The 144179-nt window shown below is 45.5% G+C and overlaps 1 protein-coding gene and 1 pseudogene across 2 annotated transcripts; one reads left to right on the top strand and one right to left on the bottom strand.

Moving 5' to 3' along the window:
* Window positions 1-29767: 29767 nt before the first annotated feature.
* LOC144326453 (uncharacterized) lies at window positions 29768-30750 on the bottom strand (annotated as a pseudogene).
* A 1484-nt stretch (window positions 30751-32234) lies between these two features.
* On the top strand, window positions 32235-126975 carry LOC144326469 (BCL-6 corepressor-like protein 1). 2 transcript variants are annotated; one of them, XM_077923018.1, is made up of 13 exons: window positions 32235-34978; window positions 36392-36482; window positions 49711-52110; window positions 62262-62400; window positions 63309-63389; window positions 63837-64151; window positions 77064-77284; window positions 94346-94552; window positions 94651-94817; window positions 97461-97606; window positions 98695-98772; window positions 123843-123996; window positions 125307-126975. In XM_077923018.1, exons 1-13 carry the CDS (start codon window positions 34893-34895, stop codon window positions 125587-125589), a joined length of 4368 nt encoding a protein of 1455 aa, XP_077779144.1. In that variant the 5' UTR covers window positions 32235-34892; the 3' UTR covers window positions 125590-126975. The 2 variants fall into 2 exon arrangements, 1 of the variants encoding a protein (XP_077779144.1); XR_013391510.1 differs by lacking the exons at window positions 63837-64151; window positions 125307-126975 and adding an exon at window positions 119757-119835 and having other exon boundaries at window positions 98715-98772; window positions 123843-123975.
* The last annotated feature ends 17204 nt before the right edge of the window (window positions 126976-144179 follow it).

Here is a 144179-nt window from a genome sequence, read left to right as displayed (position 1 = left end):
GAGTTTTCTGCCACTGGCGCTCTAGCCGTCTCAGCGATTGTTTCCTCGCCCTCAGCTCCAAAGAAAACCATGGGGCTGTCCGGGCTCCATGCAATCGGAGAGGGCGCTTCGGAGCCAGACAGATGATAGCCCTGGTTAACTCCGCATTCCAGTGGGCCACCAGGGAATCAGCTGAAAGGCCATCAACATGGGATAAAGCATGCTCTACCACTCTCTGGAAACCATTTGGATCCATTAAGTGGCGGGGGCGGACCATCTGAATTGGTCCCACCTCCCTGCAGAGGAGAAGGGTCACAGAGAAGGCCAGTTGCACCAGGAAGTGATCTGACCATGGAACTTCTTTTGTTTCACTTTTACTTAGTGTCAGATCACCCACGTCACTAGAGGTGAACACCAGGTCTAAGGCATGTCCGTGACTATGAGTTGGGCCAAACTTATTCAGGGACAGCCCCATGAAGGCCATGCTGTGCTGGTCCCGGGGGTAAGGTACCGTGGGTGAAGCAGAGTCCACACGAAGAGGGGCGAGGTCCGAGACGGAGAGCCGGGCGGGGAACAGGAACGCTGGAACAGGAGGCTGAGCAGGGAACAGGAACACCGGATGGTCGGGAACAGGAGGCCGAGCAGGGAACAGGAGTACCGGATAGTCAGGAACAGGAAGCCGAGCAGGGAACAGGAGTACTGGATAGTCAGGAACAGGAGGCCGAGCAGGGAACAGGAGTACCGGATAGTCAGGAACAGGAGGCCGAGCAGGGATCAGGAACACAGGAAGGTCCAAAGCCAACAACGACGTTGCTCCCGCAACCTGGGGCCGGGCTGACTGGGCTTTTATCCTCTTCTAAGGCCAGGGGCGGTCCCGGCCCCCAGGAGCCCCGCCTCCTCTGGCCTTAAGGCGAGCACTCCTCCTGGGGGCAACCAGTTCCCTTCGCCTCTCTGCCCTAAGCCTCTGCAGATCAGGAGAGGCCGAAGGGTTACTGGGCCCTGGAGGAGGCTCACCTGTGGCCACTGAGTCGTCAAGCCCCTCTGGGGCCAGAAGGGCTTCACCTGGGGCCAGCTCCTGATGCACTGCCACAGGTGCAGGCTCTTCAGCATCTAGGCCTTGCCCCAGTTCAGCCGGCCCTGGAGGCGGGGACTCCTGTGCAGGCTGGGATTCCTCTGTTTCATCCTCCGAATCAGAATCCCAGGCCATCACACCATCCCCCCTCCCAGGCCCCCCCCCTCAACCGAGGGTCCGGACCCGGCTTGCCGGGGTACGTCGCATGGAACTCTCGGAGGCAGGCAGGTGCGTGGACGTTGGCCGCTGGTTCCCAGGAACGGTCCTCCGGTCCGTACCCCTTCCAGTCAATGAGATACTGCAGCTTTCCCCTGCGGTATCGGGAGTCCAGGATGCGTTCCACCTCGTACTCAGGCTCTCCCCGAACCAACACTGGCTGCGGTCGGGGACGGTTCGGGTGGAACTCGTCGGGTGGGGCCACCGGACTCAAAAGGGACCTGTGGAAGACCGGGTGAACCTTCAGGGTTGCGGGTAACCGGAGACGGAATGCCACAGGAGAGACTTGGTCTACGATAGGGAACGGGCCGGTGAAGCGGGCGTCCAACTTCCGCGAAGGTCGAGAGGGGTGGAGGTGGCGAGTGGAGAGCCAAACCAGGTCACCGACGCGAAGTTCCGGCCCCACCTGGCGGTGGCGGTCGGCCTGGGCTTTGTACGCTTCCTTGGCCTGGTGCAGTTGCTCCACCAAAAGCTGTTGCTGGGACTGGAGCTCTTGAAGCCACTCCGTCACCGCCGGGACCGCGGATGCCGGCAGCACCTCTGGAAACAGCCGTGGATGATAACCATAACTGGCCTGGAACGGGGTCTGCTGGGTGGACGCATTCACCGCGTTGTTATAGGCGAACTCCGCCAATGCCAGGTGGTCGACCCAGTCATCCTGCTGGTAGCTGCAGTAACACCGGAGGTACTGCTCCAGCACCGCGTTCGCCCGTTCCGTCTGGCCATCGGTCTGTGGGTGGTAGGCTGACGAGAGGCAGACCTCTGTCCCGAGGGTCTGGTGTAATGCTCGCCAGAACCGGGATGTGAACTGAACGCCCCGGTCGGACACCACGCGCTCAGGTAGGCCATGCAGGCGGAAGACATGCTGAAGGTACAGCTGAGCAGTTTCCTTGGCTGTGGGTACAGATGGACAGGGAGCGCAGTGCACCATCTTGGTGAAATGGTCGGAGAAAACCAGAAGGCAGGTACAGCCACGAGACGAGGGTAAGTCCACTACAAAGTCCAACGAAACCGTGTGCCAAGGGCGCGGTGGAACTGGCAATGGCTGAAGTAGGCCGGGGGGTCGCCCGGTAGGTCCCTTGGCGCGCCGGCAGACATCACAACCAGCAACGTAGCGAGCCACATCAGCCTTCAGGCGGGGCCACCAAAACTCACGACTGACCAGATGGGTGGTCCGATACCGTCCAAAGTGCCCCGCTGCTGGGGCATCATGGGCCATCCGGAGAACCTCCAGCCGTAGTGGCCCTGGCGGGATGTACAGACGACCGTGGTGCAGCAGAAGGCCCTGATGCAGGACCAGCCCTGGATACTGTGGGCTGGACCCTTCAGCCAGCTCCCGGAGTCGTTCCTGGGCCCAAGCGTCGACCCGCTGCTGTTCCCGCACCCGAACCTGCAGTGACTGCGCCTCCTGGGTGGCCAGGAATGCAGCCGGAGGTAGGATCGTGGTGGGTTCTGCTTGCTGTACCGTGTCTGCGTTGTCTTCAGGTTTCCGGGACAGGGCATCCGCCTTCTGATTCTGAGAGCTAGGGATGTAGCGGATCCGGAACTGGAACCGGGAAAAGAACAACGCCCACCGGATCTGTCTTTGGTTCAGCTTGCGGGTGGTCTGGAGATACTCCAGGTTCCGGTGGTCGGTTCTCACCTCCACCGGATGTCGTGCCCCCTCAAGATGGTGGCGCCAGACCTCAAAGGCTACCTTGATGGCCAGTAGTTCCCGCTCCCACACAGTATAGTTACGCTCCGCTGGTAGGAGCTGGCGGGAATAGAAGGCACAGGGTAAGAGTGGCGCTTCAGGACCAATCTGTTGAGACAAGACGGCACCGAGAGCCGTACTGGAGGCGTCGGTCTCCACCACAAAGGGTCGAGAGGGGTCAGGATGTTGTAAGATTGGTGCCCTCTGGAAACAGGCCTTCAACCCCTGAAACGCCTCCTCTGCCTCCTTGTCCCAGGAAAACGGCGTCTTTGGGCGCAGTAGCCGGGTCAACGGGGTGGTGCGATGAGCATAATCAGCGATGAAGGTCCGGTAGTAATTGGCGAACCCCAGGAAACGCTGTAGGTCCTTGCGGTTCCGGGGTGCCGCCCATTCTCGAACCGCTGTCACCTTCCCCGGGTCCATTTGCACCCCATCTGGAGAGAGCCGGTGACCAAGGAAGTCCACAGTCCGCTGATGGAACTCGCACTTGCTGAGCTTTGCGTACAAACGGTGCTCACGCAAGCGCTGCAGCACGGTCCGGACATGTCCCTCATGGCGAGCCGGGTCACGGGAGTAAATCAGTATGTCATCCAAATACACCACCACGTACTTGTCTAACAAGTCCTGAAACACGTGGTTGATGTAGCGTTGGAACACAGCAGGCGCGTTGCACAAACCGAAAGGCATAACCAAATATTCGAACTGCCCGTACCGGGTCCCAAACGCTGTCTTCCACTCATCCCCGGCTCGGATCCGAATCAAGTTGTAGGCCCCCCGGAGGTCCAGCTTGGTGAACACCTGTGCCCCTTGCACCCGCTCCAGCAGCTCCGAGATAAGGGGCAAGGGGTACCGGTCTGGGACGGTAATTTTGTTCAGGGCTCGGTAATCATGGCAAGGGCGGAGTTCCCCACATTTCTTCTTAACGAAAAGCACTGGTGCCGCGGTAGGCGAGGTGGAAGGCCTAATGAACCCACGCTCCAGGTTCTTGCGCAAGAAGTCCTGCAAAGCCTCGCGCTCTGGCTCTGTTAGAGAATATAAGCGACTCACTGGTAAAGGCGCTCCGGGTTGGAGGTCTATGCCGCAGTCAAAAGGCCGATGCGGCGGCAGCTGGTCTGCCCCCCGTTCCTCGAACACGTCCTGGTAGTCCTGATACACGGCTGGGAGCGTGGGTGCTGCCTCCTCTGAGGGCGCGGCCGCCAGCGTCCCGGATTGAGCATGGGAACATGGGTCTGGGAAGTGCACGGTCCGTTTGACCCAGTCAATCTGAACGTTGTGGGCTTCCAGCCAGTCCATCCCGAGCACCAGGGGGAAGCGGGGCATAGAGGCAATGTCCAAAGTTCGCAACTCCCGGTGCTGCTGGAGACACAGGACCAGGGGCTGGGTCTCCTGAGTAACGGCACCTGAACGCAGAAGTCGTCCGTCAATCGCTTCCACCTGGACCGGTACTGGCTTGTTCCGAAGTGGCACCTGATGATGGGCGGCAAAAGCAGCGTCCATATAGGAGCGGGTTGCCCCTGAATCTACCAAAGCATGGGTGAGGATCCAGGGCCCACCTGGAGGGTATAAACGTACCGAAACCATAAGATGTTGCAAGTCCATTGGTGCGGGCCCATTCTGCGCTGTTTGGGACCCCCGGTAGCTAGGGCCATCAGCTACTGGGGTTGGCGGTTTCCCTGCGGCTGGCGTTTTTCAGGGCAGGACCGAGCGAAGTGTCCACTTCCGCCACAGTAAAGACAGAGATTTCCCTCCCGACGCCGCGCCTTCTCTGCGGGGGAAAGGCGTGGCCGCACTGCCCCGAGCTGCATAGGCTCCTCCATTAAATCAGTTGTGACCGTGGGGCTGCCGGAAACAGCTGGTGCCGCGAACTGGAAGTGTCGGCGACCCCGGGCCTGACGACGATCCTCCAACCGGTCGTCTATTTGTAGACTCCGTTGAATGAGAGTGTCTAGCGTGGTGGGGCGTTCCATTGTGGCCAACTGGTCCAGTACCTCGTCCGAAAGCCCTTCGAGATACTGGTCCCGCAGTGCCGAGTCATTCCAGGTCAAGTCCTGTGCCAACAGCCGAAACTCCGTGGTATATGCGGCCACCGTGGACTTGCCCTGTTTCAAACGCCGAATCGCCCGGTTGGCTTGACTCCCTTTCTGGGGGTTGCCGAACGCGGCCTCCAAACGATTGCAAAACCCCGTATAGTCTGCCAGCAAGGGGGAGTCTTGCCTGAGTAGCGGCAACGCCCACTTGGCCGCCTGGTCCTTTAACAAACTAATCAAAAAGTGCACCTTGGTGCGGTCGTCAGGAAAGTTCCGGGCTCGCCCCTGAATATACAGCTTGGCCTGGGCCAGGAACATGGGAAAGCTGGCCGGGGCTCCATCAAATTTCTCAGGCAAAGCCACTGGGTACTTGCCAGGAGCCGGGGCGTCGGCCCCAGGAGCCGGTAGGGCTTCCAAGCGTTGCTGAAGTGCCGCAACCGCGTTACTGAGCTGCTGCACGGTGTGAGTCAAGGCCTGGTTCTCCTGGGCCAAAGCCACCAGTGCAGCCGCCTGGTCAGCCCGGCCCCAGGTTGCGGGAGCAACGTCGTTGTTGGCTTCGGACCTTCCTGTGTTCCTGATCCCTGCTCGGCCTCCTGTTCCTGACTATCCGGTACTCCTGTTCCCTGCTCGGCCTCCTGTTCCTGACTATCTGGTGTTCCTGTTCCCTGCTCAGCCTCCTGTTCCAGCGTTCCTGTTCCCCGCCCGGCTCTCCGTCTCGGACCTCGCCCCTCTTCGTGTGGACTCTGCTTCACCCACGGTACCTTACCCCCGGGACCAGCACAGTTTGCTCCCGCAACCTGGGGCCGGGCTGACTGGGCTTTTATCCTCTTCTAAGGCCAGGGGCGGTCCCGGCCCCCAGGAGCCCCGCCTCCTCTGGCCTTAAGGCGAGCACTCCTCCTGGGGGCAACCAGTTCCCTTCGCCTCTCTGCCCTAAGCCTCTGCAGATCAGGAGAGGCCGAAGGGTTACTGGGCCCTGGAGGAGGCTCACCTGTGGCCACTGAGTCGTCAAGCCCCTCTGGGGCCAGAAGGGCTTCACCTGGGGCCAGCTCCTGATGCACTGCCACAGGTGCAGGCTCTTCAGCATCTAGGCCTTGCCCCAGTTCAGCCGGCCCTGGAGGCGGGGACTCCTGTGCAGGCTGGGATTCCTCTGTTTCATCCTCCGAATCGGAATCCCAGGCCATCACACATGCTTTCCACGAAGTCCCAAGCAGCCCCTTGTAAGGTCGTGTTGGCATGGATGTTAAAATCCCCTAGGACAACCAAACTAGGTGTCTCCAGGAGAACATCCACCATGACCTGAAGCAGCTCGGGCAGGGAATCCTTGGTGCAGTGGGGATGTCAGTACACCAAAAGGAATCCTGTACTGCCCCTATTGCCCAACTTCCAGAACATGCACTCAGAGAACTGGGTCTTCTCAGTAGGACGCCTGGTGCAAGTTAGTGACTTCCTAAAAATCACTGCAACCCCCCCCTCCCTGTCCACATGACCTGGGTTGCTGTGTGTAAGGGGAACCTGGTGGACAAGCAGCAGCTAGGACAGGACCATCTGCTTCATCCAACCAAGTCTCTGTTACACATGCCAGGTCAAGTCCTCCATCCACGATCAAGTCATGGATGGCAGTGGTCTTATGAATCATTGACCTAGCATTGCACAGCAACACCTTCAAGTCATGTGGGTTTCCCTGGTTGAGCGCAAATATAACATTGAATCACAATGGTACAAAATAACTCAGCAAGCTGACATTTATCAAGAGTTAAACAAAGGTTAGTGTACTAAATATTATTTCCTATTCTAGGTAGTTTGTTATTGGAGAAATACCTTATATGATTATAAAAATCTAAAGCAAGAATTATTTTAAAATATGATTTCATTTCTAGATCAGTCGGACAAGATTTCTTCTACTATATATTTCTTTCTTTATCATATACGCACAAAGCTATTTTTAAACAGGAAATATTTTTGTAACTAAGGTCTATTATACAAATCCATACAGATGTTCATTTTGTTACGGTTCTGTTAAGTTGTATACAAATTATAAAGATGAGTCAATTATTTACTAAATTGGCAAGTTTTGCCATTACGGCATATTCTGATAGTTTCTCTTTCCATGCATCTATTTCAGGATATATGTCAGATTTCCATATGTTAGCCAACACCACTCTGACTGCTGTGGTCATATAACTAAATAGTTCCACTGACGATTTCACAATACAGTAGCTGAAGGAGTCATTCCCAACAGCATAGTTTTGGGGTCCAATGCAAATTTAGGGGGGTTTTTTTTACATTTTTTTCATTTCAAAATGAACTTTCCTCCAAAACTTTTTGGTCTTTTCACAGGTCCACCATAAATGCAAGAAGATTCCTTAAGGTCTATGACATTTCCAGCAATGTCCATTCATTGCATTATTCATCTTCTGTATATTTTTCAAAGTTATATACCATTGAAATAACATTTTTGTACAGTCATACCTCAAGTTACGGCCGCTTCAGGTTATGTGTTTTTGGGTTGTGGACCACGGGAAACCTGGAAGTACCGGAACGGGTTACTTCCGGGTTTCGCCGCTCGCACATGCACAGAAGCGCCAAATTGCGCTGGCGCCTGTGCGGATGTGGCGTTTCAGGATGCGAACGCTGCGGGTTGCGGACGTGCCTCAGTCACGGGTTATGTCTGCAACCCGAGGTTCCACTGTACCAATTTTGTTTTAGGGCTTAACTTGCAGTAAATTTTATTCCTTTATTCATAATTGTTCTCATTGTTCCACTGTAAACTGCTCTTAACATTTTTGCATCCATTTTGTCATATAAGGTTTTGCTTGTTCGGGCTCGGTGTCATATTTGAGTAATAGTTTATAAATTCTACCCAAAAGGTAGAACTCTGTTATGATGGACTCAAATTCTGTCTTTTCACTGATTTAAATGTTTGCCATACAGTCTTTCTTGAATCTGGATATTAGTTGACAGTATGTAAGCAGTTTCTTATTTTTTCTCCTCTTTCATACTTCAGCATGTATTTGATCTGTTCTTGAAGATGAACCATATCTTGGTACAATATATAGTCATATATTCTCCTTTTGGCTCTAATAATAATTTTCCAGTGAAGACATGAACAGTGCAGGTAAGGGGATTTTTGTAGTGCAACTCATGATTTTTGTGGTGAGGATCCATGAGGATCCATGTTTTTGTTCCACGGTACGACCAGGAAGGCATGGATCTGAGTTTTTTGTGTTGCAGGATCTGCTCCTGGCTATAACATGTGATTTGACAATGAGTTTGGGTTGGCCCAATGTAAAAAGCATGAGGATCCATGCTTCAAAACCACGTTTTTGGGCCATGGAGTGGATCTGAGTTTTTTGTAGTGCAAGCTGTGCCCCTGGCTATAACATGTGATTTGACAATGAGTTTGGGTTGGCCCAATGCAAAAAGTGTGAGGATCCATGAGGATCCGTGCTTCAAAACCACGTTTTTGGGCCACGGTATGGCCAGGAAGCCGTGGATCCGTGATTTTTGTCGTGGATGCTGTGCCCATGGCCATGATGTTTGATCCGATGGTGACTTTGGGCTGATCTAGTGCAAAAATCATGAGGATCCATGAGGATCCGTGCTTCAAAACCATGTTTTTGGACCATGGAGTGGCCAGGAAGCCGTGGATCCGTGATTTTTGTGGTGGATGCTATGCCCCTGGCTATGATGTGTGATTTGACGGTGAGTTTGGGGTGGCCCAATGCGAAAAGTGTGAGGATCCATGAAGATCCGTGCTTCAAAACCACGTTTTTGGCCTACGGTGTCGCCAGGAAGTTGTGGATCCGTGATTTTTGTGGTGGATGCTGTGCCCATGGCCATGATGTTTGATCTGATGGTGACTTTGGGCTGATCTAGTGCAGAAATCATGAGGATCCATGAAGATCCTTGTTTTTTAACCATGTTTTTGTGCCATTGCGGCACCACGAAACAGTGGATGCGTGATTTTTTTGGTTCTTCCTACAGACTAAGATGTGGTCTAGAGTATCATGGAATATGAATTCATGAGGATCCATGCCTTGGATCCATGTTTCTGTGGTGCTGCAGCGCGGCAAAGTGTTGGATCCACGTTTTTTATAGTCCAGTCTGTAGGCGTGCCTTCCAGGTGTGATTTGACACTGCATTTGTTGGGGTTATTTTTAAAAAAGGGGAGGATCCATGAGGATCCGTGTAGATCCGCCTTTAACCCAGACCCCGCGCTCGCCAATGTAGGCAACGCCGCTTGACTCTTTTGGGCTCCGTGCGCACCCGGGGCTTCCACTTCCCCCTCCCTTAACGCCACGCGGGTTCCTTGTGCCCCCTTTATCTTTTCAGGCCCCCGCTTGATTACCCAAAATTGTAGATCTCTCCCCAGAAAACACCTAACTCCCCCCCCCGCGACGTATGATGTACCCCGACCCCATCTCTTCTCTCTCTCCAGTCCCATGACCTCATCGGTGTGGAGAGCTAACCGTGCATATTTTTGGAATGGGTGCCCAGTACATAGGCGCCGACTCCATGGGGCCTGAGGGGGCCCGAGCCCCCTCAAAAATTCGTTTGGGGGGGCTCCGCCCCCCCAATAATCTCGGGCGCCCCTCCAGCAGAGCGCCGCCGCCGATCGCACGGCTCTGCTCCTCGGCTCAGCCTCCCTCTCGCCTTGACGTCACGGCGCCCAGCTACGGTCTGTCCGCCCCCCCTCCACCGACACCACCCCCAAGCACACACACACACACACAACCTGCCCAGCGTGCTCCTAACGAGCGCCCACCTGCCAGCCTCAGTGTGGCTTCTCTGGTTCCTATTATGAATGTGATTTCTGCCTTTCTCTCTGTGTGTAGAAGGCATCGACAAGGGTGTGTGCCCCCCTTTCTTTCTCTCTCCCTCTCCCCCCTTTCTCTCTCTCTCCCACACACACACCACAGGGAAAGGCGAGTGCTGGGAGGTGGGCGGGGGGGGGGGAAGCGGGGGGTGAGGGGAGAGGCAGCAGCGGGGAGTAAGGGAGAATAGCGATATAAAATCAATTGCGGCTGGAGGGTGAGCGAGAGTTTCAGCTGGGCTGTAGGGCGGGCGGTGAGGGGGGAGAGTGTGAATCTGTGGGGAAGGGGAAGGCGAGAAGGAAGGAGGGAGGGATAGGGGTGAGATTGAGAGAGGGGGAGGGAGGAGGGGTGGGGGAAGGAAGGAAGGAAGGAAGGGTTGGAGGAAAGGAAAGAAATGAATGAAACAGGAAGCAACGAGAAGAAAGGAAGGAAGGAAAGGGTTGGAGCAAAGAAAGGAAGGAAAAAGGAAGGGAGGGAGGGAGGGGGAGATTGAGGGAGGGGGTGGAAAAGGAAGGAAGGAAGGAAGGAAGGAAGGAAGGAAGGAAGGAAGGAAGGAAGGAAGGAAGGAAGGAAAGAGAGGGGGAAAGGAAGGAAATAAGAAGCAATGAGACGAAGGAAGGAAGGAAGGAAGGAAGGAAAGAAAATGAATGAAATAAGAAGCAATTAGACGAAGGAAGCTAAGGAAGGAAAGAAAAAGCAGGGAAGGGTTGCAGGAAAGGAAAGAAAGGAATGAAATAGGAAGGGAGGAAGGAAGGAGCATCGAAGGGTTGGAGGAAAGGAAGAAAATGAATGAAATAAGAAGGAATGAGACGAAGGAAGGAAGGAAGGAAGGAAGGAAGGAAGGAAGGAAGGAAGGAAGGAAGGAAGGAAGGAAGGAAGGAAGGAAAGAAAGAAAGAAAGAAAGAAAGAAAGAAAGAAAGAAAGAAAGAAAGAAAGAAAGAAAGAAAGAAAGAGGGGAGCAGTGGAAAGAGGGAGGGAAAAAACAGGAAGGAAGGAAGGAAGGAAGGAAGGAAGGAAGGAAGGAAGGAAGGAAGGAAGGAAGGAAGGAAGGAAGGAAGGAAGGAAGGAGTACTTAGGCTATGTCTCTTGGGACAGGTTAGCTGAGCTCCTGAGCAGGCGCCCCATGCCCCGCCTGCCCTCTTCGCCCCTCGGCCCCGTCTGCCTCCGCCCCCGACTGTATCAGGACCCCCGCCTCCTCCCCACCTGCTCCCTCGCCAGCCAGCCAGCCAGCCAGCCGCGCGCCCTAGCCGGAGAGCCCCGGCCGTCCCCGTCGCGCAATCGGCTGGATCTCCCTTCAGCAGGCCGTGCTCACAACTCGGCCCAGGGACCCCCCAGCAGCGGATCTCCAGCCCAGCTGAAGAATCCGGCAACAAGCCCCCTCCTCCCCAATCGCTCCGCCGAAATACGCTCCAAAACCCCCCAGATAGGCCGCTGGCCGCCAAGTCTCTTGGCGCCCTGAGCGAGGGTCTCTCCCCAACACCGCCACCTCGAACTGCGTTCTCCCGGCTACCCGAGCGAACCAGCGGCAGGACCCCGGTATGGGCCCCCCCAATATTTTTTATAAGTCGGCGCCCCTGGCCCAGTACCACCCGAGGACCTTTAGTTATTGTAATATTTTCTGTTGTCACATTGTTAACTATTAGTTTTGCTCTTTGTTCTGTATATATTGCCTTAATGCCATTTAAAAACAATTGTCCCATATCCATCATTTCTAAATTTTTTAACATAAATTCCCATGAAATATTATCAAATGCCTTTTCCGCATCCACAAATATTAACATTGCTTGTTTATCATTCCTGGCAGCCAGATATTCCATTATATTAATTATATTTCTTATGTTATCTTTCATCTGCCTGCCTGGAAGAAAACCTGCTTGATCCTTATGTATCAATTCTTTTAATACCTTTTTCATCCTATTTGCTAATATACTTGCAAACAATTTATAATCATTATTCAAAAGCGAAATAGGCCTATAGTTTTTAACTTGAGACAAATCAGAATCTTGTTTAGGGATAAAAGTAATATAAGCTTCCTTCCATGTTTCTGGTATTTCTTTTTTTGTTAAAATATTATTCATCACTTCTTTCAACGGTACAAGTAGAGTGTCTTTCATTTCTTTATAAAATCTTGCACTAAATCCATCCGGCCCTGGCGTCTTTCCACTTTTCAATTCTTTAATTGCACAGTTAATTTCTTCTATCTCGATTGTCTCGTTCAATTTATTCTTTTTCTCCGTCGGAATTTTCTGCACCTCTTTTTCCTTTAAAAAATCTTCTATTTTTTTAATATTAACTTTTTCTTTTCTTTTATATAAATGTCTCTAGAAATCCACAAATCCTTTTCTAATTCCTTTCAGATTATCTATCTCTTGATCTTCAACTATAATTTTTTGAATTGTGTTTTGCTCTTTCCTTTTTTTAATCTGCCAAGCCAGAAATTTTCCTGATTTATTTGCAAACTCAAAATTCCTCTGTCTCGACTTCCGGAGGCGGCGCGAAACGGCAATGGCGGTCCTCTTCGCGCTGTGAAGGGGAAGCTCCGTGGAAACGGGTCGTCCGCTACGGCAAAGCGGAGACCCATTCAGGAAACCCACAGGCAGTGAAAGCCTGTGGTCGTGGGACCCGGTGGGCACCAGAAGCGCCCCCAGATACGAGGAAGGGACCCCGTAAGGAGCCCCGGAACGTGGACGGGTGGCGCGGTGCTGTGGGTCGATCGCTATTTCCGTAGAGTGAAGCCGCACAGCCGCTGCCGATGAGCGCTGACCTTTTTTCCTGGGACTGCAAAAGTAACAACCCGTGAGTAGAAAAACGGAAGAAATTTGGGATTAAAATTTACTGTGAAATTTGGCCAAAAGCGGGAGACGCAACCAGGAAGTCCGTCTTCCGTTTCTGTTTAAAGAGCCAAAGCAAAAGACTTTGAAGTCTGGAGCCTTTGAAGTAGTTTTTAAAATAACTAACCCTTGCATCACAGAGAATAGCTTTCAACATCAAGGATCTAACTTTTTTGTGCATTGCTTTTCTGCTATGGACTGTGCTTTAACCTTTCCCTGTGGAACTTAAATTTTACTGCGAACCCCAGGCGGGGGGGCTGCCTGAAAAAATAGAGCTGTCAGACTGCAGGCTTTGATACTTAGAAACTTGGTCTTTGTTACATCTGAGTGTTACTGGAGCTGTTACATTGGAACATCGTTTATGCCTTTCTTATACCCTTCTGAGACACTGTTTCACATTTAAGATCAACTCTATTGGCTTTAAGAGACCTGAAGGTCCTTTGGAAATTGGAGGTTTGCTGGACATTGTTGTTTTTCAAGTTTGTTTTCTTCCCTCAAGTATTTGGATGAGCTCCCTCTAGAGGACTGTGGATTTACAACGTTACGTGACTTTGTCCATCTGCACTCTACCTTCTTTTCTTGTTGTTTATTCTCTGGGCCTGTGGATTCCCATGGGATTACACATAGCTTGACCTTGACTACCAGACGGTTTTGGAATGAGTGGTGCCGCGAAGACAAGAGCAGCTAAAGCAAGAGCTAAACAAACAACTCTGACTTTAACTTCACAGCCGCGTAGATCATCTGTGCCTGCTGTTTTGGAGATAGAGGACAGAACATCTGTTCCTGCTGACTTGGGGACAGAAGAAGAAGGAATTGAGCAAGGCTTGCCGGAAGGTATGGCTGTTGGAGAGTCTAAATCGGTATTAGATAGAATATTTGAAAAATTGGAAGTTTTGGACAAAAAAGCGGATGAACAAACGGCTAAGATCGACCAAAATACAGCTAGCGTCAACAAATTAACTGAACAAGTTGCTCTGAATGCACAAGCAATTGGGAAATTATCTGAAGCTACCACAGAAAATCGTAAATTGGCGGAGGAAGCCAATCAAAAAGTTGAAGCTTTGCAGAAAGAGGTAACACCACTGCATAAACAGATTGGTGAGCAGTAGGCCTACTTGTCTATGATAGAACTACGGAATCGGGAAAGTAACCTGAGACTGAGGTTAATTCCAGAACTTGAGCAAGGTAATTTAATTGAGTTTCTGACAAAAGAATTTTCCAAGTTTTGGAATTTGGAAGAAGAAAAGGATTTTAAGATCCTGACTGCCTTTAGACTTGGAAAAATAACAAGGAAAGACAGGGCCAGAGACTGCCTGATTATTTTGAGATCTAAGGAGGAGAGAGACAAAATATTAGGCCTACACTACGAGAAGTCACTTGAAATTCAGGACAAAAGAGCAGAGATATTCAAAGACATTCCAAAACAGCTTTTGGACCTTAGATCCACCTATACAGAGCTATCACGACTCTTGAGGAGCAACTTAATTCCCTTCAGGTGGGAATTTCCCCAGGGATTATCATTTACATTCAGAGGGAAGAAAGTGAGAATTAAAACAGTCGACGACAAAGAAAAGTTTCTGAGTGCTTACGGAGAGGATCTTCAGAAGGGGATTGAAAGACCGCCAGGACTTGGGCCACCGCCTGCACCTACACCTGTGAGACCTGAGGATCAGGAGAAAGAGAAAGTACCACCACCACCACCAACAAACGAATAACATATTCGTCCAGGATGTCTCTGCAACTTCTTAGTTGGAATATTAATGGCTGTAATTCCCTGGAAAAAAGGAAAAAAATATTCCATATCTTGAGGAAAGAACAATTGGACATTATTTGCCTGCAAGAAACACATGTGACTAGGCTCCATAGGAAAGTGTTAATAAACAAGAGATTAGGCCAAGAATTTATTTCATCGGATCGAGTTAAAAAAAGAGGAGTGGTGATTTATGCAAAGGAGAGCCTAGCACCAAAATTCTTATTCAAAGATGAGCAAGGAAGAATTCTGGCAATTGAGATCCAAGCTGGCAATTGAGATCAAGGTGAAAAGTTTTTAATATTAGGAATTTATGCACCAAATGAGGGGAAATTGGAATTTTACAAGAAACTGCATGAGACAATACTGGACTATATGGACTATAACAACATCATTATGATGGGAGATATGAATGGAGTGGTATCAACAAACATGGATAAGTCACACAGTCAAAATGTGACAAAAGACGGCAGACTACCTAAAACCTTTTTTGAACTAACTGACAATATGGACTTGATTGACATCTGGAGGACAAAGAACCCCCTAGAAAGAGAGGGAACATTCTTTTCTGAAGCCCAACTGACATGGACAAGAATCGACCAAATATGGATAACTAGAGGGCTGGCACCTAAGATAAGAAAGGTGGAAATCTGCCCAAAGACTTGCTCCGACCATAATGCAGTAAAGATGGACATGAGACTAATGCCAACTGGTTCCTTTAGATGGAAGATGAATGACAACCTGTTTAGAGATCAGGAGATTATCAAAAAGGCCCAAAAAGTTTTGAAGGACTATTTTGAAATAAATTTGAACACCACAATCGAAAAAAGAGTAATCTGGGACGCAAGTAAAGCAGTCATGAGGGGTTTTTTGATACAACAAAATACTATAAAGAAAAGAGCACAAAATGAGAAAAAAGACAGGATTTTGGAGAAAATTAAGGATTGTGAGAAGAAGTTAAGATCGAGACCGAAGTCAATGGAGATCTTGAGAGAAATTAAACTTTATCAAGGACAATATTCTAAATTGATAAACCAAGAAGTGGAGTGGAAAATTAAGTTAATGAAACAAAGGTCATTCGAATCGGCAAATAAATGTGGGAAACTGCTGGCATGGCAGTTGAAAAAAAGACAGAAATTGAACACGGTCACAAACTTAGAGATCGATGAGAGAAACATCCAAAACCCGACGGAGATTAGAAAGTGCTTCCAGAGATACTTTAAACAACTATATACTCAAGGGCCGCAGAATGAGACTGAGATGAACCAATTTTTAAGGATTCATGGGCTACCAAAATTGTCACCAAATAATAGGACAATCCTGAATCATAAAATAACACAACAAGAGATTGAAGGAGCCATTCAGAATATGCAATTGGGCAAATCTCCAGGGCCAGATGGGCTTACCTCCAAATATTATAAGATACTGAAAGACTTTTTGATGCATCCTTTATTGGAGGTGTGCAATGAGATTATGGAGGGGAAAAGAGCATCGGATACGTGGAAAGAAGCCTTCATCACATTGATACCTAAATCAGAAACTGAAAAGACACAGCTTAAGAACTACCGTCCCATCTCCCTTTTAAATGTGGATTACAAAATCTTTGCAGACATTTTAGCAAGTAGATTTTAAAAAGTGCTAAATGAAGTGATCCATAAGGACCAGGCAGGCTTTCTCCCAGGTAGACAGTTGTTTACCAATACAAGGAACATTATTGACATTTTGGAACTTTTACAAACAAACATAAATACAAAAGCAGTGTTAATATTTATAGACGCGGAGAAGGCCTTTGACAATATCTCATGGAGGTTTATGAAGAAAAATTTGGAAGGGATGGGAGTGGGACGGGGGTTTGAAAATGGTATAGAGGCAATCTATTCAGAACAAAAGGCTAAATTGATAGTTAATAATGTGGTGACAGAAGAGTTCAAAATTGAGAAAGGAACACGACAAGGTTGCCCTATTTCCCCCTTGTTGTTTATTTCGGTCCTGGAGGTGCTCTTGAACATGATTCGAGGGGACCAGTTGGTGGAAGGAATTCAGGTCAGAGCCAAACAGTACAAACTGAAAGCTTTTGCAGATGACCTAGTTTTGACATTACAGGAGCCAGAATCTAGTACGAAAAGGGTATTACAATTGATTTATGACTTTGGTCGGGTGGCAGGGTTCAAATTAAATAAGCAGAAAACCAAGGTATTGGAAAAGAATTTGACATCATCAGAATCAGAAAGGTTTCAGAAAGAGACAGGTTTAAATGTGGTTAAAAAAGTGAAATACCTAGGGGTAAACATTACAGCTAAGAATCTGAGCCTATTTAAGGACAACTATGAAAAATGCTGGTCAGAAATTAAGAGGGATCTAGAAGGTTGGTCCAGACTGAAACTTTCCTTGTTGGGTCGAATCGCTGTTATAAAGATGAATGTATTGCCAAAAATGCTGTTTTTGTTCCAGACCCTACAGATTATGGATAAAATGGAGTGTTTCAGGAGGTGGCAGAGAGACATTTCTAAATTTGTCTGGCAGGGCAAAAAGCCCAGAATTAAGTTTAAAATATTAACTGATGCTAAAGAAAGAGGGGGGTTTGCCCTGCCAGACTTAAGGTTGTATTATGAAGCAGCAGCGTTTTGCTGGCTGAAAGACTGGCTACTTCTTGAAAACACTGATGTCCTAGATCTGGAAGGTTTTAACAACGCTTTTGGATGGCATGCATATTTGTGGTATGACAAGGTTAAAAGTCATAAGGCTTTCAAGAACCATATTGTTAGGAAAGCACTGTTTAATGTCTGGATAAAATACAAAGACCTACTAGAGAATAAGACTCCAAGGTGGCTGTCACCAATGGAAGCTAAGGCCCACAAAAGACTCAATATGGAGGCCAAATGGCTGAAATATTGGGAAATACTAGAAAAGGATGGAGACTCTTGGAAGCTGCAGAGTTTGGAAAAACTAAAAGATAAAGTGAGAGATTGGCTACACTACGCTCAGATTAAAGAGGTGTTTAATTTGGACAAAAAGATAGGATTCCAGGTGGAAAAGTCAAAGTTAGAAACAGAACTGTTAGAACCTAAAACTAAGGTTCTTTCAAAAATGTACAACTTGCTGCTAAAATGGAATACACAAGATGAAACGGTCAAATCAGCTATGATAAAATGGGCACAGGACATTGGGTATAACATTATGTTTGCTGACTGGGAAAGGTTATGGACCACCGGTGTGAAGTTTACGGCATGCAATGCCTTAAAATAAAACATTATGAAAATGATATACAGGTGGTACATGACCCCAGTCAAGCTTGCAAAAATATACCATTTGCCTGATAACAAATGTTGGAAATGCAAAGAAACTGAAGGAACGTTCTTTCACCTCTGGTGGACTTGCCCTAAGGTTAAGGCTTTCTGGGAAATGATATATAATGAGCTGAAAAAGGTATTTAAGTATACCTTTCTTAAGAAACCAGAGGCCTTGCTTTTGGGCATTGTCGGCCAGAGGGTGTTAAAGAAGGATTGCACATTTTTTATGTATGCAACAACAGCAGCAAGAATACTCATAGCTAAACACTGGAAAACTCAAGACTTGCCCACGCTGGAAGAATGGCAGATGCAACTGATAGACTATATGGAACTAGCAGAAATGACTGGCAGAATCCGCGACCTGGGAGAGGAAGCAGTGGAAGAGGATTGGAAGAAATTCAAGGACTACTTACAAAAACATTGTAAATTGTATGAGTGTTAAGATGATGCAAGAGTAAAAATAAATGTGGCATCAGTAAGTTAGTTGATAAGAATTTGAGAATAGGTGAAATTTGAGAAAAGGTTAATTTTTTGGTTAATATTATGCCTAATTAAGTATTCAAGCTTTTGGAAAATAAACTTAAATTTAGAGACATAATATGGGGAAAATACAAATAAGAAATTGAAACAAGGTGATAATTTGCTGTTAAGAATTTTACAAACCTGGAAAGCAGGAACGGAAGATGTGAGGAAGTCCAAAAGTGAGGAAAGTATGAACATTAAGAATTTGGATTTGATGTTATAATTTTTTTTCTCTTTTTTGTATGTCTTTTTTTTGTTATTTCTTTTTTGTTTGTTTATTGTATTGTTGGGGATGGGATTATATGTGTTGGGTGATAAATGTAAAAAACTTTGAATAAATATTTTTTTAAAAAAACAAAAAACAAAATTCCTCTGTCTCATCCTTTTGATGTTCCATTCTACTTCTTTGTTTATTATCATCGCAAATTGCGATTGTAGAGTTTTAATATTCAATTTCAATTTCTTGTCCTCGGGTCTGGTAATTAACTTCTTCTCATTCTCCATTATTTGTTTTAAGATTTCTTTTTTCCCTTTTTCTCTAAATTTATTTTTGATTGTATTTTGTTGAATAAAGAAACCTCTCATCACTGCTTTACCAGCGTCCCAGACTCTACTCATTTTTGTTCCTTGATTCATATAATTTATGAAGTAGTCCTTCAAACACTTTTGCGTGTTTTCCACTATTTTCTGATCATCAAATATATTTTCATTTATTCTCCACTGGAAAGATTTTTCCTCAAATCCTCTTACTATGCATTTTATCGCATTATGATCTGAAAGTACTTTAGGTTGGATTTCAATCTTTGATATTCTTGGTGTTAATTCATTAGATATCCATATCTGATCAGTTCTGGACATTGACTGATTTGCCTCAGAATGGAAGGTGAATTGTTTTTCTAATGGGTGTCTCAGTCCCCAAATATCAATTAAATTGCAGTTTTCTACCATTGAAAAGAATGTTTTTGGTAGCTTTCCTTCCTTTGTTTTCCCTGTTGCTCTTAATCTATCCATTTCCATTGACACTACTGCATTCATATCACCCATTATTATAATCTTTTGATCCAAATATTCAAATAGTCTTTCCTCCAAATCTTTGAAAAAGTCCATTTTATTATCATTAGGTGCATACACTCCGACAATTAGTAATTTTTCGCCTTGCCATTTGACTTGTACTGCAACAATTCTGCCCTCTTCGTCCTTGAAAATCTGTTGAGCCTCCAATTTATTTTTTATGTATAATACCACCCCTCTCTTTTTGCTTTTATCAGATGAAATAAATTCATTTCCTAATTTTTTATTAATTAAAAATTTTCTATGTTTTCTCATCACATGTGTCTCCTGTAAACAAATAATGTCTAAATTCTTTTTTTTAAAGTATTGTTGAATTTTATTTCATTTTTTCCCTATCATTCATCCCATTAACATTCCAAGTCCATAATTTCAACGCCATGATGATTCCCAATTAATTTTATTAATAAATTTTTAATTCTGTTTCTCCTCTTCTTTTTCCTCCTCTTCCTCCCTATCCTCTTCAGATTCTTGAGAGCCTCCTCCTTCCGCCCCTGCTCCCATCGCTGCCACTTCTTCTTCTCTTCCTAACTCTCTGTATCTTCTCAGGAACGTGTCCATTTCGTCTGGTCTTGTAAGCCTATGAAAATGAAAGCCCCTCTGGAAATTCCCACTTAAATTCAATTTTGTTTTTCCTCAATATTTGCACCAGCTGTTTATATTGGTCACGTTTTTTTAATAAACAAAGTGGGACGTCTTTAAAAATAATTATATAATTTCCATCAATATTCAATCTTTTTTCTCTATTCTTTTGCAAAATTAAATTCCTTATTTCTCTATCCTTAAAAATAATCAGACAATCTCCGGGAAATTTCTTTGCTTTAGTTGTCCTGACCTTAATTCTGAAAGCGTTTTGTATTGTCTTTGCGACGTCCTCCTCTTGCATCTCTAACCATTGGGCAATCTCTGTAATCAATTTCTCCTTTATTCTTTCTCCTTGAACCTCTGGCACCGATCTAAATCTCAGATTATTTTCTCTCTGCCTCAGTTCATTCATGGCAATTGCGTCCCACAGTTCCTCTTGTGCTCTATTCACCTCTGACACCTCTGCTTTGATTTTCTCTTCTTTTTTAATTTCCCTAACATCTAATTTGGTCTTTTTCATCCCTTCTTCCAAATTTTGTGTCCTTTTTGTCATCTCCTTCATTTGTCCTTTTATCTCATTAACCGTTTCATCAATTTTTTTAACAGTCACATCTATATTTTTATCCATTTGTTCCAATTTTGTTTCAATATTTTTCACACTTTTTTATTTCTAACTTAAGATCTGATTTAAGCTCTGTAAACATCTTTATTAAGTCTCCTTTAATTTCAGATTCTTGCCTAGAACTCTTCCTTTCTGCAGGTGTCCCTCCTTCACTTTTCTTCTGTATGTGAGACATTCTGATTAAATATCTTCTGCCACCTATGTAACTGTTCCAATTTAACTCCAATAAAAGTATCCACCAGAGGGAGCTAAGTAAAAACAAAAACTCAAGGCCACAAGATCCGGAATTTAGACCAATTAAAAATTCAGAGGGTTACTTCACTTTCTTCTTGCCACTTGGATGGCCACATCCAATATTTTTAATTATATTCCACAAAACCACTAATACCAAAAAAAATGTCCCTCTCTCTTAAAAAAGTTTAAAAATAAAAGCAAAACAAAAATAAAAATTCCCAAACCAAGTCCCTCAAAAGAAGCAAAGAGAAACAAAAAGTCTATCCATCTATATAAAAAAAGGAAAAAAGGAAGAAAAAGGCGAAAAAGTGAAACTAATTCCAATCCAATCAGCTACTTAAAAGAGAAGCAGGATCAAATCTCATCCACTCCGGACATCAAAATGGCGATGCCCTGTTCTATTCCAGTCATTTCCGTAATAAACAAAAAGTGGGGGTGCAGTCTCCAATAAATCCAAAGAGGGAGAAAACTACGCTAAATATGTCCCATATATACTTAAACTTAGCAACCAAAAGAGCAGTTTGTGTCTTCTTATCGTATGGTAATACAAGGGAAGAAAAGGTAAATACACGCTTAAACAAAGACTTCAAAAGTCTGTAGTCTATGCTTCTTGCTTGTTGCGCAGCTCTTTTAAAATCGAAAGTAAAAAACAACCCGAAGGTCCTTTGTCGACGTTTCCCATTGATTTCACATAAAGACTGTCCACAAAAAGAAAAATGATCTCCTCTATCCCCTCTGTCCACCTTACTCCTTAATAGGAGCCAAATAAAAAGAATTAAAAAGAGATAAATCCAACCGCCAAAACAACCCCCGTTTGTCTTTTTTTTTTATAAAAAAAAAATGTTTATTAAAATTTTCCAAAAATCCAAAAAGAAAGAAAGAAAAGGAAAAGACAAAAAAGATTAAAAAAAAATTCACCGTTTACAGCCTTATTTTCAATAACATATTTCCATGACTTCCCCACACCTCCCTCTCTTGTATTCCAATTCCAATTATTAGTTCAACAAGTTCTTATCCCCAATTTTTGACCTTATTGTATGTTCATTATTATATTTAGTTCATTTTATATAGCCAATTTTAACTTATAAACATCAATCTTTGTACCTCAGTACCCATTCTTAAAATCTTTTTCTAAGGTCGACCCCAATACCCTTCCACAAATTCCCCATTTTAATACCCCTAACAGAATAAAATAAAAAAGATCAAAATATAATTATACACCCTTTGGATTCCCAATCCCCACCCCCACCCCCTTTCCCGGTTTTGATCCCCCTCAAATGTCCATCAGTCTATCTGCAGTCAGCCTGGAGACCTCACGTCCGAGGCTCGTAATTTTCTCTCAGTTCCCCTCTGCCGGTTTTTTTGATAGTCCTTTATATCTAACACCATATCTCGGAGAAGCTCTGTCTCAATAATGTCCATTTTTCTTCCAGCCAGATCTCCATATTTAAAAGTGGAGCTCAAATCTTGTTTCTTAATCCTTTTAAGTCCAAATGTCCCAAAAGCTCCAACTTCCATCTTGATCTGATTTGTAATCCAAGAGTCTTCAGATCTCCACCTAAGGAGATCTCTCCATTCTTCATTCTCCAATCCAAACCAAATTTTCATCATCCAGTTCTTATTTTCCTTTATATCCTTTTTGACAGGCCTCTGGCTTTCCTTCATCTGCGGCGTTGTTGCTCCTCCTTCCTTCCCCTCCAAATCATCATATATTTCTTTTCCCACTTTCTCAAATTTCTCAGATTTCTTTTCCTGTTCAGCTGCAAAAACTTTTTGTTCCACTGCAAGGGCCTTTTGTTCAGTTGCTAAGACTTGAGTCAAGTCCCTTCCAGATTCAGTGAATTTGTTTGCTGTTTCATTCAGTGTTTTGACCCTTGTAGCCAAAACATCGTTTTGTTCCTGTAACTTTCCCAGGAGAAAGAAAGTCCTGTTTAGCTCCATCAGTATTTTTCCACTTGCAGCCATTGTAATGTCCCAGAACCCCCTCTAGAGGGATTCTGCTACTTAGTATTCCTTCTAGCTCAAAAACCAAAAGTCAAGTTAGTTTGTATCAATTCTTCCTTGTTTCCAACAATTTATAACCAAATTGTAACAAATATATCCAGCAGAGACAACAGAAACAATGTTCTCTTTCTTTCCCAACTTTGACAGCTAGTTTGACAGCTGTCAAAATCTTCTGTGTCTCTCAAACAGGCTCTCTCGCGGATCCCGGGGGCAACCCCCGTTTGTCTTAACTCACTGTTCCGTTCTGTTCCGTTCTGAGAATAATCCCTGTGTATTCTTAGGAATCCAGACAAGGCTGACCTCCCTTTTTCCACCTTGTCTGTGTCGAATTAGATCCAATTAGATTATATTTTAGTCCTTTTTTTTAAATTTTCCAATTCGATTTCTTAGTTTGGAGAGCTGATCGCTCCAGCGTACAAGCTCGGGGCTTCGCTCCGGGAGGTTAGCAATGGCGTCCCGCTACCTGCCTTTCTACCCCGCCGCTCTCGTCTCCTCTAAAAAAAGAGGTTACCTGGCGGCCGGGGGAATCGCTCAACGGCCGTGCCGGGATCCTGGCCCCTGAATCTCCTTCCAGGGGTGTGTTGAGGGGCTGCGGTGCCCTTGTAGCACCCCCTTTTTCCTCCAAGGAGCTGGATTCCCTCTCCGGAGGGTAATCCCACTTGTTTTCGGCCCACGATCCAACCGGAAGTCCCAATCTTTCAACATTTTATAATATTTTGCAGAAAGACCATCTGGTCCCGGGGCTTTGCCTAACTGCATCTTATTTATTGCCATCTCAACCTCCTGTCTTGTAATCATGCCATTTAGTAGGAACCTTTTATCCAGAGGAATTTTCTGCATTTCATTCGCCAAAATAAATTGCTCAATTTTATCCTTATCTTCTTTACCTTTTTTATACAGCTGTTTAAAATATTTCTGAAAACATTTTCTTATATCTGCAGGGTTTTCCATAGATTTTCCATCAGATACAATGTTTGTAATAGTACTTTGCTTCTGTCTCTTTTTTAATTGCCAAACCAACAATTTCCCACATTTATTCACAGATTCAAAATTTCTCTGTTTCATCATTTTAATTTTCCATTCTATTTCCTGGTTAATAATTTGAGAAAATTGAATCTGCAATGCTTCAATTTCTTTTGGAATCTGTTGACTCTTTGGCATTAATCTTAAACTCTTCTCTTTGTCATTTATTTGAGACAGAATTTTCTCTTTTTTCTCATTCTGTATCTTTTTCCTTATCGAGTTCTGTTGTATGAGGAAACCTCTCATTACTGCCTTACTTGCATCCCAAATGACTCTTGTTTCAACCTCTGTGTTCATATTTAGTTCAAAATAGTCTTTTAGAGTCTTTTGGGCCTTACTAATCATCTGTTCATTCCTCAACACCTCATCATTCATCCTCCATCTAAAGGAACCCTGCAGGTATAATTTCATCTCCAAAACCACTGCATTATGATCTGAGCAAGTCTTAGGGCAAATTTCTGTTTTAGTAACCTTAGGAACCAAATCTCTGGATATCCATAAATAGTCGCTTCTCGAGAAAGATTGATTTGAATTTGAGAAAAAAGTGAAATCTCTCTCCATTGGATTTCGTAGCCTCCATATGTCCGACAAATCGTATTTATCAGTCATATCAAAGAAAATCTTTGGTAGTCTGACCCTGTGTTTTATCCATTAATGTTGATGCTACTCCATTCAGGTATCCCATTAAAATCAATTTGTAATCCATATAATCCATGAGTTTTAAGTCGAGATTCTTAAAGAATTCCACTTTGCCATCATTTGGTGCATAAATTCCCAGCAAAAGAAATTTATCGCCTTGTGCCGTAATTTCAACAGCAATGTACCTCCCTTCCTCATCTTTAAACAACAATTTGGGGTTCCATTTTTCTTTAACGTAAAAAACCACGCCTCTTTTTTTCACTTTGTCGGATGAAATAAATTCCTGCCCAAGTTTCTTATTTTGGAGAATTTTCCTATGAAGTCTTATAACATGTGTTTCTTGTAAACAAATTATATCCAAATTCTGTCTTGCCAGTACGTGATAAACTTGATTCCTCTTAAAACGTGAATTTAGACCATTCACATTCCAGGAGTTGATTTTCAAAGACATCCTGATTTGTTAGGGGCCCACTGCCCCTGCCCCTAATGAAGGAGAACTTTCCAGTCCAAGCTCTTTTGCGTTTTTCTCCAAAAATCTTTCTTTCTCTCCGACAGCTGTTATTCTTTGTTTCCTTCCTTGAAATTTAAAAGATAGTCCTTCCGGGAACTCCCACCTGAAGAAAATGTTCTTTCTTCTTAGGGCACTGGCCAAATCCGTATAATTATTTCTCAGGGCCAAAAAGTATGTCGGAATGTCTTTAAACAGAATTATTCCCTTCTCATCTATCTTTAATTTTTTTTTTATAATGGTGGCCTAAAATAATATCTCTCTGCTCTTAGTTTTAAAAATCACCATACAGTCATGTGTCATCTTAGTATCTTTTTTAGGTCCAAATCTGTAGGCCTTGTCAATCCAGGAATTTAATTCTTCTTTTGAGAGGCCCCAGTACACTGCATATTCTTCAATTAACCAATCCTTCAAATTATCCCGCTCTTTCTGAGGTACGCGCCTCAATCTCAGATTGCATTCCCTCTGTTTTAGCTGCAGAGATGCAATTGAAATTTGAGATTGTCGCTGAATTGCCTCTAAGTCAGCAATTCTCACAGTTTCCAAATGCGCCAGTCTTGACTCATGTGCTGATACATCTGAATTAACTGGTGTCAAATCTTGTCTTAATTGAGCAAAGTCACTTTTTAGTTCCTGTATAGACTTTTGATTTCCTCTTACTTCTGTTTTAATTTCCTGAAGCAATTGCAACACAGAGTCCTCAAAAGATGGTGACTTAGAATCCCTCCTTGCTTTGGTTTTTGTTTTCTCTGTCCTCTCTCCTTTCTCTCCCCCATCCATAACTTGCAATTCTTTTGTTCAAGGTCAGTCTCAAACACAAAGGTGAGATAAGGAGACAGACAGTTTCTCTTCTCAAGCCTCTCCACCAGTCTTAATATACAAGTCAACAGTCTCTAATTTGTAATCCTTTCTTAATTCCCCAGAAGTTAATAACACAGTCACAATTTACAATTTATATCTGGGGGTAGGGGTACTGTTTAAAAGAGAAAGGGAAAAGAAAAACCCTTGAGTTCGAGCAGCTGCAGTTACTTTTTTTCCCCCAAGTAGGAAAACAAAAGTTGAACGTGTCCTTTTCTTTACAACGTCACAATGGAGTCTAGTCTCCTTGACTGAGTAGTCTGCTTCCACAAAGAAAATACCTCGTAAATCCAAACTGTCTGCAAGGATTAAAAAAGTCTGAAAAGTATCTCCCCCCTTCCCCCTGCTAGAAGGAGGGATACAAAGGTTAACTTGAAAGTCTTTAGAAAGTCAGTGGGAGCCAAACAGTACAAATTGAAAGCATTTGCTGATGATTTGGTATTGACTTTACAGGAGCCAGAATCAAGCACTAAAAGAGTATTAGAACTGATTCAAGAATTTGGTCAGGTAGCAGGCTTTAAGTTGAATAAGACGAAAACTAAAGTTTTAGAGAAAAATCTAAATGAGATTGAGAGAGATAAGTTTCAGAAGGAGACAGGATTGACACTGGTTAAGAAAGTGAAATATTTAGGGGTAAACTTGACTGCTAAGAATGTGAATTTATTTAAGGATAACTATGAAAAATGTTGGACTGAAGTGAAAAAGGATTTAGAAATATGGTCAAATTTGAAGCTATCGTTGTTAGGTCGAATTGCTGTGATAAAAATGAATGTATTGCCAAGAATGTTGTTTTTGTTTCAAACATTGCTAATTTGGGATAAAATGGACTGTTTCAAGAAGTGGCAGAGAGATATCTCTAGATTTGTCTGGCAGGGCAAGAAGCCTCGTATAAAATTTAAGATATTAACTGATGCTAAAGAAAGAGGTGGATTTGCCCTGCCAGACCTTAAACTTTATTATGAATCAGCCACATTTTGTTGGCTGAGAGAATGGATGCTTCTTGAAAATACGGATGTGTTGGATTTGGAAGGTTTCAATAATGTGTTTGGCTGGCATGCATATTTGTGGTATGATAAAGTTAAAGTACATAAAGCGTTCAAAAATCACATTGTTAGGAAAGCACTGTTTAATGTTTGGGTGAGATATAAGGATTTGTTAGAAAATAAAACCCCAAGATGGCTGTCACCAATGGAAGCAAAGGCTTTGAAAAAACTCAATATGGAGGCTAAATGGCCAAAGTATTGTGAAATTTTGGAACAAGAAGGTGACAGATTAAAATTGCAGAGTTTTGAAAAATTAAAGAACAAAGTGCGAGACTGGCTCCATTATTATCAAATAATGGAGGTATACAACGTAGATACAAAAATAGGCTTCCAAGTGGAAAAATCAAAATTGGAAATAGAACTGCTAGATTCTAAAGTCAAGAACTTGTCAAGAATGTATAACTTGCTGTTGAAATGGAATACTCAGGATGAAACGGTGAAATCAGCTATGATTAAATGGGCACAAGATGTTGGACAGAATATTATGATGGCTGACTGGGAACAGTTATGGACCACAGGTATGAAGTTCACGGCTTGTAATGCCTTAAGAGAAAATATTATGAAAATGATATATAGGTGGTACATGACACCAGTCAAGCTTGCAAAAATCTATCATTTGCCTGATAATAAGTGCTGGAAATGTAAAGAAACTGAAGGTACATTCTTTCACCTTTGGTGGATGCGCCCAAGGATCAAGGCTTTCTGGGAGATGATTTATAATGAAATGAAAAACGTATTTAAATATACCTTTCTGAAGAAACCAGAGGCCTTCCTCCTGGGCATTGTCGGCCAATTGGTGCCAAAGAAGGATAGAACTTTTTTTATGTATGCTACGACAGCAGCAAGAATACTTATTGCAAAGTACTGGAAGACACAAGATTTACCTACTCGGGAAGAATGGCAGACGAAGCTGATGGACTACATGGAGTTGGCGGAAATGACCGGCAGAATTCGAGACCAGGGAGAAGAGTTGGTGGAAGAAGATTGGAAAAAAATTAAAGTATATTTACAGAAATATTGTAAAATAAATGAATGTTAGAAGGATGCTGGAAAGAAGTTATATGGCTTTAGCAGAAATGTTATAAAGAATTAAGTAAAAATAGATTGTTAACGGGTCAAAGTGTAAAATTTAAGGTTAAATTGCGTCAGATAAATTATGGAACAAAATTTGAGAAAGAGGGAAAGGACTTGCTGAAACAATTAATTGAATTAGAATACAAAAAAGGGAGGTGTGAGGAAGTCAAGGAAACAAGTAAATGAAAGATAAAGATATGAAAATACTGGATGGGTTTTTAAAAAAATGTTTTTGTTTTTAAATGTTTTTGTTTTTTCTTTTGTATTGTTTTGCTGTATTGTTGTTTTTTATTGTATTTTCTTTTATTTTTGAAGTATTGTAACTTTTTATTGTTTGTTTTTCTTTTTTTCTGTAATTGTTAAACTTTAATAAGTATCATTTTTAAAAAAAGAAAGTCTTTAGAAAGTCGTAAATTTTAGATCGCGGCTTTGGCTAATGTAGCTGTTTTGTCTCTTAATCAGAGGAAGGGACTGACCTCCGTTTTTTTAAGCACCTGTCCTTTCCAAATAAATGTCCAAATTTTTAATTTATTACTCACTCTTTTCCAATCAAAGTTGCTTGGAGAAATTGGCCGCTCACGATCGCTGGACTCGGAGCTTCATGCGATGAAGGAAGCGAGTCTATTCCCAAGTGCCTCAGTCTCCAACCCCACCCACTCTTGGAGCCCTTACCGGGGGGTGAGGGAGTCGTTCCAGGCACCCGCAGGAACACCAAGTCCTCGGAATGCTCAATCCGAGGTTTTTAAGGGGTACCGCGTCGCTCTAGCGGTTTCCCCAACCTTCAAAGCACCGGTGCTCTTTCAAGCGAAAGAGCTCACCCTTCCAGCAGAACGGGCAGCCAACACTGATGTCCTATTGCTCTCTTTTCTTTGTAAGGCATTTTGTTTTATAAAATATCCTCTAATAACCGCATTGCCTGCATCCCATATTGTTCTGATATCGCTCGTTTACTTGTTATTTAATTCGAAGTATTCCTTCAGTGTGTTTTTAGCATCTTCTATTATTTTTTCATCTTTCAATAAAGATTCATTAAATTTCCTTCTCCTTATTCCTGTTCTCCAATCTGATTTTAGGCCTAAGAGGACCGGATTATGGTCTGAAATTGTTTTTGGTAAAATCTGTGACTCCTCAATCCTTCTAAGCAAGTCTGTAGAAATCCATATAGCATCTATCCTGCTAGCCGATTTCTTTGGTTCAGAGAAATACGTATAATCTCTTTCTAGCTCATGTTTTATACCTCCAAGAATCTTTTAGTTCCAAGCTCTCAATCATATTCACAAAACTGGATGGTAATTTCCCTTGTCTATTATTTCCTCCCATTCTATCTGTTTGTGGGTTTATAACCCCATTAAAATCTCCTAATAATATTATTTTTTCTTCCATATAGTCTAACAACTTCGTTTCTAGTTTTTAAATTTTTTTTGCCTTTTTCTCGTTAGGGGCACACACCCCTACTATAATAATTTTTTCTCCTTGGCTTTGAATTTTGAGTATTATTATTCTTCTGTTTGGGTCTGAAAATATTAATTCTGGCTCTAAGCATGGTCTAACATAGACCACTACCCCTCTTTTTTTTACCTGGACAGAGATGAATTCTTTTCCTAGTTTAGGATTTATTAGCACTCTTTTGTGGTCTTTTGTAACATGGGTCTCCTGTAAGCAGATGACATCATTCTTTTGTTTCATTAATATGTGTTGTACTTTGTTCCTTTTTTTCCTTTTCGTTTAAACCATTAACGTTCCACGACATAATTTTTAGATTCATTTTTATTCGTTAAAATTTGTTACAATAATTTTTATTTACAATATTAACAACTTAGCAAGTCAGTGTATAATACTTTATTGAATGTTAAATCACCTTCTACAATCACGTTCCTAATGTATTCTAGATTAGTGTTCTTTTAGTTCTTATATTTTAGGCTGGACTTTCTTCTATTGTCTTTCTTTTGCCCCCTAGCTCATTTTTATATGTTCTGTAGAATTTTTCAGCTTCTTCTACTGTTTCTAATCAATCTTCTTTTTCCTTTAAAATTAAAGGAGATTCCCTCTGGGAATTCCCATTTAAAAAAATATAGATTTTGCTTTTAGGGCATTTGTCAGGAATTGATATTTTTCTCTCTTTTTAAGCAGATGTGAGGGATTTCTTTCAAGATTATGATGTCTTCTCCTTTTATTTTAAATGCCTTCTTTCTTCTATGTTGTAAGATCCTATTCTTCAGTTTATTCAATGAGAATGTAATTAAGCAATCCCCAGGCCATTTATGTGCCTTTGCTTTTCTAGAGTTTACCCTGAACACATTCTCTGTGTTTTCTGATATCAAATCTTCTTCTACTTCTAGCCAATTAGCTACTTCTCTTGTGATAGTTTCTTGTACATTCTCTTCAGCTATTTCTGGAACATCGTGTATTCTGAGAACATTCTCTTTAGTTTGCATCTGGAGAATAGACAAGGCATCCCAGGTTGTCTTCTGTGTTATTTTAAAGTCATCATTTTCCTTTTTAACCCTTTCCCAATCTTTTTTTATTTTCTCTTAATTCTTTGGAGATTTTTTTTGAAATTTCTTCTAAATGCTGTGTTTTGGTTTTAAGTTCATGTATTGATTTTGTTAGTTCTTGCTTTCCCTCAGTGAGTTTTTTTTTTACTTGAATCTTCAATTCTGTAACTGATTTTGTATTTTCATCAATTTTTCACGCCATCCTATATAATTTATCATCTAGTCCTTTTACTTTATTATTCATTTCCATTTTGAGATCACAGAATTCCTTTTTCATGTATCCTATATTGTTCTTCAAACTCAGAATGAGGTCTCTCAGGTCCATTTCTTGTTCTAACCCAGAATTTATTCTGCCCTGTTGGTTGTATGTTGGGCCTGTAATAAACTTTTTATTGGATGACATATTAGTTTCTTTGGGATAAAGTAAAAACCTTATCCCAAGCCTTAATTGTTACTCTTTCCCTCTGTCCTCCCTGAGGTTATATAAGGTTAATCCCTTGGCATGATCTTTTAGTTCCAAATAAAACTTGGCACCTTCCGATTTATAAAATAATGACTTTTTTCAATTTTTCTTATCTCTCTATCTCCCCCCCCCCATTGGGTTTGTTGCTTTCTGTATAAAACCAAATATTTCTAAATAATCCAAATACCTTTCGTTTTTCACTCTTCTCCCCCACCCGCCTCCATTCCACCCCCTCTCCCCCACTCCCCTCCCACCTCGTCACCCACTCTCTTCAAATGAGATTCCTATTAATCCAATTATTTTTCAATTATTGTTGATACTCAACAATTCCAACTATAATACTCTTTCTCCTGTTACCAAATTAATGGTAGGTGAGGGAAACAAAAGGGGAAAGGGAAGCCAGGAAGGGAGGCAAGGAAAAAAAGAAGGATGGGAGTAGAGGGTAGGAATTTATCAACAAATTTTCCAGAATGCAACACTCCCCCCAAAAAAGGGAAAGGGGGAAAAGGGGGAAAAAGTAAGAAGGGAAGACTGTTTGTGAGTCTGTATATCCAGGGGTGGGAGAGTGGTGTTTTTTTTTACCTTCCTCCCCTATCCAATCGCCTGTTCACTCTTCAATTCACTCAGTCTCTCTTATACAGTTAACTGGAGTAAAGTTGGATGCCTTTTCTTTTTTACACCACTTGGTGTCACTGTGTCCAGTCTCTGTAATCCTTTTAATAGATACCTGTCTTTGTCTCCTTTAAGACCTCTTGTTTCTTTGACTCCACCCCTTCTTGCGTCGTTCCTCTCTCTGCTCCTGAGTCCACACTTAGTCCAGCCTTTTCTCCAAGCACGCTATGCCATATTTGCCATTTATGTAAGTTAAAAAATGTTTAAATCCAAAACCACGTGTTGAGTCTTTCTTTCTGCTTTTTCTCTTGATTTTTTCGTGTCTTTTCCTCTTTGCTCTCTAGCAGTTCAGCCGCTTTGTGTTTGTAGTTTTAACAACTTTCATAGGACAAACTTGCCGCTGCAGAATAAATATTCTTATTCTTCCACTTTTTTTGATACTTATTGTACAGTTCTGCACTGTTTAAGTATAATGAGAAATATTTCCATAATTTATCAAATAAAATCTTCTCCCCGCTCTTTATTCTTTGTGCTTTAGTCTTTTGGGGGAATTTTTTGGGGGTTGGCTTCTTTCTGCCACACCAGCACGTTCACGTTGTGTTGGTTCCGTAGCCTAGCTTTGTCCCCTTGTCCTTAATGCATTCCTTATCAGCCGAATTCTTTATTTTTATGGGATACAGGTCGCTGGAAATTTCACTGTCGCTCTTATCTTATTCTCAGGAGGCAGTGAAACCGGAAGCCTTTCAACCCCTGCAAAAGCTTAAATGACATATGCAGTTGTGCTTTGAATTAATTCTATGGGTAAGCTACCAAAATCTATTCTATGCTTCCAGCAGCCCACTTTAACCTCAACATCCTGGACCAAGTGTAGTACTCCCAAGCGATGATTGTTCCAGTATTATCAAGTGTGCTACTTTTTGAATAACTCTGCAATGAAACAGGAAAACAGCAAGCATTTCTGTATGGGTTCCGAATTGGATTCATCTCTGGCAATGTGGACATTTTCACCCCCTCCCAATTGCAATAATCTCCTGATCTGATGTTTTGAGAAAGGAGGAGGCGGAAACTGCTCTTCGCTTCTTCCGCTCCTGCCTGATTCTGTGGGAGTCTGAGTGTTATCTCTGTAGAGATTAAATGGCTGAGTGAGAACTATAACACTCATGCAAGCCAGTACCTCTTTTTAGTTTTAGTTTGCAGTAGCTAATAGAAATAAAAGAAGTTATGCTTCACAGCTTTCTTCCGTGTTGTTCATACTCTGCTGAGTTTGGTGCTCACAATGGACATTTGTGGGTCCAGTGCACTTAGACCTGCTTTCCAGGAGTGGAAGGTCTCGGGAAGTGCTCCAGTTGCGGCAGAAGTTGTTGAGCCCAGTTGTTGGCATCGGCTCAAAGGCGTACTGACAGGCAATTGGAACAGGCTTCTGAAAAAGGCAGCTGAGGCAGAGGAATGGAGAAAACAGGTGAAGTGGGAGGCAGCTTTCCCCTTTCTCATGAGAGCTATATTCAAAGCTCCATTGCTAAGGTGTTTACTAAATTTGGAAGACCCTACAGATTGCAGCATCCTCTTCACAGTTAGCCTCAACTGTGCTGAAAGCAGGGCAACTTCCGAGTAAACATTTGTAGGCTCAAGCTGCTTTCCTGGTGCCTCTGTTTTGTTGTAATAGTTCACTGTAGATTGGCAGAGACGGAGCTTTGGGTCATGCTAATCTGCCAGGCTACATAAGATGACATTATAGGACCCCAAGAGGTGTACATGGCTATCTTCCTGCTGAGGGAGTGGCATACTGAGGATTGGGAAAGAAGGTGCTTGTTGCTTCTCAAGGCTCCTGACTCCCGAGAAGGGGCGCTTGCCATCAGGGTGACTTCTCAGTGGGGTTGGTCGAGGGCACTTTTGCAAATTCCTTTGTGGAATTCTCTCTGCACTTGGCACCTCCCTACGTGCTGCCTGCCCAGAAGGGAACTCCTCGTAGTTCCTTGGGAACTTGCACTTGTACTGCCTAGCTTGGAGTCTCTCTATTTTCTCCGCTACCCAATTTTCAACCCCTGGGTTTTGTTCCCCTAGTTGCGAGGGATTCCTGCTCTCCCCTTTTCTCTGCTCCCTGGGAATGGTTCTGTCTGGCTCACATCCCACATCCTCCCTGGGAACAAAAAAAAAAATGCACTCAACAATGTCCGTTTCTGTTGCTGCATCCTTCAAGGGGCCTTCGTGCCTCTGCCGTTGACCCCCGTCCTTCTTTGCGCTTTCGGCAAACACATGGCTGCCCGTGCAGCCTTGGCCTCTGCTTTTGGCATCTTTCGTGCACGGAGATCCTGTCCCATCTGTGCTCTCTGCTTCTCCCCCAGTGCCGCCTCCCATTTTGTATGGTACTTTGCTTTCTTCTTGCCATCGATATCCCATGAAATTTGCTTGTTAAGTCCCCCACACATCTGCAAGCTCTCTGATAACCATATAAAGCACTGATATGGTGCATGAAACAACATGGGAGAAAGAGTTAACACTTGCTTCCCTCATCTCTCCTCCCCCCCTTTATTTCATATACTGCATTCAACCCCCATCTTTCCTCCAAGGAGATCTAGGTGGCATAGATGATGCTCCTCCCTACCCAATTTTTTTCCTCACAACAACCCTGTTAGGTAGGTTAGGTTAATACATGACGATGGGCCCAAGGGATTTGGACTTGGGTCTCCTTTGTCTCAAGCTCTTACCACTACACCACACAGCTTCCTAGTGACTTTGAATTTCCCCTTGGTGTTGTGTTTTCTACTAACTTCTCATCATGAGAAGTTACAGTACTCCCCTCTTTGGGTTTCCCACAATCCCTGTATGGTCTTCCCACTGTGGCCCCAGTCTGGAAATTTGACAGCTCATGTCTTGCATAGCTGTACTGAGAATTGCTTTGCAATTAATTGCCTGGCAGTGCGGAGAGGAAATTACTCTTTATCTGAACAGAACTCAGCTCAAGGAATTTCAAGCTGACGTGCGTGCCTTTGCCTTTTGCACTTCTTCTCCTGCAGTGTTCCATGCTTCCTCCAGCTGTAGGCATCCACAAAGGAGACAACCCTGCACCCCATGAACCATAACTCCCAGATTCCCCGCTTTTCATTTTAAACAAGCTAAGTTTCAAGCCTGAGATACGAGGCAAAAAAGTACAAGAAGTACGGTAATTATTCTCATTTTGTGCTGCAGAGAGGTTAGCTTGCTTTCCCCTTTTTGGTGGTTTAGCTCCACCTTCCCAAAAACATTTCTGCAGATGCCCTTGCCTCCAGCCTAACTTTGTGCATGGCAGCACCTCACCTTAGCCAAGGGTCAGTGTGACTTCCCCCCTGCTCTTTATCTGTCTGAACTGCCCCTTAGAAGCTGAAAACAGCAACTGTCAAATCTGGCCCTAATGCTTTGTGTTTCGTTGTTGTTGTTTTTCAATAGGCAGAGCCCGTGACAGGATTGAGACTGGCTGGCACTGAGCTGCTGTCATGATCTCTGCAGTGCCTCTCTACAGCAGGGTGCACAACTGGACTGGCGCTGAGTGGATTCGCATGTGTGGCCTCAGCGAAGAGAGGTGAGGTGCGCGTGGCCTCCACAGGCCAGGAGGGAAGAGGTTGGGCAGCTGGTGTGTATGAGGTGTTGGATTCCTTGTTAGAGGATGCTGGGAAAAGGGGTGTCCTCCAGTTTGCAGAAATGCAGTTCAGCTGACTTAATTTGTAGGGTGTTTTAGCCAAAGAGACTTGGGAGTGGGGCTGGGGAACCTGTGGCCCTCCAGACTTTGCTGGGCTACAACTCCCACCATTCCTGATTGTTGCCTGGGGGCTTCTGGGAGTAGCAGTCCAGCAACATCTGCAGGGACACAAGTTCCCACAAGTTCCCGGCACCAGACATCAGCTTTAAACTGTTGCACCAGGTACCCGCTACTTATCTACAGTGGGTCAAAACAGTAGCTCTACAACCATACAAATATATGGTAAGAAAAATAATAAATGGGTCAGGATATGTATGATTGAGCTAAAGGAAGTTCCTGGGTCTGAAAAAGCTGGAAGACTACTGCTTTAAAGTAGCTATCTTGGTACCCACCAGATGTGCTGACGATGGCTCAGATCAGCACCAGCCAGTACATTTTATGATCTCTGTTAATTATTTTAACTCTCTCTTTTTTGCTGGAAGTGTGTGGCTTTGTTGTTTAATAATAATGAAAGTTTTATCCTTTCCTCCAAGTAACTTGTGGTTCTTCTCTCCCCCGTTGTTTATTCGCACAACAACCCTGTGAAGTAGGCTACTTTGAAAGAGAGTGATCAGCCCAAAGGCACGCAGGGAGCCTCATGGCTGAGTGGGGGTTTGAACCTGGGTCTCTCCTTTCCTAGTCTGCTCTAACCACTGCATCACATGGTATCGAGCCTTTTTTGTCATTAAGTGGTACATTGAATAATAATAATATGTTGTTGTTATTATTATCATTATCATCATTAATTTAAAGTATGAATTTGACCAAGTAGTACTCAATATTGCAAGATCTATATTAGGATGGTAGTTTTTAAGCTAAAATCAGAAACTTTCAATGTATCAGGTTTGAATGGAGAAGCTTTGCTGGATCCTTTTAATTTTTGCTTCCCTGGAGTTGCAGGACTACGGCTCCCATCATCCCTGACTCTTGGCTAAACTGGTTCTGCATGATGGGAGTTTTAGTCCAGCAACACCTGGCGACCAAGACTGAAGCATTCAGTGATTCTGAATTTCTCTTAAGTTACACAGGCCCACTGCTGAAGGTTGGGAAGCCAACCTTGCCTTGCTTGCACATCCTTTAGGACAAGCGTGAGCTGTGTATGACTCATGAACTGCATCTAGCTGACGAAGCCCCCTGCCTACGTGCATCTGCTAACAAGAGATACCCCCAAAAGTGGGGTGGGGGGGTGCTTTGGGTCTTGCAGGCTTGGGAGATTGTTTCTCAGCTTCACTGTTCTTTCTCTTCTTTCTGCAACAGGAGAGCCCCACTTTCTGATGAAGAATCCAACACCAGCAACTCCCAGCATCTGGGCTCCCCTGACTCCTGCACTGGCAGCAGCTTTTCTAAGGTAAGGGCAGCTGGTATTAGTGGCTGTACCTAAGGGAGGAGGCTTTGACACTTGCTGAGATACAGAGGGCCTAGGTGGCTAATTATCTGGCCAGCTCAAATGGAATGGGCTGCCACAGGGTGGACTGATGGCCATGGACTTGGGTGACTTTTTATATAAAGGGTGTTATGCACATTCATGGAGGAGAAGGAGAGATTTGTTAATGGCTGTTTACCCCCTGACCAAGAGGTAGAGCAACTGCTTTGCATGTGTATAGACCCAGGTTCATTCCACATCAACTCCAGAGGATCAGGTTGCAGGTTCTAGGAAGGCCTGAGACCCTGGGAAGCTGCTGCCAGTCAAAGAAGACAGTATTGGGCTAGATGGGCCAGTCATCTGAATCTGGTACAAAAGGATATCCTGTTTCTTAAGCCAGGATAGCTAAATGGAACCTCCGCGTGCTGAGGCATTCTATCCCCAAGTGATCAGATATTGTGAGGAGAATCAGAGCTTACAGGGTTAATAGCTCTATGTGTCGTCCTGCCCACTGGGAGGTGTGTTTTGTTCACATATGGGGAATGTTCTTTGTGTGTGAAGTTACTTTCGGTTTTCGCTGACAAAAGGGAGGATGCCTGCTATTTCTCCTGGATGATTTATTTGCTATGCTGTACATTAAAGCTTCTTTAGATTAGAAAGAAGCCTGCGTACGGACTGTTATTTTTGCACCCGCACAAGCACACTCCACTGTTTGCGATACTCTGCTCGAAGCTGGGGAAAGTCCAGAACCACAAGGAAGCGTACAGGACATCCAGAAATCATCACAGGTTGTGGCAGTTGCCTGCATAACACAACAGGTTATGGATTCAGCCACGTCATGCCTGTGTGTGGGGGAGCAGGAGGTCCAGCTGGAGATCCTGCCTAAGGCTTGAGGCAGTGGAGCTCACTGATGAAGCCCTCGTCTTCAGAATTGGGTGCCAGGAGCTACTGGAACATGAGTACGCTAAGCCCTGGGGGAGAAGATGGCGGAAGGCCAAGAGTCCTACACAGTCCCTTTTGAGAGACTCAATGGACATAACTGGGAGGAATGGTCCCGGAAAGCCTGGCTTACAGCCAAAGGTCTGTGGGAGGCAGCTCCGCTTCAGGCTGGAGACGGAGCTGGAGCAGCAGCAGTTGCAGCGGCAAATGCCTCACAGAGGAGGGACCAGAGAGCCCTGGGATCTATAGTGCTCAGTCTGGATGGCTCACAGTTGCCAGTTTTTGAGGGTCTTGGAAATGCCCAGGCTGTTTGGCAGGAACTGGAGAGGGTTCACCATGGAACCACAGCGGGAGCCAAAGGCCACATCCCCAGAAGCAGGACAGCCTCAAGGAGAGCTGCCGCCAGGAGTGAGGGAGCAGTAAAGGCAGAAAACACAGTCAAAGCTTTTTCAACGTGTCATTGCTTTGTTTGCGGCTCTGATCGACACCTGCATCAAGAGTGTCCAAGGAGAGCAAAGGAATCTGCACAGGATGCCTCCAAGGCCGTTTCCCATGGCAACCAGATAAGAGGGGGAGCCCAGCGTGGGAATGCGAGGAGAGGACGTGACAGAGGAAGTGAGAGAGACAGCACCTTGCATCATCTTGCTGCATCTATGGCGATGATGATAGACAGCTCCAGTGAAGTCAGCATGCTGCGCTGGATCATTGACAGTGGTGCCAGTCATCATCTGCTGCTCTCTGGTGGCCGAATGTGGAACTGCAGAGCTGTTTCGACTGGAAAAGCAGTCACACTTGCAGATGGGTCGCAGAGTCAGCTAATGACTGTTGGAAATACCTTTGTTCCTTTTTTACAGGCGGAGCTGGAAGCCTATGTTGTGCCAGGAATGCAATGTTGTCTGCTGTCTGTTTCTTCTCTTGTTACAGATGGCTATAAGGTTAGATTTGAAAATGATGTCTGTTCTATTTCCAGGAGTGGGAAGCACCTGGTTAGTGTTGAATGTCAGAACAAGGCTCTTTGTTCTGGAAACACCTCAAGCACGTAAGGGTGACACTGAGACAGCACAAGCCCAGTGTGCTAACGTTCCCACTCACGATATGTGTCAGCATTTGTGGCACAGGAGAATGTCGTACAGCAATTGGGGGTATGTCAAGAAGCTGCCAGAATGCACTGAGAGATGCAAAATAAAGGCATGTGATAAGTTCCTGGGTTGAAGAGCTTGCAAGAAAGCTAAGGTTAAAACGTGCACTTATTCCTACCTCTGACAGGGTAACCACAAAACCTTTTGAGCTGGTCCATGCAGATTTATGTGCCCTATGCCAGTTGCAAGTCTGGGCGGAGCTAGGTTTGTTCTCACTCTGATTGATGATTTCCCCCAAAATGGTTGGTTGATAACTCTTAAGGACAAGAGTGAAGCTGCCAACATGGTAAAAGAGAGGATCACTGCAGTGGAACTACAATTCCCCCTGAGGGTGTGTAGTTTTCAATCAGATCGCGGTGGGGAATTCCCTGGGTCTGCTTTGCAGGGTTTCTTTCGCCAGAAAGGGATACACCACAGGTTGACAGTCGCAAATTCTCCACAGGAGAATGGGGTTGCAGAACGTCGGAACAGAACACTGCAGGAAGTGGCAGAAGCCATGCTGTTTGACGCAGGGTTGCCACAGCGCTTTTGGGGGGAAGCGTGGAAAGCTGCAAGCTTCACGCTGAACCGCTCATACAGTTCTGTTGTAGGGAACATGTCCTATTTCTGCTGCACAGTAAGAAGCCCAAGGTGCATTTTTTCCATTTGTTTGAGTGCAAGGCTTGGGTTCTTGTGCCAAAGGCCCAACGCAGGAAGGGTGGCCCAAGGTCTTGGAAAATGATCTTTTGTGGGTATGAACCAGGGACTAAGGGGTGGAGATTTGCCTATCCAGAAGGCAATCAGTCAAGGGTTCTAGTCAGCAGGAGTGCTGAGTTCTGTGAGCAGAGTGGGTGGACACGCATCCATGGGAATCCTGACATTCTCCCAGAGAGTCTGTTTGACTCTGCTGAGGAGGGAGAGGTAGATACTGAACCTGCTGCTGAGGATCTGGTCCCTGACCAGGAGCAGGAACAGGGAAGGGCATCTCCACAGGCTATTAAAAAAGAACCTCAGAGTGCACCTTCATCTCCCACCAGTCCAGTGCAGAAGTTCAGAAGACGTAGTAAGTCTGAGGTGGAGTCTTCTGATGACAAGGACGCACTACACTAGCTGGCCCCAGTGGGTCAGAGGAGGCACCTGAAGTAGTGCTAAGGCGTTCCACACACACTACTAAAGGTAAGTCACCCGAGAGGTTTGAGGTCATTAGTGTGTGGGTTGGTTTGGTGCAGTGCGAACCAGAGAGTTTTGAGGAAGTTCAACAGTTGCCTGAAGCAGAAGCCAGGAAATGGCAAGAGGCAATGGGAAAGGAGTTGAACTCAATGAGGTCTTTAGGTGTGTTCTCCACCACGAAGCTGCCAGCAGGCAAGCAGGCCGTGAACTGTCGCTGGGTTTACAGGATTAAACCCACAGCGACTGGAGAACCACAGTACAAGGCTAGGCTAGTGGCCAGAGGGTTCACACAGCAGAAGGGGCTGCATTACACTGAAGTGTATGCTCCTACTTCCCGGAGTGAAACTGTGCATGCTTTTAACAGTAGCTGCACAAAGAGGTCATCATGTGGATCACTTTGATGTGGATGTTGCTTATTTGAACTCAGACCTGAAGGAGGATCTGTACATGCTACCTCCTCCAGGGTTTGAGGGCAATGAGCCAGATGTAGTGTGGAAGTTACACAAGTCCATTTATGGTTTGAAACAATCGGCCAGTAATTGGAACATGTGTCTGAATGATGCTCTGCAGAGCATGGGTTGCCAGAGAAGTCTGGCAGACAGCTGCCTGTACCTGAAAGGATCAGGAGAGACACAGGAGCTGGTCTTGGTGTTTCTGGATGACATCGTCCATGTGGCACAGACAGGGAAACAGGTGCAAGGTTTAAGCTCAAAAACCTTGATCCAGTGAAGGTTTACCTAGGTGTCCAGATAGATAGGTCTGAGGATGGAAGCTTTTTGTTCAGTCAGAAAGGCAAAATTGAGAAGTTGCTTGAGAAGTTCAGGATGTCCTTAAACTTTATTATGAATCAGCAGCTTTCTGCTGGTTGAAAGAATGGCTACTCCTTGAAAACACAGACATTTTGGATCTGGAAGGTTTTAATAATGTATTTGGATGGCATGCATATCTGTGGTATGATAAGGTCAAAGCACATAAAGCATTTAAAAATCATATTGTCAGGAAAGCACTGTTTAATGTTTGGATAAGATATAAGGATTTGCTTGAAAATAAAACCCTAAGGTGGTTGTCACCGATGGAAGCGAAGGCTCAGAAAAAAATTCAATATGAAGGCCAAATGGCCAAAATATTGGGAAATTTTGGAACAAGTGGGTGACAAACTGAAATTGCAGAGTTATGAAAAATTAAAAAGCAAAGTGCGAGATTGGCTTCATTATTATCAAATAATGGAGGCATACAATTCGGATAAAAAAAATGGATTCCAGGTGGAAAAATCAAAATTGGAAACAGAACTGTTAGATCCCAAAACTAAGATTTTGTCAAGGATGTATAACTTGCTGTTGAAATGGAATACTCAGGATGAAACGGTGAAATCTGCTATGATTAAATGGGCACAAGATGTTGGATATAATATTATGTTTGCTGACTGGGAACAGTTATGGACCACAGGTATGAAGTTTACGGCATGTAATGCCTTAAGAGAGAATATTATGAAAATGATATACAGGTGGTACATGACTCCAGTCAAGCTTGCAAAAATCTACCATCTGCCCGATAACAAATGTTGGAAATGTAAAGAAACTGAAGGTACATTCTTTCACCTTTGGTGGACGTGCCCAAGGATTAAGGCATTCTGGGAGATGATATATAACGAAATGAAAAAGGTATTTAAATATACCTTCTTGAAGAAACCAGAGGCCTTTCTCCTGGGCATCGTGGGCCAATTGGTGCCAAAGAAGGATAGAACTTTCTTTATGTATGCCACGACAGCAGCAAGAATACCCTCGCCCTTGACACAATAGACTGGACAGTCCCAGAAGAAGAAGATCTGCTGAGTAACTTTACCAAGCTACCAGATAAAGAACAAATAAACATACTCAGTAAATTGACGAAACTACAGGCCAGATTGACCGAAATTCACCAACAAGGTCAACAAAATGCAGTAGAAACAATACACAATCAAACTTTACACTTACCAGCCCTCTCCCCAAAATGCATAGTCAAAAAGAGAGCTACTAATGGAACTTTCAAATGTATAGATGCAGAGCTTCAAATCCAGCCTCCTTTAGAATATGAAATGGCAAGGAAAAACTCCAGCAATGAGACCACAAATTCCTGGCTGAGATATCAAATACTAGCTCCAAACGAAATAGGTACCCCTTATTTAAGTACTACAAAGGACTCTAACATTGCCGAACAAAAGATGACCTCCAACAGACCTGACACACTGAGCTCAACACCAAATGAGGCCAAAGAAATGGAAGTAGAGACTGAAAACAGTCCTACTGTCCATAACAGTCCACCAACCACAGAAATTTCTCAGGAACAAGGAACAGCTAAGGAAGAAAATCAAGAAAGGGAGGAAATTTTAATTTCCCGCACTTTAAAAAAGAGTCTAAAAGATCCACCATTATGTTCCCCACCGAAAGCAGCGACAAATGGCTGTATCTGCACAAGACAAAATCCCTCGCTGGACTCAATAACAGAACTAGAATGACTAAATGCTGTCAACCAGCCACCAACTCAAAAACGGATCCTACGCTTGCTGTCCTGGAATATTGCAGGGTGGGGAAACAAAGACGGAGACCCAGACCTAATGAACTTCTTTAAAGATTTTGAATTAATACTTCTACAAGAAACATGGTCAACTAGAGATATTAAAATCAATGGATTCACCTCCTATACGAAACCCGCACTGAAAACAAACACGAAGGGCCGGCCGAAAGCAGGGTTCTGTTGTATGATCAAAGACAACTTAGGGTTTGAAATCAAGCAGCTAGAAAAATGCTTACCACTTGCACAAGCTCTACTTTTAACCCAAAAAGATGATACTTTGCTACTTGTAAATGTCTATATCCCCCCAACTAAAAACAACAGCAGCAGTGAAAATTGGTCACAACTAACCTTTTATATAGAAAATTTGACCGATAAATACCCAAACGCCTCACTGATAATAGCAGGTGATTTTAATGCCAGAGTGGGAACCAACAATGAACAACTATGTAGCAAACTAAATTGGAATACTGATAATGATATCGCACATGCCCTGAAAATAGGACGATTCTCCAGAGATAGGGTTGTAAACAACGAAGGCCTACGCCTACTTGAATTATGTAACAACTTTAATTTGCAGATTGTGAACGGTTCAACAAAAGGCGATAGAAGCGGGGAGTTTACATACTTCTCCCCCCGAGGATGCAGTGTCATCGACTATATTCTTGTCCCTTATAATATTATAAATTCGATCATGGACCTCAAAATTGGAACGCGTACTGAAAGCGACCATCAGCCATTATCGTTGTCTATTAACTTAAAGGTCGAAACCAAAATAACCAAGTACAATATCATAGAACCTTCTCAATACAAACAAATGACCCAATTAAAATGGTCCCAAGAAATGAGTGCAGCAGTGGGGCAAAAACTTACAGCCAACCTGAGAAAACAAATATTATCCAACTTAAAGACCACTAATTCCCACAGTGATATTCCGAAAATTTATAATGAAATCTTCCAAATGTTCGTAGAGCTTAGTACTCCACCTAAAGTTTGGGTACTTAAACATAGCGCTAGCCCTTGGTTTGATGATGAATGTTTCCAGCTAAAAAGAAAACTGCGCCAAATATTTAAAAATAATCGCACTAAACTAGAGCCCTCTTATCTTGATGAAAAAAGAAAATATCATTACATTCTGGCCGAAAAGAAACAGAAATATGCAACCCAAAAATGGCTACAATTATTCGACTCAATTCAGAGTAAAAACAACAAAGCGTTCTGGAACCTAGTGTACGGAGGATTGAAAGCCGAAAATCAACTAACTCTACCACCAATTGCAGAATCCAAATGGTCCCAATACTTTACATCTGTATTTAACAATCTACACAGTGAACCTAAAGGAAATGAGACCACTAAAAATAAAATCAATAAACTCCAGGAGTGGCCAAGGGTAGAAGAAGAGGAAATTAGAGAGATAGTTAAAAATTTCAAATCGGGGAAATCTCCTGGGCCAGACGGTCTACCAATAGAATTATTCAAGACCTATATAGATTGGTGGGCAGAACCCTTAGCTCAATTGTTTACTCTCATAGATAAACATGGGATCATACCTGAGATATGGCTAAGATCAATAATTATCCCAATCTTTAAAAATGGCGACCCAAAAGAACCAAGGAATTATAGACCGATAAGCCTACTATCAGTGATAGGGAAAATCTACGCTAAGCACCTCTTATCTAAACTCCTTACCTGGATGAAAAACCTAAATTTACCAGGGAAAGAACAAATAGGTTTCTCCAAAGGTTGCTCTACATTAGACCACTGCCTTATACTTATGCATTTGGTTGAAAAATACAGATCCCAAAGGCAATCTAAGATATATGCTGCTTTTGTGGACTTTCGTGGTGCATTCGACTCAATTGACCGCCCAAAGCTGTGGAGGAAACTCGCAGAATTAAAAATTGATCAGCGTTTATTGATTCTAATACAAAATCTATACTCTTCCAATACCTGTCAAGTCAAACTTAACACCAAAGGTCACCTTTCATCAGACATCCCAAACTCGAAAGGGGTAAAACAAGGGTGTATTCTTGCCCCCTTTCTATTTAATTTATTTTTATCAGACTTGCCAGATCACCTTCAAAAAATAGAATCACATGCCCCTAAACTTAATCAGAAACCAGTCCCTCTCTTATTATACGCAGACGATGCTGTCCTACTATCATTAACGAGCTTGGGTCTGAAACGTCTTATATCTTCTCTGATCCTTTACTGTGAATGTAACAAACTCTCTATAAATTATGAGAAGACAAAAATTTTGGTCTTCTCGAATGGTTGGAAATTAGAGAAATGGAAAATAAGAGGGCAAGAAATCCAACAAGTGAAAATCTATAGGTATCTGGGAATCTTATTCCAGAGCAATTTAGGGTGGGCAAATCATCGCACAAATGCCATAAAACAGGCAAAGTGCACCTCATCAGCAGTTGCCCGTTTTTATTATCAGAAAGGTAATCAATTTATTCCTGCGGCCAATCAGATATTTCAAACAAAAGTGCAATCCCAGATATTCTATGGAATCCCGCTATGGGTCCAAGCATATAACAGTGATTTAAAAAAGATTCACTCCAGCTTTCTGAGGCGTATTCTTGGACTCCCAGCTGTGATCAAATATGAAACAATGTGTGCAGAAATAGGCATACACACAATGGAATATTGGGCCTGGTCCACCTCAATAAAGTACTGGTTACGCTGCCATTTTCGCTGCCCTCCATCAAGTCTGCTCGCTGATTTGCTCAAAGACTCCTATAAATCAAGATGGTATCAGTACCTCGAAAAAAAGATTGAATCTTTAGGCATCGAGCTGGAGCCCCTGTACAATTCTAATGAGCAATACATTTTCCATAATATCCTAACTAGACTAAAGGATGTCGAGAGACAAAATATTATGGCAGCTGTAAACAAAATTTGCTCCCCCATATTCTATGATTTAAATATCTTAGATAGCAGAGCCAATTATGTCACTAAATTAATAATCCCAGCCCAACGTAGGGCTTTTATGCTGGCCCGTTTGAATGTTTTTCCCTCAGCATTTGTCAGGGGAAGATATCAAAACATTCCCAGAAACAAGAGATTCTGCAGATGTTCTATGAATGTCCCGGACACTGTAGAGCATATTCTCTTTCATTGCCCATTGTACAGTACGCTCCGTCAACGCGTGCTGTCCCCTCTTTTGGGTGGTCTGGAACCCCAGCAAGGTGAATGTGTGGGATTCTGCCTATCCGACGTTGACCAAAGGGTAACGGCGGGGGTAGCCGAGTTTTTGGTAGCAGTCCTCCAAGGAGCAGGTTAACAAGGAAAACCACTGATTTTATATGTATATATATAAATATGTATGTAGCCAACTGCTGCCTTTCTATATATATTTTAAGGGTTTTATATGCTATTTTCTCTTTTATGGTTTTATTTGCATAATGCCTAATAAAGGTTTGATAAGTAAGTATTGCAAAGTATTGGAAGACACAAGACCTACCCACCTTGGAAGAATGGCAGATGAAGGTGATGGACTACATGGAACTGGCAGAAATGACCGGCAGAATCCGAGACCAGGGAGAAGAGTCGGTGGAAGAAGATTGGAAGAAATTTAAAGACTACCTACAGAAACATTGTAAAATTAATGAATGTTAGAATGATGTTGGATGAAAAGTTATGTGGTTTTTAGCTATAACGCTATAAGGAGTAGGAAAAAATGGGCTATTAACAGGCAAAAATGTAATGTTACATTATTTTAAGATTAAAGATTAGGATAAACAAAGAGGGGAAGGATTTGCTGAACTAACAAATTGAACGGGAATACAAAAAGGGAGGTGTGAGGAGGTCCGGGAAACAAGCAAATGAAAGATAAGTGATTGAAAGATGGAATTGTTTTTTAACAATTTTTATTTTGTATTTTGTATTTTTCTTTTTTCGTTTTTCATTTTGTAAAATTCTAAAAAATATCTTTTTTTTTTAAAAAAGAGAAGTTCAGGATGTCTGAATGTGCAGGGGTCAGAACACCCATGGAGACAAGCTACGTGAATACACTTGGGGAATGTGCTGAGTTTGAAAACGCTGAGATCGTTCAGTCAGCTCTGGGTAGTTTGCTTTATCTCTCCCAGTGGAGCAGACCAGACATAGCATTTGCTACCAATCTGCTCAGCAGGGAGGCTCCAAAGCCAAGTGTGAGTGCCTGGAATGGTATCAAGAGGGTGCTGCGTTACCTGCAAAATACCAAAGATTTCTGTCTCAAACTGTCAGCTGAGGGTGAAGCACAGCTCACGTTCTGGACTGACAGCGATTGGGCAAATCTTGGAGACAGGAAATCGGTGTCTGGGATGGTAGTGAAGTTTGGGGAATCTCTAGTTGGGTGGAAGTCCTAAAAGCAAAGTCTTATTGCACTTTCCTCTACTGAAGCTGAGTTCAGTGTGCCGTCAGAACTCTGTAGGGAACTAGAATTTTACCGGTGTTTGGTCTAAGAGATCTGTGGGGATTGTTGCCTGCCCATCACTGTTTGGGAGAACAATCAATGCTGTTTGAAGTTGGCAGAGTCTGGACAGTTTAAGTCCAGAACCAAACATTTGGACATACGTTTCCAGAATGTGTGTCAGAGTGTCCAGACAGGCTTGGTGAAGCTGAAGTACTGTCCAAGTCAGGAGAATCTGGCAGATGGGTTTACTAAACCTTTGAGCTTCCAGCGTCATGGGGAGTTCTGTGAAGGGTTGTGTTTGGGGTAAGTGGTTGTACTTACAGTTCCCCCAGTGTACAGAATGAGAGGGAGTGTGAGGAGAATCAGAGCTTACAGGGTTAATAGTTCTATGTGTCGTCCTGCCCACTGGGAGGTGTGTTTTGTTCACATACAGGGAATGTTCTTTGTGTGTGAAGTTACTTTCGGTTTACATCTGATGAGAGGGCATTCCACAGGGCGGCCCCAACTACAGAGAAGGCCCTTTGCCTGGTTCCCTGTAACTTTGCTTCTCGCAGTGAGGGAACCACCAGAAGACCCTCAGAGGAGGCTCGACTTCCGGGTTGGCGCCAGCGCCGAATGGCGGACTCCCTCCGAGCTCCGGAGGGAGTCTGCTCGGCAGGGGTTGGGTCCCGCCGCGCCGGCGACGCGGGGACCCTCAGAAACCATGGGCGCGGATGCCCATGGACCTGGTGACTCGGCGGGCACCGTTTGCGCCCCCGACCCGCGAAGGAGCCTTTTTAAAGGCTCCGGACCGGGCGATGGGGGGTGGCGTGGTGCTATGAGTCTTCCGCTTCCCCTGCCAAGCAAAGCCGCATGCCATTCGACGGAGAGCGCTGACTTCTTCTTTTGGAAATTCAGACCTAAAATAACAACCCGTGAGTAATCTGGAAATCGGACCTAAAAGGGGAAATTGTGTTTTTTTTTTAATTCGGTACGAGCGGGGGAGGCGCAAAAAGGAAGTCCGTCTCCCCCCTATTGTAGACAATTTAAAGCAAGGATTTGACAACTAAGGTCGAGAGAAGAGCTTGCTCTTTTTTTTTGATAAAAGCTATTAATTTCATGATGGGAAATTACAAGTAACTGTGCTGGAGGAGAAGAGTGGATGAGCTAAAATGCAACCCCCCCGGGAACCGGGAGAGATCCGTGAGAGAGCCTGGTGAAGAGATATAGAGATTTTGACAGCTGTCAAAGTAGCTGTCAAAGTTGGAGAATAAAAAGAGAACTTTGTTTTTAGGACTTTGCTGGTTAGATTTGTTACAATTTGGATATAAATTGCCGAAAATAAGGAATACAAGTTAGCTTGACTTTTGGGTTTGATTTGGAAGGAAACTAAGTTACCATAATCCCCCTAGAGGGGCTTTTGGACATTACAAGAATGACTATAAGTGGAAAAATACTCATGGAATGGGACTGGACTATTTTATCTCCTGGGAAAGCTGCAAAAACGAAACATTATTTTGTCTACAGAGGTTTCTACACTAAAGGAGACAATAGATTTATCTATTGAAGAATGGAAGGGACTTGACGTAAGTTTTTGTTCCTGAACAAATAACACCTCTGTAGAGGAACCAGAAGTTTTTGAATTAGTATGTTTTTGCAGCGCAACAGGAAAAGAAATTTGAGGAAAGAGAACAAGGGATCCACGACGATTAGGAAGAGAATGAAGGAGGAGCCATATTATTGTAAAAGATCAAGGAAGGCCAAAAGCCTGCTAGGGAGGACATAAAGGAAAACAAGAATTGGACTAAGCTGGAAGTTAGAACATTTGGGACATTCAGACTTAAAAGGATTAAGAAACAGAATTTGAGTTTTACTCTTAAATATAGAGGTCTGGATGGAAGAAAAATGGACTTTCTTGAGATAGAACTTTTTTAAGATTGGGTGTTTGAAGTTAAAGATTACCAAGAAAATCAGCAAAGTGGAGCTGAGAGAGATTTGGACATGGACGTGAGGCCTCCAGGCTGATAGCAGTTAGACTGATGGACATTGGGGATCGACACCGGGAAAGGGGGGAGGGAGATTTGGAATCCAAAGGGTGTAAAATTATATTTTGAATCTTTTTTTTTTACTTCTTTTAATTTTTGTGTGTATTAAAAAGGGGAATTCGTGGAAGGGAATTGGGGCCGTCCTTAGGGAGAAAAAAAAATTTAATGTTGAAAGAAGGTATCTGTAAGGGAAAGGGATTATATAAGATGAATCAAATTGAACATTGGGTTAAATATAATAAGTTTTAAATTTGAGGAAAAAACTTGTGGAATTAATCTAATGGAAATGGAATACAATAGGGGGAGGGGTGGGGAAGTCCTGGAAAGATGTTAATGAAAATAAGGTTTTAAATGTTCTTTCTTTCTTTTTTTCTTTTTTATGTCTTTTTTTCTTTTTTATATTTTGGATTTTTTTTGAAACTTCAATAAATATGATTAAAAAAAACAAAACCAGAAGACCCTCAGAGGAGGACCTCAGTGTCCAGGCTGAATGATGAGGGAGGAGACGTTCCTTCAGGTATATTGGACCAAGGCCATTTAGGGCTTTAAAGTCAACACCAATACTTTGAATTGTACTGGGAAATGCACTGGGAGCCAGTGAAGATCCTTTAAGATTGGTGTTATACGGTCCCGGCAGCTACTCCCAATCACCAGTCTAGCTGCTGCATTCTGGATTAGTTGTAGTTTCTGAGTCACCTTCAAAGGTAGCCCCATGTAGAGCGCATTGCAGTAGTCCAAGCGGGAGATAACCAGGGCACACACTACTTTGATGAGACAGTCTGAAGGTGGGTAGGGTCTCACCCGGCGTACCAGGTGGAGGTGTGGATCACCCTTGTTGATTCTAGGTAGCCTTAGGCAAGTCACTCTGCCTTGGCTCCCTAGCAACGTGGAGACAATGAAACTGATTTCTAACCTGTTTTAGGATTCCTGATATAATTTGCATGTGAAACACCAGCATTGTGCTTATACAATAATGTTATTAATGCAATTGCCTTCCCTCATTGCTGCAGGTGGAGCACACGGCAGTCTCGAGTAGCGGCGGCAGTGCCCAAGGGTTTGAGGCAGAGGGCACCATGGAAGAGGAACTTGAACCTACACTTAAGGAGCAGCCCTGCGAGCCAGACTGTGCTGAGAAGGCCTTGAAGGGCAGCGATGCCAACCCAGGCAAAGTTAGGGAGGGTGGGCTCACAAGGCCAGAGAGCAGTGGCAGCCCGGACGGTGCACGGCTGTCTGCTAAGGAGGCGGCAGAGGTCTCCCCTGCTTTCCCAAAGGCTCTGGAGAGCGAGTATCCAGGGAAGGAGAAGAGCACCGCAGCTGCTGGCACAACCCTTACAGCTGCCACAAAGGCTGCCGCCACCATGGCCACCAACAGCTGCAGCACTTTGACCTCTGCCCCAGCCACCTTCACCTTGAAAAGCATCTGTTTCTCCACTTCTCAGGCCCTTGCTATGCAAAAAATGGCCCTCTCCTTCCCACCCAGAGCAGTCCTCACCCCCAGCCAGCCCCTGGTTTACCTCCCACCTCTTCCAAGCCTGCTCAGGGTCCCTTCTGCTCTTGCCCTGCCTATCATGCCCTCCTTCCCACAAGACCCCTGCCTGCCTAGTCTTCTCTCCCCCTCTGAGCTCTGCTCTTACCCGTATGCCTTCTCCGTGGCTAGGCCTTTGGCTGCAGATCCCAAAGTGGCCCCTGTGGAGACAAGCCAGCTGAACTGCCCTGCCCCGTCAGGGGAGAGCAGCACCCCTGCGGTCACTGGACCCTCCTCTGCTGTCGATGGCTCGGACCTCTTGCCTAGCACGCCTGCCTCGGCAGTGGCAGGTGCCAGCACTGTGTCGCTGTCAGTCACCACCAGCGTGCTTGCCAGGGGCCCGGCAGGCCCAGAACAGCTTCCCTTGGGCATCCTGGCCTCCATCTCCCCACTGAAATCCCCCCCACAGCTGGAGCGTGAGATGGTCTCCCCGGAATGGAGCAAGATGCCCCTTGACCTTTCCGCCAAGTCAAACCACCAGAAGCTGCCTCCTCCGAGCCAGCGAAAGATGGCCCCGATGCCTGTGTACACCAGTGGCAAAGCACTGTTCACCACAGTCTTCTCCAAGCCTCAGTGGGTAGCTCAGGCCATTGGCGGCCCAGGCACCACGTTGCCCTTCATCATCTTCCCGGAGTTCCTCCGCAATGGGGAGCAGGGCTCCTGGGTGAAGAACTCGACCACCCTCATCAGCACCATCCCAGGCACCTACGTTGGGGTGGCCAACCCAGTCCCAGCTTCCGTGCTGCTGGGGAAGGATTCTGGCACCGGCCTTGGCAGGGACTCCCGCCATCTCACCAAGAAGGAGCTCATTTCCATTGTTGACCAGGGAGAGCCTCGCAGTGGCGGGCTGGCTCCCGGGAAGAAGAGTGGTGGAGAGGGGCCACCTGACCCCGCAAGGCAGCTCCTTCGTGCCTGGGGTGTCCCAGGGGCCCAGTTGCACCCTTCAAAGGAGCTTGCCATTTGGAGCCCCAGCCAGGGAAGCATTTACCCTCGGTGCTCAGTCAACGGGAAGCCTGCCAGCCCCCAGCTGCTGCCCTTGGGGTGGTCGCCTTACCATCAGGGCCCTCTGCTTTCCATCAGCATCTCGGCAGCCGGGCAGCTGTGCCCGAATCAAGTTGCCCCCTGCGAGCCAGTTGGTGCAGGTGAGCTGGCCACATTCCCTGGTGTGCAGCTGATAGAGTCCTCCGCAGTGGTCCAGAAAGCCCCCGAAGCTCCCTCTCAGGGCAAGGGTTGTAAGGCAGCCTTGCTGAACACTGTCAGCCCTTTGTGCATCTCACCAGCTCTTCAGACCAGTCTCCCAGACACAAGGGGTTCCGAGGGTCTCATTCCAAAATACGACTCTGACAGACTCGAGGCTGACTCAGCAGCAGAGGCCACCCCGCAGCCCAAAGCTCCCCCAGAGGGCTGTAGCCGCAAGTGCCCTGGGGACGCCAAGCCTAAAAACCAGGTCTTGGCTGCCTACCTATCTCACAGCCTTTCCTTAGCTAGCCAGCCAAGTGTGCGGACGACCTCTGAGACGCCTCTCCCAGGGAGCAAGCGCAAGGACTGGAAGTGCAGGAACGCACCTCGGGATCAGCTGGCGGCAGAAGTCCCTCTCCGCAGTGTGCACCAGGTTGATCTCAGCCGCGTGAAGAAGGAACGAGTGGAGCCAGAGGTGCTCATCACCTCTGCCGCTTGTCTGCATGCTGGGGCTGCCTCGAGAAGCCCTCCAAAAGCCAAGCTCAAGGGGGTGACCCACACTGAAGTGGAAGAGGGCTTCCCCTGCAAGTCCAAGCGGCAGCATGATGGGCCAGACCGCCTGACCCACAAGAAGCAGAAGTGCAGGGGCAGTGAGGAATCTCAGGCTCCCTGCAAATCGGACAGCCAGAACCTGCACACCCGCAAGGTGAGTGACTTGCCCTGATGTGAAAACGTTTCTGGTTTTGTCTGGTGGTTCCAGCCTTACCAGAATGCCTTGGGCTTTCCCCTGTGTTAGACTTTACTTGCATCAGAGGTTGTTTTGTGCAGCTAGATGGAGCATGTGACATCAGAAGAGGCTCAGAGGCACTTGGTTGTGTCATATGGCTTAGGGCAGGTCTGTTTTAATTGCCCCAAGTGTGTTCCCTGTTGCCAGCAGCTGCTTGATTGAGACACAGCCATTAAGAAGCCCTGGCTTCTGATTCCTTTCAGAGTTCAGTTCAAAGTGGCCCGTGCTGATCATTTTAAAGCTCCTGCATGGCTTGGAACCCAGATTATCTCTTAGACTGTCTTCCTCCATACCACTGTGACTGAAGTTCACTTCTGTAGCCTTTCTGAGGGTGACCTGCCCTTCAAAGGCTAAGTGAGTGGCAATAAGGGCAGTGAGAGACCTTTTCAGGTATTCCCCTGTGTGTTTGTGTGTGTGTGTGTGTGTGTACATACATATACACACACACATATATATACACACACATATATACACATGCATACACACACAAACATATATATATAGTAAAGGTAAAGGTACCCCTGCCCGTACGGGCCAGTCGTGTCCGACTCTAGGGTTGCGCGCTCATCTCGCTTAAGAGGCCGGGAGCCAGCTCTGTCCGAAGACACTTCCGGGTCACGTGGCCAGCGTGCCGAAGCTGCACCAGCGCCGCACACGGAAACGCCGTTTACCTTCCTGCTATAAAGCGGTACCTATTTATCTACTTGCACTTAAGGGTGCTTTCGAACTGCTAGGTGGGCAGGAGCTGGGACCGAACGACGGGAGCTCACCCCGCCGTGGGGATTCGAACCGCCGATCTTACGATCAGCAAATCCTAGGCACTGAGGTTTTACCCACAGCGCCACCCGAGTCCCATATATATATATAAACACACTTCCCCCCAGGTGGCACCTGATTTGATGTCATTTCAGCACCAGCTAAGTCCTTTTCCATTTTCCCAGGTTGTTTTAATTTTAGTTATTTATTTTTTTACCTGTTAAGCAGATTGGGGTAGTGATGTCACTGCTGTGCTTTTTAAAAATCGGCTGGATCTTCTTAGCATTTCGGTTCCAGAGTTTTATTAAGTTTCATTTCAATTGCAAACAGCCCTGGGGACATGGGAGTGCTGGAGGTGCGGGATGTTGTTGTTGTTGTTGTTGTTATTTAGTCGTTTAGTCGTGTCCGACTTTTTGTGACCCCCATGGACCAGAGCATGCCAGGCACTCCTGTCTTCCACTGCCTCCCGCAGTTTCGTCAAACTCATGCTGGTAGCTTTGACAACACTGTCCAACCATCTCGTCCTCTGTCGTCCCCTTCTCCTTGTGCCTTCCATCTTTCCCAACATCAGGGTCTTTTCCAGGGAGTCTTCTCGTCTCATGAGGTGGCCAAAGTATTGGAGCCTCAGCTTCAGGATCTGTCCTTCCAGTGAGCACTCAGGGCTGATTTCCTTAAGAATGGATACTTTTGATCTTCTTGCAGTCCATGGGACTCTCAAGAGTCTCCTCCAGCACCATAATTCAAAAGCATCAATTCTTCGGCGATCAGCCTTCTTTATGGTCCATCACTACTGGGAAAACCATGGCTTTAACTATACGGACCTTTGTTGGCAAGGTGATGTCTCTGCTTTTTAAGATGCTGTCTAGGTTTGTCATTTTTTTCTCCCAAGAAGCAGGAGTCTTTTAATTTCGTGACTGCTGTCACCATCTGCAGTGATCATGGAGCCCAAGAAAGTAAAATCTCTCACTGCCTCCATTTCTTCCCCTTCTATTTGCCAGGAGGTGATGGGCCCAGTGGCCATGATCTTCGTTGTTTTTTTTTGATGTTCAGCTTCAGACCATATTTTGCGCTCTCCTCTTTCACCCTCATTAAAAGGTTCTTTAATTCCTCCTCGCTTTTGCCATCAAGGTTGTGTCACCTGCATATCTGAGGTTGTTGATATTTCTTCCGGCAATCTTAATTCCGGCTTGGGTTGTTAGGATATTTCCGTTCCACCTTAAGAGAGAACAGGCTTGTGAGTCACAGAGTCTGCGTATTTCCTGTTGCAGGATGTTTATGTTTGCTATTGCTTTCGTTTTCTCTGTCTGTGCTTGAACGCTGAAGCAGACGGTCATGTCTTCTGTTTGCTCTGACCAACGTTGAATAAAATGTAAATATGCTCTCCTGCTGTGCAACTTCTGCTGTATGAATTCTGCTGAAAGAGTGTGCACCAGCCTAGGAATGTGGCAATCTATTTCCAAAGGCTTCGTGCCGCTAATTGCTGATACCGCGTGACTGCGTGACTACGGGAGGTCGATGGATGGATCGTCCGGCAGCCGGCTTGGGGGCTCAGATGGACGTTATCTCCCTGGCAGTATCCCAACAACAAGGTTATGGGCCCAGATTCACGGCACTTACAGGAGAGTAAGACAACTGCGTCAGACTGCTGAGGTATGTGAAAAGCGAAAGCAGAGGCTTTTCTGTGGGCCCCGGCAAGAGCTTTTGATGTCCGGCAAGGCTTAATTGGCCTGGGAGCCGAGCCAAGAAGGCTTCGTGATTAATGGGGGCCAAGATAAGGAGTCTTTGAAGGCATAAAGACTTGGGCTCACGTAAAGACCTGAGATGGAGTTTTTCCAAGCGTCTGAAGCCACTGAGTGCCCAAAGTTAAATCGGCACGATTATCAGACCTGGGCTGTGTGGTGTGAGAGTTTGCTACGTCAGTTCGGAGTGTGGCACACCGTTTCTGAGGACCCCCCAGCCCCTGTGACAGGTGAATGGACGGCACAGGACTCAAGAGCCGTTGGGATAATTTTGCTCTCAGTAGCTCCTGAAGAGTTAATCACCCTGGCTGGCAAGGCCAGTGCACGTGAGATATGGAATGCTTTGAAAGCAGCTCATCTGCCAGTCATCCCAGCTCAGAGTTTGAATGCCCAGAGTTTGACTGCATTGGAGGTCCTGGCTGTTTCCCAGAATGCGAGTGAATGCAGGGATGCTGAGGGCACCGGTTGCAAGCTGCAGGGGGAGCAGACTGTGATGTCATCCCAGGCAGCATTCCAGTCTCCAGGGGGAGCCAAGGAGTCGGCAGCTGAGAGCTCTGTTTCTTGTGGGAACCAAGGTCATCGCCTTTGCAGAGGCCGGAAGGCCAGAGGTAAACAAAGACAGATGCCTGCAGATGGCCCGAAGCAGAAGGAGGGTGAAGAGCCCACGCCAGGGAAAAACAAGGCTTTGTTAGCTGGCATTGCTTCACCAAAGGCTAAAGGCAAGTCTCATGGCCAGGAGCAGGGGGGCAAGCTGCAAAAGCCCACGCTGGTGGAAAACAAGGTTTTGCTTGCTGCAAAGACTGCTCCAAAGGCTAAAGCCAGGTTTATTGTGGACTCTGGTGCGATCCGCCATTTATCAAAGGATAAGCACCTGTTTATCTCCTTCACACCTCAAGACGGAGAGATCCACCTGGCTGATGGAAGGACATTGCAAATTGCAGGAGAAGGGACTGTGAAACTTGCAAGTTTGCAAACAACCATCAGTAATGTACTGTATGTTCCAGGAGCTGCGGACAATTTGCTGAGTGTCCCACAGCTGACTGGGCGTGGCTTTGAGATATCCTTCAAGAGGAGTGTCTGTGTCATCAGGAAAGGCAAAGAGGACATTTTGCATGCAAAGTTTATAGATGGTTTATTCTGTATAACTTATGATGACAATGCTGTTGTGTCTAATGCTGGTTCTTGTTGTGTTGCACAAACTAACAAGGTTCTTCATGCAGGATGCATTCACGATGCACATCGAAGATTTTGTCACATGTCTTGGCAAGCGCTGGCCAAGATGCCTGGATTGGTTGAAGGTTTGAACATCAAACCCTGTAAATTTCACATGAAATGTGTATCTTGTGCAGAGAACAAGGTGAAGGTTGCTCCAAAAGGCAAGGAGTCTAGCAGGCAGGCTTCCAAACCCTACCAGCTAGTTCATGCAGACCTGGTTGGTCCTCTTGCGCCCTCTTTGGGAGGAGCAAGGTACTTCATGGTTCTAATTGATTCTTTTTCCAGGTACATTCATGTGTTTATGCTCGAGCAGAAATCGCAAGCGTTTCCTAGGTTCAAAGCATTCTGTGCTTGGCTGGAGAATGCTCACGGTAAACGTATCGGCTGTCTGTTTTCTGATCGGGGCGGGGAATTCACTTCTCAGCAGTTTGAAGCTTTCCTGACTGAGAAGGGAATCCAGCATGACTTGACAACGCCTAGATCGCCATGGATGAATGGGCTTGCGGAGCGAGCAAATCAAACGTTGCTGCAAGGAATGAAAACCTTGTTGCATGATGCCAACCTCCCTGAGAAGTTTTGGGGGGAAGCTCTGTCAACGGTAGTTTATACCGTTAATCGCAGACTGTCATCACCTATTGGTTGTACTCCGTACGAGAAGATGTTTGGTAAGAAACCGAACATCAAGCACTTGAGAATCTTTGGTTCTGACATGTGGGTACACTCCCCACAAAACAACAAGCTTGGGAAGCGTGGGGCACATGGTTTGTTCATGGGGTACGAAAAAGGTGCATACAGGGTATGGATGACTGACTCTAAATCCATTAAGTTCACAAGGAGTGTTGAGTACAATCCTAAGTGGGGGGAAAATGTGGGAATTTTCCAGAGTTACCCAGAGGAGGATGAAGGTGATGTGAAGAAAGCAGATCATGCTGAGAAAGCTGAGGAAACTGAGGACTGAGGAGGATGATGATGATGATGATGATGATCAGAGTTCGGATTCCAGTTCAGTGGGCGGCGCTGCTGCTGGTGTCAGTGACAGTGATGACACAGCAGACTACAAGAGCGCAAAGGCCTCAGTCAGACCATCTGATGCGTCTGACAATGAACTGGAAGAACCACTGTTCACCATTGGTCATTTTTCTCCTAAGAAAGAGGAGATGAGTCCAGAAGACTTGCGTCTGGTTCGCAGGTCTGAAAGGGCGACCAAAGGCAGACCTCCAAAGAGATTTGCTGATGAGTTTGCTAAGACGGCAACTGCTGTTCTTAGTAGCTCAGAGAAGGTGTGGGAACCTTCAAGCTTCAAAGAGGTTCAGGAATTAACCTCTAAAGATGCTGAGCCTTGGCTTAATGCCATGAAGGCTGAAGTTGATTCCTTGAACAGGAACCAAACTTGGGAACTGGTACCGGTAGTCCCGGGAATGAGACTGGTTAGCAGCAAATGGGTCTTCAAGGCCAAGACAGACCAGAATGGCAAGGTTGTCAGACACAAAGCCAGATTGGTTGCCAGAGGTTTTTCACAGGTACCAGGACAGGATTACCACGAGACCTACTCACCCACCGTCAAATATGAGAGCATTCGGCTGATGCTCAAGATCGCTGCGGAGGAGAAACTGCATGTTTCCCATCATGACATTAATACAGCTTTTTTGTACGGGATTTTGAACGAGGAGCTGTTTATGCTTCCACCTGACGGGATGCAGATACAGAAGGGAATGGTCTGTAAACTGCGGAAATCCTTATATGGTCTCAAGCAGAGTGCCAGGTGTTGGAACACAAAACTCACTGAAACGTTGCTTTCTCTAGGTTTTCACCAGGGCAAAGCTGATCCGTGTGTGTTTGTCAAGGAGGAGGGGCAAAACAAACTGTATTGTTTATGTTTTGTTGATGATCTTCTGATGTTTTGGAAGAATCAGGCTTTCTATCAAAGCACCCTAGCTCAACTGAAGGAGCACTTTGACATGAAGGATCTTGGTGAGGTATCCAACTATCTTTCTCTGCAGGTGGAGAGGGACCAAGCAGGTAATTTTCTGGTACACCAAACACAGAAAATTGCTGATGTATTAACCAGGTTGAATTTGGTTGATGCAAACCCAGCAGACACACCAATGGTGACAGGTTACCAGGTAGATAGTACTGCTGAAGCGTTTTCTGACACAACGCTGTACAGATGCATTCTAGGCAAGTTGAATTTCATTGCTAGATGCTCAAGACCTGACATTGCTGTAAGCACTAACCTGCTTAGCAGACATGCTAACAATCCTACTGTTCAGGCTTGGAAAGCTCTGAAGCGCATAGCCCGCTATTTGAAAGGGACTATGCACTACAGGCTGAGGTTCACCAGTCAGAAGACTGGAGGTCTTGAAATCTTTGCAGATGCAAGTTTTGGAAGTGACACCACGGATGGTACAAGCACTTCTGGAGTATGCTACATGTACAACCACTGCCTGTTTGACTGGTTGTGCAAAAAGAGGACGACAGTGAGCCTAAGTTCCTGTGAAGCAGAACTCAATGCTCTGTCATTTTCACTCATGGATTGTGAATGGTTGATGCAACTGTTTAAGGACATTGGGGTTTCTGTGAAATGTCCTATACAAGTGTATCAAGACAATAGATCCTGTTTAGCTTTGCTGAACTCAGAGAGTTGCAAGCAGAGAACCAAGTACTTGCAGATTAAGCTACATCGTGCAAGAGAGTGTATTCAAAAGGGACTGATTCAGGTGTCCTACATGGCAGGAAATGAAATTCCTGCTGATCTGTTGTCTAAGGTTGTTAACAGAGAACAACTTAAGGGTTACATACAGAGGTTGCAATTGGGTTGAACCACAGGTACTACAGGTTACACGGAAAGGGGGAGGATGTTAGGATATTTCCGTTCCACCTTAAGAGAGAGCAGGCTTGTGAGTCACAGAGTCTGCATATTTCCTGTTGCAGGATGTTTATGTTTGCTATTGCTTTCGTTTTCTCTGTCTGTGCTTGAACGCTGAAGCAGACGGTCATGTCTTCTGTTTGCTCTGACCAACGTTGAATAAAATGTAAATATGCTCTCCTGCTGTGCAACTTCTGCTGTATGAATTCTGCTGAAAGAGTGTGCACCAGCCTAGGAATGTGGCAATCTATTTCCAAAGGCTTCGTGCCGCTAATTGCTGATACCGCGTGACTGCGTGACTACGGGAGGTCGATGGATGGATCGTCCAGCAGCCGGCTTGGGGGCTCAGATGGACGTTATCTCCCTGGCAGTATCCCAACATGGGTTTCATCCAGCCCAGCCTTTCGCATGATGAATTCTGCATATAAGTTAAATAAGCAGGGAGACAATATACAGCCTTGTTGTACTCCTTTCCCAATTTTGAACCAATCAGTTGTTCCATATCCAGTTCTAACTGTAGCTTCTTGTCCCACATACAGATTTCTCAGGAGACAGATGAGGTGATCAGGCACTCCCATTTCTTTAAGAACTTGCCATAGTTTGCTGTGGTCGACACAGTCAAAGGCTTTTGCATAGTCAATGAAGCAGAAGTAGATGTCTTTCTGGAACTCTCTAGCTTTCTCCATAATCTAGCGCACGTTTGCAATTTGGTCTCTGGTTCCTCTGCCTCTTCTAAATCCAGCTTGCACTTCTGGGAGTTCTCAGTCCACCTACTGCTTAAGCCTGCCTTGTAGAATTTTAAGCATAACCTTGCTACCGTGTGAAATGAGTGCAATTGTGCGGTAGTTGGTGCATTCTTTGGCACTGCCCTTCTTTGGGATTGGGATGTAGACTGATCTTCTCCAATCCTCTGGCCACTGCTGAGTTTTCCAAACTTGCTGGCATATTTTGTGTAGCACCTTAACAGCATCATCTTTTAAAATTTTAAATAGTTCAGCTGGAATATCATCACTTCCACTGGCCTTGTTATTTGCAGTGCTTTCTAAGGCCCATTTGACTTCACTCTCCAGGATGTCTGGCTCAAGGTCAGCAACCACACTACCTGGGGTGTGCGAGACATCCATATATTTCTGGTATAATTCCTCTGTGTATCCTTGCCACCTCTTCTTGATGTCTTTTGCTTCTGTTAGGTCCTTACCACTTTTGTCCTTTATTATGGTAATCTTTCTACGAAATGTTCCTTTCATATCTCCAATTTTCTTGAACAGATCTCTGGTTCTTCCCATTCTGCTGTTTTCCTCTATTTCTTTGTATTGCTCATTAAGAAGGCCTTCTTGTCTCTCCTTGCTATTTTTTGGGAATCTGCATTCAATTTCCTGTATCTTTCGCTATCTCCCTCGCATTTTGCTTGCCTTCTCTCCCCCGCTATTTGTAAGGCCTTGTTGGACAGCCACTTTGCTTTCTTGCATTTCCCTTTAATTGGGATGGTTTTCTAAAATTTTCTCAGCCTTGCATGCAGAAGACCGAAGATTTGAACCTTGGCGTATCCAGGCAAATTTAGCAGAGCTACAAAATAACTTTCTCTTCCTGAGACAGTTTTCAGTCCCAGCCATAAGGTAGCAGCTGACAGCCACTTTGCTTTCTTGCATTTCCTTTTAATTGGGATGGTTTTCGTTGCTGCCTCCTGTATAATGTTGCGAGCCTCCATCCATAGTTCTTCAGGCACTCTGTCCACCAAATCTAAATCCTTAAACCTGTTCCTCACTTCCATTGTGTATTCATAAGGGATTTGATTTAGGTTGTATCTTACCGGCCCAGTGGTTTTTCCTACTTTCTTCAGTTTAAGCTTGAATTTTGCTATAAGAAGCTGATAATCTGAGCCACAGTCAGCTCCAGGTCTTGTTTTTGCTGACTGTATAGAGCTTCTCCATCTTGGGCTGCAAAGAATATAATCAATCTGATTTTGATGGTGCCCATCTGGTGATGTCCATGTGTAGAGTCGTCTCTTGTGTTGATGGAAAAGCGTGTTTGTGATGACCAGCTTGTTCTCTTGACAGAACTCTATTAGCCTTTGCCCTGCTTCGTTTTGAACTCCAAGGCCAAACTTGCCAGTTGTTCCTTTTATCTCTTGATTCCCTACTTTAGCATTCCAGTCCCCTATAATGAGAAGAACATCCTTCTTTGGTGTCACTTCTATAAGGTGTTGTAAGTCTTCATAGAATTGGTCAATTTCAGTTTCTTCAGCACCAGTAGCTGGTGCATAAACATGGATTACTGTGATGTTAAAAGGTCTGCCTTGGATTCGTATCGAGATCATCCTATCATTTTTGAAATTGCATCCCAGTACAGCTCTCGCCACTCTTTTGTTGACTATGAGGGCCACTCCATTTCTTTTACGGGATTCTTGCCCACAATAGTAGATATGATGGTCATCCGAACTGAATTCGCCCATTCCCGTCCATTTTAGTTCACTGATGCCCAGGATGTCAATATTTATTCTTGCCATCTCATTTTTGACTACATCCAACTTACCCAGGTTCATGGTTCTTACATTCCAGGTTCCTATGCAATATTTTTCTTTACAGCATTGGACTTTCCTTTCGCTTCCAGGCATATCCGCAACTGAGCGTCCTTTCGGCTTTGGCCCAGCCGCTTCATCAGCTCTGAATCTACTTGTACTTGTCCTGCTGTCAGCTTCCTTCCGGAGCTGACAGAGGCTGGGAATCTAAGCAAGCCGAGGGAGATAAGGACACTGGAATGCGGACTGGAATGTGAGAGGGAGGAGGTGCAGCCGAGTGGCAGAACTTCAGAGAGCAGAGAGCAAGCAGAAGATAAAAAAGCTCTAAACACCAATCTTAGCTCAGAGACAGAAGGAGAGAGGCTGGGAATAGCTAGCTCAAAGACTCGAAGGCGGGAAAAAGTCAGTAAGAGGAGGGAAAAAGAACGGAAGCGGAAGGGTTTTTTCCACTGTTGGAAGAAGAGGAAGGGGCGGAGTTTAGACTTGGCAACTGCTAACTTGGAGTCAGACATGGAGTGAAGGAGCTCCGGAGTGATTTATGTGTTTGAGCAATAAACCTGAGATAATTACTGCTGGTTTCTCGCTTCTGTGGGAGAGCCAAGCCATTACACCTCCGCTCTTCCTCAGTAGCATGTTGGATGCCTTCTGACCTGAGGGGCTCATCTTCCAGCATCATAACTTTTATATGCCTGTTGTCTTTGTCCATGGAGTTTTCTTGGCAGGGATACTGGAGTGGCTTGCCAGTTCCTGCTCCAGGTGGATCACGTTTGGTCAAAACTCTCCACTATGACCTGTCCATCTTGGGTGGCCCTGCATGGCATAGCTCATAGCTTCTCTGAGTTATTCAAGCCCCTTCGCCATGGCAAGGCAGTGATCCATGGTGCGGGGTACAAACATGGAAAAAATAACATGGAACAAATCTGGCAAAGACCTCTTGCTTCTTCTCACTGCCAGTGTGTCTCTTCTGTATCCACAGTGGCGGAAGTATCACAGCTCCCACGAGGTCAGCAAGCAGGAGAGCCAGTCGGGCTCCACGAAGGAGCATGGCAGCCCTCGTGTGAAGCGCAAGCGCCGGAAGGCAGCTCCAGGGCATCATGGGCACAGCTGCGAAGAAGGTACAGGAGCCGGGTCTGCGCTCTGACGATTGCCTTTCCTAAAAGTGTCCAACATCCATGGAAGACTCTTTTACGCTGGTCCTGTAGCCAGCAAGGGTCTCTCTCTGCTGGGCACAGTCCATCTTTGCCTACCTCTTGAGAGAGGGATGATCAAAATGGGTGTGGGCCACCCTTAAAGGGCAGAGCTGCTACCTGCAGTGTGAGGCGTTTCTGTCCACCCTCTCTGGGATATATGAGGCCCGTTCTCTGAATTTCTGGCTTGCTTCCTTAAAATACAGTAGCGTACCTACATCAAGCCTATTAGATAACTTAAATGTAGGTTTTTATTTTATTTATTTTATTTTTTTGCAATGTCCTCTACCTCAGTTTTTGTTTGTGCAACCACGGCAGAACCACTTGCCTGCTGAGCTGGGCATGAGGGTACAAGCTGATGATAATGCAAATCAGAACACAACTGTCCTTTGGGTTTTGCAGCTGTTCAAATTTTGCAATATAGTTCGTAGCTAAAAATAAATAAATAAAGATTTTTTTGGGGGGGGGAGTACCAAAATACGTTTTAAATGTGTATTTTAGGTGACAGGAAGGGCAGGATAGAAATGAAAATTTTTAAGTATATTTTCCGATTAATGTGGAAGTGGGACAGAGCAGACTGAATGACTGAACCCATGCACAGTTTGATCTGTTGTGCCCTAATCTCAAGTTGTGTGTCTGAAAACCCCCTTTTGGGTTTGTGGGCTCACTTTCCCAGCTTCACACCTGCTCGTGGCTAAGATCTCTGGGGATGGGGGCAGGACGGAAGATGTACAGCTTCCCTGGACCAATAGTTGTATTTTTCCAAATGGCAGTTTAGTTTTCAGAGCTCTCTTCTTTTTTCTTTTCTTTCCCCCCAACCAAACAATCCTCCTCAGCTTTTGTTGAGAAGAAATCAAAGAACAGTTTCCGGGACTTCATTCCTGTGGTGCTGAGCAGCCGCACACGCAGCCAGTCAGGTGAGTGGCTGATTCCTTCAATCTGGGGTAGGGGAACCTGGCTATTTTTCAGGGAGTTGTGGTCTGTCTGAAACATATGCTTGTGTGTTGTGTAAAATCTTCTTAGCTTAGCTGCCTTGGTCCCCCAGTCCCTAAACAACCATACAGAAAGAGACAAGCAATATCTGTGCTTTGGGTCAATTTAATTTTGAAACCAAGTGTGCAGGCTTTTGAGTTACACAGGTCTCTTCCTCAGAGTGAATTTGGAAGAAAAATCAGCATCTGGATTTGCTAATTGTTTTGTTGTTGTTGTTACTTGTGAAATGAATTATATATTAGGGGATTCTGAGAGGAAAAATTGGGCACAAAAGAGGGAGGTGTTGCTAAAGCTGAGATCCCGAGGTGTAGTGCTTAATTCTGATTCAAGAGCGGGGGGGGGGGGGTCCTTTCCTTTCCTTCTTCCTGTAGGAAGCATGGGAGGCTCTTCTGTTAACATATTGGAGGAGTGTGGCCAGGAGATTCTACTGCCGGTGGAAGAGGAAGAAGAGAATGTCGAGGGAGAGGATGAACTCACCCTGAGGCATCGCAGGCTGAGAAAATCCCACCACCTCTCCCCCCACTCCGGCTGCAAAGACAGAGAGCAGTCGCGGTCAGAGAAGAGCAGTTTCCACTTGCGCAAGGGTCAGGGGATGCCGTTGCAAGTGGATGCCACTCAGCAGCTGTGGAGCTGCAAGGAGGCAGAGGAGGAGAGCGGCCACATCATACCTATGGGAGAGCCTCAAGGTCCACAAATAGCAACACCCTAGACATCCCGGGCCCTAAGGAAGTCAGATTAGCTTCAACCAGAGCCAGGGCCTTTTCAACACTGGCACCGGCCTGGTGGAACGCTCTGTCTCATGAGACCAGGGGCCTGCAGTATCTGATTTCTTTCCGCAAGGCCTGTAAGACAAAGCCTGGCCTTTGGCTTGGAATCAACTTGATCCCCTCTCCCTCTTTCATTTTTCCTTTCTCCTTCTGTGATGGAACTCCTATTTGGGGACTTCCCTGGTTTTTTTCTGGCCCACGTAGGACCAGTCTGGATAGTTGGATAGTTGAAGATTTGACGTTTTTATCCCCAAAAAGTTTTGATTTGAGTTTCTACTGAAATGAGGCTGAATTTTAATGTTGTATTTTAATCTTTTGTTTGTTTGTTTTTTGTTTTTTTTAAATAAATGAATTTTATTAGTATTTTCCACACAACAACAACAACCCGAAAGATATCAAAAGATAACAATACGCAACACACAAAAATCAACATTCGAAAACTAAAAAAGACAACAAAAACAAAACAAACAAAAAAACAAACAAATCCATATCTTACAAGTTAATATTATAAACACTAAAACAACAACAACATGTGTAATGGTTCTAGGGGTTGCTCGTGCGTTAGCCGGCGCCAACACCTGGCTGGGTTGCCTGAGTGAACCTTTCCTGTCCGGACAGCCACTCACCCGTGGCTGTTTCAATCGCTGGCAGAATCCGTCAGTGGGCGTTTCTTAAACTTCTTCCAGCAAAGAAGCTCTTTGACGCCCAGTCTCCTCCTACTCTCCCTGCGCGGACGCCTTCTGCGCAAGGAGGGCGTAGGCAGCGGAGGACCCTTCCTCTCCCCGCTGGTCCCTGGCAAGGAGTCATGTGACCGCCTCGCTGATTCCCCCATCTGCCCCCCTTCTCCACTGGAGCTACGCTGATTCCCTTCCCCAGAAGATGGGCTGCCTCTCCCAATCCCGGGACGCTCTCTGGGATCCCTCTGGAGCTTGCTCTCTCCCTCCGTCACTGATGGCAGTTCCCTGACAACATGACATTGACTTCCACCAATCCCACAGCACCTCCTTTATCTCTCATTCTGTCTTCCTGATTTCCTGTTTTCTTTATCCTCTCTATCCTAACATCTAGATATAAATCCTTCTTTCATATCCTTTCACTTCACAAGGTTATTCCAGACTCAGCCAGATTTCTGCCCTCGAACCTTGACTTTTGAGGTATTCATTTAGGCACTCCCATTATTTTTAACTTCATTTTTGGTTTTTGTCTTATTATATCTGTCAATTTGGCTAATTCTAAGTATTCTGAGAGCTTACATAGCCACTCTCCCCTAGTGGGTAACTGATTCCCTTTCCAGTACTTAGCCACCAGGATTCTTGCTGCAGACGTTGTGTATAAGAAAAATCTAGTTTTGTCTTTTGGAATATCGTCATTTAAAATTCCTAAAAGGAATGCCTCTGGCCTTTTACTATATGATATTCTTAATATTTTCTTTATTTCTTTGTGGATCATGCTCCAAAATTTCCCAATTTCGGGGCATGTCCACCACATATGGTAGAAGGTTCCTTTTTGTATCTTGCATCTCCAGCACTTATTATTATATGTTTTATTCATTTTTGCAAGCCTTTCTGGTGCCAGGTACCACCTATGATACATTTTCATATAATAATAATAATAATAATAATAATAATAATAATAATAATAATAATAATAATAATAATAATAAATCTTTATTGTCATTGCCCCCTCTCGGGGACAACGAAATTACTTGGCTGCTCCATCCACCCAGGTAGGGCACTCCACACAAAATCAAAACAACTATAAAAACACTAATTAAAACAATACAGTATAATACAGCAAGGAAGATTAGATGACTTTCAAAGTCCAGGCTTCCCATTCAGGGCCGAGATCGCTCTGGAGAAGAAGCTGTTCTTAAGACGGCTCGTTCTTGTCCTCATCGTCCTGTATCTCCGTCCCGACGGCAGGAGCTCGAAGAGACAGTGACCAGGATGCGATGGATCTTTTACTATGTCCAGTGCCTTCCTATGGCACCTTGTGGCATAAATCTGCTCTAAGGTGGAGAGTGGGCAGCCAACAATGCTCTCTGCTGCCTTAACAACTCTGCACAACCTCATCCTGTCCTGGGTAGTACAGCTTCCGTACCACACACGTAAGCCATAAGTGAGCACGCTCTCAATGGCACAGTGATAGAAGGCAAGCAGCAGTTTCTGCGGAAGATGATTTTTCCTTAGAATTCTCAAAAAGTACAGTCTCTGTGAGAAGCTTCAAGATGGCCGCCGTGTAAGGTTCCTTCTTCCAGCTCTCTCCGACCTCTTCTCCCGATTTGGATTTTACAACCAATGGAGTAAGTTACTTACTTAAGTTTTGCATTTTGCTAGACAAGTAATTGCTGGACTCTCCACTGGTGTGATGCCAGATTTTAATTAAGTTTGACGAAGGAGGATTGTTTTGGATTGATCTGGGATGCGGCTGTAGAAATGGCGACGAGGTAAGACGCATCTGCCAGAGTCATTTCGAATCCTCCCCAAAATCTGTGTTGTGGCTCCCAGCCTTTCAAGTTCTTGCTGAAGACTGCACCAGGGTGTTGGAGCCCATGCCAGGAGTTCAAATTGCTGATAATCTGTAAAGCCTGCATCGTAAATCAGCTTTAACGAGCAGATAACTGTATCCTCCGGCAGCCTTCGACTCACTGGTTTTCCGCCAGCTCACATCAGCTTGTATTTCTATTTTTACTACCTTTTATTACCTTTTAAGCACTGCTATTTTAAAAGACTCACAACTATGGGCCAAGGCAAACGCCTAAGGGACTGTGACGAGGCTTTGCCCTCCCCAAGAGCCAAACAATCAAAAACCGACCCCCCCGTGTCTGGCAAATGGAGTGTCCCCACTGATCACTGCTATAGGGTGAAAACTCAGAACCGTTTTCACCCTCTAATGTCACCAGAAACAACGTCAACACCAGAGGAATTACTTTTACCCCAGATTAAAACTGTGGACGGCAAGCTCGGAGGAAGAGGGAGTGTCCCACTGGGGGTGGTGCAGGACGCTGGAGCCGAGGACTGCGCAAGACAAGAACAACATGAACATCTCCACCTTGTGGTCAGAACCCTTAATTGCATATTCAAGAAGATTGATGTGCTATCCTCCCAGCTATGTAACCTTGAACAGAAAATTGATAACCTCTGGTCAAAGTCTAAACCAACTGTAGCTACGGGGGAAATGAAGTGCCAGAGAACCTTACCCTCAACCAAAAAAGGAAGTGTGATCCCTAAATATAAACCAAATCCTGCACTGAAACAGCAAGCATTGTCTTTGCAACCTAAGAAAATCTGCCTAAATATCGGGGTAGGGTCAGCAAGGTGGCTCACTCTGGATGGGGTCAAAAAGCATCTAAGCAATCTCCTAAACATAGAAATCACACAATGTGATCTCATTGCAGTATTACCTTTGAACCAGCACCTCAGGCAACAGAAAGTGATGCTTGCGTTTTACTCTCCAAGGATCCCTTCAGCTATCATCAGGCAGAAATCACTCTTGGCTAGGTATGATATCATCCCAACAAGAGTTTTTATGGATAGCATGATCCATCCCCTTCTACTTGCCGGTTACGACACGGAGCGGACCCTGTCGGAGAGGTCGGGAGCACCTCGGGACATTGAGCCTCCTTTTCCGGAGGATATCCATCCGTACCAAAACTGGACTTACCCCACGTCCCCACGAGCTCCAAAGGAACCCACTGGCGCAAGTAATTCTCTGACCCCACCGGAGGAAAGAGAGCTTTTAGCCACCTTTGGCGACCTTCCACCGAGGGAACAACAAGAAATAATTGATAGACTAGAAGTACTTAATCATCAGCTCATACATGTCCAGAAGAACGGAAAAGTCCTGCCCACTTCTCAGGATAACCGTGCCAGCTTTTCGGAGTCGTGTTTTAAGGAAGTAGGAAGTCTTCCATACCTCAGTCCAGCTCCTAAACCCATGTCTCCCCCACTTGTGGGCAAATCCCACCGACGCTGGGCAGACCCAGGTTCTGCCTCACAAGTTGGCCTATCATCCCAACTCTTGATAAATTTTGACTCGCCCCCCAAGAGTCCCCCGCCGAAGAGTGTAACTCAGAGTGTAACTCAGATTCCTTTCCACCAAAACAATTCCTTACCATCCAATCCATCAATGCCGGAACTGGAATCCTCATATTCCCCTGAGCGGCATAGACCCGACATACAAACAGTACCTGTACGTCAAGCACCCCCAGTACCTTCGCTAGCATCAGGTCAGGGGAGTGTTCCACTTACATCAAAAAATGACCCGGATTGGACTGAAGACCCGGCCGGACATATAAATCAAATGGTTTCATCGACGACCTTTAGACCTCGCGGTGGGGCAGTCTCAGCAAATCCTGTGGAGTCTCCCACTGAAGTGTCCGCCCTTGGGCCAGCCAGCGGGAGACCCGTTCTGTCGCCCCAGTCTGAACACCTCACTACCAACTTCAAGATTAGGCACCTCCAGCAGGTGCCTGCCATGCAAAGTAAAATAACTGACTTTTTTGTGGGGTCTGCCCTGCCTCCAAAGGACTCACTTCTCTCCCCGAATTGACAGCGAATTGAACACAACAGGAACTCCCCCCTATCAGTCCTCAGCTGGAACATCGCGGGCTGGAGGGGAAAAAAACATGAGCCAGAATTCTTGGAGTTTATTAACCTGTTTCATATCATCTTGTTCCAAGAATCGTGGGAAGTAGAGAAAATTGTCCTAAATGGCTTTGAGCTGCTAGAACTCCCTGCCTGCCCCTCCCTGAAAGGAGGCCGCCCTAAAGGGGGCCTAATAATAGGCATCTCCCTCAACCTACATGCTAAATTTACTCTAGTACAGGCCTTGCCTCCCTATGCCCTTACCGGGCTGATTGCGGGGGATAAGATCTCGCTCCTAGTTACAAATGTTTACTTGCCACCTGGGGGTTCTTCCCTCGAACTGGGCTCTAAATGGGGCTCGCTAGAAGAGCATTTGCTCTCATGCTATGTTAAGTTCCCTAACACCCCGGCCATTATAGGTGGCGATTTTAATGCCCGCACAGCAGCAAACTGGGACTCGCTGACCAAAGCCAAATGGTGGGTTACCCCAAACCTTGATAATTACGACCTGGAACATATCATGAGGAGAACCTCTAAAGACCACAGAGCAAATGAGGCTGGGGTACTCCTCTACCAAATGGCCATCCGTTTGAATTTGGTGCCCTTAAATGGCACATGCCTCCCTGATATTCCAGGGGATTTCACTCACCTGAGCGTTAAATCAAACAGCGTCCTCGATTACCTGTTGGTCTCTAGGGATCTACTTAAGTGTATTTCCACTTTTAAGATCGAAAATGTACAATTTAGTGATCATCTTCCCCTTGTAGCTAAGCTCTCCCTGAACTGGCAGCCGGAGGCTCATAGACATGCGACCCAGATGGTAACCAACGAATCTCTCCAAGTAAGAGGAATCAAATGGTCGGAGACCCAGGCTCAAAGGTACCAGGAATTCTTTCAAAAAGAAATCCTCGGGCCCCATTCCAACATAGGCTCTGCCTCAGACGAGCATAGCATAGTGTTGAAGCGCTTCCACCATCATACGACTGATCTTACATCCTTCTTTAGGTTACCACCCAAAAATTTAAATCGAATCGAGTATACTCACGGTGCCCCCTGGTATAATTCTCAGTGCAAACAAGCAAGACAGCGCCTCCGTGCTATATATAATGTATATAAGACCTCCGATGCATCTACTCTGCCAGCTAGTTATGCCCAAGCCAAGCAAGTCTACAAACGCACGCAGAAAACTGCCAAGCGTGAGTGGCAACATAATCGTTGGCAGGCTTTGATTACTGCTTCAAAACCACACAGATCCAGGGAATTCTGGTCTTTGATTAACAGAAGGGTGAGGAAATACCCAAGGGCAGTCATCTCTGCACCGACATGGGAAGTGTTCCTGAAGAAATGCTTCTCACAGGCAGATGCTCCCTCCGACCATCTGATGCATCTGTTCACCCACCTACCTATTTGGCCTCCCACCGATCCTGACGAATTAGCCAAGCTAATAGCTCAGCTGAAACCGGGCAAAGCCCCTGGGCCCGACCTGATCCCTGCTGAAGCCATCAAACTACACCCAAAATGGTGGGCTGGCATCTTGGCCAAAACCTTCGATGCAATCAACGCTTCCGGTCTCATCCCCAAAATATGGAAGGAGGCCATTATAGTACCAATTCATAAAAAAGGTTCTCCAACGGAGCCGGAAAACTATCGCAACATCAGCCTCCTTTCGATCATAGGGAAAATCTATGCCAGCTTTTTGCTGACTAAATTATTGCGATGGGTAGATGAGACTAACCAGATTGGCCACGAACAAGCAGGGTTCAGAACTAAACGTTCTACAACAGATCATGCAATAATTCTTTATCATCTGGCACGGAAGTACTCCTCCCCTCCCCGGGGCAACCTCTGTGCTGCCTTCTTAGATCTAAAGGCAGCCTTTGACAGCGTTCCTAGAAATATTCTTTGGGAGAAACTTGCGAAACAGGGTATTGATAGAAGACTCTTATGGCTCATAAGTCAGCTCCACGAAGGTACCCTTGCCAGAGTGAGACTTACTCCTGCGGGCGACCTCACAAATTCGATACCAATAAACAAGGGAGTGCGCCAAGGATGTATATTGGCTCCCTGCCTATTCAACCTTTTCATCAGCGACATGCGAGCATCCCTAGTTAACTCATCTCCAAGTACACACGCGCCTAGACTAGCGGATTACCGCTGCCCACTCCTTTTATATGCGGACGACGCGGTAATTCTATCTTATACACGTGTTGGACTAACCAGAGCTCTGAAGATCTTTGCCACGTATTGCCAACTCAACCAATTAACCATCAACCATGCTAAGTCCAAGATTCTGATTTTCTCCAGAAGCCGGAGATTATACAAATGGAAGCTTGGTGGAGCAAAAATAGAGCAAGTCCTAAAATTTCAATATCTAGGAGTTATTTTTCAATACAACTTGGGATGGAAAGCTCAAATTCAACACCTACTTAACAAGGCCAAAACCCTGTTATATGCGCTCCTCCGATTTTTCTTTTCGGACGGAGCTCTGCATGTCCCTTCGGCCCTAAAGGTGTTCAAGGCAAAAGTGGTTGCAGTGCTTGCTTATGCTGCCCCGCTCTGGGCCGTGATGACAGATCTTGCTCCCCTTGAGACTCTGCAAAGCCAATTCCTACGTCGGCTCCTAATGCTCCCCCTATGCGTAAGCAACGCAGCCATGCGACTAGAATTGAAGATCGCATCCTTAGAAACTTGCCTGTGGAAGCAAGTCTTCAATTACTGGTTATCATTGTGGCATAGATTACCAAACCATTACCTTGCCCAATGCTTATGGCGAGATGAATTCTCCAGCCTTTGGACTAGTAAAATTCATGCCAAACTCCTGAGCTATGGAATCTCTCCCTCAGATTCCCTAAAACTAGACCAAATCACTGCTCAAAGACTGATCCGTCAAAGACTGGATGACATCGACTTGCAGCAAAATTACACGCTGGGGGGAGGTGTTTGTTCGCCCCAGAACATTGGTATCACTTTAACTTATTGCGTTCCATCATACCTCTCCTCCCTTTCGACTGTTGCCCATAGACTGGCCTTCACCAAAGCGAGGTTCAACGTTTTCCCCTCCAATGTCCTGAGACATAGATTCTCAAAGGGCCAAGTCCCCGCCACGTGCGAATGTGATAAGGTGACGCCGGAGTCGCTCCAGCACATTATGTTCACTTGCCCCCTGTTCAATGTGCCACGGGCAAATTTGTTGGGATCAATCATACAGAAACTAGAGGGTACCCCACCAAAATTCCACCTTGCCCAAATCTTGCAGGATAAGGATTCCCACACGACCCTGAAAGTGGCTAGGTTCCTGGTCGCTGTCCTCTCACAAAAGCGACGCCAAGGAGCGCTACAAGCTAATTAAGGGGTAGTATGCCATCCCATCTTATAGTATTTTATTGTTATAGTGGTGTTTTAGCGACTGTTTTTTTTTCTTTTCCCCACGGCACAAGCTGCCACTTATGTTGTTGTTTTTACCTGTATGGGCCTATGGCCGTAATAAATATTATCTATCTATCTATCTATCTACAGTCTCTGCTGCGCCTTCTTCACAAGCCCCCTTGTGTTGACACTCCAGGACAGATCCTCTTGTAATTCAATGCCCAAAAATCTGAACGTTGTTACCCTCTCCACACAGACCCCATCAATCAAAAGTGGCTGGACATTGCTCTTCTGTCTCCTGAAGTCCACCACAAGCTCCTTTGTCTTCCTTGTATTTATGAGCAAGTTGTTAGCTCTGCACCACTCTGTCAGCCGCTCCACCTCATCTCTATAGTCCGTTTCACCCTCCCTTTCAGAGATGAGCCCAATCACGGTTGTGTCATCTGCAAATTTGACAACCCTATTACTAGGGTGAGCAGCGACACAATCGTACGTGTAGAGAATATAAAGGAGCGGACTGAGTACGCATCCCTGTGGTGTTCCTGTGTTAGTCTTAAGCATACTAGAGGTATAAGGGCCCAACCGAACCCTCTGGGGGCGGTCTGACAAAAAGTCCAATATCCACCCACAAAGTGATAACAGAAGCCCCAGATCTTCCAGTTTAGACATCAGACGTTGTGGTAGAATGGTATTAAATGCCGAGCTGAAATCTAAAAAAAGCAGTCTGGCATAACCCCCCCGCTGCTCCAAATGTGCAAGAACGGCATGGAGGGCAATCGCCACAGCGTCCTCTGTCGATCTTTTCATTTTATAAGCAAATTGGAATGTGTCCAGTCCCTCTGGTAGGCAGGCAATGACATAATTTCGTACCAGCTTTTCAAAGCACTTCATGATTATAGGTGTGAGTGCTACTGGACGAAAGTCATTCAGATCTTCCGGGTTAGATTTTTTTGCTATTGGAACGATAGTAGAGGACTTTAGGCAGGATGGAACAATAGCCTGGGCTAGGGATCGATTTAAGATCCCAGTGAAAACTCCTGCTAGTTGATCTGCACAGTCTCTCAATACCCTTCCAGCTACCCCATCTGGCCCTGTGGCCTTCCTTGGGTTGATTCCCTTCAACACCTTCCTCATCTCTTCTTTTTCCACAGAGACTACCACATTCCTTTGTACTGATGATGGTGATGGTGGTGATGATGGCAAAGCCTTCACAGGGAGTGGTGGTGGTGGTGGTAAAGCCTCAGCAGGTGTTGCTGCAGATGTTACTTCAAAACGGGCAAAAAAGGCATTCAAATCCTCTGCGAGGGATGCCCCTCCCTCGTCTGCCAGGGAATCCTTGGATTTATACCCTGTTAATTCTTGTACACCTTGCCACACCTGCCTGGTGTTGTTACTTTGTAGATGATTCTCCAGCCGCTGTCTATACGCCTCCTTTGCTACACGGATACCTCTCTTTAGATCCGCTCTAGCTAAGCTGTACAACGACTTATTTCCACTTCTGAAAGCAATATTTCTTGCCTTTAGCAACCCCTGGACCTCCCTTGTCATCCAGGGCTTCCTGTTTGGGTAGATCTTTATCCGACGCCTCTGTGTTACATTTTCAGTGCAGAACCTGATATAGTCCAACACTTGCTCAGTATGAGTCTCTACATCCTGTTGGGCGAATACCTCCCAATTGGTGTCATGAAAACAGTCTTGTAGTTGTTGGGATGCTTCAGCTGGCCATATTGTAATATCCCTCTTTATAGCTGGAGTCCGTTTCTCTTATTAGGTAACATGCTGTAAAATTTATATTTTTTGTCCATAGTCTTTCCCATTCATTATATTCAACTGGGTGGCCCAGATCTTGTTCCCATTTTTTAATAGCGTCTCCTTTTTCCTCCTTTTCTACTTCCCCATTTTGTAACAGTTTATATATTTTTGAAAGAGTCTGTTGGTTGTTATATAAAATTTCTTTTTCCCATGCCGAGATTTTTTTATCAAACCCTTAAGCTTACTATCCTTCTCAAATATTGTTTTTAATAGAAAATATTCTAACCAATCCCCCCCCCCTCTTTTAATTCTTCAAATTTCTTTACTGTTGGGCAATCTTTTATCTCTTCTACGAGTTCCCTATATGTTAGCCAGCTATCTTTCATGTTGCTTCTATGCAAGGCTGATGACTCTATAGGTGATAGCCACCAGGGAGTTTTGGCTGTTACTATTGTTTTATTTCTTTCCCAGACTTCGAATAGGGCCTTTCTCACCAAATGATTAGTGAATCCTCTATGTGCTTTTATTTTATCGTGACCCAGATAGCCATGCCACCCGAAAACTTTGTCCCAGCCCTCCATGTCATGCATGCAGCCTCAAAATACAGCTTGAGGTTGGGGACTGCGAACCCGCCCCTTTCTCTAGGCTCCATCAGTACTTTGAACCTTACTCTTGGCTTCTTACCTTGCCAGATAAAATTAGAAAGATCCCTTTGCCAACCTTTAAAACATTTTGTCCTGATAATTATTGGGATCGTCTGGAAAAGGAAGAGCATCTTTGGTAGAATTGACATTTTTATCAAGGATATCCTTCCCCATAAGGGCAAGTTCAATTTATTCCATTTATTTAGATGTCCTTTTATTTCCTTCCACTTCTTCACATAGTTATCCTTGTACAAATTGGTATTTTTATTTGTGATCTAGATCCCCAAATACTTAACTTTCGTGGTAATTTTAAGGCCTGTTACTCTTTCCAATTCTTCCTGATCCTTTACCCCCATATTTTTTGTTAATAATTTAGATTTTTCTTTATTTAACTTAAAGCCTGATACTTCTCCATACTCAAACAATTTCTTTAGTGCTTCTGGTATACTTTCTTCTGGGTTTTCTGTAGTAATGATTACCGTATTTTTCGCCCTATAGGACGCACTTTCCCCCCTCCAAAAATGAAGGGGAAATGTGTGTGCATCCTATGGGGCGAATGCAGGCTTTTGCTGAAGCCTGGAGAGCGAGAGGCATCAGTGCGCACTGACCCCTCTCGCTCTCCAGGCTTCAGGAAGCTATCCGCAAGCCTTGCGAGCCCGGGGGAGTTCCCGCGGGCTCGCAAGGCTTGCGGGCAGCAGCCTGCAGCCGGAGCACGGGGCGCCCTCCAGAGGACGCCCCGTGCTTCGGGAAGGTGTCCGCAAGCCTCCCGCGCCTGGCGGAAGGACCTGCCAGGCGCACGAGGCTTGGGGCGGCAGCCTGCATTCCGAAGCACGGGGTGCCCTCCGGAGGACGCCCCGTGCTTCAGGCGAGTGTCCGCAAGCCTCCCGCGCCTGGCGGAAGGTCCTGCCGGGCGCGCGAGGCTTGGGGCGGCAGCCTGCATCCCGAAGCACGGGGTGCCCTCCGGAGGACGCCCCGTGCTTCAGGCGAGTGTCCGCAAGCCTCCCGCGCCTGGCGGAAGGTCCTGCCGGGCGCGCGAGGCTTGGGGCGGCAGCCTGCATCCCGAAGCACGGGGTGCCCTCCGGAGGACGCCCCGTGCTTCAGGCGAGTGTCCGTAAGCCTCCCGCGCCTGGCAGAAGGTCCTGCTGGGCGCGCGAGGCTTGGGGCGGCAGCCTGCATCCCGAAGCACTGGGTGCCCTCCGGAGGACGCCCCGTGCTTCGGAAAGGTGTCCGCAAGCCTCCCGCGCCTGGTGCAATTTCTGCGCTGTCAGGCTAGTGTTACTTGGCCCTGTGGCAGCTTCGCATTTAACAATTCACTTACTTGCCCTGGGCAACCAGGAATCCCATGCAGGCGAGTGAGTGGACTCGCAAAGGAGGCATGGACCTTTCTACCTCTTCTCTGCCAACCTGCTTTGCAGAATGCAATTTTTAAAGAAAGCATTGCCAGTGTTTCTTGCTGGCCATGGGGCAGGCTGGTAAATAAAAAACACAAATTTGTGGGCTGTGCCAGCCCATGCCAATACCTGTGACTGGGAGGGTTGTAAGGGGCAGAGAGGGAAACATTGTTCACCCTGTTCACAATGGTTGCCAGCACTCTTAGTTTGCCCACCATGTTTCTGTGCATGTGCAGTAGTTTCCCATGGAAACAGTGTGAACTTGGGATTGGCAGTCTCCCTTCCTCGGGTCATCTGAGGTTTTGCCAAGCATTGACCATGCATTTTGAACCATGTGGTGTAGTCTGAAGTTTGTGATCCTGCGCCAAGTGCTGCACACAGCCCTGTCTGTGCCTGAAGCACCCCTGGTGGACACCCATCCAACTTCACCTCCCTAGAGGTTGTCCAAAATAGACCTCGCCAGCTTCTTAGCCTGCTTATTTGTTGCTGAACGGCTGTGAAGTCTATGGAGTGCCCTTTGAACAGCTTATGCTGCAGCCGTCTCCTCCCTAGAATTTAAAAGGCAGTGCTTTACCAGAGAGGAAATAACGAGCAATTGTTGTCCCTCTTCTTTCTGGTATCAGTTTCCCAGAATCCTTTGCTTTTGCAGTTCTCTGGCCCTCTGATCCATCTTCCTTTCAAGTTGTTAGCAAAGGATCATATACGTCGAAGGCATAATAATAAATTCAATAAAGCTATGGAACTCACTGCCATGGTAATGTGGCAGTGGCTCAGAATAAAAGGGAGATAGGGAAATAGGTGCAGAAGTTGTGACGTTAGTGCCATTTCAGTTGGCTAAAATGGAGCAGTTGCTTAGCAGCACACCATAGACTGAGGATGCTGGACAGCTTCCTCTGATGTACCCACGGCTGGCTGATAGTATGCAAGGGGAGCTAACCAAGAAGCTTGCTCTGAAGCCTCTGCTGTTCCTTTCTTTTTCTACTCCCCACTTCTGTTTGCATGTTCAGGAGCTGATGTGTGCATTTGAGCCCAGGGATGTGTGCATTTGAGCCTCCTTTGTGCTGTTTAATCCCCCTCTGCCTTGCCTTGCAGACTTCAGGTACCGAAACCACAAGGATGCTGTGCCGAGCAAAGGCTCGGACCTATGCTTGAGGAGCAGGCTTTCTCCAACCCTCCAAGGACTCCTGGACTTCCACAATGGATTCCTCTTGGATCACCCCAACTCGGCTCCCATCCAGGATGTGCTAGAGAAACCTTCCGGGAAACGCAAATGCAAAACCAAACACCTCTCAGGCATCTGTGAAGAGGGGAAGGTACAGTATTGCTTAGGAGATGCTGGAGTTGATTTCGGGATAGGGTTAGACGGGTGCTGCACCCAGGGCTCTGTGGGAGTCTGAGCTACAAAACCAGGCTCAATCGCCACTTAAAAGGTTTAGCTAGCAGATGCTGGGAAATAACTTCTCTCAGTTGCCTGGGGCTTTGGGAAGTTGCCACTCGGCATCACAGACCAAGGATGGGCAACCCGTCATCCCCCTGGCTGGGGTGGGAGGGAGCTGAAGTGCCAAAGGCAGCACATCCCTGTTGTCAACAGTACTAATTTAAGCAAAACAAAGAGTTTCATCCTGGTGTACAGCTGCTTCCTCAGTTCCTGTGAATGGATCTGCCAGCATTTTTCATTTTATTTTAAAGGGCTCTCAGTATGATCAGAGCAGAAGCCCTGTGTGTATGTGTTCAGAACCCAAATCAGCAATCCGCCCTGGGTACGCCTGCCTGTGCACAATGCAAAGGCCGAATGGATTACTGGGAGCAGAATTCAGCATTTGAGAGTCTTGGTTTTCTTTTCTTTTTTTAAGATTTTAAAAAATGTGAGCGATGCCTTTGAGATGCCTTTGCTACAAGTTTGGGAACTTTATGGAAGTTATTAACTGATAGCTCTTGTCAGGGCTGCCTCAGGTCCCAGCTCACAAGAGACCAACGCCAAGTCCAGTTTATATACAAAAATGTTTATTGAAGTTCATTGTACGCTCCACAGCCGAGGCGCGCAGCCCCACGTCTGTTACGCTTAGACCGCTGAAGTCCCCTCTGAGTCAGTCCCTCCTCTGCACCAGTTTAAGAGGGCTGTGCTGCTCCACCTCTTCCTTTCTTTCCTTTTCCGCAGGGTCTTCCTGCCCCCTGGGGTTTCGCCCCTCCTGGATTCCCCTGAAGTGGAATCCCCAGACAGCTCTTCCCCCCTCCTGCGTGCTTTGGGACCTGGCTCCTCCCCCGGGCTCCCTGTACTTCCGCGCGCCTCCACATTTGAACTTGGCGCGCGTTCGCAACCGCTAACCTTCTTCCTGCCCCTCCCCTTCCGGGAGGATGTCTTGCTCCGATCTCCCCTCCCTCTCTGCTTTCGGACCTGCTTCTCCTGTCACTCTGGAATCTCCACCCCCTTCACTGCGCTCTGGCGGAGAAGCCGGTCCCGACTCCCAGCTCCCACTTTAGGTTCCCCCGCTGGTCCCCTGCTCCTGACAAGTCCCCCCTGTGACTCCCCTTGGCCTGACCACAGGCGCCCCCTTCTGGGAATCCTCCGATTCACTTGAAAGACTCATGGAATCCCTCAAGTCATAGTCATCCTCTTCCTCGCTGCCCTGGGATTCTTCCCCCTCGCTCTCTGTCTCCTCCCTCACCTGTGCCTCTGTCCCTGAACCCCTGACATCCATCCCCCCCTCGAAGCCCCCCCTTCCCCCTCCCGCCGCTCGGGCGCAGGTTCTGGGAGCTCCGTCGTTGCGGGGGTAGATGCTGGACACAGGTCGTCGACGTCGATCTCCTTTGCTTCCAGTTCAGTGTATGTGTGCTCGAACTCGGGTTCATCCCCCAAGTTGTTCGCGTCCTCCTCTCCCCCTGTTACTTCGGGCGGTGCTGTTTGCCAAGGACCCCTCAGCCACCTCCTGCGCCAGTCCTCTTCTGGTTGATCGTCCCACCAGTAAGAGGGGTCCGTGTCCACCCCCGAGCACGATCCCCTTGGAGGGCTCGATTCTGGCGTCGTCTCCTCTGCGGAGGAGAACCCCCGGAAAGTGCTGGCTGAAAGTGTGGGCGTAAAAAGCCAGTCGTCGAAATACTCGGCTGGCATGGGCCTGTGTGGGAAAAGGGCATGGAACTCGTCTTTGAGAAGAGGTTCCTCCAGAGCGTAGTCCGGCACCCAACTGTTGGCGCTGGCCGGGGTACCTTCTCTGGCGAGAAGATATTCTACTCCCTCTTCCCCCCATCTCGAGTCCAGAATTTCTGTGACCTCGTTGAGTGGCGTGGCCCTCGGTGACTTCCCCCCTCTTGGTGACTCTCTGCGTGGGTCTGGTGCCGTCCCTGACTCCTGAAATCTGTGTGGGGCCTTGTAGGGTGTGAGCACCGACCTATGAAAGACCGGGTGCATTCTGGAACCGTCCGGGAGGGTCAACCGAAAAGCTACGGGATTGATCCTGGCCTCAACTTGGTACGGCCCTAGCTGCCTGTGTCCTAGCTTCTTCTTAGCTAACGACTTGGCCGGCATCGCTTGGGCTGCTAACCATACCCAGTCCCCCACCTGGATGTCCTCTCCTGCCCTTCTGTGCCTGTCTGCCTGCACTTTATAGGCTTGTTTAGCTAGCTCCAAGTGCCGCTGAAGCTCCTCGTGGACCTCCTGCAGTTCTGCTGCTAAATGGTCAGCTCCCTGCGGCTCCCCCTCCCCCGTTGTCATCAACCCCGGGAAGGTTCTGGGATGTCGCCCATTGTTGGCGAAGAACGGTGTCACCCCCGTTGACGCATGCTGTTAGTATCTCAGCTCACAGTCAGAGGTACCTGGCCTCCCCCGAGGCAGCTGAGCGAGACACTTGTTTACCTTCCGTCTGCGACTCCCGGCAGACTAGGTCATAAACCGGTGATTCTTCTCATCAGACGTGAGGAGAACACACCCTCTGCTTCTCTCTCCTTGCTTTCCCCCCCAGGAGGGGAAATGAGACAGACAGGAGTCTATTTACATGACTTTTTATTCCTGCCATTCAGCAGTACAGAGAAACGTGTCTGTACCCTTCAGACTCCATTAGAAGAGACACACAACTCCGCCCTGCACTTCCAGTACAGGTCAGATGACGCACTGAGCTAACATCCGGTGCTCAGTACAGAGAATAGGCTCCACCTTTTCTCCAACAGTACATCTGCAAACCACAACATCCTGTTTTGCATTCCAGCCATCTGGAGCTGGCTTTTGCCTTGGTGTTTTTTCCTGACATCCTCCCCCAAAAGCATCAATAGGCAAAACATGATCCAGAGAAGAAAACAAACAGTTGTTATACATATAACAGTCCCCTGTTGTTTCAGTTCCACCCTTGGAACTCCCCACCACTGGTTTCACCAGTGTACCTCTCTGGTTGTCTGGCTTCCAAGGAATGAGTGCTTCTGCATTACCTTGGCTAGCTACTCTCTGTTGTGTCTTTGTTTCTGACTTAGACACTGCTTTAACCTGCTTTGAGTTGTTAACAATAGCTACACATGCAACAGCTATGTTAGCAAACTCTTTTGAGTACCTCTTTGGTGGTACACCCTTTGTAACTCTCTCAGACCTACGTGTGAGGTGCTGATCCTCTGTGCTCACTGGTTCAACCTCTGGACTTTGTTGAGAACCAGTAGCATTGGCTAACAGTGGTTCTTCCTTCACCTGTGAAGGTCTATCCTTTGTGTGAGATTTCCTCTCAATGACTGTTACAACTGAACTCTCTGAGCTATCACTGTCATCATCAGTACCACTGTAATCTGTGACATCAGAAAAATCATCATCATCTGAATTGCTCTCTGTGGGAAATGTTTGTTCTACAACCTGCTCTTTTTCTGGAGCACTCTCTAGAAACTTTGTGAGAATCACCTGACCAGATTCAGACAAAATTACTCTATAGAGACCCTTTTCATAACCCACAAAAATGCCTCTGGCATTCTTCACTCCACCTGGAGCTTCTGTTCTCACATGAGACCCGAAAACCTTAAAATAGGCAATAGAAGGTTTTCTATTGAACAGCTTCTCAAAAGGAGAACATCCCAACTCTGTTGAGACCTTTCTCAACCACACGTGAAGATAGGACGCTAGCGACTCGGCCCAATATTCATGTGGCAAATGTGAACTCAGCAATTGCGCATGCATCCCCTTTTGCAATTCTTTGTTCACTTTCACACAGACCCCTCTGTTCCACGCTTCGGGCGAAACAGAAACTTTGTGGTCTATCCCTTTTCCATCCAGGAACTTCTGAAACTTCTGTAACAGAAAAACTTGTTTGTCATCTGTGAAGAGACAATCAATGTTAGCATCATGCATATTTTTAACCTTGTCACAAAACTCCTGAAACTTTTCTAAAGTTTCCTGCGGTTTCTCCATCAAATAAACCCAAGAATAATTAGTGAAACAATCCACACACACAAGGTAATATTTTGCACCGCCTCTAGATGGTTCTAGAGGACCAATCACATCAGCATACACCCGCTGAAACGCCCTGTCGACCTTGTTAGTCACCTTCTTGGTGCTCTTGTTGGTCACACCTGCAAGAGAAATTTCGTTAGAATCAGAAGAATTACATTTCATGTAATCACTTTGATCAAAAGTCAACAAATACAGTCCATCTTTCTCTCTGGCAGTAAGAAACAGTTCTCCATCTTTGTAGATCTTGCATCTTTTAGCATCATAGGACAGTTTCAGTCCTTTCTTTGCAATCTGCGACACACTCAGCAGATTAAATCTCAGTTCTGGAACCAGGTAAACATCGCTTATAGTCAAGCTCAGACTTTCAAGATACACAGTCCCAATTCCGGTCACTTCCAACTCCTGACCGTTGGCCTGTTTCACAGTGAAGCTTTGCTTCTTCAACGTCGAAAACAGTTCTTGGTGCAGACACAAGTGTTTTGTACATCCCGTGTCGATTATGAATGCGTTCCCAACATCTGGCGTGGTTCCTTTTGCCATCAAAGCCTTTGCAGGTTTCACCTGGCACTTGGTACGGCTTTTGCTTGACGCCTCAGGCTTCGCTGAGCTGCTCTTTGCTCCTTTTGACTGTCGCGGCTTCCTACAGTTCCGCTGTAGATGCCCAGTCTGTCCACAATTGTAGCATCGGACAGCACTCAATGCTACTCCATGCTCTCCAGTAGATTCAGCAGTGGGAAGATTTGAACTCTGTTCTTGCCTCCCCCTGTCCTTCACTTCCAGTGCAGCAAGTCTGTCGTGTTCATTAAGGACGACGGCACACACTCTCTCCGCGGTCAGGTCCTGAGCCGGTAGGGAACCAAGCTGACTGGCAACAACCTTGTAAGTCCTATTCAGGCTGTTTATCATCATGAAGCAAAATACTTCCTCCTGTAGACGGAAATTGCGTTCCACCATCTGTTGATGCAGAAACTTCATTTCTGTCAGGTGCGCTTGGACATCTCCATCAGGCGCTAATCTCAGATTGGTCAACTTCTCAAAATACAGCAACGCTGAAGAACCAGCATCTCTCTGATGCGTTGTACGCAGCATATCCCAAACCTCTTTCGCATGTTGTAAATGCTGAATATGCACCAACTACTCATCTGAGACACACAGAATTATAGCAGTCCTGGCCCTCATATTCTGTGACTCCCAACCTCTGGTTGGAGCTGCAGGGATGGGGTTTTCAATCACATCAAAAAGCCTCTGATTCTGCAGCAGGGCCTTCATCTTTACAGACCAAGATGAATAATTGTCATTATCTAAGGGAGGTGGGTAAGGCAGCCCTCCCCCTTTCTTGGCATCCATCTTGAAGCCAAAACCTCCAGCTCACACTCTCAAACAAACTGTAAAATCCAACAGTTGTTTTTTTCTTTCTCAGGCAGGCAAACTGCAAGTTGTTTATGCTCTTTGGCACCTGGCAGCTAAACTCTGGCTGCTTTGGAAAGTCCCTCCAAGAGCACGTAAACTTCTAGTCAAAACATTCTCTGGTTTTGTTTCGCTTTCCCAGGCTCACACTCACAGTCCAGCCCCTTTGCCAGTAACTTTCCAACTTTCCGTTACTTAGCAACAGTGCATACAGGACTTCTTATCTTAAACCACAAGAATTTGTGGAATGCAGGCTGAGCTTCCAAGCTGCAGGCCTCTCCTCCCGGAGCGTTTGTTTTCTTTGAAACGCAGCTCCGTGAACCAGTGAATTAATCAAACTGCGTTCACAATTTTAGCCCGAAATGCAGCATACCTTGAGCTCTGTTGCTTTGGAAAACACTTCGTCTTTCCACCAGCCGTCTGTTGAGCCTCTGGCTTCTCTCAGACGCTTTTCTTCCTTGCAGCAGAGGAGGACAATCCACCAGCCTCTCATGCAGAGGTCGATGGATCGAAACCATCCGAAGGCTGCCATATGTTAGTATCTCAGCTCACAGTCAGAGGTACCTGGCCTCCCCCGAGGCAGCTGAGCGAGACACTTGTTTACCTTCCGTCTGCGACTCCCGGCAGACTAGGTCGTAAACCGGCGATTCTTCTCATCAGACGTGAGGAGAACACACCCTCTGCTTCTCTCTCCTTGCTTTCCCCCCCAGGAGGGGAAATGAGACAGACAGGAGTCTATTTACATGACTTTTTATTCCTGCCATTCAGCAGTACAGAGAAACGTGTCTGTACCCTTCAGACTCCATTAGAAGAGACACACAACTCCGCCCTGCACTTCCAGTACAGGTCAGATGACACACTGAGCTAACATCCGGTGCTCAGTACAGAGAATAGGCTCCACCTTTTCTCCAACAGTACATCTGCAAACCACAACATCCTGTTTTGCATTCCAGCCATCTGGAGCTGGCTTTTGCCTTGGTGCTTTTTCCTGACACGTGCTTCGTGTTGTTGTAGGCAAACTCGGCCATCGGCAAGTAGTCCACCCAAGCTGCAGGTCGTTGATTGGCGTAACATCGCAGGTACTGCTGCATGATGGCGTTGACCCTTTCCGCTTGGCCGTTGGTCTGTGGATGTCTTGCCGACGCTAAGTTGATCTTGACGTTCAGGATACCTAGGAGCTTCTGCCAGAAACTGGAAATGAATTGGCGACCCCGGTCGGACAGGATGGACCGTGGCAAGCCGTGCACCCTGAATACGTGGTCTATGAACAGTTTGGCGGTCTGTTCCGCTGTCGCCACCTTCGCACAAGGAATGAAGTGCGCCATCTTGGTGAACAGGTCTACAACCACAAGTACCGCCGTCTTGCCTCGGGAGCTGGGCAGATCAGTAACAAAGTCCAGCGCTACCCGCTCCCACGGCTGTAGTGGCGTCTCCAGCGGTTCCAGTAGTCCCGCTGGCTTCTTGTGCACTGGCTTGGACCTCTGACAGGTGTCACACCTGGCGACGTAATCCGCGACCTCTCCTCGCATTTGGGGCCACCAAAAGTCTCTGGCTACCAAGTCCGCTGTCTTCTCCTTGCCGAAATGACCCGCGCTGGGTGCGTCGTGCAACTGCTGCAGAACCTTCGCGCGGAGATCGTCCCCCGGCACGTAGAGGGCACCTTTGCGAGTTAGCAGACCGTCGTGTATCTGGAACTCGTCGTCCCGTGCTGTACCTCTGCGTAGCTCTTCCATCTTGGATTGTGCAAATTGATCCGTTTGCAGCGCGCGACGCACCGCGTCCAGGTCCACGACGGCTGAAGCGCACGCCCACGCCTGTGGTGCGAAAATGTGCTTGGCTGCCACTGTTGCCACTTCCTCGAGATATTGCGGTTTCCTGGAGAGCGCATCTACTATGACATTGGAGTCTCCCGGGATGTACTCTATTCGGAAATCGAAATCCGCGAAGAATTCTGCCCAGCGCATGTGCCTCTGGCTCTGGAGCTTCGCCGTGCGCCAATACTCTAGGTTCTTGTGGTCCGTGCGGACCTGCACGGTGTGCTTGGCTCCTATGAGGAAGTGCCGCCACGCTTTGAAAGCCGCGTGAATGGCCAACAACTCCCTGTCCCAGATGGTGTAGTTCTGTTCCGACTTGCTGAGCTTCCGGGAATAGAAAGCACAGGGCCTCCAGTTCCCTTGCGGATCTTCCTGCAAAAGGACGGCCCCAACCGCTCTGTCGGATGCGTCAGTCTCGACCCGCATGGGCCTGCCGGGATTCACGTGCAGCAGCTGTTCCTCGGATGCGAAGAGGCTCTTAAGTTTCCGAAAGGACTGCTCTGCCTGGTCCGTCCAGGTGAACTTCTTCTTTTTGGAACTGAGAGTGTCCGTGATTGCTGCCGTTTCTTTCGCAAAACCCCTGATGAATTTGCGGTAAAAGTTGGCGAAACTGACGAACCTCTGGACCTCCTTCCGATTGCGCGGGCTCTTCCAGTCCAACACCGCGCGGACCTTGATGCTGTCCATGGCTAGTCCCTTGTCGGATAGCCTGTAGCCCAGGAAATCCACCTCCTTCACGTCGAACTGGCACTTCTCCAGTTTGGCGTAGAGCCTGTGTTCCCGTAGTCTCTGCAAGACCTCCTTTACGTCCCTCTCGTGAACTTCCTGCGATTCCGAGAAGATCAGGATGTCATCGAGGAAGCATACGCACTTCTTGTAGAGGAGTCCCGCTAGCACGTGGTGCATAAATGCTTGGAAACAGTGGGAGCCATTTTGGAGACCAAAAGCCATAACTCTGTATTCATAGGTACCCAACGGCGTGAACATGGCCGTCTTCCACTCATCGCCCTCACGCATGCGTATGAGATTGTATGCTCCGCGTAGATCCAACTTGGTGAAGATCTTCCCCTTCCTCACCGTCGCGAGCAGGTCGTCAATCTTGGGCATGGGAAAAGCCTTGGGCTTTGTCATCGAGTTTATGGCCCGATAGTCCACAATGAGTCTCTTTTGGGGCGTGTCCTTTTTCTTCACGAAAAACACAGGGCTGCCCCCCACTGCTTTGGATTCCCGGATGAATCCCCGCTTCAAATTGTGCTCTATGAACTCCCTGAGTTCTTGCATCTCATCCTCAGACATGGAATACAGCTTGGCAGTCGGCAGCGTCGCCCCTGGTAAAAGGTCAATCGCACAGTCGTAGGGCCGGTGGGGTGGCAACTGGTCAGCTTCCTTCTCGCAGAAGACCTCCAAAAACCCCTTGTACTTGTGGGGGACTGCCTGCACCATGCCGAGGTGTAACTGCCGCCCTTCCTCCTGGCCCTCCTCCTCCTGGCCTGTTTGGATGCAATGTTGTGCGCAGTAAGATGAGCCAAAGGTGAGCTGCCGCTGGTACCACGGTAATGTTGGACTGTGTCTATCCAGCCAGCTCATGCCTAACACTATAGGCGTGTCTGACAGGCGGGTGACGTTGAAGCTAATGACCTTGCGATGATTCCCAATCTGCATCACCATGGGTGGCGTCTGTTGTACAACTTGCCCGCCCAGCAACTTCCTGCCATCGACCGTGACGACGTTCAGGGGCAGTGTGGCTGGTAGAAGCGCTATGCGATGCTGCTTGATGAACTGCACCCCCACGAAGTCCGCGTTGCTACCGGAGTCGATTGTAATGGGGACTTCCAGGGTGGTTCCATTGGGCAGCTGGAGCGTTGCAGTGAGCTGCACCACTGGCTTGGGTGGTAAGGGGTCTGTATGCTGCAAAATCGCTGGGGACTGCTTTACTGACTCGCCTGGCTGAACCCCAGCATTTCTGCTTCCAGCCAGGCACTGCCGTTTCCCTGAAGCTGCTCTCCGTGAAGCACCTCTTCTGTTACTGTTGCTAATGCTGCGGTGTGCTTCTGGAGCCTCTGGGGACACTCTTTGGCCATGTGCTGCACACTGTCACAGATGTAACACTTCCTGCTCCCTCTAGGAGGCTTCGCCTTGACTGCACCGGACGCTGGGGCTCCGGCCGCTGTCTGAGCCTTAGCACCACCAAGCTCCATCGGTTCCTCCCCCTGCCTCAGCAGAGGCGAGGCATGCGCACGGCCCAGATCCCTGGGAATAAAGGGAGGCGCTTTAGCTGGTGCGCGCACCTGGCGACCCTCTTCACTGTGCCAAGGACGTTCTTCGTGCCGCACTCCAACCGTGAGTGCCCTCTGCACGACGTCTGCTAGGGTCTGAGGTCTGTCTCCCCTGGCCAATTCATCCTTTATGGAGCCATGGAGCCCTTCCCAGAACAAATCTCTCACTGCTTTGGAGTCCTTTTCCCAACCCAGTACGTTCAGCAATGCAAAAAAGCGAGAATGGTACTGACGCACTGTTGCTTTGCCCTGCTGCAATCCATGCATCTCCCGACGCGCCACATCAACGTCCACGGTAGATAGGAAGCAAGCGTCCATGGCTTTGATAAATTTGTCAGAATCTCTGCGGGCAGGACCATCTTCGCGCCACAAATTGCGCAGCCAGGCTCTAGCTTCCCCATGCAAGTGGGACACAATAAAACCCACTTTCTCCTCCTCATCTTTAAAGTCTTTCCGAAGCAAATGCAGCGCATATACGACGTCTGCTCTGAAACTGGGATAGTGCTTCAGGTTCCCATCGAAGTGGGCTACTAAACTGCCCCCCCCCCCCGCCTTCCGAGTCCGATTCCCTCTGATCTGGACCCCGGGAACCCCTCTTTGCACGCACGTTCTCACCTGACTTGCAGATCGTGGCATCGCGCCTCCGCTTCGTCACTCTTCTTCTGGGAGATCACTACCGCAGTGGAGAGCTCGGTGACTGCGTTTCGGAGGGCTGCTAACTGTTCCTCCGCATTCATGGCTGCCAAACTTCGTGAGCTTTGCAAAAAAAAATTTGCGTTCTTTTGGAGAGGGGACTTACTGTCAGGGCTGCCTCAGGTCCCAGCTCACAAGAGACCAACGCCAAGTCCAGTTTATATACAAAAATGTTTATTGAAGTTCATTGTACGCTCCACAGCCGAGGCGCGCAGCCCCACGTCTGTTACGCTTAGACCGCTGAAGTCCCCTCTGAGTCAGTCCCTCCTCTGCACCAGTTTAAGAGGGCTGTGCTGCTCCACCTCTTCCTTTCTTTCCTTTTCCGCAGGGTCTTCCTGCCCCCTGGGGTTTCGCCCCTCCTGGATTCCCCTGAAGCAGAATCCCCAGACAGCTCTTCCCCCCTCCTGCGTGCTTTGGGACCTGGCTCCTCCCCCGGGCTCCCTGTACTTCCGCGCGCCTCCACATTTGAACTTGGCGCGCGTTCGCAACCGCTAACCTTCCTCTTGACAGTTACACTACTCCCTGCACTACTCCCCTCCCCTTCCGGGAGGATGTCTTGCTCCGATCTCCCCTCCCTCTCTGCTTTCGGACCTGCTTCTCCTGTCACTCTGGAATCTCCACCCCCTTCACTGCGCTCTGGCGGAGAAGCCGGTCCCGACTCCCAGCTCCCACTTTGGGTTCCCCCGCTGGTCCCCTGCTCCTGACGAGTCCCCCCTGTGACTCCCCTTGGCCTGACCACAGGCGCCCCCTTCTGGGAATCCTCCGATTCACTTGAAAGACTCATGGAATCCCTCAAGTCATAGTCATCCTCTTCCTCGCTGCCCTGGGATTCTTCCCCCTCGCTCTCTGTCTCCTCCCTCACCTGTGCCTCTGTCCCTGAACCCCTGACAGCTCTGTTATTGGAAATACAGTGGAAGAGCGTTGCTACAAATTTTACTAGGGACTTTATGCTTCTTTGTTTCTTTGCCTGTTTGGATACATTGAATTACTCCCTCTAGAGGGCTGAGGGGTAACAGTTGCAGACTGTAAAGAACAAGTTAGTGGAACTTTCCATTTAAAAGCTGTTCCTGTGGGAACGACCTTGGGATATGAGTGGCCCAGCAGATGAGATAACAACAAGAGCTAAAGCAAAAATTGCACAAAAGAAAAGGGGCTCAATATCAAGCTTAATGCCAGCTGGTGCAACAGGACAGGAAAAAGTGACAACCATATCCATGGATTCGGTGACACAAGCACTAGTCAAAATAAATGAATCCTTAGAAGCCCTGACAAAGCAGAGTGCAGAAAATCCCAAACAGCTGTCAGAACTATCAACAAGGCTGGATTTGAACACCAAAAGCATTACATCTAATACGGAAACTATAAACAAATTGATTGAAGAGAACTCTACAACTCGAAAGATTGCAGAAGATGCCAAAATTATTGCAGAAAATACTCAGGAAAAACTAGCACCGGTCTGTAAAAAGCTGAATGAGCATGAGGCGGCCTTGTCTTTGTTGGAACTACAGAGGAAGGAGAGAAATCTGAGATTGAGACTAGTCCCTAAAAGTGAAGGGGACAACCTAGTGGACTTTCTCACAAAAGAGTTTTCGGAATTTTGGCAGGTAAACCTGGAGGAACAAGAATTTAAGATAACAGCTGCTTTTCGATTGGGCAGGAGACAAAACAGAAAGAATCCAAGGGATTGCCTGATAACTTTAAGATCCAAGGAGGAAAGAGATAAAATATTGAACTTACATTATCAAAAATCTTTAGAGATTGGAGATTCTTTTGTGCAAATCTACAAGGACATCCCTAAATACATCTTGGAGGTGAGAGCCCATTACAAGGATTTGGTTTATCTGCTGAAAAAGAACAAATTACCTTTCAGGTGGGAATTTCCACAAGGATTGTCTTTTAATTACAAAGGAAAGAAAGTAAAAATAAGAACAGTGCAAGATAAAGAACAATTTCTAGAGAGAAACGAGGAGGACCTTCAGAAGGAAGTGGTAGAACCAACTTCAAAAGCAAAAGGAGCAACAGATATTTTGAACTTAACATTTGGACTTAAACCACCGTCAGAGGAGGAACAACTGCTTGGAGCAGTTGGAGGAGTAACCAAATAAGCAACAAGATGTCTCTGCAATTTCTAAGCTGGAATTGTAATGGACTGAACCTTCCCAGAAAAAGACGTGAGGTTTTTCATATTTTGAAAAGAGAACAATTGGACTTGATTTGTTTACAAGAAACTCACGTGACCAGGATACACAGAAAATTGCTTGTAAATAAAAGATTAGGACAGGAATTCATTTCATCAGACAAAGTTAAGAAAAGAGGAGTGGTGATTTATGCAAAGGAAAAGTTGGCCCCAAAGATGATCTTTAAAGATGAACAAGGAAGATTTCTGGCAATTGAAATACAAGTTCAAGGAGAAAAATTATTGATAGTTGGAATTTATGCACCAAATGAAGGGAAGGCAGAATTTTTTAAGAAGTTGCATGAGACTTTAATGGATTATTTGGATTACAATGTAGTTATGATGGGAGACATGAATGGTGTGGTTTCCACAAATATGGATAAAGCACAAAGACAGGTGGTCTCTAAGGATGGGAGATTACCAAAGACTTTTTTCGAAATGACTGAAAATATGGACTTGATTGACATTTGGAGAACAAGAAACCCTCTTGAGAGAGAGGGAACTTTTTTCTCTGAAGCAAAAATGACATGGACAAGAATTGACCAAATCTGGGTCACTAGTGGGATGGCTCCAAAGATAAAAAAAGTAGAAATCTGCCCAAAGACTTGCTCCGACCATAACGCCGTAAAGATGGAGATGAAACTAACAACAGCTGGTTCCTTCAGATGGAGAATGAATGACACCCTTTTTAGAGATGAAGAGATCTACAAGAAGGCCCAAAAAACTTTGAAAGACTATTTTGAGATAAATCTGAATACAGAGGTGGAAAAAAGAATAATTTGGGACGCAAGTAAAGCCGTGATGCGAGGTTTCCTAATACAACAGAACTCCATAAAGAGGAAGAAACAAAATGAGAAGAAAGATAAGATTCTGGAAAAGATGAAAGAAGGAGAAAAGAAATTGAGGTCTAAACCAAAGTCACATGAGATTTTGAGAGAAATTAAGTATTATCAGATGCAGTATATGGAATTGATGAACCAAGAGATAGAATGGAAAATTAAACAAATGAGACAAAGGACATTTGAATCAGCAGACAAATGTGGGAAACTTCTTGCATGGCAATTGAAGAAAAGACAAAAATTGAATACGGTTACAAGTTTAGAAGTGGAAGGAAGGAACATTTATAAGCCAAATGAGATCAGTAATTGTTTTCAGAGTTATTTCAGAAGACTGTATGCACAAGGGCCGGTGAATGAAGGAGAAATAGATGAATTTCTTAAGAAATATGGATTACAAAAAATTTCACAACAAAGTAAAATGGTTTTGAATGAGAAAATAACAGAACAAGAAATAGAGGGTGCCATTCAGAATATGCAATTGGGAAAATCTCCAGGACCAGATGGACTGACTTCCAGATACTACAAAGCTTTGAAGGAATGGTTGGTACAACCGTTGAAGGAGGTCTGCAATGAAATTATGGAGGGGAAAAAGGCACCTGAATCGTGGAAAGAAGCGTTTATTACACTTATACCAAAAACTGAGACTGAAAAGAACCAGGTTAAGAACTACCGCCCTATATCATTACTAAATGTGGATTACAAAATTTTTGCAGACATTTTGGCAAAAAGACTGAAGAGTGTGTTGTTGGGAGAGATTCATAAGGACCAGGCTGGCTTTCTTCCAGGGAGACATCTGTCAGACAATGTGAGAAATATAATAGACATTATGGAATTGTTAGAAGCAAATATTAATACGAAGGCTGTTCTAATTTTTGTGGACGCGGAGAAAGCCTTTGACAATATTTCTTGGAGCTTTATGAAGAAGAATCTCCAAGGGATGGGGGTAGGCCAAGGTTTTGAAAATGGTATAGGTGCAATATATTCTGAACAAAAAGCAAAGTTAATTGTAAATAACGTGGTTACTGAAGAATTCCCTATAGAAAAAGGAACACGACAGGGGTGCCCAATATCCCCACTACTTTTTATATCTGTCTTGGAGGTTTTGTTAAATATGATTAGAGGGGACCAGCTGGTCAAAGGAGTTCAGGTCGGAGCCAAACAATATAAACTGAGGGCTTTTGCAGATGACTTAGTATTGACATTGCAACAGCCAGACACTAGTACGAAAAGAGTTTTAGAATTAATTCAAGTATTTGGTCAAGTAGCAGGATTTAAGTTGAACAAGCAAAAAACTAAGGTACTGGAGAAAAATCTAACAAATGTTGAAAAAGAGAGGTTTCAGAGTGAAACGGGATTAACGGTGGCAAAGAAAGTGAAATACTTGGGGATTAACTTGACATCTAAGAATGTGAACTTATTTAAAGATAACTATGATAAATGTTGGACAGAGGTAAAAAAAGATCTAGAAATATGGTCAAGTTTGAGACTTTCCTTGTTAGGCCGAATTGCTGTTATCAAGATGAATGTATTGCCTAGAATGTTATTTTTGTTTCAGACATTACAGATTGTGGACAAAATGGACTGTTTCAGGAAGTGGCAGAAAGACATATCCAAATTTGTCTGGCAGGGCAAAAAGCCCAGAATAAAATTTAAGATATTAACTGATGCAAAAGACAGAGGGGGGTTTGCCCTGCCGGACTTAAGACTGTATTATGAATCAGCAGCTTTCTGCTGGTTGAAAGACTGGCTACTTCTTGAGAACACGGACATTTTGGATTTGGAAGGGTTTAACAATAGATTTGGTTGGCATGCATATCTATGGTATGACAAGGTAAAAACTCATAAAGGGTTTAAAAACCATATTGTTAGGAAAGCACTATATAATGTTTGGACCCGCTATAAAGATTTGTTGGAAAACAAAACCCCTAGGTGGTTGTCGCCAATGGAAGCTAAAGAGGTGAAAAAACTTAATATGGAATCTAAATGGCCAAAATATTGTGAAATTATAGAGCAAGACGGTGAAAAAGTTAAATTACAGAGTTATGAGAAATTGAAGTTTAAAGTAAGAGACTGGCTCCACTATCACCAAATAATGGAGGTATTTAAACAAGACAGGAAAATTGGCTTCCAGATGGAGAGGTCAAAACTAGAAACAGAATTGTTAGAACCCAATACTAAGAACTTGTCAAGAATGTATAACTTGCTGTTGAAGTGGAATACACAAGATGAAACAGTTAAATCAGCTATGACTAAGTGGGCACAAGACATTGGTCATGACATTATGTTTGCTGACTGGGAACAGTTATGGACCACCGGCATAAAGTTCACGGCATGCAATGCCTTAAGAGAAAATATTATGAAAATGATTTATAGGTGGTACATGACCCCAGTCAAGCTTGCAAAGATCTATCATTTGCCCAATAATAAATGCTGGAAATGTAATGAAACTGAAGGTACCTTTTATCACCTTTGGTGGACGTGCCCGAGGATTAAGGCCTTCTGGGAAATGATCTATAATGAAATTAAGAAGGTCCTTAAATGTACCTTTCATAAGAAACCAGAGGCTTTTCTCCTGGGCATGGTCGGCCAATTGGTGTCAAGGAAGGATAAGACATTTTTTATGTATGCTACCACAGCAGCAAGGATTCTTTTAGCAAAGTATTGGAAGACACAAGAACTACCCACGCTGGAAGAATGGCAGACGAAGGTGATTGACTATATGGGACTGGCGGAGATGACCGGCAGAATCCGTGACCAAGGAAAAGAGACGGTGGAAGAAGATTGGAAGAAATTTAAAGTTTATCTTAAGAACTGTTGTAAAAATAATGAGTGCTAAAATGTCAAGGGAAAAGAAAAATACAGAATTTCAGCCGTAATTGTTTAAGCAAGAGAAGAAGGGGGGGGGGGGGGAGAAAATAAGTAATTAGTTAATTGAAGTGAGGGGTTGCTGAAGAAATTGTAAAACAGGGATGCAGGAAAGGGGAGGCATGGGGAAGTCAGGAAAGTAAGATTTATGAAAAAGAGGTTATGAAATTATACGTGTTTATATGTTGGTTTGTGTACGTATTGTGTATTGTTTTGTTCTTATTTTGTGTTGGAAAATCAATAAAAATTTATATATATAAAAAAAAGGGAGGGAGCTGAAGTGCCAAAGGCAGCACATCCCTGTTGTCAACAGTACTAATTTAAGCAAAACAAAGAGTTTCATCCTGGTGTACAGCTGCTTCCTCAGTTCCTGTGAATGGATCTGCCAGCATTTTTCATTTTATTTTAAAGGGCTCTCAGTATGATCAGAGCAGAAGCCCTGTGTGTATGTGTTCAGAACCCAAATCAGCAATCCGCCCTGGGTACGCCTGCCTGTGCACAATGCAAAGGCCGAATGGATTACTGGGAGCAGAATTCAGCATTTGAGAGTCTTGGTTTTCTTTTCTTTTTTTAAGATTTTAAAAAATGTGAGCAATGCCTTTGAGATCCCAGGAAACTGGGCTAGCGTGGTGTTGGAGAGTGTGATTTACACAGCTGAGATTTCCGGACTTCCGTATTGTATATCATCTTCTGCCCTTCTCCACAGCTAGCAGAAGCAGAATTGAGTGTGCATACAAAAGTAAATGTGTTATTGATGTAAACTGTGACGTGGAATGCAAGCTTTTTTTAGAGGTTCAGCATTCTTCTTCACTTAGCCCTGTTCTGACACTACTCTTCTTCCTCCCCAATCCCCCCAATCATTTTCTGTGTTCCATTTTTTTTTAAAAGGCCAAGGCACGCCTGAGCCAGTTCATGATACACTCTCCAAAAAAAGCTCGGGAACCCTGCTTGTTGAACAAGTCCCTGCAGCACAAATCAGAAAGAGCCCCTGAGCCCCCTGCAGCCCCGCCGGTGCCCCCTGAAGCTCGTCGACTGATAGTGAACAAGAATGCAGGGGAGACACTGCTGCAGAGAGCAGCCCTGCTTGGCTACAAGGTGGGTGCCACTTCTTGCAAGGGGGGCGGGGCGGATAAACAGTAGGAGACAACTGCTGCCATTGTTTACTAATCTTGGGTTGGGGGTTCTTTCGCCAGGATGTGGTGATGTACTGCCTGCAGAAGGAAAACAACAATGTCAACCACAGGGACAACGCAGGCTACACAGCCCTGCACGAGGCCTGCGCTCGCGGCTGGGTGGACATCCTGCAGCTCTTGCTGGAGCATGGTGCAAACGTGAACTGCAGTGCGCAGGATGGCACCAGGCAAGTCCACCGCTGCTGAGGAACCACAGTTGCCAGGGGCTTGGCCAGGGGCTAAGTGGTCCACTGAATCTGGGCCTCAGGTGGCCCATTTTAGCGTCTGAATCTGTAACATTGATGAGTTAAGCCAGTGAGAGCTGCTGTGGTGCAGTACTTAAGAGTGTCAGATTTAGGGCAGAGGAGCGTCAGGTTCCATTGCGAACTCTGCCACTCTCTGGGTGATCTTGGACCAGCCATACCCTTCCTACCTAACCTACATTGCACGTTTTTCATGAGGGTAAAGAAATGGGGGAGACCACGTGAACTTCCTTGAGATCCTTGGGAGGAAAGGTGGGGTGGCATTTAAATAAATAAATGCAACCTACCTTGTCCGTGTGCTCTAAGAGGGGCATCTTGCACTGAATTTCTTTTTCTTTTCTTTTTTGCATTTGCTTTCCTTTTTAAAAAAAATTATTAGGCAATTAGGCATTTAAGCAAAACATATTATCCAAAAACATGTCTTCCTTAATATTTTCCCCATTTTCCTCCCTCCCCCCACCCTCCCCTAAAAAGCCCACCCCCTGACTTCCCTCAGTTCCAATCTTTGGTTTCTCTATGAATGCTATTCTCTGCATGTTACAAAGTTGTATAAATCCTTAAGTTGTCTAACTGATTATTGTCAATAAAGAGTTTGTGAGTGTTTATTCAAAACCTGCCGAAGAGTCCAATTCACTTTGTTGCTTCTTCAAATAGTTTATAAAGGGTTCCCATTCATCTTTGATGTCACAGTTATCCTTGTCCCGTAGCTTATGTGTCAACTTTGCCAGTTCTGCATAGTCCATCAGTTTCTCTTGCTATGATTCTTTAGTTGGGATTTATTCAGTCTTCCATCCTTGTGCTATTAAGACTCACGCGGCCGTTGTTGCATACATGAAGATGTTTTTCAGCTTTTTTGGCAGGTCTTTCCCTACGATCCCTAACAGAAATTCTTCAGGTTTTTTAAACAAACGTTAAGTGGAACATTTTCTTCACTTCATTGTGCATCATTTCTCAATTTTTTTTTTATTACATTACAATCCCACCACATATGATAAAATGTCACCTCCTTTTCCTTACATTTCCAACATATATTTGAACTAGTTTTGTACATTTTCCCTAACTGCACTGGTGTCATATACATCTTCTTCATATAATTCTCCTTCAACAGGGAACAGTCTGTAAATTTTATTTCAGTTTTCCTTAACTTTCCCCAATCTTCCATCATAATATTGTGGCCTACATCTTGTGCCCATTTAATCATGACTGATTTTACCTCTTCATCTTACGTCTCCCATTCTAATAGTATGCTGTAAGCGGCCTTCAGTAATTTCACTTTCCCTTCAATCACTTCCGTTTGGAATCTAGATCTTGTGTAGCTAAATCCTTTCTTACTGTCTTCTTTATATGTTTCATATAATTGTCGCTAGTGCAACCAACTCTGAAAATGATCTTTGATCTCATCATAATCTCTTAATTTCCATTTTCCATCATGATCCTTTAATAGATCAACATATGTGAGCCATTTTCCTTTCTTTCCAAGTGGTTTGAGCAGTAATGCTTCATGTGGTGAAATCCACCAAGGGGTCTTTTGTTCCAATAAATCTTTATATCTCTCCTATACTCTCATTAATGATTTCCTAATTATATGGTTATAGAAACTTCTGTGAATCTTCCCTTTCCCATACCATAAATATGCATGCCAACGAAATCTATTGTCATGTCCTTCTAATTCTAATGTGTCTTGCTTATCCAACCTCATCCAGTCCCTGATCCATACCAAACAAGCAGATTCATAATACAGTTTAAGGTCAGGATCTTGCACTGAATTTCAGCAAGTTCTGCAGGTTGAGAACTGTCTGCTGAAGTGGAGCTGCTCTCTCTTTAAAAAAATCCCTGCACATAGAAAAATAGCATGCTAGGGAGAAGGCTCAGCAAGAATCCCTCTGCGGTCTTGAAAGCACTCCAGTCCCCTCACCCCATGAGAAAGACGCAATGGATGGGCTGTCTGATGCACTCATCTACCCTGAGGGGCATCAGTTCTGCAATGTCCCAAGCCCAAAGTGGCAGTGCCTGGATCTTTTATCAAGTAATTCCGGGGACTAAATTGTTGTCCCGTGTACTTGAAAGGCATGTGCTTTGCCATTGAGCTGTGGCTCCTTCATGTCTGGTACTTCTTAAAATCCTTGCAGCTCGGGATAATTATTTATTAATAATACGGTCGTTGCTCAGTTACCAAGGACAGACCAACAGTGGACATTTCTCCATATTCATTTCTCCCTATTTAAAATATGTAGCAGAGCACAGGACCCTTCCATCCACCTCAGTATATTGTTCGCACTGGCTGGCTGAGGCTCTCTGGTTTTTCAGACGGGTCTCTCCCAGCCCTACTTGAAGCTCCTAGGGATTGAACCTGGGACCTCTTGTAGGCAATCAGATGCTGAGCTTACCGCCTGTCATTAACAGAGAGTACACAACACTTTACAAAGGCAAACAGGAGGGGTAGGGTCCCTTGCAGGTTCCTCAAGTGTTCCCTGAAGGGGAAAGGCCAGGGAGGAATGGGTGAACCCTGGTCAGCTCCAGCCTTTTGACTCTGTGAAATCCAATTTAAAACTCTTTGTCTCTTGGCAGGCCTGTCCATGACGCTGCAGCAAATGACAACTTGGAGATCATGTGGATCCTGCTGTCTTACGGTGCTGACCCAACCCTGGCTACATATTCGGGGCAGACTGCCCTGAAGCTGGCCAGCAGCGAAAACATGAAAAACTTCCTTAATGGTAGGTTTCCATTTGCCAAAGGTAAGACAGCAATTTTATTCCCCTGCACACACACACCCCGGCCATTGGATACTAGATATGACGTATGTGTTGCTGCAGTTGAAAATGCACATGGGTTTTGCAGGGAAAGTGCTTGATTTGCACTAAAGGACATCATTCTGCAGGATATATGCATGCTTCAATGGGTTGATTCTGGTGCTTAGTTTTCCCTCTAAGGAGGGCTTTGGACGGATTCATGTTGGAGGGCCCTACCTTGAAAACATTAGACTAGAATCCTACATGAATCTTGCTAGAAGGTACCTGTGAGCAAAAGACGAAGATTTTTGCTCTCATTAAAGGCTTGCAAAGTTCAATGTGGATTTATCATAACATCACAATATTTTGTGATAAATCCACATTGAATTATCCCTTTAATCCAGGGTTTTCCAAACTTTGGTCTCCAGCTGTTTTTTTGGACTACATTTCCCATCATCCCTGACCACTGGTCCTGCTAGCTTGTGGTGATGGGAGTTGTAGTCCAACGACAGCTGGAGGCACAAGTTTGGGAAACCCTGCTTTAATCAGTCTTTATGGCAAGGATTGTGGAGCCTTCATCCTGCAGGCCAATCTTGGGTCCAGTTTGGCCCATGAGGCCATTTCCTCTAAACTGTGCCCCCTCTGGTCAGTCACCTGACATCACTTTGATGGGTGGGTGAAATCAGCTGATGGGCTGTTCAGTTCTGCATGGGCTGTGCCTGCCTGTTCCCCACATGGAGCTGGTATGCTTAGCCAAAGCATCAGTATTTTAAGTGCCCACCCATCACCTGATGAGAGAGAGTTCAGTTCTGCTCCTTGCTGCTTCCTGGTGACTTTTTCCTTCCGCAAGTTAACTTAAACAAGTGGGCAAGATTGCCTACTTAATGGTCACCCGATGGCAGATGGGTTGCCTCTGCCTACCTGTAAAGGTTCAGCCACAAGGATGGGGAGAGATAAAATATCTGGCACACCAGGTCAAAAATTCCCCCATCTTACTCTCTGGGAACCTTGCCTAAGCACCTGAAAACACATTGACATCTCAGCTTCCTTTATTCCATTTTATCTTCTTGCAGATTACCTCTTGGATCTGCAGGGTCGAGCTGAAGGGGACCCCCATACAGCCTGGGATTTTTACAGCAGCACTATATTAGGTGAGTAGACCCCACCTACCTCTTTTCCCTGCTCCCTGGAACAACAAGTAGTGGAGCTGATCGGCTTCCCTCCATCCTTAGAGGCAGGATGTTTGGAGCAAGGGAATGAAGTGCAGGGCATTTTTTATTTGTTTCCCAAGCACTCTGTCTTTTGGTCTTAAAACACTTGCTCCTGCAGCGTACTGAGTGGAGGAGAGAGATCTTTAAAGATGTGTTTGAACCATTTTCTTCAAATGGAGGGTGATTTTGCTCAGTTACTGCCCTTTGAAGAAACTGGTTTGGTTGACCCTTCAAGCTAAAGACATATTGGTCTCACAAGTGCACCTTGGGATGTTTCTGTTGGGATACTGCCAAGGAGACGGAGGCATCAGGCAGGCCCCCAGTCGCCTCCAAAAAGACCGGACGATCACCGGTCTCCTGTGGAACAGCATCAGTCAATAAGCGACACGAGCCTCAGAGACATTCCAAGGCCCGTGCACACCCTTTCAGCAGTCTCCACAACGAAAGATGTAGACAGGAGAGCATATTTACAGCTTTATTCAACGTAGATCAGAACAAAGGAAAAACATGACTGCTTGCCTCCGTGTCCAGGAAAACAGCCAGAACAAAAGATATATACAAAACGGAAGTTCCCAGCGAAAGCTGGAACGAAACAGGAATGTGATAAAACAACAATCATGCCTGACCATTTAAGGTGGAATGAAACTATATCCTAACATCCTCCCCCTTTCCATGTAACCTGTAGTACCTGTGGTTCAACCCAATTGCAACATCTGTACATAAACCTTAAGTTGTTCTCTGTTAACAACCTTAGACAACAGATCAGCAGGGATTTCATTTCCTGGCATGTAGGACACCTGAATGAGTCCTTTCTGAATACACTCTCTTGCACAATGTAACTTAATCTGCAAGTACTTGGTTCTTTGCTTGCAACTCTCTGAGTTCAGCAAAGCCAAACAGGATCTATTGTCTTGATACACCTGTATAGGACATTTCACAGAAACTCTGATGTCCTGAAACAGTTGCATCAACCATTCACAATCCATGAGTGAAAATGACAGGGCATTGAGTTCTGCTTCACAGGAACTTAGGCTTACTGTCGTCTGCTTTTTGCACAGCCAGTCAAACAGACAATGGTTGTACATGTAGCATACTCCAGAAGTGCTTGTACCATCCGTTGTGTCACTTCCAAAACTAGCATCTGCAAAGATTTCAAGAACTGCAGTCTTCTGACTGGTGAACCTCAGCCTGTAGTTCAAAGTCCCCTTCAAATAGTGGGCTATGCGCTTCAGAGTTTTCCAATCCTGAACAGTAGGATTGTTGGCATGTCTGCTAAGCAGGTTAGTGCTTACAGCTATGTCAGGTCTTGAACATCTAGCAATGAGATTCAGCTTGCCTAGAATGCATCTGTACAGTGTGGTGTCAGAAAATGCTTCAGCAGTACTATCTACCTGGTAACCTGTCACCATCGGTGTGTCTCCTGGGTTTGCATCAACCAAATTCAGCCTGGTTAATACATCAGCAATTTTCTGTGTTTGGTGTACCAGAAAATTACCTACTTGGTCCGTCTCGACCTGCAGAGAAAGATAGTTGGATACCTCACCAAGATCCTTCATGTCAAAGTGCTCCTTCAGCTGAGCGAGGGTGCTTTGGTACAAAGCCTGATTCTTCCAAAACAGAAGAAGATAATCAATAAAACATAAACAATACAGTTTGTTTTGGCGCTCCTCCTTGACAAACACACATGGATCAGCTTTGCCTTGGTAAAAACCTAGAGAAAGCATTGTCTCAGTGAGTTTTGTGTTCCAACACCTGGCACTCTGCTTGAGACCATATAAGGACTTCCGTAGTTTACAGACCATTCCCTTCTGTATCTGCACTCCATCAGGTGGAAGCATATACAGCTCCTCCCCCAAACTCCGTACAAAAAAGCTGTGTTCACATCGTGATGAGAAACGTGCAGAGAAGACGTGGCAAGAAGCTTTTATAACAATTATTCCTAAACAAGACTCGGATCCAACCCAAGTGAAGAATTATAGACCTATCTCCTTATTAAACACTGATTATAAGATCTTTGCGGGAATCCTGGCTAAAAGACTTAAAAAAATATTAATTAAGATTATACACAAAGATCAAACCGGATTCCTACCGGGCAGACATATAAGAAACAACACAAGGAACATAGTAAACATTATCGAATATTTATCTGAAAGGTGTGATAAACCAGCAAGCTTAATCTTTGTAGACGCAGAGAAAGCTTTCGATAATGTAGCCTGGGATTTTATGTTGAAAAATTTGGAGTTAATGGAGGTGGGCAAGGAATTTCTCAATGGTATAAAGGCCATATACACAGAACAAAAAGCGAGACTTATAGTTAATAATGTTATCACTGAGGACATAAAAATATCTAAAGGAACAAGACAGGGATGCCCACTGTCGCCTTTGTTATTTATAGCGGTTCTGGAAGTTTTGCTTAATGCAATAAGGCAGAACAAGCAGATTAAAGGGGTAACTGTCGGATTAAATGAGTACAAAGTCAAGGCCTACGCAGATGATGTAGTCTTGACGGTAGAAGAACCCAGAGAAAGTATAAAGGAGATTCTAGAGGAGATGGAGGAATTCGGAAATCTAGCAGGATTCAAACTGAATAAGACTAAGACCAAAATGATTGTTAAAAATATGGATCAAGAACAGATAGAACACCTACAGCAGCAAACGGAAATTGAGGTGGCAAAAAAGGTTAAATATTTGGGAATCTGGCTGACCAATAAGAACATCGACTTATACCAAAATAACTATACCCAAGTTTGGAAAGGACTGAAAAAAGATATGGAGGGTTGGGCCAGAATGAAACTATCATTCTGGGGAAGAATAGCTATGGTTAAAATGATGATGTTACCCAAGTTGCTATTCCTATTCCAAACAATACCCATAATAAAAGGTACAAAAGACTTCAATGAATGGAAGAAGGTCATTACAAGATATGTCTGGGAAGGGAAGAAGCCCAGAATCAAATATAAGATATTAACAGAGATAAAAGAAAGAGGGGGCTTTGCCCTACCAGACATTAGACTATACTTTGAGGCAGCATGTTTATGCTGGATAAAAGAATGGGTAAAATTAGAAGATAAAGAGCTATTAGATTTGGAAGGAGTTAGCAACAAATTCGGGTGGCACGCGTACCTATGGTGTGACAAAAAGAAGGTGCATAGGGGATTTAGTACTCATATCTTTAAAGGTCCACTAATTGAGGTTTGGGAAAGATATAAGAACATATTGGAACCAAAAACTCCACATTGGCTTTCCCCGTTAGAGATAATTGGGGTAAAGAAGATTAATATGAGAGAAAAGTGGGGAAACTATGGAGAGATGGTTATTAAGGAAGACGGGAAGTGGAAAATAAAACCATACGACCAGGTTAAAATGCTTACATATGACTGGTTGCACTATTTTAGGGTAAATGAAATGTTTAAAAAAGAAGTGAAGGAAAGGGGGTATGAGGGAAAAAAATCAGCCTTTCAAAATGAAGTAATTGACAATGATTGCAAAAATTTATCAAGAATGTATAAAATGCTGCTGGAGGGGGCTAGGAAGGAGGAGGAAATGAAATCTGTGATGGTGCAGTGGGAAAGGGATTTTGGATACAATATCCAGCCTGAGGACTGGGAAAGGGTGTGGAGAGTAAATATAAAATTCACGGCGTGTACGTTACTGAAGGAAAATATGATGAAGATGCTTCACAGGTGGTACATAACACCCGTAAAACTGGCAAAGATGTACAAGGTAGACAACAAATGCTGGAAATGTAAACATAAAGAAGGGACATTGTACCATCAGTGGTGGGTCTGTAAGAAAGTAAAAGGCTTCTGGGAAGAGGTTTATAATGAAATGAAAAAGATACTGAGATACACTTTTGTGAAAAGACCAGAAGCCTTTTTACTAGGTATCATAGGAAAAGATATTAGGAAAAAGGACTGCAAATTGTTCCAGTATGCAGCAACCGCAGCTAGAATAGTAATAGCTCAGAAGTGGAAACAGGAAGAGAGTCCAAGGATAGAAGAGTGGAGAACAAAGCTGATAGAATACGCGGAATTGGATAGATTAACCGGGAAAATAAGATATACCAAAGATCAAAAATTCATTGAGGATTGGAAGAAATTTGTGGGGTATCTGGAAAACAACTGTGATGTAAAAACAACGCTAGTGGGGTTTAAAGAGGCACTGTAAATAATTAGTAAATATTGCTTATTTGAAATTTAGAGGAATGGGAGAACAAATGGCAATAGGAATGAATGGAATGCGATTTAAAGATACTATTTCGAATGATTGCCAATGACGTTGTAGGAAGTCCAAAATGTTTTCTTTTTGTTTTTGATTCGTATATGATTTGTTATATGATTTGTTGGAACTTAATAAAATTTTAAAACGCAAAAAAAAAAAAAAAAAAAGAGAAACGTGCAGTTTCTCCTCTGCAGCAATCGTGAGCATTAGCCTAATGCTCTCATACTTGACGGTGGGTGCGTAGGTCTCGTGGTAATCCTGTCCTGGTACCTGTGAAAAACCTCTAGCGACCAATCTGGCTTTGTGCCTTACAACCTTGCCAATCTGGTCTGTCTTGGCCTTGAAGACCCATTTGCTGCCAACCAGCCTCATTCCTGGGACTACTGGGACTAGCTCCCAGGTTTGGTTCCTATTCAAGGAAACAGCTTCTGCCTTCATGGCATTAAGCCATGGTTCAGCATCTTTAGAGGTCAACTCCTGAACCTCTTTGAAGCTTGAAGGTTCCCACACCTTCTCTAAGCTACTAAGAACAGCAGTTGCTGTCTTAGCAAACTCATCAGCAAATCTCTTTGGACGTTTGCCTTTTGTGGCCCTTTCAGATCTGCGTACTAGACGCAAGTCTTCTGCACTCATCTTCTCCTTATTAGGAGAAAAGTGACCAATGGTGAACAGTGGTTCTCCCAGTTCAGTGTCAGACGCATCAGATGGTCTGACTGAGGCCTTTGCGCTCTTGTAGTCTGCTGTGCCATCACTGTCGCTGACAACAGCAGCAGCGCTGCCCACTGAGCTGGAATCCAGACTCTGATCATCATCCTCAGCTTCCTCGTCTACCTCATCATCATCTGCTTCTTTCACATCATCTTCATCCTCCTCTGAGTGACTCTGGAAAATTCCCACATTCCCCCCCCCCCCAACATAGGATTGTACTCAACACTCTTTGTGAACCTAATGGACTCAGAGTCAGTCATGAATACCCTGTATGCACCTTTTTCGTACCCCGTGAACAAACCATGTGCCTCACACTTCCCAAGCTTGCTGTTCTGTGGGGTGTGTACCCACATGTCAGAACCAAAGATTCTCATGTGCTTGACGTAAGGTTTCTTACCAAACATCTTCTCATAGGGAGTATAACCAATAGGTGGTGACAGTCTCCTATTATAGGAATAAAGGAAACATGATAAAGCTTCAGCCCAATATTTCTCAGGGAGATTGGCATCATGCAGTAAGGTTTTTAGGCCTTGCAGCAAAGTCTGGCTTGCTTGCTCACAAAGTCCATTCTCCCATGGAGATCTAGGACTTGAGAGGCTATGCTGGATTCCCTTGTCAGTCAGGAAAGCGAATTCACCAGGCGGAGACCCGTAAAAATCACAGGTGGGAGAAGCCTGTGAACGTGGGATTCGGCGGGCACCTTTTGCGCCTCCCCTACTCGCGGGGAAACCCGGTTTCGGGGATCCGGAGCGACGTGGGGTGAGCGGCACGGTGCTTCGAATCGTCTGCTTCTTCTACGGAGCGAAGCCGCATAGCTGTTGCCGGAGAGCACTGACTTTTTCCTGTGGACAATTGGACTCTAAAGTAATTACCCGTGAGTAGAGCTGAAGTGGGAGAATTGGATTTTTAAACGTTTAATTTGGCATCGAAATGGGGAGGTTCAAAACAGGAAGTCTGCCTCCCCTTTTGTAAATAAATTAAAGCAATGAGCCTGCAAGCTGAAGTCTTGGAAACCCTTTTGTAAAAAGACTAAATCTCCATCGGCAAAGAACTGCCTCCCTTTGGAGGCAGGAGAAGAGGGGGGGAAGTGGTGGACTGAATATGCCTGTAGGAGAGAGTCAAGAGAGTTAAAATACCGCCGCTCAGACCCTGGAAACGGGCTGCTAGCAGGATCGATGTCTTTTGGAATGTTCATTGACAGCGTTTAGAACGTTCATTGACAGGTAGCTAAATAAGAGAATACATTGTTTCTACTGTCTCCGGCTGCTTTTAAAGAGGAGTAAAAGTAACTGAAAACTCAAACTAACTTTGGATTATTGGAACATTGTTTAAAAGAGGACAGTACTGACTAATACAAATAGAAACTGTTTCCCCTAGTGGAAGCTTTTGAAATTGGTTGCTCTATAGGAGCTGGGCTAGGGGAATTTCCAGCTGCAAGATAAAGAAGTGTGAGACTCTGGGATTGACCTTGAGTCTCTTAAGTGTTATGGCAAGTGGAAAGGAAAAAATAGACGGAATGTCAACAGAAGAGGCCTTAGCGGTCGCATTAGGGAAAATAAATGTTTCGCTGGAACAGCTTCACAAGAAAACAGACGTGATGAATGTGAAAGTGGATGCTGCAAATATTAAAATAGACTTAATGGTAGAAAGCTTAAATAATCTGGGACAAAAGTTGAATACCAATACAGAAACCATCCAGAAATTGATACAGGAATCTACTCTGATACGGCAAACTGCGGATGAAGTCAAGGAGAAAACCCTTGCTGCTGAATTTAAAGCAATTCAACTAGAGAGAGAGAGAGCCCCATCCATACAAGGACAACTTGACGAACATAAGCTGACATTTGTTATGATTGAACTTAAAGAGAAACAGATGAATTTGAGGATCAGAGCCCTACCTGAGGAAAAGGAAAGCTTGACAGAGTTTCAGGAGGAGACAGGACTAACATCGGTTGAGAAAGAGAGGTATTTGGGGGTTAGTATGACCGCCAGAAATGTGAATTTATTCAAGGACAACTGTGAAGGACGTTGGATTGAAGAGAAGGGGGATTTGGAAATATGGTCAAATCTGAAGTTGTTATTGTTGGGCCGAGTTGCTGTGGTGGGGATGAGGGTGGCTGTGTTGTCGGGGATGTTGTTTTTGTTTCAAACATTGCAAGCTTTGGATGGGATGGATTGTTTCAGGAGGTGGCAGAGGGACATCTCTAGATTTGTTTGGCAGGGCAGGAAGCCACAAGTAAAATTTAAGATATTGACAGATGCCAAAGAAGGAGGTGGACCTGCCCTGCCAGACCCCTAAACTTTGTTGTGAACCATCTGCTTTTTGCTGGCTGAGAGAATGGTTGCTTCTTGAAAGCACTGAAGTGTTGGATAATGGCAGATGAAGTTGATGGACTATATGGAATTGGCGGAAATGACTGGCAAGACCCGGGACCAGGGAGAAGAGTCGGGGGAAGAAGACTGGAAAAAGTTTAAAGACTATTTATAGAAATATGGTAAAATTAATGAAAGTTAGAAGAATGTTGGAATGAAGTTATATGGCTTTAGTAGAAATGTTACAAGGAATTAAGTATAAATAGATTAATAGAAAATTAAAGGAAAAAATAAGGCAAGAATGTGTTAAGATAATTGTCAGGGAACTGCCATCGGAGCTAGAGGTGGAGGGAGGGCTCCAGATGGATGCCGGAGATGGATGCGGGGGGCAGATGGGGGAATCGGAGGGGAGGCTCCAGGACTCCTCACCGGAGACCAGCGGAGAGAGTACGGGTACTCCGCTGCCCACACCCTCCCTGCGCAGGGAGAGTAGGAGGAGACTTGGCGTCAAACAGCTTTTATGCTGGAAAAGGTTCAAGAGATGCCCACTGACGGATTCTGCCAGCGACTGAGACAGCCACGAAACTTGAGGCTGTCCAGACAGAGAGGGTTCAACCAGGCAACCTAGCCAGGAGTGGCAGCAACTTACGCACGAGCAACCCCTAGAACCATTACAGCAATCCGTCAGTCACCTACGTTGCTTGTGCGCAACTCGAGTGGCAGCACAATGAGCCAAACCATGAGAACCGGAGAGGAGGAGCAAGCGGCTGGAGTGCAAGGTCTGGTAGAGAGAAACCGAGATTTGGAACAGCATGTAGCTCTCCTGACGGCGCGGCTGGACGAAAGACGGACTCAGGATGCACAGGTCAGACCCACCCCCATCGCAAGGAAAGTACCGGGGCTGGTACACAAGTTTGGGGGGAAACCCCAGGACTACAATGCGTTCCGAACAGAAATAGAGTACGCTTTGGAACTGCAGCATGATGACTTTGCAAACGATGGGGAACGGGTGGCCTACGTTGTGGGGCATCTGGAGGGGGGGGGCAAGGGAATGGATCAGGCCCCTAATGGCGACGCAGAATGATGCTTTGAAGGACCTTAAGAAATTCTTCCAGGCGATGAATGCGATGTATTCAAGTGAAGTGGAGCAAAGTGTGACTCGGCGACAACTGATGGGGTGCAAGCAGGGGAGCCAATCAGTTAGAGACTACTGGTCGCGCTTTGCAATGTTGGTCCACCGGCTCGGGTGGGATCTGGACTCTGAACCGATTCAAATGTTGTTTGAAGAGGGGTTGTCCCCAACTGTGAAGGACGAGCTATCCCACGCGCCCCGCCCACAGTCGATGGATCAGCTGACCAAGGCTGTACTTGCGATTGGAGTGCGGCAGGAAGCGCGGGCTCAGGAGAAATGCGAGGGGAGAGGGGAACGTTGCCTTGACTACCGCATTCCTGAAATACCGAAACAGCGTTCCCAGGCGGCTGAGCCAATGGAAATAGATGGCGCACGCGCGCGAGAGGTTTCGAACTCCAGTGAAGGTCGCCAGAGGGAGGGGAAGGATTGGAAAACTACCAATAAGTGTTTCCTCTGCCAACGGCCAGGGCATTTTGCCAGGGTCTGCCCTCAAAGAAAAGCCTGGCAAGGGATGGTGGGGGCTGCTGGCTGTGAGGAGAAGGGGGAAGAAGGGCAGGAGCAGGGAAACGACAACGCCTGGCTGCCAACCAGCGGGGCCAGCAGCCAGGCCAGCAACCAATAGAAGTGCCCCAGCCTGCCCCCCCCCCCCAGGGCAGCTATAGCCATAGAAGTGGTGCTAGAACTCCCGAATGGGCACCCAGTCAAAGTTGAGGGGCTGCTGGATTTAGGCAGCTCCTGCAATTACTTCAGCAGGGACTTTGCTCTGGAGCACCAACTCCACCTGCTGCACCTGGATTTTCCATTGCAAGTGACCACCATCGATGGCAGGGAACTTCTGGGAGGGGAAGTGACACACCAAACCCCGCCAATGCGAATGAGGGTTTCCAGGCACACGGAGACCATTGCCTTTCACGTGGCCACACTGGCAGGACCCCCAATAATACTGGGAATGAGCTGGTTGGCACTGCATGATCCAGTAGTGTCATGGCATCAGCGGTCAGTCACCTTTGGGTCAGCTTACTGCTTGGAACACTGTCTGGGGGGGGGGACCCCAAGAATGACAGTGGCCAGGGTGGCTGGGCTGGCGGTGGAAACAAAAGGGGAGGTGCCACCACAATATGCTGACCTGGAGGAAGTCTTCAGCAAGAAGGAGGCGGATAAACTACCCCCCCCCATAGGCCCTTTGACTGCCAAATCAACCTACTCCCAGGGGCTCAGCTACCGGTGGGTAAGCTGTATGCCATGTCTGACCGGGAGATGCAGGAGTTGCGGCAGTTTATTGACAAGAACCTGAAGAGGGGTTTCATAAGGGAATCAAAGGCGGTGGGGGGCAGTCCTGTGTTCTTTGTGGACAAAAAGGAGACTAATCAGCCTAGATTGGTCATAGATTACAGGGCGTTAAATTTGGTATCAGAGCCAGTGACCTACCCAATGCCCAGGATTGACGACATTTTAACACAGGTGAGGCAGGGGAAATTTTTTACCAAGCTGGACCTCAGGGGAGCGTACAATTTGATTAGGATAAGGGAGGGGGACGAGTGGAAAACCACCATGTTCACCCCCCTGGGGGCGTTTGAGTACTTAGTCATGCCATTTGGATTACAATCAGGCTCCGCCTGCTTTCAAGCATTCATGCACCATGTGTTGGGGCCCCTGCTGTACAAGAACTGTGTAGCCTTTTTGGACGATGTCTTAATCTATTCGGACAATGAGAAGCAACATGTCAGAGACGTCAGGGAAGTGCTAAAGAGACTGCAGAAGCACCAGTTGTGGGTCAAGCTGGAAAAATGCCAATTTCACGGCAGAGAGGTCGAGTTTCTGGGGTACAAGTTGTCAGACAAGGGCCTAGCTATGGACCCAAGCAAGGTGCAGGCAGTGTTGGAATGGAAGGCACCCAAGACCCAGAAGGACGTGCAGAGGTTCCTAGGGTTCAGCAACTTCTACAGGAAGTTCATTAAGAACTTCGCCCACTTGACAGCGCCCATCACAGATTGTCTCAGTAGCAAGAAGACGTTCGTCTGGACGGAAAGTGCCCAGCAATCCTTTGTTGTTGTTGTTTTTTAAAAGATATTTATTGAAATTTTAAATAATAAAACAAGTTTTACAATCAACCAGAAAAAGAAAAACATTGTCACAATCAAACAAAAACAGAAAGATACAACAGAAAACATAAAAAAGGTAAATAGAAGAAAAACATAAAACAAACAAACATGGAAATCCAATTTTTTACTTATTATTTTTATAACCTTCTTTCCTGACTTCCTCACACCTCCCTTTTCTGTGTTCCCTTTTACACACTCATATTCAGCAGTACCTTACCATCTTTCAAATCTTATTCTATATTATACTTTTCAACCTAATTATGTCTCCAATTTTTCCTTTCCTTTTAAGTCCATTTTTACCTATTCATAATAACTTAATCCCTTTGTATCATTTGGTTTAAATTTGACATAATATTATTCAATTTTTTTTCACCCTTATTCTTTTAAAACATTTTTTACATATTCCTTTCAACTATGTCACTGATGCCATATTGTCTTTACAGCCTGTGCATCATTTTAGCATTCATTTTTTTAAAAAAATAAATTTTTATTGGTTTTCCACACACAAAATAACAACAAACAATACACCATACACAAACAAACAAACATATAAACATGTATAATTTCATACTCCCATTTTCTTAGACCTTATTTCCTGGACTTCCCCATACCTCCCCTTTTCTGCATCCTTGTTTTAAATTTCTTCAGCAATTCCTCCAATTAACTAATTATTCAAATCAATTCTTTTAATTTCTTCCTTAACTTATTAATTACAGCTGCAATTCTTTGTCCCATTCCCCTGACATCTTAACATTCCTCAATTTTACAACAATTTTTAAGATATATCTTAAATCTCTTCCAGTCTTCTTCCACTGTCTCCTTCCCCTGGTCACGGATTCTGCCAGTCATCTCCGCCAGTCCCATATAGTCAATCACCTTCGTCTGCCATTCTTCCAGCGTGGGTAGTTCTTGTGTCTTCCAATACTTTGCTAAAAGGATCCTTGCTGCTGTAGTAGCATACATAAAGAACGTCCTATCCTTTCTTGACACCAATTGGCCCACCATACCCAAGAGAAAAGCCTCTGGTTTCTTAGGAAAAGTCCTTTTAAGAACTTTCTTAATTTCATTATAGATCATTTCCCAAAAGGCTTTTATCTTCGGGCAGGTCCACCAAAGGTGGTAGAAGGTACCTTCAGTCTCATTACATTTCCAACATTTCTTATTTGGCAAGTGATAAATTTTTGCTAGCTTGACTGGGGTCATGTACCACCTGTAAATCATTTTCATAATATTTTCTCTTAAGGCATTACATGCCGTAAATTTAACACCGGTGGTCCATAACTGTTCCCAGTCAGCAAACATAATGTCATGACCAATATCTTGTGCCCATTTAATCATAGCTGATTTCACCGTTTCATCCTGAGTATTCCACTTCAACAGCAAGTTATACATTCTTGACAGATTCTTAGTATTGGGTTCTAACAATTCTGTTTCTAGTTTTGACCTCTCCATCTGGAAGCCTATTTTCCTGTCCTGTTTAAATACCTCGTTTATCTGAAGGTAATGAAGCCAGTCTCGCACTTTGAGCTTTAATTTCTCGTAGCTCTGTAGTTTAACTTTTTCACCATCTTGTTCTAAAATTTCACAATATTTTGGCCATTTAGACCCCATATTAAGTTTTTTCACCTCCTTGGCTTCCATTGGTGACAACCACCTGGGAGTTTTACTTTCCAATAAATCTTTATACCGCATCCAAACATTATATAATGCTTTCCTAACAATATGGTTTTTGAAGCCTTTGTGCAATTTTACCTTGTCATACCATATATATGCATGCCAACCAAATCTGTTATCAAACCCTTCCAAATCCAAGATGTCTGTGTTCTCAAGAAGCAGCCAGTCTTTCAACCAGCAGAAAGCTGTCTTTTGCATCAGTTAAAATCTTAAATTTTATTCTGGGCTTTTTGCCCTGCCAGACAAATTTAGATATGTCTTTCTGCCACTTCTTGAAACAGTCTATCTTGTCCACAATCTGTAACGTCTGAAACAAAAACAACATTCTAGGCAATACATTCATCTTGATGACAGCAATTCGGCCTAACAAGGAAAGTCTCAATCTTGACCATATTTCTAAATCTTTCTTTACTTCTGTCCAGCATTTATCATAATTGTCTTTAAATAAGTTTACATTCTTAGATGTTAAGTTTACCCCCAGGTACTTCACTTTCTTTGCTGTCACTAAACCTGTTTCACTCTGAAACCTCTCTTTTTCAACATTTGTTAGATTTCCCCCCAAAACTTTAGTTTTCTGTTTGTTCAATTTAAATCCTGCTACCTGACCAAATATCTCAATTAGTTCTAAAACTCTTTTAGTACTAGTATCTGGCTGTTGCAATGTCAGTACCAAATCATCTGTGAATGCCCTCAATTTGTAATGTTTGGCTCCGACCTGAACTCCCTCAACCAGCTGGTCCCCTCTAATCATATTTAGCAAAACCTCCAAGACTGATATAAAGAGTAAAGAGGATATTGGGCATCCCTGTCGTGTTCCTTTTTCTATGGATATTTCTTCCGTAACCACATTATTTACAATTAACTTTGCTTTTTGTTCAGAATATATTGCACCTATACCATTTTCAAAACCTTGGCCTACCCCCATCCCTTGGAGATTCTTCTTCATAAAGCTCCAACAGATATTATCGAAGGCTTTCTCCGCGTCCACAAAAATTAAAACTGCCTTCCTATTAATGTTGACTTCTAACAATTCCAGGATATCTATTATATTTCTCACATTGTCTGACATATGTCTCCCTGGAAGAAAGCCAGCTTGGTCCTTATGAAGCTCTCCTACCAACACTCTCTTCAGTCTTTTTGCCAAAATGTCTGCAAAAATTTTATAATCCACATTAAGTAGTGATATAGGGCAGTAGTTTTTAACCTGGTTCTTTTCAGTCTCAGTTTTTGGTATAAGTGAAATAAAAGCTTCTTTCCACGATTCAGGTGCCTTTTTCCCCTCCAAAATTTCATCATTTTAGCATTCAAACATTTTGCAATGTTTTTGCAGGTAGTCTTTGAACTTCTTCCAATCCTCTTCTACTAACTCTTCTCCCAGGTCTCGGATTCTGCCAGTCATTTCTGCCAATTCCATGTAGTCTATCACTTGCATCTGCCATTCTTCCAGGGTGGGTAAATCTTGTGTCTTCCAGATAGATAGATAGATAATATTTATTACGGCCAATGTGTCTTCCAGTACTTTGCGATGAGTATTCTTGCTGCTGTTGTTGCATACATAAAAAAAGTTCTGTCCTTCTTTAACACCAATTGGCCGACAATGCCCAGAAGGAAGGCCTCTGGTTTCTTAAGAAAGGTATATTTAAATACCTTTTTCAGTTCATTATAGATCATTTCCCAGAAAGCCTGTGCCCAGCAATCCTTTGAAAGACTGAAGGAGGCGTTTGCTTCGGGAGAGCAGCTCCTGCACGTTGATCTGGGGAAGCCCATGAGGCTGGAGACCTACGCGTCCGACCGAGCCATTGGGGCGGTACTTTTGCAGCCAGGGGCCAAGCAGGGCTGGAGGCCGTGTGCCTTCTTCTCGAGGAAGCTGAGCAAGTCGGAGCAAAACTATACGGTGTATGACCGCGAACTGCTTGCGATCTATGCGGTGTTTCGCCGATGGAGACATCTGTTAATAGGGGCGCAGCACAAGATCCAGGTTTGTACTGATCACAAGAACTTGGAATACTGGAGGACCGCGCGAGTACTCAACCAGAGACAGATTCGATGGGCACAGGAATTCTCCAAGTTTTCCTTCAAGATCCGATACATGCCGGGAGAGGAAAACGTAAGAGCAGATGCGCTCTCCCGGAAGCCAGAGTACATGGAAGGAGAGGGACCACCGGAGATACGGCACGTGATCCCCGAGGACCGATGGGTGTGTGTGGGAGCATTGGTTGGGAAACGAGAGCTGGGCGGGCTCACTAGAAACGACGTGTTCGCCCAAACTAAAATCAGGGAGCTCCGAGACGGAAGGGAAAACCATGGAGGGTTTGAGGAAAAGGAAGGGCTGCTGTACTATAAGGGGGCGCTGTATGTACCTTGAGGGGGAAGGTACTCATACAACTCCACAACAACCCAACAGCGGGGCACTTTGGACAGCACAAAACCATGCTGCTCGTCACCAGGCAGTTTTGGTGGCCAAGGGTGAGGGAAGATGTACGGGAATATGTACAGGGGTGCGACCACTGCCAAAGGGCAAAGGGGGAGAGGGCTGCCCCCGCAGGGTTACTGGAACCCTTACCCACACCGGGAAGACCCTGGGAGGTGGTGTCCATTGATTTTATGACAGATTTGCCCAAGTCAAGGGGGAAGACAGCAGTCATGGTAGTAGTCGATCTACTGACGAAGATGTGCCATTTCATAGCTTGCTCACATGCGGTGACGGCAGAAGAGACAGCCAGGTTGTTTGTGGAGCACATCTTCAGGCTGCATGGGGCTCCTTCGAGAGTCATCTCAGATCGCGGGAAACAATTTACTTCCCGGTTCTGGAGGAAGCTCATGAGCTTGCTGCAGGTCGAGGTGGGCTTCTCGACGGCGCGACACCTGGAAACCAACGGGCAAGCAGAAAGAGCGAACAGTATACTCCAGCAATACCTACGCTGCTACGTCAGCGAGAGACAGAACGATTGGGTAGAGAAACTACCGCTGGCGGAATTTGTGTACAATAACGCTGAACATGTATCCACGGGAATGAGCCCGTGCATGGCCAATTATGGGTGTCACCCCAGGGCCTTCCCGGGGAGGGGGGAGGAAGGATGGAGTGTACCTGCGGCACAGCAGTTTGTGGAAGAAATGGAGGCCTTGCACCAGCAACTCAAGATGAACTTAGAGCGGGCCAAGGAAGTTTACAAGAGGCAGGCAGACAAGCACCGTCGGGAGGGGGAGGCCATACGGGTGGGAGACCGAGTGTGGTTGTCAACCCAAGGGTTAGCCCTAAAGGGAGGGTGCAAGAAGTTGCAGCCAAGGCGGCTGGGGCCTTTCGAGGTAACACAGCAGGTGAACCCTGTGGCATTCAAGCTCAAGTTGCCTGACAGCATGAAGATACATCCGGTGTTCCATAGGTCCCTACTCTCACCGTACCGGGAGGGGAGGGAATTTTCGGGGAGGGAGGGAGGAGTCACCACCCACCCGCGGGTAGAGGAGAGGGAACACCACAACCAAGCCACGGAAATACTCGATTCGAGGTGGCGAGGGCGCCAGGTGGAGTACTTGGTGGCTTGGGAGGGAGAACCCGAGTCAGAAAACACGTGGGTACCCACTGAGGCGATCAATGACGAGTATCTAGTGGAAGAATTCCACAGCCTGTTCCCAGATAAGCCAAAACCACTAGCGAGATTCTGGGAGGAAGAATTGGGAACCACAGACGACGAAGAGGACTTTGTGGGTTTTCCTGACTCCGAAGAGGAGGGAGGGGAAGTGTCAGAGAGGGAAGAATCGGACTGGGAGGCCCACCCCGCAAGAAGATATCGGAGCGGGTGGGAAGCGGGTTTTGAATCCTCAGAGGATGGTGACAGCTCCTTCAGGGGATTCCCCGCATCGTCGGCCGAGGAAAGGGACGAGGTTGGATCAGAAGGTCGGGCCAGGGTGGAGGGAGTCCTGGGGGGGAGGTGGATGTCAGGGAACTGCCATCGGAGCTAGAGGCGGAGGGAGGGCTCCAGATGGATGCCGGAAGAGGGTCCTAGTAGGGAGAGAGGCAGCCCATCTACGGGGGAAGAAAATCAGCGTAACACCAGTGGAGAAGGGGGGCAGATGGGGGAATCGGAGGGGAGGCTCCAGGACTCCTCACCGGAGACCAGCGGAGAGAGTACGGGTACTCCGCTGCCCACACCCTCCCTGCGCAGGAGACTTCCGCGCAGGGAGAGTAGGAGGAGACTTGGCATCAAACAGCTTTTATGCTGGGAAAGGTTCAAGAGACGCCCACTGACGGAATCTGCCAGCGACTGAGACAGCCACGAAACTTGAGGCTGTCCAGACAGAGAGGGTTCAACCAGGCAACCTAGCCAGGAGTGGCAGCAACTTACGCACGAGCAACCCCTAGAACCATTACAATAATTATAGGATAGAAAACAGAGGAAGATGGAAAGGAATTGCTGAAACAATTAATAGAAGTGGAATAAAAAAAGGGAGGTGTGAGGAGGTCGTTGGAAATACAGTGGTACCTCGCAAGACGAATGCCTCGCAAGACAAAAAACTCGCTAGACGAAAGGTTTTTCCGTTTTCGATTTGCCTCGCAAGACGAATTTCCCCTATGGGCTTGCTTCGCAAGACGAAAACGTCTCGCGACTTTGTTTTCTTTGTCTAAAAACAAAGACATGTTTTGTTTATAAAGTTAATTTATTTTCCCTTCAATTTTTGAACTGCTCTTTACAGTATGTGTGACTTTAAAGAGCAGTTAATAAACTGTTGTTGTACCAAATTTGGCTTTGTTTGGACTTTTTTTGACCATAGGAACGCATTAATTGATTTTCAATGCATTCCTATGGGATTTCGTGCTTCGCAAGACGAAAAATTCGCTAGACGACAAAAATTGCGGAACGAATTAATTTCGTCTTGCGGGGCACCACTGTAAGCGAATGAAAGATAGGATATTGAAAATGTTTGAGGTGTTTTTAAATTGTTTTTGTTTGTTTTTGTTTTGTTTTGTATGTAGCGTTTTTGTATTGCATTTGTATTGTTCTTTTTTTCTTTTTCTTTTAGTGTTGTGTTGAAATTGTTTGAAAAGTAATAAATATTTTAAAAAAAGAGAGAAGTGAATTCACCACCTCAATCAGAAAATAAACAGCCAATGCGTTTATTGTGAGCATTCTCCAACCAAGCACAGAATGCCTTGAACTTAGGAAACGCTTCTGACATCTGCTGGAGCATAAACACATGAATGTACCTGGGAAAAGAATCAATTAAAACCATGAAGTATCTTGCTCCACCCAAAGAGGGTGCAAGTGGACCAACCAGGTCTGCGTGGACTAGCTGATATGGTTTGGAAGCCTGTCTCCTAGACACCTTGCCTTTCGGAGCAACCTTCACCTTGTTCTCTGCACAAGACACACATTTCATGTGAAACTTACAGGGCTTGATGTTCAAACCCTGAACCATTCCAGGCATCTTGGCCAGTGCCTGCCAAGACATGTGACCAAATTTTCGGTGCGCCTCATGAATACATCCTGCGTGAAGAACTTTGTTAGTTTGTGCAACACAACAAGATTCAACACTAGACACATCAACAGCATTGTCATCATAAGTTATCAAGAACAAGCCATCTATAAACTTCGCATGCAAAATGTCCTCTTTGCCCTTCCTGATGACACAGACACTCTTCTTGAAGGAAATCTCAAAGCCTCGCCCAGTCAGCTGTGGGACGCTGAGCAAATTGTCTGCAGAATCTGGAACAAAAAGTACTTCGCTAATGGTTGTGTGCAGACTTGCCAGTTTCACTGTCCCGACTCCTGCAACTCTCAACGTCTTTCCATCAGCCTGTTGGATCTCTCCATCTTGAGGCGTGAAGGAGATAAACAAGCGTTGATTTTTCGTAATGTGCCTTGTGGCTACAGAATCGACAACAAATCTGGCTTTGGCCTTTGGAGCAGCAGTGCCAGCAAACAAAACCTTGTTTTCCACCGGCCTGGGCTGCTGCTTGCCCCCCTGCTCCTGGCCATCTGCAGGCTTTTGTCTCTGTTTACATCTCGCCTTCTGGCCTCTGCAAAGGCGACCTTGGTTCTCACAGGAAACAGAGCTCTCTCAACTGCCAACTCCTTGGCTCCCCCTGGAGGCTAGAATGCTGTCTGGGATGACGTTACAGTCAGCTCCCCCTGCAGCTTGCAATCGGTGCCCTCGGCATCCCTGCAATCACTCTCAATCTGGGAAACAGCCAGCACCTCCGAGGCAGTCAAACTCTGTGCTGGAGACGCTGTCAGATGGGCTACTGTCAAAGCATTTCACATCTTACGTGCAGTCACATTGCCAGCCAGTGTTACAATTTCCTCCAGAGAGACGGACAAAACGATCACGTCTATGGCCCTTGAATCATCGGCCCTCCATCTATCTGTCAGAGGAACTGGAGGGGCTTCAGAAACAGTGTGCCACACTCCAAACTGTTTCATCTGGCCCTCGCAATACCTTGCCCAGGTCTGATAGTTGTGGCCATTAAGCTTTAGGCACGGAACCCCATCTTAGGCTTGTAAAAGCTCCATTTCAGCTCTTTACTTCAGCCATGAGCCTTATTCCCTTCAAAAGCTCCTTATCTTTGGCAGGTTGTAAATTACGAGGCCTGCTTGCTCTCTCTGCCAGCCTAATTAGTTGGCTCGGACTTCAAAGACTCTGTTGCAGCACAGAAAAGTCTCGCTTTTCTCCACATACCTCTCGCAGTCTTCAGCAGTCTTACTTTCCTGTAAGCACCGTGAATCTGGGCCCATAACCTGTTGTTGGGATACTGCCAGGGAGACAGAGGCATCAGGCAGCCTACACGTCGTCTCCAGACGATCACCGGTCTCCCGTGGAACTGTTGGGATATGAGTACAACGCAGCTGCAAACAAGCAGCTCGATGTTTACATCACATGATGTGGCTAGTCCTGGGAAAGAATGTACCAGGCAGTTCACAGGGATTTGTTCTGTGTGTAATATGAGACCTTCCTGTTGCATGTATGAAGGAAGTCTTAGTCAATTGCTTGGAGGAGACTGAACTGAACGGACATGTTTTTGTACAGATGTAAAGTCAGAAATAAACCCTAGAAATGTAATAGACTTTCTGACTATCTTCTTTCCCCTGCTGGTATGCAAGGGGAGAAGGGGGTGTGCATCTTCCACGCTGGGGGATGTCGCCTATCAAGACCTCTCTGGACTGCCGTGATACCAGCCGGAGTAGGTCACTGGAGACAAGCCCCGGGAGCCAGCTGACAGACTGTTGGATTTTTACGCTTGTAGCTGAGAGTTGACACTTGGAATCAAGATGGATGCCAAGCAAGGGGTGGGTTTGTCTTATCCACCTCCCCTAACTAATGACAATTATTCCTCATGGTCTTTGAAAATGAAAGCCCTACTTCAGAGACAGAGAGTATTTGGGGTGATTGAAAATCCTATCCCAGCAGCTCCCACAAGAGCTTGGAATGAACAGAATGTGAAGGCCAGGTCGGCTATCATCTTATGTGTTTCTGACCATCAACTTGTGCATATTGCGGATTTGGAATTCACGCGCAAGATTTGGCAAACGTTACCGCGAATTCATCAAAGAGATGCCGCTGGCACTGCGCTGCTGCATTTTGAGAAACTCACAAACATGAGACTGAAGCCTGATGGCGATGTGCAAGGGCATTTGACAGAGATGAAATTTCTACACCAGCAGATGGCGCAAAGAAATTTTCCTCTTCAGGAAGAAATATTCTGTTTTATGATTATTAACAGCTTGAACCAGACTTACAAAACCGTTGCAAGTCAACTTGGTTCTCTCCCTGCCGCGGATTTTACGGTGGAGAGAATTTGTTCCGTGGTTCTGAATGAGGGAGACCGACTTGCTGCAATAGCTGTTGCTGATGGGGGGAGTGAAGCTCGGAGTTCAAGCACCCCCACTGTTATTGCTACAGAGGAGCAGGCTGTAGCTTTGAACGTTGTTCGTTCTTACAATTGTGGCCAGCCTGGGCATATTCAGAGGAACTGTAAAAGGCCACGTCAACAGAAAGGAGCCAAAGGGGGCTCTGCAAAGCCTGAGGCTTCAGGCAAGGGTCGTGCCAAGTCGCAGGCAAGACCAGCAAAGGTTTTGATGTCGCCAAAAGCCACATCATCGGTAGAAAACACGTTTATTATCGATGCTGGAGCGGCCGAGCACCTCACGTCACGCCGAGAATTGTTTTCTACGTTTGAGAAGCAACGCTTCACTGTGATTCAAGCCAACGGTCAGGAGATGGAAGCTACCGGAATTGGAACTGTTTATCTGGAGAGTCTGAACTTGACTATAAGTACTGTTTATTATGTTCCGGACTTAAAGTTCAATTTGTTGAGTGTTTCTCAGATGACAAAGAAAGGGCTGATGTTGTCCTATGATAAGCAGAGTTGCAAAATCTTTAAAGACGGAGAGCTGTATCTTTCTGCCAGAGAGAAAGATGGACTGTATCTATTGATTTTTGATGAGAATGATTACAAAATGTGCACTGCATGTGAATCTAAAATGCTTTCTCTTGCAGTTGTATCGAAAGAAGCCACGGGAAGAAAGGCAACAAAGATTAACAGTGTTTTTCAGCGAGTGTATGCTGATGTAATTGGTCCTCTAGCACCATCTAGAGGCAATGCTAAATACTATCTTGTGTTTGTTGATCACTATTCTCAATATGTATGGATATATGTATTGCAATCACCAAAAGAAACCTTAGCAAGGTTTAAAGAGTTTTGTGATAAGGTTAAGACTGTTTATGATGCTAATATTGATTATCTTTTCACAGATGAAAAGCCAATTTTTCTTTCACAGGATTTTCAGGATTTCCTGGAGAAACGAGGGATAGAGATTGCTGTATCTGAAGCTTCATGGAACAAGAGTGTATGTAAAGGTGAACAAAGAGTTGCAAAATGGCATGAGAGCACAATTGCTGAGTTCACATTTGCCACATGAGTTCTGGGCTGAATCTTTATCCTCTTTTTGTCACACTTGGGTGAGAAAAGTTTCAAAAGGTATGGAAAGTTCTCGTTTTGAGAAGCTCTTCCACAGGAAACCTTCTGCAACACATTTTAAGGTTCACGTCCATACAGAAACTCCACAAGGGGTCAGAAATGCCAAAGGCATTTTTGTGGGTTATGAAAAGGGTCTCTACAGAGTAATTTTGTCTGAATCTGGTCAGGTGATTCTCACAAAATATCTAGAGAGCACTCCGAGACAGGAGAGAGAGGTTCTCCACACATTTCCCACTGATGACAATGCAGATGAGTACTCTGATACTGAGAGTGACAGAGAGAGCTCAGAGAGTTCTGCTGACACAGTCATTGAGAGGGGTTCACACACAATGTCTAGTCCTTCACAGGTTAAGGCTGAACTAGAATTGACTGAACCACTGTTTACTGTTGGGAGTAGTTCTCCAAAAAGTCCAGAGGAAGAACCAGTCAGCAAGGAAGATCTGCACCTCATACGCAGGTCTGAGAGAATGACAAAGGGCATACCACCCAAGAGGTATTCTCAAGAGTTTGCTAACTCAGCTGTTGCATGTGTTACTATTGTTGACAACTCAAGCCAGGTTAAAGGTATGTCTAAGTCAAAGACAAAGACACAACTGGGAGTTGCAAAACGTAACACTACCTTCCCTAGCCAAGGTAATGTAGAAGCACTCATTCCTTGGAAAACAGACAACCAGAGAGTTACACTGGTGAAACCAGTGGCAGGTAGTTCCAAAGGTGGAACTGAAACAACAGGGGATTGTTACGTGTATAACAACTGTTTGTTTTCTTCTCTGGATCAAGCTTTGTTCGCAGCTAACGTTGAATCATATGGGGGAGTATGTTGGGATATGAGTACAACGCAGCTGCAAACAAGCAGCTCGATGTTTACATCACATGATGTGGCTAGTCCTGGGAAAGAATGTACCAGGCAGTTCACAGGGATGTGTTCTGTGTGTAATATGAGACCTTCCTGTTGCATGTATGAAGGAAGTCTTAGTCAGCTGCTTGGAGGAGACTGAACTGAACGGACATGTTTTTGTACAGATGTAAAGTCAGAAATAAACCGTAGAAATGTAATAGACTTTCTGACTATCTTCTTTCTCCTGCTGGTATGCAAGGGGAGAAGGGGGTGTGCATCTTCCACGCTGGGGGATGTCACCTATCAAGACCTCTCTGGACTGCCGTGATACCAGCCGGAGTAGGTCACCGGAGACAAGCCCCGGGAGCCGCGGAGAGGGGCCAGCCTCTCCCGAGGGGGCATGTTTTCCAACAGGAACAGCATCAGTCAATTAACGACACGAGCCTCAGAGACATTCCGAGGCCCGTGCACACCCTTTCAGCAGAGTCTCCACAACGGAAGATGCAGACAGAAGAGCATATTTACAGCTTTATTCAACGTAGATCAGAACAAAGGAAAAACATGACTGCTTGCCTCCGTGTCCAGGAAAACAGCCAGAACAAAAGCTATATACAAAACAGAAGTTCCCAGCGAGAGCTGGAATGAAACGGGGGGGCCACTAGGGGCGCATTGGAAGATGGCCGACAATGACATCTCTCCGGCCCACACGAGGTAATTAAGAGGCTGTTATGGGAGTATGCAGCCTCCCTTGTTGCCCCAAGGGAATGGGGAACAGTGCCCTTGCCTGCTGTGCCCATAAATCACCCCCGGATTCGAAAGAAGGGGGTGAGGGCACTAGGCAGAATGCCCTTGTGTGGACTCCGGCTCTCCTGGACGCTGTCTCTGATCGCGCACTAGCTGCAGCAAATTGAAAATAAACAATTAGAAAGAAGCAAATGCACATATTTCAAGTGAAGAACAGGAGTGAAGACTGCTAATTGAAGGGACCTCTGCGAAAGAAGAGCAACGGGTTGGATCAACAGGAATATATCATGAAGAATACATCAAAGGCTTGGAATGTCGGCAGCGGGACTGGATGGGGGGGGGACTCTTTTTATTTTCTTCTATGTGATTAACCAATAACCCCTCCTCAAGATAGAACCGTTGCTTAACTGATCCAAGCAGGATGATTAAGAACTGTGTGGAAATGAATTCTAACCAAAAGTTTGCTTTACGGAGATTGAGAAAAGAACAAGAGCTTTTGGAATGACGCAGCAATAAAAAACAGAGTCGCCATGTTGGCTGGTTTTGTCGAAAGATTTACGACTGGGAGGAGGAATGGACTTGTTTTCATACTGGATTCCTAGTGAACCTCCTCAAAGGACTGAGAAGAGAGCGACAGACCAGTGAAGATTAACGACGGTAAGAGCGTTTTTATTTATGGAAGCGATGATATACGGAAGCCGTCTGATATGGCTCTTGGATGAACGGAAAAAACCTACACAGGATTACAAATTGTCTTAACCCGCTTGTGGAGACCATCAGAGGTCACAAAGAGAAAGGAAAAATATATGAAAACAACAAGAAGAGATGTGGAAAACAACAAGAAACAACAAGAAAGGATTGGATAGAACTGTGAACATTATTTGGACAGATTTGTGGACTTGAAAGCAGCAGCAAGAAGATGATTGGATCCCCTTCAGAACTTGAAATATGGGTACCCCCAACAAAAATTTAAAATTTGGCTTTGTAATTTGGAATTTATGTGATTTGATTTGATTGGTCGGTTAATAAAATTTTTTTTTAAAAAAAAAAAAAAGAGAGAGAGCTGGAACGAAACAGGCATGTGATACACAACAATCATGCCTGACCATTTAAGGTGGAACGGAACTATATCCTAACAGTTTCCTCCATTCTTTGATCCTTTGCTGATGCCTTCCCTTCTTCAGCCTAGGCAAGGACAGGGAACCTGTGGCCTTCCAGGTGCTGTTTGACTTCCGCTTCTGTCATCCCTAACCGTTTGCTTGGACTGATGGGAGTTGGGAGTCCAACAACATCTGGAGGGCCACAGGTTCCCTGTCCTTGCCCTAATGGCAGCTCTGGGCAAGCAGTAGGCAGCAAGAGATGGGTGACTTTTGGCATACCTTGTGCCAGAATTCCAGCCATTCTCTGTGGGAGAAAAGAGCCTGCTGCTCCTGTGCCTCAGGAAGTTGGTCTCTCCCATCCTGAGAGTGGAGAGAGTGGGGAAATGAGAGGCAGTATGTATCTAAGACTGTTTGTACTCTCTGTTTAAATGTGGGAAAGAGGAACCCAGCATTTTTGCATCCATGCAGTCCAGAAGAGTTGAATTTTGTGCCTGCCAAAAGTAGCCTCCCCATACCTGGTGCCTTCTAGATGCTGCATGGTCCCAGTTCCCATCAACCCCAGCCAGCACTGCTGACAGTCATGAGTAATGGGAGTTGTAGTCTAAAAACAACTGGAGGGCACCACATTGGAGAAGGTAGCTCTAAAGGACAAGGATTGAGCACTGTGCATAAGTTCCCTTATTATGCACAATTTATTCCACTGTTTGGGGTTTTTTGTGTGTCTGTCATTTATTCTACCTTTGCTGATCCTGGGAGGGGCTGATGAGCTATGCACCCCAACCCCTGGAAATCTTACATTCCAACTTCTGAAACATCAGGAGACCCAGCTTACTTGCACTGCCAGATGCTTCTCTGCACCTAAAAAGGCTAGATGCATGGGGTTTTTCAAAACAGGAGATGTCATTCTTGCAGAGCTACATTCCTCACCCAGCCTGAGCCGTCTGCACTCCTGTAGCATTGCAGCATAACACAGCCCCATAGTGGTCTCTAAATTTCTATCGGCTTCTGCCAGGTGTTCCTCCAGGCATCTACATGTTGGGCTTCTTTTGCAGCCCATGGTTGGGTTGCTATGGTGATGGCTGTCCAGCAAGTGAACTGGGCACAGGGAAGGCTAGGGAGCAAGCTTGTGCGTGCAGAGTTCTTTGAGCCCGTGGCATTTCCCCTCCCTCACTTCCCTCTCCATTTCCCGTATCCCTTGTTTCAGAGGGGAAAGAGAAAACTGGCTGTGACCTTCTGCTCAACCCTCCCGGGAGCTCTGATCAGGAGGACGATGAGCAGGACTCGGGCCACCTCATGTTTGAGTTCTCCAACAAGCCGTTGCTCCCCTGCTACAACCTGGAAGTGTCTGTCTCCCAGGGGTGAGTAATGGCGGCATCTCCTTGTTGGGAGAGCTTGGGGAGTTTTTGAGAACGGGCCAAATTGTACCACCCCACTACTCCCTGGGAGAAAGAGGAGCCCTGAAGTCCGAAGGCCAGTGTCATTGGAAGGTGGTGAGCAGGAGGGAAGGAAGGACGGGTCTGTTGCAGACAACAGCTTTTGAGAGCCTTGGAGAAAGGATGAGGAGACATGCATTTGCTTGCAAGTCAGCTTTCCCTTTCCTTCTCCAGCTCACACAGGCACAGCAAGGTTTTGCCAGCTTCTCAAGGAGGGGAGGGGCATTCAGAGAGCCTGCTGTGACAAATGAGAGACTGGCAAACCATGACAAAATAACAGGCTTGGGGGGGGGTATATGATGCCTATTCTGCATATTAAGCATGGAAGTGGTGGGAGCTCCATGGTTCCAAAAGGATGGGGTGAAGGCAGGCAGGGTCGTGGCCAAGATCCTGCATCTGCAAAAGCACCATTCCAAACTGCTGGTGCTGCAGTCGTTACAATGCTGTGACCCAGATAAAGGATGCAAAGGAAGCAGATCTCAGAATGTCTTGTGCTTTTGCGTCACTGGTTCTGTTTTTTATTAGGCAGAAGCTGGGGGAGGGATGGGGGAGGGCCGCACAGCACAGAGACAAGCTACCCACTACCTGACCCAAGTCCTGCCTCCCCCCTCCTCTGCCCAGCCAACTGCTGAGATGTCAGTAGGGACAGGCTGCAGTGTATTCAAGCATAATGGGCACCCATGAGGGTTAGAAGCATGGTGTTCAAAAACAAAGCACTACCATCCTTTTCACTTACTTGCACCAGGCAGTTGTAGCCGTGGGTGATGTGAGGTGGGTGCTAACGGCTGGGGAGAGAGGATGTGTGGAGTTGCAGCACGAGCACTTTTTAAGCTAGCAGGACCAGTGGTCAGGGAGGATGGGAATCATAGCCCCAAAACAGCTGGATACCCATGTTTGGGGAAACACGGCACTAGAAGATAGGGCAGTTGCTCTGAGTACATTAGGGATGGGGAACATGTGGCCCCCTAGATGTCATTGAGCTCCAACTCCTGTTGGCCCCAGCCAGTTTGGCCAGTGGGAAGAATAATGGCAGTTGTGATCTAGCAACATATGGGGAAAATGGGCTTCCATCAAGATGGGATGGTGTCGCTTATGGGTAGGTTTCAACCCTTGCATTTCAGCTTTTAGAACTTTGACTGTGGGGGTGGGAGGGGGAGAGTGAAATGGAGAACAGGGGAGGGATGGGCACAGAGAGCATGTCCCTACTGACCACCACGCTTCTCCCCTTTGCCCAGGCCCTGCAACTGGTTCCTCTTCTCGGACATGCTGAAGCAGCTGAAGCTCTCGTCCCGCATCTTCCAGGCCCGTTTCCCATACTTTGAGGTGACCACCCTGCCCAAGGTGGAGTTCCAGCGCCAGGTGTCGTTGAGCCAGGTGCTGGCCCCAAAAGAAATCCAGGAGCACATGGCGCGCCCCTTGGCTCTGGGTGCTGCAGAGACGGTGGAGCTGGTGCGCCATGAGCTGGAGCTGGCTCAGCTGCTGGGCTCGGAGGTGATGTTGGAGGCCTGGAGCAGCTGATGGGGGCCTGGGCATTCCCCTCTGTCGGCGTCAGACTGCACTGCAAGGCAATAATCTGGATCAAGGAGAGAAGGTGGCCTTCTCGCGGGCAGGGCTTCTGTCTGCCTGGTCCTCCCTGACGAACTGCAATGGGTGCTCACCGCCTGCCCTCCTACCTTCCCACCAACCCTGAGGGTAGGAAGCTGCCGTCCCCTGTGCCCTGGACTCTGCACTCGTTCACCTGCTGCAGGGCCACGGTGGCTTGGAAGCCTCTCCATGGAACTGTGTCTCTTTCCCCACCCCCAAGCTCTCCGAGAGTATTTATTTAAATTAGTATTTAATTTGTGGTGTTCTTTTTCTTTTTTGTTCTTGCTAAGTCTGTATCACTGTGATTCGGGGGGGGGGGGGGAGTGGAGAGACAGGGGACAACTTCCTGCAGCCACCATCGCCTCTGGGATTCCCCTGAGTGACTAAGCTGGGCCTTCCTTTCTCCTGTCCTCCATGAAATAGCGAGAGGGAGGCTATTGTTTCTTCTCCCCCCTCTGTTTTAGAGACACCCAGCTTCTGTTGGGTGAGTAGGAGCCAACCTTCAGTTTCCACAATAAATTGTTTGAGGGGCCGCCCCCCCCCAAGTTGAGGAGCATAACCATTCAAATGGTGTGCGGTCATCACGTCTTGTGATCAGCTAAGCGATGCGACACCTGGCCCCCCCCCCCAGTACTTTATTCAAGTTGGCACCCCTGGTTGGGTGCATTTCCCTCCCTGCCCTTTTTTATCATATTATTTTGTTTCTGATGTCCAGCCAGCCACTTTTCGAAACAGAATGATTACACAGCCAAAGGCACCTGGTGGTCTCGGCTATTTTATTTGCACACACCCCACTCCCTCTTTATAATTTCATCCTGGTTCAATCAGTTTGGCTGGCAAGGCAGTACGGTCTTCAACGGGGTGGGGGCAGCAGAGAAAGAGAGAGAGAGAGATCATTTGGAGGGTAGGGGGCAGGGTGTGGGGGTGTGTGGTACAGTTTTATTGTACAGGTGCTAACAAGGACTGGACAATCTCTTATTATTTTGGCTCTTCCCCTGCTCTGGGGAGGTTGTTTTGGGTGGTGACATTTTTGTTCTTTTGTGTTGTGTCCCCCCCCCCTTCCCACTCGGGGAGCTGCATTTCCTTGCACAGCTCCAAAATCAGTTTTCCAAGCAGGCTGCCTCTTCTGGCCCCCTTCCTTGGAAAAAGCAAACAGCGTTCCCTTCTCTCCGCCACCATCTCTCTCTTCCACCAAGGCTTTGGGGCATGTGCTGCAGCTGCTGCTGCTGCTGCTGCTGCTGCTGCTGCTGCTGCTTCTGATTTGTTTTAAGCAACACTTTGGTGTCATAAACACTTATGTACAGAAAAACCTGCATCAGAGCCTCAGTCTCCTGCCTCGTCTTTTGGGTCCGGCCTCTTACTTCTGAAGCCTGGTGGATAGGGCGGGGGGTGGGGGTGGGGGGAAAGCAACCCCATCATAGAAGCACTTCTGCTCTGAGGGGAAAACGGGTGTTATCTATATGCCATAATGGCTGCCTCTTCCACCCATTTTTGGCAGTGAGTTGTGCAGACTAAAGAAGGCCGTTTACAACTTCCACTTGATGCTTACCTGTACAATAACAGTTGACTTTTGAAAACAGTTTCTTGCCATATCCCTCCCAGGACAAAGCAAGCTGCTGTTGGTTGGGGGAAGAGAGTGCTGGGCTCTTAGTCCCAGTACGGGCCTGCCAGTAAACCAAGATTAGCAAGGAAGGGAGATGGATTTTGGCTCTGATACTGTTGTCCATCACCTAAACTGTTGAACACGAAGGCATCTTGAAGGACAGTTTTAATTTGAGAGCCTGCATTGTGTTTTTTGAAGGTGCATCATTTAAGCGACTTGCATTTTCCTGACTGGAATTCCCATTCCACTCACCCCTCAGCTAAAGCTGCTGTGATTCCAGTTGTGTAAAACAGGGTGTGAGGAAGTTGAAAGGGTCAGCCTCCACGTACACTTTCTCTCCCAGCTCTATCCAAACCCAATGTTCTAATTTCTTTAAAGGAGTCAAGTGCTCTGTTCACACAGCTGGTTTTTTAGGACTTAGCCCCCTTTGCCTCCTCTTTAAACCAGGAGTGGGGAACGTGTGGCCCTCCAGATGTTGGGGAAACTCGGAACACCCCAGCCAGCATGGGCAATGGCCAAGGACTCTTGAGAGTCACAGGTTCCCTATACTCACTTTAAACAGTACCAGAGTATAATTATCTGCTGCAGAAAAATCTTAAGGCACTTTGCTGGGTTATCCCTCATACCATTCAGCTAAGGTGGGATTTGCTGCAGCAGCATCCTGTCTTTGCAAAAGTCTTCCCTGTCAGTGCTGCGCAAAGGGAAGGACTAGCTGCAGGGGGGCAGGCGGTCTGTTCAACATGGAAGGTTTTGTCCTTGGACAGGAAACCTGTGGCCCTTTGGTTGCTGTGGGTGGACTTCAACTCCAAGCACTTCCCAGCCAACTTACCCAATGGTCAGCAGCAGCTAAGGTGTCCACAGGTGTTTCCTATCTCTGATCAGCTCCATTATAGCTTAGCTGTACACAAGGTTTCTATTATTCCTGGGGGGAGGATCGGTTTGAAAAATCTGTCCTCCCTAGCTGGGATTATCTCCCACTTTGTCTTCAGCAGTTAGGTTGGCTTTCTAGTCAGGAGTGTTATGTGGGACTGTCGCCTCATTTCCCAGAATCTCCTGGCACGGGCAAAGAACTGAGGGTGGAAAGTCAAGGCACTCTTCTTTGATGCAGGTATTGGGCAGAAGGCACAGGCATTCCTGTGTTTTCCACTCCATCCTGAAGCCCACTCGGAAAGTAAAGTAATTACCTCGTCACCCGTTACTACTCCTTTTCTCCAGCAAGAACTTGGGGTATCTCCTCCATCTTTTTTTGACAACAACCAACTTACAGTAGCAAGATTTCACTCCCTTGCTCTCCTACAGCAAGGGAAAGAGGTGGGTTCTCTCCTCAAAGCAGAGCTTTTACTGGCATATGAGGCTGCTTTCCTGGTGCAGAGAGGAATGCAGCAAGCTGGTGAATTTCTGGAACCCCCTGAATTGTGCCTGCTTTGTTTTGTGTTGCAAGTTGTCACTTATGATGCTGGGCTGGGCTCTAGGGGACTAGGGTTCATTCCTCTCCTGTGCCTGCTTTCCCTTTGACATGATACCTGTTCCCTACCCAAGCCTGGGGCATGGAATGCCTGGATGAAAGGAGATGCTGTTCCAAACTCAAGTGGGATGCACACACAATCCTTGTTGGGCACAACTGTAGCTCCTGGGGGACAAATCTTGTCCTTTAATCTAGAAAAGCATTTATTGGCTATTCACTGGAACAAGGAGGCATGGTCCCTACTCTGTAAGGCAGGGATTGGAAACTTGTGACCTGGCCATACTGCCCAGGGCTGATAGGAGCCAGGAGTCCAACATATGGCCAGTCATAGGTTCCCCATTTCTGTTGGAAGAAAGGATATGCATGCCAGATGATAAACTGCCCAGTAACCTAATCATGGATGTGAGCCTCATTTAAATTTTTCCCTCCTAACTGCTTGGGATCCAAGCTGGGGCCTAGCATGAAGCTGTAGCCAATTATTATTACATGGTAGACTAGAATCCCCCAATTGTTTCTCATACAGATCAGATGACTGGATTGGGTGGCTGCAAGGGTTGAGAGGGAATTCAAGGACGTCATGTGCCACCAGCAATGTGGAAGGAGGACACAAAAAATAAACCACTCCCCATGCCCCGTATCAGTCAATGAGCTGCAAGGGAAAACACTGGTGTGTGACAGGCTCAAAGGGGGCATGGCTTGTCCTCACTGGTCAGTCTTCAGTATATGACAACAAACTATATATCTGGAGCCAGGTAAAAACGGGCCCTTGGGCAGCTGCAGTAGTTCACCTGAGCTCATGAAAATCCTTCATTTCATGGAACATTTCAAAATAAGGGTGTTGAACAGCAGAAGCTTAAGTGTAATCTTAAGAACTGAAATGTGAAATGGCTGATTGGCTACCAAAAGTATGCAACACCCTAAGATCAGCCTCTGTGCTTGAGTTCCTAAAGGTAACACAATTTTTAAAAAAACATAATTGGGGAGCTGCCATGAAATTACAGGCCAGTTAGCTTAACATCTCTGCTGGAAAAGCTATTGCAGAGCATTATTAGAGGTAGAATTACCAAGTGTACAAAAAAGAGAGCCTTGCTGAAAAATAACCAGCACAGTGTGTACATCTCAGAAACCTCCGTACAACTCACTCACTCCCCCTTTGCAGCAACAACAGGAAGGTCTCAAGTTACACTGAGAACACAACCTTGAGAAGAGTGAAGAACATCCTGTCTCACGCTCAGTAACATCAGATGAATCACATGATGTAAACAATGAGCTGCTGGTTTGCAGCTGGTGAGCACTCATATCCCAACACATCTTGCCTCCCATAGCAGTTATTTTAAGAGCGTCAATAAGTATATCTGCGGAGGTGCTATGGTAGATACCGTATTTTCAAAACTTTTTGATACAGTTCCTCACCAAAGACTAATGAGTAAGCTTAGCAGTGATGAAATAAAGAGGATAAGGTCTTATGGATCAGCAGCTGGTCAACAATCAGGAAGCAAAGGGTAAGAATAAATGGGCTGTTCTCACAATGGAAGACTGTAAGTAGGGCCCCCCTAGGATCAGTACTGGGACTTGAGTTTTGAACTATTATACTAATAACCTGGAGTTAGGGATGAGCAGTGAGATGGCCAAGTTTACAAATGGCACCAAATTGGTCAGGGCAGTAAGAACAAAAAGGATGTCTCCAAACTGGGTGAATGGGCATTCAAATGGCAAATTCTATTCAATGTAAGTAAGTGCAAAGTGATGTCCATTGAGGCAAAAAATCCTGGCTTCAACTATACACTTAGTTGATTTTACCTGAGCGAGTGATAGACTGACCAGGAAAAAGGTATTGGAGACATTCAATGGAAGCATCAACTGGTGTGCCACAGCTGTGGAGGTGAATACCATCTTATGGACCATTAAGAAAGGGATTGAAAACAACTGTCAGTATTGCAGCACTACTATACAAATCTGTGGTGATACTGCACTTTGAATACTCTGTACAGATCTGGTCACTGTCCCTAAAAAATACATAGTAGAACTGGGGAAAGGTTCAGAAAAAGGCAAGCAAAACGATCATGGGACAGGAACAAATCCCCTCTAATGAAAGGATACATTTGTAATGATGGAAAAAAACAGTGCGTGTGGGAACATGTATACAATTATGCAAAATGTGAAGAAAGTGGGTAGGCATTTTCTCTCTTCTAATGCTATAAACACTTCCTCCAACCCAAGATGACTCTTCAAATTCATGAGGACTGAGTGTCCCACCCAAAGCCTCAGTCTGGGATGCATTTGGAAACTGGAGAGATGAAGGCCTAGGCACCAGGCTGCGTCAGCTCGTCTGCTTGTGTGCCCCCTCCCTGTCCTGCCCACCACAGTATATGTGAATATTTGTGAATGTTTGTAATGGCCCAAGACTTGGGCTCTCTTTGCACCATAAATAAAACCAGATTCTAAATAGCAATCAGGGCCAGTTTCCTGGCAACCTCCCTGCTGCTGATTGGACACTGGCAATGCTTTTCTTTCTTTCTAGAGAAATAGGTGCTGGTACTCACCATGAAGTTGTTACAATAAGTGCCACACTTTTTAAACAACAAAATGAGGTGCTGGTACTGCATACCCTTGAGTACCCCCTGGGAAAAAAGCACTGAGCAATGGTCGTGTGAAGGTTAAGGTTGGGCAGTCACAGTGTAAAACAAGCCACTCCTTTCTGACATCAGCCTTTGAGGGGAAACAACTGTGCTGGGTAGGAGTGAAAATCAGGAGCTTCAGAGACCAGCTGCAACAGTATAGGAAACTTCTGGTCCTGCATATGATGTTGGATTCCAACTCCCATCAGCCTCAGCCAGCATGGCCAATGGTAAGAGATAATCAGAGTTGGTAACAGCTAGAGAGCTGCTGGTTCCTCATCCCTATAGAAAAAAGACAGTCACGGAACTGAGAAATTGCACAAAACAAATGAAATACCGTGAAAATCCCTGAAACGAGAAGTAATCTACTAGAAATATTATCTTGTGGAAATAAGCTAAATATTAAAAATCAAAAAGCTTAAGGAAAACATTAGAAAAACCTAAAACAGAACAAAGCCTTAACGGGATGCCGGCTACAAACCTCGTTTCACTGAACTATTCAGTTTCCTCAGAAGGAAATAGAAAAATCATAAACTTTAAATGATCAAAATTCAAAAAAGGGTAGAACCCCCCAAAATTCTGAAGTATTATAATCCTAGCTTGACCTAGGTAAAGCAAAGCGCAGTAATAAAGGATTGAGGACTCAACTGTGAAAATTCTAGTGCTGCTTTTACAAAAGGTTTAAAAACCTAAATGGCACAAATTCCAAAAAAAAGAAAGAAAAAAAAGAACACAAGATAAGCTGTTTTAGATTTTAAACAAACTCAAGAACAGGGCTGAAAAGCTCCCATGGTCTAGATGTTACTGCTGATGTTAAAGACTGATACCGGGTGTTTCCAATCACAGGTTTATATAGTATAGGGTGATTTTTTTTTTTTTAAAGGGACAGGCCATCTTGTTAAAACAATGGATGGGGTTGGTAAAGTTTGGAAAAAATGACTGAAAAACCTCAGGGTTTTGGAACTCAGAATGATCCCCAAGTTGACTGTCCTTCACGTAGCTTATCTCCATGGATGTTCTGACCCCTGCACAGTCAGACATCCTGAACTTCTCAAGCAACTTCTCAATCTTGCCTTTCTGACTGAACAAAAAGCTTCCATCCTCAGACCTATCTATCTGGACACCTAGGTAAACCTTCACTGGATCAAGGTTTTTGAGCTTAAACCTTGCACCTGTTTCCCTGTCTGTGCCACATGGACGATGTCATCCAGAAACACCAAGACCAGCTCCTGTGTCTCTCCTGACCCTTTCAGGTATAGGCAGCTGTCTGCAAGACTCCTTTGGAAACCCATGCTTCCCAAAGCATCATTCAGACATATGTTCTAATTTCTGGCCAATTGTCTCAAGCCATAAATGGACTTGTGCAGCTTCCACACAACACCTGGCTCATTGCCCTCAAACCCTGGAGGAGGTAGCATGTACAGATCCTCCTTCAGGTCTGAGTTCAAATAAGCAACATCCACATCAAAGTGATCCACATGATGACCTCTTTGTGCAGCTACTGTTAAAAGCATGCACAGTTTCACTCCGGGAAGTAGGAGCATACACTTCAGTGTAATGCAGCCCCTTCTGCTGTGTGAACCCTCTGGCCACTAGCCTAGCCTTGTACTGTGGTTCTCCAGTCGCTGTGGGCTTAATCCTGTAAACCCAGCAACAGTTCACAGCCTGCTTGCCTGCTGGCAGCTTCGTGGTGGTGAACACACCTAAAGACCTCATTGAGTTCAACTCCTTTCCCATTGCCTCTTGCCATTTCCTGGCTTCTGCTTCAGGCAACTGTTGAACTTCCTCAAAACTCTCTGGTTCGCACTGCACCAAACCAACCCACACGCTAGTGACCTCGAACCTCTCAGGAGGTATCCCTTTAGTAGTGCGTGTGGAACGTCTGAGCACTACCTCAGGTGCTCCCTCTGACCCACTGGGGCCAGCTAATGTGTCCTTGACATCAGAAGACTCCCCCTCTGACTTACTGCGTCTTTTGGCCTTCTGCACTGGTCTGATGGGAGATGAAGGTGCACTCTTTTGCTCTAGCTTAATAGCCTGTGGAGATGCCTTTCCCTGTTCCTGCTCCTGGTCAGAGACCTGATCCTCAGCAGCAGATTCAGTGTCTACTTCTCCCACCTCAGCAGAATCAAACAGACTCTCTGAGAGAATGTCAGGATTCCCATGGATCCGTGTCCACCCACTCTGCTCACAGAACTCAGCACTCCTGCTGACTAGAATCCTGGACTGATCGCCTTCTGGATAGGCAAACCTCCACCCCTTTGTCCCAGGCTCATACCCACAAAAGATCATTTTCCGGGACCTTGGGTTGGGCCTTTGGCACAAGAACCCAAGCCTCTCATCCAAACACACAGAAGAAATGCACCTTGGGCTTCTTACCGTGCATCAGGAAATAGGGCAATATTCCCTACAACAGAGCTATATGAGCGATTAATCGTAAAGTTCGCCAATTTCCAAGCTTCCACCCAAAAGCGCTGGGGCAAGCGCTTTTGGGCAGAAGTAGAGCTTCAGCTGCCTCTTGTGGTGTTCTGTTCCTGCGTTCCGCAATGCCATTCTCCTGGGGAGGATAAGTGACCGTCAGCCTGTGACGTATCCCTTTCTGGCGGAAGAAACCCTGCAAAGCAGACCCAGTAAATTCTCCACCATGGTCACTTTGAAAGCTCTGTACACGTGTGGAAAATTGTAGTTCCACTGCCGCAATCCAGTCTGATCAGCGGCTCACCCTCACTCTTGTGTCTCAAGATGAACAGCCAACCATTTCAGGAAAAATCATCTGTCAGAGTGAGCGCAAATTTGGCCCCGCCCAGACTGGCCACTGGCATGGAGCCACATAGGTCTGCATGTACCAGTTCAAAAGGTTTTGTGGTCACTCTGTCAGACCTAGGATAACTGCACCTTTTAACCTTTACTCTTTTGCAAGCTCTGCAATCCAAGAATTTATCACATGTTTTTATTTTGCATCCCTCAATGCACTCTGGAAGCTTCTGGATGTACTTCCAGCAGCTGTGAGACATTCTCCTGTGCCACAAATGTTGACACATATTGTGTGTGGGAACGTTAGCACATTGTGCCTGTGCTGTCTCAGTGTCCCCCTTTCCTGCTAGAGGTGTTTCCAGAACATAGAGCCTGTTCCGACATTCAACACTGACTAGATGCTTCCCACCCCTGGAAATAGAACAGACATCATTTTTAAAGCAAACCTTATAACCATCCTTTACAAGAGCAGACACGGATAGCAAACAACATTGCATTCCTGGCACAGCATACACTTCCAGCTCTTCCTGTAGGAAAGAAACATAGACATTTCCAACAGTAGTCAACTGCCTCTGTGCCCCATCTGCAAGTGTGACTGCTTTTCCAGTTGAAACAGCTCTGCAGTTCCACATTTGGCTGCTAGATGGCAGCAGATGATGACTGGCACCAGAGTCGATGATCTAACGCAGCATGCTGACCTCACTGGAGCTGTCTTTGACTGTTGCCATGGAAGTAGCAAGATGATAAGAAGTGCTGTCCCTCTCACTTCCTTTGTCATGTCCTCCCTTCGCGTTCCCACATTGGGCTCCCCTTCTAATCTGGTTGCCATGGGGACCTGGCTGGCTGCCATGGGAAATGACCTTGGAAGCATCCTGTGTAGCCTCCTTGGCTTTCCTCGGGCAGGAGCGACGCAGGTGCTGGTCAGAACCGCATACAAAGCAACGACGAAAAGAAAAAGCTTGCACTGTGCCTTCTCTCTTTACTGCCCCCACCCCTCTTGCTGGCAGCTCTCCTTGAAGCTGTACTGCTTCTGGGGACGTGGCCTTTGGCTCCCGCTGTGGTTCCTCGGTGAACCCTCTCCAGCTCCTGCCAAACAGCCTGGGCATTCTCAAGACCCTCAACAAGTGAGCCATCCAAACTGAGCACTATAGATCCCAGGGCTTTCTGATCCTTCCTCTGTGAGGCATATGCTGCTGCAACTACTGCTGCTGCATCTCCATCTGCAGCTTGCAATGGGGCTCCTTGCGTGGCCTCCCACAGACCTTTGGCTATTAGCCAGGCCTTGACATTCCGGGACCATTCCTCCCAGTTATGTCCATTGAGTCTCTCAAAAGGGACTGTGAAGGACTCTTGGCCTTTCACCATCTTCTCCCCCGGGGCTTAGCCTACTCACATTCCAGTAGCTCCTGGCAGCTGGTCCTGAAGATGAGGCCTTCTCACCAGCGAGCTTCGCTGCCTCAAGCCTTAGGCAGGAGCTACAGCTGGCCTTGCTGCACCCCCACACATAGGCACGACGTGGCAGCTCCCATAACCTCTTGAGTTAGAGTAGCGTCTGGCACACTTCCTTGTGCCTCTGAGCCTTAAGACTTTTTCCTGGCTCCAAGCAGAGTATCGCAGCAGCAGTGTGTGCCTTGTGTAGGTGCAATAAATCACAGTCCGTATGCAAGCTTCTTTCTAATCTAAAGAGGCTTTAATGAACAGCATAGCACAATAAATCAGCCGGGAAATTGAGCAGCCATTCTCCCGGTTCATCAGCGAAAAAGCGAAAGTAACTCACAGACAAAAATTCCTGTATGTGAAAAAAAGCCATACCTCAGTAGGCTGGACGATACACAGAACTGTTTAACTCTGTAAGTTCTGATTCTCCTCACACCTTTCATAACAAATGGAGTTCCTAGCAAACACTGCCTCCCCTTTTTTGCAGTTTCCTCGTGAAAGGAAGCTTACTTGGGAGTAAATTTACCTGTTAAGGCACAGAAGTAAGGGGGGGGGGGACTGAAAGAGACTGAAACGGAGGAGGGGGCATTTTCCAAGAAAAGAGGCCAGGAAATCCTGGATGATCTTACAGAGCCTTACAATATCAGGAGCCTTACAATAACCCTTCTGTCCAACTGAATCAAAGTTAAAACTGGACTCAAATAGACAATTGCTGGCTATGGAAGCTTCTACCTTTAATAACATTTTTCTTAGAAAGAACACCATATTTTCAGTCATATAGTCATAATACTTCCAAGGATTCCTCAGAACAACAACAACAACACTTTTCTCTCAAAAGGAGACCTACCTAAGGCTTAATGAAATACATACACTGCATTTTAGCTTGCGAGAGCATTTGTGCTCAACTAGGCTAGTTGCAGCAGAAACATTAGGCTAACTTCACAGCACATTCCAAAGTAGACTAGAACACGGCTGCAGACTAGCTCTCTCATAAACTCAGTTGCAAATTTATTTCCTCTTTAGTTGTCTAGGGAAGGGGGGGCAATACCCCTCTCAGAACACAGGTAAGCACATACATGGGATTTATTTTTCTTTTCTCTCTTTTCTTTCTACCACTTGGAGGAAGACTCTCCTTTGGAGCCTCTCTCAAATAACAAACATTTGCACACTTCATTCTCATATTTGTCTTGTTTAAGATTGATAAGGCCCAACATGGCTTCCTTAGATTAAATTTTTGAAGCTAGCTTGCATTTTTTTTAGATGGCACATTTAAGATAGGCAGCTACTGGATGTTACCTAAGGCCAATTTAAACACAGGAAAAACGTTTCTTAAACACAAATTGAAGGGGTCTGTCAGAGTCCAGGCAGGAAGTAAGCACCAACTGGGCTTCTTTCCCATCAGGAGTCTGCAGGTTCATTTCTTTTGATTGAGGTGCACCCATTTTAAGAGTTTTAATAGCGCTGGCTTTTACTTTTATACTGCAGTCGGGGTTTTATCCCCACTTTCCCAGGAAACACAATAAATAACCCACAGTAGACTCAATCTGGACAACTCTGAGGGATTAGTACTGTGACACACCGCCGTTCGTCTAGCCTGACTTACTAGGCTGATTCAGCTGTTGGCCTTCCTGGCTACTAAGCTAACAGTGCGGTCAGCGATCTCAAACCCACCTTTTTGATCATTAAATCAGCCGGGGAGCCCACAGCAACCTCCTGCCTCTTACAATCTAAAATCAGAGTTCCCTACTGGACGCTTGCACAGTGCAGTGCCAGATCGGGACTCGGGAACAAAAGAAAGGAAAGGAATCAGATGCCCTTGCGTTCTTTGGCTCATAGGTAATCTCTCTCTCTTTTTTTAATTATAATTTTTATTAGGTTTTTTTTACATACCATTTTCAACAGTAATTAAACATATTTTAACATCTTATTCAATATTTTGACTTCCATCAGTCCAGTCTGAAAATTTTCCAATCTAATCTCTTAGTATACATTTCTTATTTTCACTGTTACATTTAAAACTCATAACCAATATCTCTATTCTTTATCTACTTTGTAGCACTTCATATATTTCTTCCTACAAAACTTTTTGTAGTCCTACTAGCGTAATTTGTTGATTACAATTGCTCTTCAAATAGTTCGTATACTTCTTCCAGTCTTCTGTAAATCTCTGCTCCCGCAGGTTTCAAATCCTTCCTGTCATTTTGTCCAGTTCTGCATAGTCCATTATTTTCGTCTGCCATTCTTCTTTCGTCGGAATTTCTTCTTGCTTCCATTTCTGGGCTAACAATACTCTTGCCGCTGTTGTTGCATATAAAAATAATTTAACATCTTGCCTATTTATATCCTGACCTATAATACCAAGTAGAAATGCTTCTGGTTTTTAAAAAAATGTATATTTCAACATCTTTTTCATTTCATTATATATCATGAAGTTCTTTATTTTCTTACATTCCCACCACATATGATGAAATGTTCCTTCTTTTTCTTTACATTTCCAACATTTATTATTTGTCTTATATATTTCAGCTAATTTCACTGGCGTAATATACCATCTATACATCATTTTCATCATATTCTCTTTCATTACAGGCTGTAACTTTTATCCTTTCATTCCACAACCTTTCCCATTCTTTAAGCTGTATATTGTAGCCAAAGTCTGTTGCCCAATGTATCATTACCAATTTCACTTCCTCATCTTTCAAATGCCATTCCAACAGTATTTTATACATTTTAGACATTGTTTTACATTCATTGTTTAATATTTCTATTTCAAATTTTGATTTTTTATCATCAAATCCTTTTTCCTTTAAATCCTCTTTATATATTTCATTGACTTGGCAATAGTGCAACCAATCATTCACATACTCTTTAACCTCCTCATAAGGTTTCATTTTTCAATTATTTCCCCCCCCCCCCAACAATTTCTCATAGGTAACCCAATTTTTACTCATATTTATCTTTTTCACACTCATAGCTTCTAATGGGGATAACCACCATGGTGTTTTACGTTCTAGTAAGTTTTTGTACCTATCCCATACTTCATATAAAGATCTTCAAAATATATGATTACCAAATCCTTTATGGATTTTTGTTTTATTATACCATAAATATGCATGCCAACCAAATCTGTTATCATGACCTTCCAAATCCAATAAATCTGTATTTTTTAACAACATCCATTCCTTTAAACAACAGAGGCAAACTGATTCATAGTACAACTTCAAGTCTGGCAGGGTGAAGCACCCTCTTTCCTTAACATCTGTTAACAATTTATATTGTATTCTCGGTTTCTTCCCCTGCCAGATATATCTTGAAATTGCTTTTTGCCACTCTTTGAAAATTGCTGCCCCCTTAATTATTGGAATTGATTGAAATAAAAACAACATTTTTGGTAGCACATTCATTTTTATAGCCAAAATCCTTCCCCAAAATGATAATTTCATTCTTCCCCATATTTCTAAATCTCTCTTAATTCCATTCCATACCAGTGTATAATTATTTTGAAATAAATCTATATTCATTGTGGTTAACCAAATTCCTAGGTATTTTACTCTCTTAGCTACTTCTATACCAATCTCCTGCTGCAGCATATCAAACAAGTCTTGTTTCATATTTTTAACTAATATTTTAGTCGTACTTTTGTTTAATTTAAATCCTGCTACTTGTCCAAATTGTTCTATTTCTGTAATAACCTCTTTGGCATTATTTAATGGTTCTTGGAAGTGAGAGCTGGACCATAAAGAAGGCTGATTGCCGAAGAATTGATGCTTTTGAATTATGGTGCTGGAGAAGACTCTTGAGAGTCCCATGGACTGCAAGAAGATCAAACGCATCCATTCTTAAGGAAATCAGCCCTGAGTGCTCACTGGAAGGACAGATCGTGAAGCTGAGGCTCCAGTACTTTGGCCACCTCATGAGACGAGAATACTCCCTGGAAAAGACCCTGATGTTGGGAAAGATTGAGGGCACAAGAAGAAGGGGACGACAGGGACTTCCGGGGTGGCGCCATCGGCAATGGCGGACTCCCTCTGAACTGGAGGGACAAGCTCCGCGCGAAACGAGTCCTTTCCGCTACGGCGAAGCGGGGACCCTTTAAAAAATCACAGGTGGATGAAGCCTGTGACCGTGGGACTCGGTGGGCACCTTTAGCGCCCCCCCAACCCGCAAAGGAACCCACTAATGGGCTCTGAAGCGATGAGGGGGAAGTGGCGCGGTGCTGTGAGTCAACTGCTCTTTCCGTGGAGCGAAGCCGCATAGCTGTTGCCGGAGAGCGCTGCCTTCTTCTTGGGACAATTTGGCTTTTAAAAATAATCACCCGTGAGTACTCAAACTTTGAACAATTGGACTTTAAATAAGGAATTGGGAACAGAAAAGAATCGGTCTTTAAAATTTACTTCAATTTGGTACTGAAACGGGAAGGTCTAAACAGGAAGTCAGCCTTCCGTTTCTTTGTAGACTGAACAAAGCAAAGACAAAGTAAACTAGAGCCTTGAAAATCACTATTAAAGGACTGGATTTCATCATCTAAAATAGTTGAACCCCCCCTTCGGTAGCAGGAGGAGAAGGGGGAGCTTTTCTTTGGACTGTTTAAACCTGCAGAAGTAAGCTTAAAGTAAAGTAACTTTCCACCGTCCTGACCCTGGAGCGGGTGTCAGGACTGATGTCTGAAGCTCATTGACCAGAGACAGAAGTCTTTTGACAGATAGCTAAAAGAAGAGAAACATTGTGATTCCACTGTTTCCTTTCGCATTTTAAAGGAACAAATATTGACAAAGTATCTCAAAAAAAGAAACTTTGTGGTTGGATTTGCAATAGAAGTTTTCCCCCTAGAGGGAGACTGTGAAATTGTAACTATTTCCAGGGAGTTTCCAGCCGCTACAGATTATAATCGTGGGAATTGATTGGTGACCTTGAAGGACAATGTATTCAGAAGTGCTGTTGTGTGCTTTTTACAAAACAAATGCCCTACTGGAAGAATTACATGAGAGAACGAATTTGATGACTGACTTGGTTGGAAATCTTAAGCAGGCAGTGGGAAATTTGGAACAGGCAGTGGGAAAAGGTATGGAGCCTACCCAGGAATCAAACCAGGAGTCTGCCCTGACAGAACAGATGAAAGAAGAGGACGCTGCTGAATCTTGGGAGCCAGAGATGGAGGAAGTTGCAGCCCTGCAGGAACATGAGCCTTTGGACTTGACAATTGATCTTCGAAAAAATCATACTTGGAAAGATAAAGTTTGGACTGGTTTGGAAATGGGGGGTTGGATTGACCCCCCTGAGCAGGGATCTATGGACTTTCCGAGTCTGGCAATGGGCCGTGAGAGGTTTGGAGTTATGGGGGCTCCCAATTTTGGAGGGACTTTGAAACATGTTTTTAAATACTACATGGAGTTCAGCCTGGACTGTGGAAAAGGGGCTGATTTGTTGAAAAGGGACAAAAACATTATTAAGTTGGAGTTCACACGAGTGAAAGGAGAATATGAAGAAAAACTGTGGAAGGGACATGGAAGAGACTTAAGGGCCTCGGATATAAGGTTACCAGGTTAATGTGCTAGTTTAATGAGATAAAATGGACTGACAAAACCCGGGACCAGGAGGAAGGGACGCTGGATGAAGATTGGATTGTTTTATTTCCTTTATTTTGCTATTAGGATTGTTTTATATAATTGATGAATGTTAGAAGGATGTTTGAAAGGAAATTGCTTGGCTTTAGTAAAAATGTTTAAAGGATTAGGTAAGAATACAATGGTTATGAGAAGTTCGTAAAAATAAGATTTAAGTTTTGAATTTTAAGGTGTGTTTTTTTTATAAGATAATGATGAAAATAGATTAAGATAATGGAATGAAAGATTAGGATAAATAAAGTGGGAAAGGATTTGCTGAATTAACAAATTGAATTGGAATACAAAAAAGGGAGGGGTGAGGAAGTCCGGGAAACAAGCAAATGAAAGTTAAGTAAATGAAGATGGAACTGTTTTTAACTATTTTTATTTTGTATTTTTCTTTTTTCTTTTTATATTTTGTAACATTTTGAAAATCTCAATAAATATCTATGAAAAAAAGAAGAAGAAGAAGGGGACGACAGAGGATGAGATGGTTGGACAGTGTTCTCGAAGCTACAAACATGATCTGACCAAACTGCGGGAGGCAGTGGAAGACAGGAGTGCCTGGCATGCTCTGGTCCATGGGGTCACGAAGAGTTGGACACGACTAAACGACTAAACTGTTGGGATACTGCCAGGGAGACAAAGTTCATCATGGCCCCACGTCGCCTCCGGAGCGTCCATCGATCCCTCCCGTAGACACGCAGTATCAGCAATTAGCGACACGAGCTCCGGAAAATAGCTTGCCACATTCCAGGGCTGGTGCACAGTCTTATCAGCAGATAATGCACAGCAAAAGATGCACGCAGGAGAGCATATTTACAAGTTTATTCAGCATTAGTCAGAACAAAGAAAAAACATGACCGCCTGCTTCAGCGTTCAGGCACGAAGAGAGAACGAAAGCAAAGACACAACAGAAACATCCTGTGCAACAGGAAATACGCAGGCAGTGACACAAACATCCTGCTCCCTTTTAAGGTGGAACGGAAATATCCTAACATCCTCCCCCTTTCCGTGTAACCTGTAGTACCTGTGGTTCAACCCAATTGCAACCTTTGTACGTAAACCTTAAGTTGTTCTCTGTTAACAGGTTTTTCACAGGTACCAGGACAGGATTACCACGAGACCTACTCTCCCACCATCAAATATGAGAGCATTCGGCTGATGCTCAAGATAGCTGCAGAGGAGAAACTGCATGTTTCCCATCATGACATTAATACAGCTTTTTTGTACGGGATTTTGGACGAGGAGCTGTTTATGCTTCCACCTGACGGGATGCAGATACAGAAGGGAATGGTCTGTAAACTGCAGAAATCCTTATATGGTCTCAAGCAGAGTGCCAGGTGTTGGAACACAAAACTCACTGAGATGTTGCTTTCTCTAGGTTTTCACCAAGGCAAGGCTGATCCATGTGTGTTTGTCAAGGAGGAGGGGCAAAACAAACTGTATTGTTTATGTTTTGTTGATGATCTTCTGATGTTTTGGAAGAATCAGGCTTTCTATCAAAGCACCCTAGCTCAGCTGAAGGAGCACTTTGACATGAAGGATCTTGGTGAGGTATCCAACTATCTTTCTCTGCAGGTGAAGAGGGACCAAGCAGGTAATTTTCTGGTACACCAAACACAGAAAATTGCTGATGTATTAACCAGGTTGAATTTGGTTGATGCAAACCCAGCAGACACACCGATGGTGACAGGTTACCAGGTAGATAGTACTGCTGAAGCGTTTTCTGACACAACGCTGTACAGATGCATTCTAGGCAAGTTGAATTTCATTGCTAGATGTTCAAGATCTGGCTTTGTGTCTGACAACCTTGCCATTCTGGTCTGTCTTGGCCTTGAAGACCCATTTGCTGCCAACCAGTCACATCCCTGGGACTACCGGTACCAGCTCCCAAGTTTGGTTCCTGTTCAAGGAATCAACTTCAGCCTTCATGGCATTAAGCCAAGGCTCAGCATCTTTCGAGGTTAACTCCTTTTTTTTTTAAATATTTTTTATTGAGTTTCTTTTCTTAAAGTCATAGACACAAAATTAGGGTAAAAAAATACAAGAAACAAATACAAAACCGAAATAATAAAAAGGTCATTACATTCCAATTTTCAGTAGTTTTTTCAATATTCCAAATGGACTTCCCCACATCCTCCCGACTCTGCGTTCTTTGTAATAAAAGTTTCAGCAATTTGTTACCCTGTTTCTTAACTTACTGTATCTTTCAGTTATTATGTTTCTAAGTTCACAATATTATATCCCAACTTTGTACATTTAAAATTAACATAATAAAATAGTTTCATATTACCACCTCTTTTTTCTTGTCTTAATTTTCAGTTTACCTAATCAAGTTGCTAAAGCAAAAAAATTCCTAATCGTGCGTATTTCTTAACATTCATATGTTCATATGTTCAAAAACTTATAGTGTTTTTGCAAATAGTCCTTAAATTTTTTCCAGTCCTCTTCCATTGTTTCCTCGCCCAAATCTCGGATTCTGCCAGTCATCTCAGCCAGTTCCATGTAGTCCATCAACTGCGTCTGCCACTCCTCCAGCGTGGGTAAATCTTGAGTCTTCCAGTGCTTTGCAATAAGAATTCTTGCTGCTGTAGTAGCATACATGAACAAAGTTCTATCCTTCTTTAACACCTTCTGGTCCACCATGCCCAATAGGAAGGCCTCTGGTTTCTTGGGAAAGGTATACCTAAATACCTTTTTTAACTCGTTGTAAATCATTTCCCAGAAGGCCTTCACTTTTGGGCAGGTCCACCAAAGATGGAAGAATGTCCCTTCTGCCTCCTTACATTTCCAACATTTATTATCAGACAAGTGATATATCTTAGCTAACTTGACTGGGGTCATGTACCACCGGTATATCATTTTCATAATGTTTTCTTTCAAGGCATTACATGCCGTAAACTTTATACCGGTGTTCCATAACCTTTCCCAGTCTTCAAACATAATGTTGTGTCCAATATCCTGTGCCCATTTTATCATGGCAGATTTAACTGTCTCATCCTGTGTATTCCATTTAAGCAGCAAGTTATACATTTTCGAAA

Source organism: Podarcis muralis, chromosome W (genome assembly GCF_964188315.1).
Source record: "Podarcis muralis chromosome W, rPodMur119.hap1.1, whole genome shotgun sequence".
Lineage (NCBI taxonomy): Eukaryota > Metazoa > Chordata > Lepidosauria > Squamata > Lacertidae > Podarcis > Podarcis muralis.
Note: the sequence above shows the minus strand (reverse complement) of the source record. Positions and strands in the feature narration are given on the sequence as shown.

What these genes read in the sequence shown, in the direction of transcription:
- LOC144326469 (XM_077923018.1), top strand. Translation starts at nt 34,893, where the DNA reads ATGATCTCTGCAGTGCCTCTCTACAGCAGGGTGCACAACTGGACTGGC. An exon ending in TGGGCACAGCTGCGAAGAAG is followed by an intron (nt 62,401 to 63,308) that starts GTACAGGAGCCG and finishes AATCCTCCTCAG; the next exon opens with CTTTTGTTGAGAAGAAATCA. An exon ending in GAAGTGTCTGTCTCCCAGGG is followed by an intron (nt 123,997 to 125,306) that starts GTGAGTAATGGC and finishes CCCTTTGCCCAG; the next exon opens with GCCCTGCAACTGGTTCCTCT.